General features: G+C 37.7%; 3 protein-coding genes and 1 non-coding gene across 4 annotated transcripts in view; 1 reads left to right on the top strand and 3 right to left on the bottom strand.

Moving 5' to 3' along the window:
- The window catches only part of LOC149075041 (uncharacterized), a 20772-nt gene extending 9499 nt beyond the window's left edge, over positions 1–11273 (top strand). The window contains exons 2-5 of the mRNA XM_089245719.1: positions 954–1183; positions 1613–1718; positions 3341–3609; positions 11178–11273. Of these exons, the coding sequence (XP_089101845.1) occupies positions 954–1183; positions 1613–1718; positions 3341–3516 (512 nt within the window). The 3' untranslated portion in view covers positions 3517–3609; positions 11178–11273. The remainder of the gene's footprint in view (positions 1–953; positions 1184–1612; positions 1719–3340; positions 3610–11177) is intronic.
- Positions 11274–15594: 4321 nt separating this feature from the next.
- On the bottom strand, positions 15595–17076 carry LOC149075040 (uncharacterized). The gene has a single exon (XM_089245996.1). It carries the CDS (start codon positions 17074–17076, stop codon positions 15595–15597), a length of 1482 nt encoding a protein of 493 aa, XP_089102122.1.
- Positions 17077–22424: 5348 nt separating this feature from the next.
- LOC149075038 (uncharacterized) lies at positions 22425–111794 on the bottom strand. Its single transcript, XM_089246053.1, has 6 exons — positions 111620–111794; positions 91778–97666; positions 52444–52659; positions 44236–44459; positions 30866–30944; positions 22425–25596 (listed from the first exon to the last, which is right to left on the bottom strand). Exons 1-6 carry the CDS (start codon positions 111629–111631, stop codon positions 25402–25404), a joined length of 6615 nt encoding a protein of 2204 aa, XP_089102179.1. The 5' UTR covers positions 111632–111794; the 3' UTR covers positions 22425–25401.
- TRNAS-GGA (transfer RNA serine (anticodon GGA)) lies at positions 27853–27926 on the bottom strand. The gene has a single exon. It is a non-coding gene; the product is annotated as a tRNA-Ser (tRNA).
- Positions 111795–143839: the final 32045 nt, after the last annotated feature.

Below are 143839 nucleotides of genomic sequence, written 5' to 3'. Positions count from 1 at the left end.
GGCTGAGAAAAAGCTGTCTATCTCACTCTAAACCGTCCCACCCCGGGGCCATTTCTTGAAGTTAAGAGAAGCTACTAATGCCTCTACTTCAGCGCCTCACGCCACAGTGCGTGAAATAAGGAAGACAGGGTCATGTCTCCAGTGGTGTAGATGGTAGCATGCTTGCCCGGTATGCAAGCGGGCCTGGGTTCGAGTCCGACAGAGACGTGGTGACTTTTCTTTCCGAGTTCACCTCAGCAAAATATCCGGAAAATAACTGTTTCCTTAATGGGGAGATTGTTATTTTTTTTTGGAAATGTCGTTGAAGAAAGCGGTTGGAATACTGTTGCAGTGAACATTTTACAAGGATTATGACAACAGTATTCCAACCGCTTTCTTCAACGACATTTCCAAAAAAAAACAATCTCCCCATTCTTGAGGTATGTCCGGTGAATCATTTTTCATAATCCTTGTGAAATATTCACTGTAATTATTGTATTCCTGTAACTTTGTATACATTTCCTCATGCTTCTTTGAGCTTATAATCTGAAGCTCTGTATATATTTTTCAACTATTGTTTTACATTTTTCATTGTTTTTTTCGTCAAACATGTTTTTGAGAAGGCAGGCGTCGGGGAACAAGGATTGTTATTTTTAATGCATTTAGGCATAGCCACCCTTCAGAAATGCCTACTTTTTGGAACCATGCATGGGGATCTCCCTGATGAAGACCCACTGCATAGGTTCTATTTCCCTCATGAAATTCAATTTTTTTCCTTTTTCTTAATATAATTCTTTTTGGATATATATTTTTGATTGAACAAGTGAGCAGTACCAGCACTTTTGTGTCATTCAAGATATTTTTTTCATTTCCTCTTCATTTTTATCCTATGTATATATATATATATATATACTGATAAAATTTATTTGTTTTTTTAATGAAATTTACATTATATTTCTTTTTATTCATTTCAGTAAATCTTCGGCCCAAGGAAGTTTATGATGGTGTGCCCTTCGAGTTCGTAGTGTCATCAAAAGGACGTCGATATTTCAAGTTAGAAATGCCTCATCAACCGATGACCGTCAAGGTTGACATCAAAGCGGCAATGACGGGAGAGTTAGACATTTTGTTCCGGAAAGGCATTCTACCAAGTTTTGCTACCCATCAAAAGCGGATTCATATACGTTGTCCGGATTACGAATATGTAAGTCTCTAATGACTTTCCCCATTAACTTTAATAGAATCGGGGGGTTATGAAAAAACACTTTTTTTCAAAATTTTTTCTTCATTTTATAAGATATCACGTCCCCTCGACACCTGTATTCATCTGATGTGAATATATCCAAAAAGTCTCATATAACACAAGCCCAGCGTGCCAACAAGGATATGATGGTATTCTTTGTTTGCACCAAAAAATTTCCGTCTGGGACAGTTTCCCCTCCTGCTCTCCCTCCCTCTAGTTCCGGCCCCGGTATATGTATTGGTTGCTCAATCTCAGATTTATGATCGAATTGTTAGAATTTTATTTGAGCTTAGGTAAATGTGTATGTGGAATATATAACTATTGCGAATTTGACTATATAAATAAGAATACCATAACAACTTATTTGAATTTTTCCATTTTCATTTGCAGATCAATGACGTCGCATACAGGAAGTTGGATGACGAAACGATAATTCTGCAGGTGTTCAACAATTCCCAATCACCGATTGCCATGCAGCTCACACTAACATTAGTGGGTGAGTAGAAATTGCCCGGATAGCTAGTTTTTTTAAATATACATATATCCATAATTTTCAGTATTTTACATGCATCTCATAAGCTGGGGAATTTCTAACAAATTGGTGTATGCCCAAGGGCATTAGAAATATTTTAGACCTGTAGGTGCTCGGGATCGATCCTACAAAATTTGAGCAGCCTCGGGTTCCAAAGCCTCTTTATATGCCATTTTTTTTGTTTAAAAAAAAGAATTAAAACCATTTAAAATAAATGATTAAAAATGAGGGTGTGCACATATACAGGATTGTAACAAGCTACTCGCTAACTTGTTACATTAATTTGTGGAATTATTAATATTTATTCACACTAATCACTTAATTTTAATGAAGCCTTTTAGAATATATTTATATTTATGACGCCAAGACAGTCTGGGAATTGGGTTGGACCTTTATTCAGAAATGAGCAAATCCGTGTATGGAAATAGGTGAGGCACCTATATGCACAGGTGTTACTTCCAACGCGTTGTGCAGATTCTCAGAATTGACCCTGCCCTTTGGGCAGTGATATCTTGAGAAGGAGTGCCAGACGGATTCTATCATTGGTATGTAGACATCAGGGAGTAGGGAATTCTAGACTGGGACCCAAAGGGGAGGGGGGGGGGGGGTTTGACGTTTCGGAGACGAAACCAATGAGAGGGAACAGGAGGAAAAAGGAGGAGAGAAGGTGGTTGGAAGAGGCAGAACGAACTGGGTCTTGGTGAAAGGTGGTTGTCCAGTTTTTGGGGAAAAGTGGAAGGAGCGGAAGATGACGAAAGCCTGGGGTAAATCTTGACCTATTGCTTTCTCCATTCCTCTCTCACTCAAGGAGTAGTAGCATAAAACATATGTACTGATTTATAAGTAGGTAATTTGAAAATATCCTATATATCCTATATATACATTATTTGTTATAACTGTAAATAAATAATCTTTTACTCCGACTTGAGGACGTAAGGGTTGAATAATTGAGTGGTATTAATTTGTATCAGCCCCAGATGCATAGAGCAGCTCTGGGACAGGGATGCATAGCTAACACCTCGCACAGCTTTTACTGGCAAACCACAATTGATCCTAGAAGAACACTTTTAATTGAAAAAGTATCTAAATAGCATGTAGAACTCAAATGCATCATTCATGTTGCAAAGGGTTGTATAGTTATTAAAATATAAAAATTTACTTTTTGTACGGACACCTTGTCCTCAAAAACTCCATAACAAAGTTGTTGGCCTGTCTCTCCCGAGGCCAAAAAAAAGTTTTGAAGCACAATACAGTCAAACCTCGTTAGTGCATCACCCGGTTAACATGTCACTCCGCTTACCGGGTCACTTTTTGAAGTCCCAATTGTCCTCAGACAGGAATTGGCACAGCTATGGCTTACTCCGTTTAACGAGTCACTCCGCTTACCAAGTCATATTTTTACTCTCCCAAGAGTGACTCATTAATGAGGTTTGACTGTATTTACACATATTTGATTTGAAAAAAGAGGAAAGTTGGGAAAACCATAATAAATGAGGATAAAATGCGTTTTTACCTGCTATTTTTACGACATTTACCTGAATTTTTTTTCTAAACATTCATTACATTTTCTATTCTCACACGAACAGGTCCTAATGTAGAGGAGTCTCATCGCATAATAAGGGAGCGCATCATTGACTTTCCTCAACCACAAAGCCAAACCAATATTCAGAATGACGGAACAGCACAGTTTGTCGAGGTGGATCATAACAAACAAGTCTTCATGAACAAATTCGGGATCTCGAAATCAAGTTGGAGGATTTGAAGAGCAAGATCACTGGACCTTTAGCCCAGGATCAACAAATAGTAGTAGCTCATTCATGGAGGGGATGGTTGTGGGCCTTTCTGTTTAGATGGTGTAAGTTTTTATCTGAAATTTTTGCAAAACAATTTCCCCAAAATTATTTCCGATTGCCTCTCTTGTTAAGCCATCCCCACGTTATCATACTGTATCTTCACCACCCCCCCCCCCAGCTCACTAAATCACCCCTTCCTGATTTACCACAACTTCCGGCTTCCACACCAGTTTAGGTAGTCATATACATTCAGAGGCAGATTTAAATATCACCCTTCGTCCATTTTAGAATAATTCCCTTACCACTCACTCCTCAAATTTGCTACTCTGGGCTATAGCTACTGCCATCTTGAGCCACACTGGAAGTAGTATAGCCTACTCAGCAACACCCCCCCCCCCCGTGATTATGTTTCTCTCCCTCTACTAATTTGGTCACTTATATACATTCATACTAAATCCCTCGCTCTCTAGACCAAAGCTGTAACCAGATTCTTGGTCAGTCGGGGCAAACAACTGTAACTCGAGGCGACCACCGATAGACAGCGCCTTCACTTCCAACCCATCTCACTAATGGCAGTAAATTGCAATATAGCGATATGGCCAGAGTTGGTGTTTGGTGAAGTAGTAGTCGGGGCAAACACACATTTTGACACCCCCATTATAATATTGAAAAAGGTTTAGTGTGGATTCACATTTACAGACACTAGGTTGTGTCAGACACTGTAAACGTTCTTTAGCATAAACGTGTCTGTAACTGCACAGCCGTATATGATAGATATAAATACGTTTATTTGTTTTATGCTAAAGAATATTTGCCGTGTCTGTAGACATGAATCTACCCTAAAGGACAATATTTTGCAGCTCTGGGGTACCAGACCTGCCTGTTCCAGTTTTGGCCCTGCTCTAAGCAGAGGTAGATTCATGGTCCGTCCCCCCATTACCCCATTTCATTTTAGTTTTCTGGACCCAGTCACCTCTCAAATTTGCTGCCCTGTGTATAGCCTACTTGCTCCCAGGACCACAACTAGAGGAGAGTAGACGGGTTTGGTACCCCGAGCGCTGAACCAGAGGGGGCACGAATTTCACCCTACCAGACCAGCATCAGAGGTTTACCCCCATTCCCAGCTCCTGAGGGCTGATAGTGGGACATCCAGACTGGCTCAGATAGGCCTATGAAGGAGGAAGAAATATGTCTGCTAGGAGTGTGAGTGTGTGTATGTGTAACAAAAGAATTGCACAAAGCCGTGAGTCTTGGTCTTGGCCATAAAAATTTTTGCCAGGTAAGGAAGTCCGTAAAAATGCCACCACACACCAACAGATCGAACAGAGTCCACTAATGAGGTTAGCTGAAAACAGTAATTGGCATGTATATGTAAAAAATTAGCTAGTTCCAAGCAGTCCACAACCTCAAAACAGATTATTATCCTACCAGCTCAAAGCGAGTTTTTTTCGTCCAGGGAGGAAGGGGTTTTTTTTTTTTTAATTTTTTTTCCCCCATATAAATGCGATTAAATACGAGTAAAATTCGATTAAATACTAGTAAAATGCCATTAAATACGAGTAAAATGCGATTAAATACGAGTAAAATGCGATTAAGAATATATGTACAAAAGCCCAACTACCTCATATTTTCCCACCTGAGGTGGAAGATCTGTTTCGGCCTACGAAAGACTTTTCTTCTTGCCGAGGTCCTCGGAACAGGTGCCACACTGTAATTCACTAAGTCTCTGATATGTGCGAACTCAGAGTTCCCCATAGTCTCGAATTGTTTTTTATTTAGTTTTTTGATGTAGCGAAAAATTTTCTCCAAGTGGAGGTCTCTGTGAATATTTATGTTCCTGACAAACCAGGGAGCATTAGTAAAACGTCTAAGGATTTTATTTTGCGAGCGTTGTAGGATTCTGATATTTACTTTGGAGGCATGAGCCCAAGCAGGGGAGGCATACAGCAATTTAGGTCGTAAAATCGATTTGAAAAGTAGAACCTTGTTCTTAAGTGAAAGCTTAGCTTGCGGGAAGGTTATTTTGTTGACGGCTCCCAGAATGTTGTTGGCCTTATTACAGGCAAATCGGATGTGAGGAGTGAATGTCATCGTTTTATTGAAGACACACCCAAGATATTTTACCTTCTTGACAGGTCTTAAAGGGTGCTCACCAATGAAAAGCCACCTGTAAGATTGAATTTTTGTTCGACTTGCGAACCAGGCAAATTGGTATTTCTCCTGATTAAGCACAAGGTCATTTTCCTCGCACCAGTCTAGAATCTCATCCGTTGTTTCCTGCAGATTGTTGACAGCCTGTGAAGCTTTTCTGGCATTACACAACACCGCAGCATCATCTGCGAAAAGGGGCAGAATACCAACCTGAGAGGCCGGGAAGGAGTTGATGTAGGTCAGAAAAAGCTGTGGCCCAAGTACACTGCCCTGAGGGACTGAAGCTGTTATTCTTTTCGTTGAAGATGTCTTATCCCCCAACTCTTACCTGAAAAGATCTCCCCGTAAGGTAATGATAGAAGAAGAGTATGAAGTGTGGGGGAAAACCATAGTCTATCATTTTATTGAGTAGAGTCGGGTGATCACAACGATCAAAAGCTTTGCTGATATCGAGGAATGCAGCCGCTACAAATTCATAGTTATTGAAAGCAGTAGTTATGAAATCGGTGACACGAACAAGTTGCGTAATACATGAATGTTCATGTCTAAAGCCATGCTGTTCAGGCCGAATAATGCTGTTAGTAGTCAAAAAATTCTCCAGCCGGGATGCTATAATCCTTTCGAAGATTTTCCTGGTATTTGAAAGTAGACTTATTGGCCTGAACGAAGTAGGTACCATAGGGTCATAGCCCGTTTTTTGTATGCCACTGCTTGGGGAAGTAATGCTTTGTTATGGCTGCATTGAAAATATTCGTCAGCGTGAAAAGCATGTTACTAGGAAGATTTTTTAATGTCAGATTACTGATACCATCAGCTCCACAAGCTTTTTTTGTGTTTTGTTTGGAGATGATCTCAGAAACTTCAATAACATCAGTAAGTTGAAGGTGTTGTGAGTGGGAGTGCAAAAATGATGGTGGATATACGCAGCAACCTTCCTTCTGAGTCCATATTGAGTATTAAGAGGCAGAATTCGGAGAAAATTGTTTCTCGAAGGCAACCGCGAAAGTTTCCGCAATGTCCTCAGCAGAAACAACAATTCCCTCAGGCCCCACAAGTTTATTTACATTGTAAGTGCCCTTGGGTTTACACAAATTCCAGGCCTTCCAAATGTTATTGTTTTCGGAAGATGCATTTCCTATGAATTCTGTGAATCTACTATTCACATGGTACTGACTTTCAAGTCGAATTTCCCTGTTAAGTGCTATTTTATCGGTTCTCCGCCGAAATCGTTGCCACAATCCTCGAACACGATTTTTATGACGAATTTTTTGTAATATTTCCCTCGGGAGACCAAATTGGTGCTCCGGACGGAGAGCTTCAGTGGACGAGTCCCTCAGGGTAGCAGTAATTGTATCAGTAAAGTTGGATACAGCAGTATCAATTTTCTGTGTGTTGTCCAGTGTAATAGCTGGTTGAACTTGTAATAGTTCCTGAAATTTATTCCAGTCAGTCTTCCTCACCACGTCTTTTACGAGGGCAAAGGAAATTTATTATGAAGAAGACTGGATTGTGTGGGGAACTGAGTATCTTTTTTGTGTAAGTGTTGATGTCAAAGAGGAAATTCTTAGACAAGCCAAAACCAATAACATCAGGTCTATATCTTGTTTGTGAAGGGACATGAGTGGGGGTTTTCGAGGAATGTATAGTGAGAAAATTATTAAGACAGTACCTTCGAAGGGCTCTTCCCCCTCGATTAGATCCTATACTGAAAAAGATGCCATTCTTGCAGTTCCAATCACCCCCCATGAACGTAGGCAACTGAGTGCTAAAGATATTGTCCAGTAGAGGAATGTCCAAGTTGTTTCTGGGAGGCTTATAAACCGCACAAAATGTCATAGTTGATCTGTTAGCGTACAGGTTTATCGCAATCACTTCCATTTGGGTAGACGAGGGGAGAGAGATTTCATGAAAGGAAAAAGTATTCCTCACGAAAATAGCAACCCCTCCGCCTCGGTTTAAGGTGCGATCTCTTCGGACCCCTGTGTATCCATTAATTTTTATGGATTGACTAGGCAGTAGCCATGTTTCACTAATTAAAATTATATACAAATACAAATACAACGCCACAACAGGCAAATTGCCCAACGAGGTGGCTGACTTAAGAACATCCCGGATCCCCGAGCCCCTACTTACTACTGCTACACCACACATGCACCCCCCCCCGGAACCCCCCAACGAATCGGTACATGCGGGAATGTGCGTGTACGTGTAACCTGACGTAAAGTTTTTGTGTAATGCTTGTTATGTGTAGTGCTGTCATCTGCCCCCAGTTTTACTAACTATGAGTGAAGTGTTATGATTGGATTATTTATCGTTGTAGGACTGTTGCTCTCTGTGGCGAGACTTTTTAACGGGGAGATCGGCTCGCATTTGCGCCTTGAAGTTGGGAACCACAGAAAACCAACTTCAGCCGACCACCACTGTGGGGTGTATAGCTCCTCTTTTAATTCGTGAATTTTGTTTTTAATGCCATTGGCATTCCACGCCATAACTATGAGAGGGCGTGGTAGTGTATCTCGTGTGTTACTAATTGTTGGGGAGAAGAAGTATTTCAATCAGAGCTTGCAATGTTAAATTAATTTTTTAAGCAGTGAATTCAGCAGTCTGAAGAAAATTCGTGAAGAAAACACTAAGCTGCTTATATTCAGCAGAGTTCATAATTTGGGTTTTTTGTGATGTGTTAGATTCAGGGACAGCCCCCTGATTGGCATTGTAGCATACAACATTCGAGTCAGATAATGTATCAGGATTTTCTCCTCTATTGTCGACATATTCCTCTTCATTTGCTGGAGAGGGAGTTCGTGTGGGCGTCAAAAAGGGATTAGATGTTTCAGCAACCACATCAGAAACTGAGGAAACATCATGCCTGTGAGTGAAAAACAGTAACTGGCGTAGGACTTCCTTGTACGAAATCCTGGCATGTATCTCAGTGAGAGTGAGCTTAGCCTCCGACACAGATTGCACTAATGTTTTTTTCAATGCAAGGGGGTGAGTGCCAGGCCTAATTACACTATGAAGTTTCTTTTGTTTGTCAATATTAAGTTTAACCTGATTCACATCCACAATTTTTCCATTGTCAATAATGTTCCACCTCTTAGATTGTGAAGAGGGGCTAATTGTAATTGATCCGGCATTCAGTATTGCATTTTCATCAAAATTTTCACAGACAGTCTGTGTAGTCTGCGCAATTTTTTGTGTCATGAGATTTTCCACCAGTTCAGGGGGAATTTTTGGATAAATATTCTTCTTCTATTCAAGTTCGCTGTGGGCCTGGATGGACATCCAGAATAAGTAGATGTGTGAGGGCCCCCACAGTGACAGCACTTGATTTCTTTCTGATTACCTTTGTCTAAACAGCTCCTTGTCTCATGAGGGCCACTACAGAATGCCCACACAGGGGCTCTCCTACACCTGAAGCTGCTATGACCGTATATTTGACAGGAGTGACATTGCAGAGGACCCTGCACCCCTCCCCCCATGCCTCTCAATCTGTATGGTAATGTCGGCAATTTCTGTTATATTTGCAAAATTTTTACACTTGCATTGTTTTTGTTATAATTTTTGTGTTCTTCTCTTCTGCACTCTTTCCTCTGCCACCCTTCTCCCCCCCCCCCCCCCAACATACACTAACAACTTTTTCCCCTCTCTCCCCCCACTTCTCTCTTCACCATCGACCAATCCCAGCGCAGCCTGGTTTTAACCAATCGCATTGTACCTCCATCTCGAATGATGCTTTCTTCACAGCTCCTTTTCGCTATCTCACTTCACTTTTAATAACTAACACGTGAGGTTGTGCTGCCATCTTACCTGTCGCATTGCTGAAAAGATAATTCTTTGCTAAAAAAATTTGCGAAATTTGAATTTTGCCACCGACCAGTGTGACCACTCTTATATTTATACAGAAGAATTTAACTTTTCAAAAAAAAAGAGAGCATTTTGCCATAAAATTTCCACCCAGGTACATTCACTCACATGAAATACATACATAACTCACTTGTCTGTCCCTTCACCGGGGGTCCCCAAGGGGCCCCAGCCTGTTTGTTGGCTAATGGCCCGCTTTAAGGGCCAGTCACCATCGAAAAATTTTGAGTCAGGCTTGTCACAGAGACATCCGTCCAATCAACCTCCTGCCACAGATGTGGGTGAAATGTCAGGAAGAAGAAAATGCCTTAGACCAGGGGTCAGCAACCTTTTGAGTCGGAAGAGTCAAAAATTACAATTTACAAAATTTCAAAGTTTTTAAAGAGCCACATACGAGAAGCTGGGCATAATGAAATGTAATTTATCAAAAAACATTTTACAACGATATTTCCCAATTAAAAATACTTACCTAAATAAAATAAATAATTCTCTAATAATTTAATTATTAAAATAAATAATTTAGACACGAAACACTGTTTCTCCCACTCTCTCACGTACTGATTGACTATAAGTACATAGTTTCGTCGCATCTGTGGTCGCCTCCCGTGTGCGGTGATCGCCGACTGGCACGAACGGACTTGTCAGAACGTGTTTATCACGGCGCAGTCTGCACATTTTAGTTTTTTTTTTTAATTTTGGCAAATATTAGATACTTAGTTTACGAGTGAAGGCGTTATGCCCAGCTATGCCGAAATAAATGAAAATTGCCAAACATATAAACAATCTAAAACTGCAAATACCTACCTACTTTGATCCTCAGAGTTCGAAAATAGATTTATTAAATAACAATTTATAGGTACTAACACTTATAATTATTATTTTAACGCTAATTTTTAAATAATAAATGCTATAAATAGACAAATAATAAAATAGGTAATTTATTAAATATATATATTTTAATAAAAACACTTTCGCGGTAATATCCAACAGTAGTACTTTGCTTCTTTTTTGACAATTCTTATTGATTTCAAAAAAGTAGTTAGGTATCTTATTTGGAAAAAAATATGTATAATATGTATTTTAAAAATATAATACTTATTATGTACGCCAAATTGTCTTGCGTCGAAAGCGAATTAAAACCTACATAGAAACATCCGACGATGGAGAGCTTCTGATGGGCTGACGACAGTGGCGACGCGTGTCATGGGGGAGGGGTGCGATGAAAAGCGAGTACAAGTGGCTGAGAGATAGAATCGGTGCCTAATCCTCGTTAATCGATTCAGAACGATTCTTAAATGTTTTTTTTTGTTTTTTTTGATAAAATAAATAATATTTGCGTATGGAACTAAAGAGCCGCAGCTTCACATCCAAAGAGCCGCAGGTTGCCGACCCCTGCCTTAGACTATGGCCTAATATCCCAGAAACTGCTTGCAAGTCATTGTAGGCCAGCCATGTGAAAGCCTCAGTCAATAAATTATGTATTTTTTTTCAAATTCAATATTTTTCCAACTCAGCAAGGCTGCAACTTGCCCCCGCTTCCCCAAACATGCTTCTGTACATGATAATCTGCATCTTTTTCTTGAATAATGTGGTTTTTTTTTTTTGTGATTCTTTGCAGGAGAAAAGCCGCCGATGTAGATTGAAGTACGCAGAAACCGATCATAGCGAGGAACAAAAATGATGTAGTAGTTAATGAACAACTCTGATTGCAATTTATTACGGACACGTTTGTATTCCCAAAAATAAATTAGAATTATTTCCCCAGAATTGTTTGTTCTCCTGTAAGTTTGATGAATCTTACTAAAAAATTGCTGAAGGTAAATTATTTATTTATTTATTTTATTTTTATTTATTTATAAAACAAAGCTACAGGTTTAAACCCAATTACAGCTTGCAGTAAAAATAAAAATTTGCACAGAATAGAAAAAGCGACATGATAAAGTACACAAAAGACAAATAAAAAGTAACAAAGAATTACGCAAAATACAAAAATTCTATACAAAGATATATACAACGCAATCACAGCAAAAATCTTCTAAAGTCGGTACCAGACGAATGAAAAATATCCAGATGTTGAGGAAGCGCATTATAAAATTCGGAAAATCTGTTTATAGCACAGAAATTACCAATATTAGTATTATATGATTTGATGGCAAATAAACAATTAGATCTTGTATTGTGACACTTAATATCGAAACAGATTTCATTAAGAATTGGTATGCAATCAATTTGGTTAGTCAACAGTTTCTTGAAAAAAATAACGAGCAAGTACTCTCTGCGTTTTTGTAAGCTACTGACATTGAAACTGTTTCGTAGATGAGTGGCAGATAGAATATTGGTATAAGGACCATATTTTTTGAAATATAAATACCTTAGAAAATTGTTTTGAATAATTTCAAGACTCATAATATGGCAAGCGTGAAATGGGTTCCAGATAATTGAAGCACATTCAAGTTTAGATCTTATAAGCGTATTAAAAAGGGGTATTAACGTATTACTATCCTTGAAATCTCTCGACATTCTTTTAAGCAAACCAAGTTTTTTATATGACACCGAGCAAAGATTTTTAATGTGATCAGCAAAGTTAAAATGGGTACTATAAATAACTCCCAAATCGGTCGCAGAGGTTCTTCTAAGCAATTGGCTATTATTAATGTTATACGTAAAAAAGATCGGATTCTTTTTGTGAGTGAATGAAAGAACAAAACATTTATCAATATTGAGATTAAGTCTATTAAGTAAACGCCATTCGTGAAGTAAAGACAGCTCATTTTGAAGGATATAACATACATCAATACAATCAATACTTTTAAAAATCTTCAAATCATCAGCAAAGAGTAGACAATTTTTGAAAAGTGCGGATAGATCATTGATAAAAATGATGAATAACAACGGGCCTAGCACAGATCCCTGAGGGACACCAGAACTAGCAACAAAACCTTGGCTTAAATTGGATTTATAGGAAACATACAACATTCTGTTGGATAAGTAGGAAATGAACCAATTCACTAAGTCAGAGTTAAAACCGATTTTACTAATTTTGCTGATAAGAATTCCATGATCGATATGATCAAAAGCTTTTGAAAAATCAGTATATATTACATCAAGTTGTCGTTTTTTATGTATGGCGTCGATAATACAGGCATTAAGACTCAGGAGATTAGTGACAGACTAGTGACTGACCTAGAGAAGAGCCTTTAAGTTTCTTTATACTATGAACAATATCATCCACATTCAAAAGCTAAAAAAATGTGACCGTGAAACAGTTATACAGAGCGCCAGACCCATTTTTAATAATCATCTACATCTAACAATAGTCTACATCTCCTTCATCATTGTGACCACTAATGGCGCGGTCGATTAAATAAGACGCCTTCATATTATTACGATTATAATAAATAAGCCAAACTTTTCGTTCCATCGCCCCCTTCTTCAGAATTTTTTTCTTTCTCATCGCCCCCTACTCAAGTGAACCCATAGGATCCTATGTTAAACCTGTAGCTTTTATCGCCCCCCTGGACCATTCCATCGCCCACCAGGGGGCGATATTGCCCACTTTGGGAAACACTGAAGTATACAATCAAGTGTTCTTAAAGTTTTAGGATCTGCTATCGGATGATCGATGTTGAAAAAAAATTGTAATTAAAAAAAATATCATTTGATATATCTTTTTGTTGTCTTCCTTTAGTACTGACGCCCTGAGCGCGTGATTATTTTGCTTAATGGTTAATCCAACCCTGCCCACATACGCCTATAATGTGGCATTATATTTGTATCATTTGCATGAGTTACTTACCCCGACCCGGCGAATGTGGTTCGCCATACGGGGTTGTATCATTTGTATCTAACCAGCCTCTGCCGCTGCTACTCCTTTGCATGGGGGGAAAGGCAAATATTGGAAGCAAATATTTGCGAATAACTATTGGGCCAGGTTTCACAGGAGTGTGGTGCTTGGCTTTACCGAAATCGCCGGATTACCGGAAGTTTATTGAAAAAGCCCATTTGAATATGTAATATACAGGTATACATATGGCCCCCATGTAGGCGGGGCTGACAGGGCTCCAGCCCGGAGGTACAGGACAATCACCATCATTTTTTTTTCATGCTATAAATTCCCTATAAAAGAGCAAGTGAAAAGTATGGCTTGGAAGCCCGCCAAAAATCCCAGCCTAGAGGCCCTGCTCAAGAGTGTGGGGGGAAATGGGTCCATGCACAGACACATGCAGTGGCATGTTCTCCTCTTTTATTCTCGAAGAAAATCCGCCTTTAAAGCGTCGGATTACTGGACTAGCTCACTGCCGGATTGTCGAAAATCTACTGTATTCGAAAAGGAACTTCAGGCCAGACTGGGCCAGTGCGTAGCCATGTATGTTACATAGAAAAAAGATGTTACACACATCTTAAAATTTTTTTGCGGCTTTAACACTTAGGCAACAGGAATAGCAGGGAAAAACTTTTTGCTCTCAGTGCGGCTGAGTAGGGGTCATTCAAGTATTACGTCAGCATCGAGGGGGTGGGGGTTCGGATTTGCTGACAAGGGAGGGGAGGTTGTCAAAAATAGCCAAAAAGTTGCTTACGTAATACTGACCTCGTAAAAAAAAAAAATCTTCTTTTCTTCCAATACAGTACAAACAAACCTGTTAGGGAAAATATAGAAATAATAATTTAAAACAAACTAGAATATCTATATATGCGTACGCCATCTATACGTCATTTAAAGAATTTCATCTCAAAAGAAAAAAATTGTAATTATCTCTGAGATGATTGAGCGAGCTACTCCGCTGATCATCCTTAGATGATGGGAGCACCCTGAGTGTTAATAATTGCACTGCGCCGCTAACTTTTGGATTATTTACCTCCACCGCTTAAGTTCTCTAGAAATGTGTTCGGGCCGCTTAAGTGCTCTGGAACTGTGCCACGCATCATTTAAATAATCTGAGAATGTGCCGCGGGTAACTTGAGTGATGTAGAACCGCACTGGGGACCAGTGAAGTGCTATAAAACTACGTCACATGTCACTCAAGGGATCTCTAAATGTGTCACGGATCGCTTAAGTGTTCTGGAACTGTGTCTCGGGTCATTTAAGTGATCTGAAAATATGCAACTGGCAGCTTAAATGTTCTGGAATTGTACCACGGGACACTTAAGCGATCTGTGAATGTGCCGCTTAGATCATTTTTACAAAATTAGGTTTGAAGAGGGCAGGCCGCATCAAGTAACCCCCAGGGCCATATTTGGTCCGTGGGACAATTTATGTGATTTATCATTATATGGCTCAGAGGGTGGGTCGCAATGAATTTCTTAAAGATAAATTTTGAGTTCATAGACTTCAAATAACATTGAAATTAACAGAAATTGACTATAATAACATATGAAGGCATTTTCTTCCGAAATTCCAATTTAAAAAAACATTATTTTTTTGCATTAAAAAAATAAAATTTTGATCGGGGAAGGGGGCACGAGAGAGCCCCCCCCCCCCGCGTACGTCTCTGATCCCACCAATATGCGTTAGGTTTCAGAGGGGCAGAGCTGATGACGAAACTTTGCTGACAAGGGGGAAGGGGTCAAAAATTGGCTAAAAATTTGCTTACGTAATACTTCAACGGTCCCTAAACGACTTTCTCTGTCCCCCCCTGAAATTTTTAGATCCAGGTGCCCCTTCGAATATTGAAAAAGGCAGTTTTAGAGAGAGAAAAAAAAAATCAACAATAGATCAAGAAATATCACAGAGTATTCTATCAAATATATCAGAGCTACTTTTTAATCAATTTACAAGCAAATTTTTGGAATCGATACTGATCAACTGGGATAATACTTTGCTAGCAAATAATTGCTTGTAAAAATAGCAACAGCAAAAGCGATATTAGCTTAATTGTGATCGCAGGATGGTGAGATTTCATGCGAATATGATATGGATCGATTTCTTTTTCAAAAGATGCGTAATTATGATTCATAATCGAATTTCACTAAAGCATGTAGTCGCATAATTTTCAATGAGGTTTCGATTTCTCCGAAGATATCTTAGTTCTTGCGCGTTATTCTGGCTTGAAAAGTTCCCGGACGGACATCGGCACAAAATGATGGCACACGATGGATAAAATGAGTATTAATAAAAAAAATAGAAAGGGATATCGATTCCATGGCGATGGTTCAGTCGACGACGCACAGAAATCTTCCACCTCCTTGCGGCTACGAAGGTGCCTTTCATTCCAGCGCACGGAGCTGAGGTTCTTACAGGTCCGCATCAGTTCCTTGAAAACGGCAGCGCTGACGTCATTCTCCGCGATCAACACTTCTTTGAGCCTGGGATACGGATTTCCACGCAAGTAGGCTTCCAGGACCGGAGTCAGGTCGTGTTCGAGCCCGGCGAATAGGAGATACTTCAAAGTGCGTCTGCACCTCGCGACGCACTCCTCGAGAACCTTGAAGGTGGAGTGGTCCATGTTCTGGTACAGGATCGAGAGAAATTCCAAGTTATCTAACGGGATCCTTGATATGCCGCTTATTTCGATGTTTTGGCATTTTATTATCTGCAGGTGTCTCAGGTGCCTGGCGTCCCTCAGTATCGAATCCATGTCCATCCCGTTGAAGTTGACGAAGCAAACGCAGAACGACACCATGTCCCGGAATCCTTTGTAATCACGTCCCGATTCGGAAGAAACGAGGTCGAGGTGGAAAGTGGTGATTTTCCGTAGTTTTGGGCACCCGGTCATTAGTTTGCACAAAGGAAGTTGAGGACGGGTTAGAACGTAACTAGGGACCATGTTGCTGTCTTCCTCCGGAAGTAGTATAAAAGACAAAATCAGTTGTTCCAGGGAGTGGCAGTGCTCAGCGATCGTCGAAGCGAGATCATTACCGAGAAGGAAGACATTGCAGAGTTCCAGTTTCTTCAAGTTCCGCCCCCGGAGTGCCAGGAACGGGCTGATCACGTCTTCCGGGATCCGCACGTCGGCAAGCTTCACCATGAACTTCGTCAGGTTCAGGCTGTCGACATTCGGGCAGTATTCCGCCATGGTGTGCATCAGGGCCGTCGACGCGAAGTTGGATATCAACCGAAGTTCCCTCAGGTTGGGACAGTGGAGGATCAGCTGAGGTATTCGGCCGCCGTCCATGAAACCCTCTGAACACCCCAGTTTCCACTTGTATAGCAGCAACCCGGTTTCAAAAAACTCGATTCTTTTAAGGTTGCTCGATATCCCGAGGAGCTTGAAGTAGTCGAGTCTCCGGACAGATGACAGCAGTCCCCTCTCGCCCAGCTTCATCATCTCTTCGTACTTCCATTCGGTCTCCAGAACGTTTTCCCAGAGCGAAGGTGTCTCGTAAATATCATTCCACGCCTTGCAGACCAGAGGGATGTTTCTCAAGAACTTCCGGTGTCCCTCCGAATCGACGTAGAAGGAGAAGATGCGCACCAACAGCTCCGGAGGCAGATTGTCGATGTAGTTGTCGTCGTCTTCTTCGTTTGGACAGAAGCATTTGAATGAAGGGATCTTAAATTCACACATATTCAAGCTCATGATCATAAACTCTGCTAATTTTGTATCAGCCAGCTAATACTTCACAGTTGATTCAAGAAAATAAATTTTGAAACAAAAAATTACTTGAAAACTAGATAGCCTATCTGGGAATGACGAATTTACTGCATGAATTTTCAGAAAAATCTAAGAATATAACGAATACTAAGCCTTACATGTTTTTCTGATACTCGATGGTGACTTTATAGTGGCTGTTTCCAGCCATTGCTGTCTTTCGACGGTTCTCCTACTTGAAGGAGCGAATGTCGAGCTGATCTTATACTGAAAGAAATTTGAGAAAGTATGTCCGCAGAAAGTAGGTTGTTGACCTCCAACACGAAAACCTAGGCGTCTACCAGGCAAATGAAGACAGATGGCGGCACACTGGAACACGAAACATTCATAATTCTGATATACACGCCCGTCTTCATAACATCATGGGCACCCGAGAAAAGTGATGTCACGAGGGCCCTCCACCTGGTTGAAAGTACATGTTTACAAATTCACATATGTACTTTTTCCAGAAAATGGTTGTACCTGATCCCGTTATACGCCTCCTATGCACTGGAGGCCATGGCCAGGCATAGAGAGGGTTCATAGGTAGAGACCATGGTGCCAACATCCTCCAACGGGGCTTGTGCTTCTTTTGAATACTCTGTTTAGGCAGCAGTTAACCCCTATCAAGCTCATCATAAAGCATAATTTACGTGTGTGTGTGTGTATATATATATACATTGAAGAGCCAAAAAAACTGGTAACCTGCCTAATATTGTGTAGGGTCCCCGCGAGCCTGCAGAAGTGCTGCAACACGACATGGAATGGACTCGACTAATGTCTGTAGTGCTGGAGGTAATTGACACCATGAATCCTTCAGGGCTGTCCATAAATCCGTAGGAGTAAGAGTGGGTGGAGATCTCTTCTGAACAGCACGTTGCAATGCATCCCAGATATGTTCAATAATGTTCATGTCTGGGGATTTAGGTGGCCAGCGGAAGTGTCTAAAGTCAGAAGAGTGTTCCTGGAGCCACTTTGTAGCAATTCTGGACGTGTGGGGTGTCGCATTGTCCTGCTGAAATTGTCCAAGTCCATCGGAATGCACAATGGACATGAATGGGTATGGGTGCAGGTGATCAGACAGGATGCTTACGTACCTGTCACCTGTCAGAGTCGTATCTAGATGTATCAGGGGTCCCATATTACGCCAACTGCACACGTCCCATACCATCACAGAGCCTCCACCAGCTTGAACAGTCCCCTGTTGACCATGGATTCATGAGGTTGTCTCCATACCCGTACACGTACATCAGCTCGAAGCAATTGGAACCGAGACTCGTCCGACCAGGCAACGTGTTTCCAGTCCTCAACAGTCCAATGTCAGGCCCAGGCGAGGTGTAAAGCTTTGTGTCATCAAGGGTACACGAGTGGGCCTTCGGCTCCGAAAGCCCATATCGATGATGTTTCGTTGAATGGTTCGCACGCTGACACTTGTTGATGGCCCAGCAAGTTAATGGCATTTGTTTACTGACTTGAAACTTCATGTTTTTCTCCGATCTCGTCCCAAGAATTCCTCCGCGCAATTTGATTTCAGTATTCTCGGTGGGTAGGGTCATAGAGCAGAGAATTTGACGGAACGTGTTCGATAAGTTGCTCTTCCCTCATCAACACACGAGCAAAAACAAATTAAATGAAGACACGAAAAAAATTTAAATAAATCAAAACGCGAACAAAAAACAAAATTGGTCAAACACGAAGCAAAAAGAACGAGGAAAACAAATATGGCGTCTTCACATGCCATAACACGACTGAAGAAAATCTGAACGATTTGATTTTTTTGTGACACGCAATAAGGTGTGTCATTCACACATTCACACGTCGCGTCAGCACAGTGTGAACGTACCTACGGAAGGCTCATAGGTGGAACTTTTAATCGCACGCATTTCTACGTGGTCCCACGTCACGTCAGAGTAGTGTGCACGGATTTTTGCGTGTTATGTCAGATTACATCATCACAGACTTTACCACGTCACGTCAGCACAGTGTGAACGTACCTACAGAAGACTCATTGGTGGAACTTTATATCACACGCATTAAGGTGTGGTAACACGCCACGTCAGTGTAGTGTGGTAGTGTGTATCCGCCTTAAGGCTACGGACACACGGGATAGTTTTCCTGCTGGACGCAAACCTGTTTTCGAGCAGCTTTCACCCCCTTCCCCGGTCACTCGAGAGCATATTTCGGACTAATTATAAATGGTCATAATTATCAGAAAAAATACACCAACGCGTCGATGACCCCGAATCATAGGAATCGATATAGGGGCCGGTGAAAGCCCGAATTTCGGACATTGGCCGGGTCAACTGAGCTGGCCCCTTCGCGAGGGGGCAGCGTCTGCCTGTCGTAATGGTCATAAAGCGCTTATGACACACAACCAATTAGGAGCTGGCACTGTGACGTCACAAAACTTGTGTTCGCGTCCGAAATATGCTCTTGTGTGACCAGGGGGTAAAAGCTACTCGAAAACAGGTTTGCGTCCAGCGGGAAAACTCTCCCGTGTGTCCGTAGCCTGATCGAGTTCTTAACCCTCAGTGCAGTATTACAGCCTGTCATTTTTGTAGGTGCGTCTAGAGCCGTTTCTTTCTTATAAACTGAGAACAACTCAGGTCTATCGCTATGGACAATTTAGTACCTAATGAATTCTGCCGAAAGTGTGTGTGTACCCCCCCCCCCCTCCCCTCCTGACAGTCTGAGTGCGTATCTGATTTTTCAATGCTGTCATCTACATTTCAGAAGCGAAGTGTAACGATTGAATATTTGCACCGTTTGTAAGGCCCCGTTGCTCTCTATGGCAATTGTTCTCAACCAGTGCTCCGCGGTCGCTCGAAGAAAATTAAAAAAAAAAAAAGTTAATGTGAACAAAAATAATTATAAATATTTTTAAATAATAAAAAATAAATGAGTAACATTGATGAATATATAAAAAAAAAAACAGACCTACGGGACTACGCCATAGAAATTACTAACCAAAAAGGGCTCCGTGAGTCAAAAAAAGGTTGAGAACCGCTGCTCTATGGCGAGACTTTTAACGGAGATATCGACTTGCATTAACTCCTCGAAACTGGCCACCACCACCACTATAGCACCAGTAGGGTAGAACTCCTTAATGAAGGCGTCTTACAGTAGGGTGCGATACCGGGCCCTCGCGATGCAGGTCCCTCAAGAGAACTGCTGTAAATATAGCAAGCATCCAGCTTGATATATACTGAATTATTTTCTTAGTTCAGCAGGCCCCATTTATCCAAGACCTCCGTTCCCACCGCTTTTATACAGGCAACTCCTGTGCCCGACTCTTTTCGAGCCATCAGCGTAGTATATGACGGTTTTCTCATCAGGTGTACGTTCCTTCGGAGCTGTATAATTATTATTGTATTGCTCCTTCGGAGGGTCAAAGTTACTGATTTAAAGTCGTTCCCATTTAGTACGACTAATTTTTGCGAATTTAACTTTTCCCGGATACAACGTTTGAATTTTTTTGTTATCCCCGCTTACAACGTTCGAAAAATTTACATCGGGCATTTCCCTCCCTTGAAACAGCGTATTTTTCGCTTTTTTCACAGCTAAAGAATCGAAATGGTGCCGTCTTAACGCATGGGCCCGACCGGGCACCCTCAAGAGAAGAGAGGCCTCACAAAAATGAGAACTGGTTCAAATCTTCGAGAATTTGTCTGGTAGGGCCTCAGAAAAATCACTTGGCTCGGGGGCCCATGATGCTCTTAAGACCAGGACCGCAACTAGATGCTTGGTCACCCGGGGCAATCGCGCATTTTGACGCCCCCCTCGTAATGTTGAAGGAGAGGTTTCAGAATGAAATTTGCGCCCCCTCGGGTTCAGCACCCGGGGCACGAGACCCGTCTGCTTCCCCCTAGTTGCGGCCCTGGCTACAAGGAAAGTTTCCTTATATAGCTCAGGAGCTAACGGTTAACTATTATGTGAAAGCTAGAGGTTGGACTTTTCTTTCATGGTTCTCTGGAAGCCATTTTTTTCCGGCATAAAAAATCAGCTGAAAAGTAGGGTTCGTTCTTTTTTTCAAGGATTATATACAGGCACAATAATAATTTAACCTTTTTTTCTTGTTCTAACTTTGTATAACGTGTGTGCAGAGCATAAACTACCCTTACCACTGTTCATATATACACCAGGATGATCGAAATTATGTCATTGAAAAAATAGGGAAGACTACAGTACAAATAACTAGAAAAAGTTCTTAGAAAGGGTTAATTCACCAATTATTCAAATTTGCCGTACTAGATCGTTTCCAAAAAAAATCTTCCCACAGTGGTTTTAGACGTCGTCAGCATTTAACAAAGGAGAAAAACGGTGTGGGGGGGGGGGGTGCGTCTTCTCATCCACCTCTGAATCTATTGACCAAGCCGCAAAAGAGTGACACGGACACAAAACAAACAACGTGACAGGTTTTCAGAAGTCAGCATCAAGAAGCATTTAAATTCAGATCAGAAAAATCCGATTTCCTAACTGTACTTCTTGGAATTTAATTCTTCACACAACAGCCAATACAATGCTTTCATGACTGTTTTGAAATTTCGGAAAATGAAGTAGTAAAAACGTTAGATTTTGCTGAGCAGTTTGAGTCAAAATGCCTTAAAGCTTTTTTTTTTTTTTTTTTTAAACTTTCTCCAAGTACAGAGGGGAAAATAAAAATTCTTAAATTTGTAGTTGCGAGATAACCCTTTACTTTCTAGAGTTACAACAGCAAAAAATTCAATTTCCCTTCCAGCACGTTAAACACTAGGTTCAAAGATGCATTGTACGTAAATCAAATGCAAGATTTTTTTTCCCTGTATTTCTTGTTTCCCTCCCCCAAACTACATTATCCCATATAATGCATGTAAATATTTAATGGAATAACAAATACACAATTTCTTCCTATTAAATCTTTACATATACAGTAATGTTTAAGTTGAAAAATTTACATAAAAAAAAGCTATGGTCTCAGTGAAAAACTATGTATTATAATTCTTATATATTTCCTGCTTAAAACGTTTTTCAGTTGCAGTTTTTGGGGATCAACTGTATTTTATTGTCCTGGAGCGGTCCCTGGGAAGTGCATGCGATAAAAAAAAAACATAGCCTTGTACCTGAGGGGGTTGTGGACAAATCTCCAAAAATTCACATGCCCAACTAAAAATAATTTATCCAAATCAATACTTTACATGCTAACATCAGATGTGCGACTAAAAAAATACATGCTCGGTCAAAATGTTTATGTCGGGCAATGTCGAAACAAAAATTTTGTGACAAATTTGAAAAAGGCGAGAAAATCGCAGACGCAGAAAAACATTCATCTTTTTTTAATCGAAATAGAAATATAACTGAATAAAGTGTCAAAATAAGGGTCAAACAAGCTAAAGTGTCAAATCAAATACATGAACAAATCGTACAGGTTCTTAAATACAAATTTCAAATTTGTAAATGATCGTACACTCAAAGACTGAAGGACATAATTGAAATAATCAATAATCATCACAGCGATTTATGTTATATATAAGAATGGTTAACATAATCTTTCAAGAACACTTGTAGGTTTTCGGTATCATAATCATCAGCATGTATCATCTTGGAAACGTGAGCTTCCAGTGGATGGAATATTTATCAATGAGGAAACCAATTGATTCTCTGATAGTATGTGGAAGCTCTTGTTTCAAAGATGAAATCAGGCAATTCTCATACAACCAACGACAAACATCACACAAAATTATCACACCTGGATGTCTCCAGAAATTATGAACAATCCTCAGCGTGATATTCATGAATCACTCATGTGTTACGACTTGATTAGATGAAATGATGACACCGTATTTCTGGGGATAAGCAACTAATTTTCTTTCTGAATACAATTCCAGAACTTGAGCCAAAAAATTGCTAGGGTAAATCAACTTGAATAATTCATTGAATAACAATTCAGGCATTTATAATCGATACTGCTGATTTACAGGTAAACAGTAATTTTGCAGGAGGAAAGAAAACAGACATTATGATCTAAAAATTCGAGTTTTATCACGATTCATATACTGCGCTTATTCCTAGAAATATGACTATATAATATGACTAAAATCATTAAAAAAAATATATCACATGGGTTTTTTGAATACTTGTTATGATGCGTGAAAAGTCCAATCATTCCCCGTTGAGTTGGCAAAGAGTGACATGTGACCAACCTTGCAATAATCAATTTCATCCGAATCGGACATACACAGGGTACCTTCAAGTCCTAATTCAGCCTTTACGTCATCAACTGTTTGCCGTAGAGGTCTGGTCCCAAATTGAAAAATTGTTACAAATTTGTTCAGAAATCGCCCTGTACCAGTTTTGAGAATGAAAGCACAGTGTCACATAATAAATAAAAAAATTAGTTTTTTTATACGATTCCCTTGTCTGTCCAACTTCTAATTAGAAAGTTGTTGCCCTGTATCTCCTGAGGCTACCAAAAAATAGTTCCATGCTCCTAAGAGATATTTTAATGCAAAAATTTGAGGAAAGTTGAGAAAGAACAGCATAAACTAAATGACACAATGCCCCTATCCCTCATTTATACTGTTCTTTCTAAACTTTTCTCAGATTTTTAAATTCAAATATCTCTCTCTCTCAGCAAATATTAGCAACAACTTTCTAATTGTGGTTTTGAGGACAAGACCATATAAAAATTTAGTTTTTATTTCGTTTGACACACTGTACTTTCACTCTTGAAACTGGTACTGGACAATTTTTGAACACATTATAAATTGGGACCATACCTCCGCGATGAACGATTGATGAGATAAAGGCTGAATTGGGACTTGCAGGACACCCTTTATGAATGGTTCATGACTGCAAGACATTCAAGGCTACTCGTCGTAAGTTTTAAATGGCATTCGAGTGCTGATTTTTGTAACCTGCTATCTTGGCAGAGTCGTCTCAACTCAAATGGAATTTACATATAGCAAGAGAGAAGCAATGAGCCAAACTAGGGTTTGGGAGTGGCATAAATGATTGAAAAGCTGCCGACAAAGTATTGTCCACAATATGTAGAAAGATGTCACATTGACCCGCATACAACAAATACAGAAAACTGGCTGAATGAAGAGATAGTGTTTTCAAGGAAGGAAAATTCATCTCTTCCCTCACGGTCTCTGTCCCTGTGAGTGCAGAGATGAATTTTCCTTCCTTGAAACACTGATATCGCTTCATTCAGTTAGTTTTGCGTACCTGTTGTATTGTCCACGATGGTCACAGGATATTCTTTGCTTACTCCGCAAAGAAATGACTCAACTCTACACATATCATGTACTAGTATATGCAGACTAAACGAACATGTATACATTTCTGTCAAATCACATTACAGTAATATATCGATACATATCATTATTCCATTTCATAAATTTTTGTTTTTCATAGGAATGCGTTTATTGTAATCTTTTTTTTTCATGGGAATTTCTCGAAAACATTCATGGGAGATGGAAATGTTATTAGTTATACTCAACTTATTATATACTCAACTTACCTGTTATCAACCTGAATCTCTTGCATCAACATGCCTTTGGACCCAGTATAATAGAAATTTGAGAATTAATAGTTTGTTTTGCACGAATGAATGTTTCTACACCAGCATTTATTGTTTTCGGTTACAAAGAACAGGAATAAAACTATATCCACCAGCAACGTTCACTTTTTGCATTGATGTACCAATTCAGAAATTCAAGTACCAACTATTTCAAACTTTGCTAATGATTGCAATGAAATTATTTTGGTCAATGTTTAGAAATTTAAAGAAAAATGACCAAGTTTCCATGGTGTATCTCACTGGCATTTAAATTAGTCAACTAAACGGCAGCAGACTTAAGTATAATGTGCTGTTTATAGAAAAATTCTGCCATTCACACTTTACTGAAAAAATTCACCTGATGTGGACATGGTTATGTAAAAATATATATCCAATATCTGATACAAAACTTTTTGTACCGAAAGTTGACAAAATACAATAAAAAAAACATGTTTGACATTTATAGGCAGAAAAAATATTCATAATTATTCTGCAGCCATACACATAAATAAGTATCAATTTCAGAGGTAGAAATTCTGATATTGACAGCCCATTGTAAAAAAATAGGTCCGATATCAAAATTTTTTATAAACATTCGTTCACATTTGAATTTGACGTGAATAAATACATACATCAAATATTAAATTAACATTTCTGAATAGATTTCTCAAATAAATCTCCAAACATTTCTTCTATTCGGATGAATATGTCGCTCATTAAGCCATGCTGCAATATCAGACATTATTGTAAGGACAATTCGGTAAGTGTTCGTAAACGGCATCATTGTCCTTGAAACGCCTCAGACAAAGCCAGCAGAGATGCGAGTTACAATTGGTACACAGGACGTGGTTGCAACCACCATCTTTCTCTAGGCCCATCTTGCATTTGGGGCAGATTTTTCTGTTGCCAGCCTCCTGTGCCATCCAAACCTATTTTCAAATGAGATGTATGGAATTATGAAATGTAAGACGACACTGACAGAGAAATAGACGATTTTTGAAAGATAAATACATTTAATTTATAATCAGACCTTTCTTTGAAGGAAATACACTTTTCTGGGTATTATTCCAAGATAAGATTGTAACAATCCTTGTTACCCACCATGGTGGTCCGAGGTTAGGCCTAAAATTTGTTAGAATTGATCTTACGCGATCAGTATTGCTATTGTGTTAATTAAGATTTTTAATTGATTCATATAAATACCTTGTTGCAATATATTGCAGAGGGCTGCAGACTTCCATTGGTGTTGATATATTGTTTTGTTCATCATGCAATAGGCCTTGTTAACATGTTGGGGGAAACCTGGCCAGTTCCCTTCGTATTTTTTTTTTTTTTTTTTTTGGTTTTGCTACCTAAAATTTTGTAACTTGAATTGTTTTTCCATTTTAATATGCAAATTGCCAAAAGTGAAAAACGTTTTACATGTTGAGATGAAAGGATCGCGTAAAACTATCTTTGTTTCATCGTGTATAAATCTTTTGCATCTTCCGTTCGCTGAGAGCAATGCATAGCATTTCGTTTCACTCTGCCTTTGTCCTCTGTTCGATATCAACAATCTGTAACTGGCCATCGACTAAAAAAGGTATCTCCAAGTATGTTTGACTAGTCAAAGCATTAACATATCTATGTCTCTGGGAAAGGGGGGGTCTGGACCTATTGTTGAAATGAAACTAGTTCTTTCATTGTACGATTATTTTAACATTCATAAAAAAACTTGGGTAAGATGTACCTGCGAGGAATGGATGATTGATTTCCTGTGAATGTCTCCTGAAGGTCCTGATCAACCTGGCGGCTATATTTAAACCTGACTTTATATTAGTGCCTGAATAGATTTGAAGGATTCATGTCAACTCCATTGATTATTCTTTGTTTGGTAAGTGGCTATGAAGTTATCTGCCTAGGCTATAGGTGATTACCACCAAATGAGAACTCTCATCAATGTTATGATATAACATTGGTGTCAATGAATTCTAATTCCATGTGAAATTCCCCTCTGAAGTGGAATCGAGTAAAAGGTGATGATAGAGACTGATGGGAATGTTTCTGGCCTATTTGGTGATCTGAGCATTTTTTTATTTATCTATCGCGGGCCAAAAGATCAGATTCAATGAATAACTTGAAAAACTGATTTGCAAACGTGATTTATGTTAGGAAATTGACTGCATTTAGTTATTGAGAAATAGTAAGCAATAAATGCCTTTCGTGAATTTTGTCTGTCAACTTGGACAGAGATAAGGATCCATGTTTGCAGCTGGAAAATACATAGAAAGATTGGAAAGAAAAGTTTCGTGTTTCCACCAAGAATCAAACCCGCTGTTCTCTTGTAACTGTCATATACACCATGAGAGACATGACCTTGCTTTCTTTACTTACAGCAGCACACTTGCCCAGATTGCAAGAGGACCAAAGTAGAAACCACAAACTTTTCTTTTGGAGTTTGCCTCAGCATAATATCCAGAAAAGTCTCTTTTCTTCATGTATCATAAGCAGAACCTTTCTTTCCTTTAAATCGAGCACAACTACAGTCTACCACCATGGGCAATTCACTACTGAGTGAGTTGTGCCAGAAATGTGCCTTCTTACTTAACAGTCTGAGCATGATTGTTGTTGTTGCTTATGATTTATAAGCACTACCATCTATACTTTTAATTATACGTGAAATGAAATAATTTAAATATTTGTACTCTTGTAAGATTATTGCTCTCTGTGTGGCTAGGCTTTTTAACAGGGATATCAGCTCATATTCAAGCCTCAAAGTTGAGAAAACCAACTTCAGCAGACTACCACTGTGCTGCCTGCGGGAATCAATCCCAGATCTTTGCCATAGGAGCCCATCATGATGTCCACACAAGCCTACAGCAGCTTTAGAAATAGGCTTTTATCTTTAAAAAACTACTGTTGTCCTTCCCCTTCTTGTACAAAAAATAGTGTATAACTAGATATACAAAAATGGGTTTCATAAAGGAACATGATGCCACCACATTATATTCAATTATATAGTATACTAGCTATAATACTCGGCGCTGCTCAGATTTTCTTCAATTGCTGGAAGGATTGAAAAAGTGACAAACAATTTATAAAGGCATATAAACTATTTATACATATACTGACAGCATTAAAGAAATGAAGGTTTTTTCAACAACTGGCTGTTGTGAAGATATATTTTTGGAAAGAGAAAATTCAACTGCCCCTGCGGGGAATCGAATCCCCGTCCTTTCACTTTCCGAGTGAACGCCCTAGACCACTAGGCTACAGAGGCACAGAATCTCTCAATCTGTCCTTGGAGCTCTTGTACACTGAAAAGGACCATACATGGACAGCCGGACCAGACTGTCATCCAGGTGGCAGCGTCAGCAGTTGTGAGCTTGGCCGAGTCTGGTTTGGCCGTCCATGTGCGGTCGCTTTCAGTGTACACGAGATCCAAGGAAAGATTGAGATTCAGTGCCTCTGTAGTCTAGTGGTCTAGGGCGTTCACCCGGAAAGTGTTGGACGTGGGTTCGATTCCCCGCAGGGGCAGTTGAATTTTCTCTCTTTCCAAAATATATCTTCGCAACATCCAGTTGTTAAAAAAACCTTCGTATGGTAGCGGAGAGTGATCCTTGTATTAAAGAAATGGCAAATCATTGTAAAGGCATATACATGATTGAAACACATTGGCAGGGAACCACAGTAACCACAGTAAATATTCCAAAAATGATTGTTGAAGCAGAGAACCCATTATTACCCAACAGTTTTTCACCAATTTTGGGCATTTGCCCAGCTTCGACAAACTTTTAAAGTAGCCTAACATTCAAGTCGGGTCCCATTTTGTATGCAAAATTTGGCGATAATGGATCTAAAATTGTAGATTTGTATAGAGAATCCCCACACACACACACACACAGACAGACAGAAAATCAATTTTATATATATAGATTGAAATGTTGTATTAAAAGAATAACTTTGCCTTTGATGCATTACAAAGAATGTTCAATTTCATTTATATGCATGTCAGACTAATAAAATGGTTTCATCTCTATCAGTGGGGAGAAATAGAATGGAACATGAAAAAAAAGAACCGATAAGCATTTCTTGCAACTATCAAGACATTAGTTCTACATTACCCATTACCCTTTGTTCTTTGATAACCATCAGTGATATATAAGTGTCTCTATAGATTATTCTCAAATACAGTAGAATCTCACTATAACATAGTTAGCTTATAGGACAGCAAAAAAAAAAAAAAAAAAAAAAAAAAAAAAAAAAAAAAAAACCACTAAAATTTTTAACTCACGAGTTTAAAACTCTAAGTAGCTAAAAAGTATTAATACAAGCTATTAAACATCAGTCATTGTTTTACATAAATATGGATGCACTGCACGACTCGTACCGTTCACTTCCTTGAAAAATTGATAAATACAGTGTATACATACACACCTTTTTCAATTCAACCTATGTTCAAGGTCATTTTTTATTTGATATATAATAAGCACTTATTATAGCTAACTACTGTACTTTTAGTGATGTACAACACCCTGTAGCATCACACCCACTGTACGAGTTATTTGTTATATACCAGACTTTCACTATAACGAACAACCTCCAGCATTTATTAGTCCGTTATAATGAGGTTCTACCATACATCCCGAATAGGGACACCAGATTTTCAACTCTCAAAGTACAGGCACACCTGTGTGTGTGTGTGTGTGAACTTTACATATCACAATTAGTAAATGAAGTTCCCCACCAAATTGCAATATATTGATACAAATGTTTTCAACTACAGTAAAACCCCTCTTAACAGACAACCCTCTTTTACAGCCAAATAATTTCCCCTTGTACAATAAAAGTATGCATTTCAAACCCCTGATTAACAGCTACCTCTCTTTTACAGACAGTTACAGTTTTGTCCTACCGGTGTCTGCAAAAGAAACATTTTACTGTATTTGGTAAAAAAGTACGGCATGACATATAGACCTTCAAAATACAGCCAAATCCGGACAGAGGAATAACTGTTAATCAGGGGTTTGAAATGCATACTTTTATTATACAAGGGGAAATTATTTGGCTGTAAAAGAGGGGTTTTACTGTAGTTAAAAACATTTGTATTTCGGTCAAATTGTTTTTTTTTTTCAACCGGAATTTCAATATTTTTTCTTCACCAAAACACTGTTTCGTCATTTTCCACTACATCAGCCATTTTTGGTGCTTTTTTTACCACTTATTGTTGATGTCCGCAGCGATTTTTGGGTTTCTGAGAAATAATGATGTGTTTCCTAATGAACGTGATTGGTCAGTAAGCAGGCTCTGATATCAAAAGAACTTTAATTTTTTCATTTAATTTCTCTATGCTGTATAGTTAATGTATAGTTACCTATGCACCCTGTACATTGCTTTATTAATTTTTTAAATGAAATATGAACCAAAGTGGTATATTATTACTTTGAATACAAAAACTTGAGAAACAAGCAAAATATTTCTCCATAATCCGGAAGATTTCCTAATCTGGAATCCCCTAGGTCCTGAAGAGTCCAGATTTGAGAGAGAGAGGTCCTACTGTATAATATAGGCTATCCATACTAATAAGGTCGAAGCAGAATGTTTTGCATTGTTCTACAATAAGTCTTCAGCTGACTGAAAACATACATTCTGCAGTAAAAGTTCCCTGTGCTGTTTTAACGAATGGGCCCACCAGGGCATGGTGTGTGAAGGGTGTGAACCCAGGGCCTCAACTGAAGAAGGGCTTCCCAAAAATGATAATTGGTTGAAATTTTTAAGAATTTGCTACGTAGAGCCTCCGAAAAATCATGTGGCCCATGATGCTTTTAAGACGGCCTTGAAAGTTCCCAGAGAGCAACAGACCTACAACAGTACAATTATTCAGTTACAAAAATTGATGGCAGCACTATACACAACGGGCATTACACAGAAACCAACTCTGCATTAGGTTCATAGCACGTACACACACATTCCAACATGTACCAATTTGTTAGAAATTTTGCAGAGAAACATGGAAGAGGTGCATGTGTGGTGTAGTAGTAGTAAAAGTTTCCATACTTAGTCAAGAAAATACATAAGAGCTCTCCCATTCTTAAAACTCTTGTCAAAACCACTTTGAGGCATACACCGGAGGTTTTGGTAATGCTACCAGTAAATAAGGGGGGTTGAATAATTGTGATTAAGGCTAATTATGAAAACCATGCGAATTAATAAACTTACTTTCACTGAATAATTCTCATCGATTTTGGTATTCTGGAACATTTCGCACGTCATTCCATGATGATAAAATGAATGACACCTGAAAAGAATTTTTTTTTCTCAATAAAATGAATAAATATGAATATTTTTGCGAGTTCCTGAAATTTATAAAGACAGTATCCTTCATGCATATGAGAGCTTAATTTTAAATGGAAACTGAGACTGATTTTCATAATACTGGGGTTTCTGATAACAATAACACAACGATAACTATATCCAAAAAGATTCCCGTTTGCAAGTACGATGACCATACATCCTGTTTGGCTGAATGGGGGCATATGGTGAACACTTATTGATAAAACGGGACAACTGTGTTTTCATTTCCCACATGGTTGGGTGTAAAATGTTCAGTTGTGTTAAATTTTTTTTTTAAATTCTAAAACGGGACTCCCCTTTGAGCTAAAATCTTGCATTTTTGTTATTCAGCCATAAACAGGCATTAAAATGGAACTTTTTAATGTAAACCTTGCTACAATGATACTTGATAGAATAAATCTCTCTACAACAATATTTTTTCAAGACTTGTTTGGAAATGGCTATAGTCTAATGCAGTGGTTCTCAACCTTTTTTGACTCACTGAGCCCTTCTCAGTATATTATTTCTAAGGTGGAGCTCTCTTTGACTCTAGGAGTCCCTTTTTGTGTAAAATTTTTATGACAGAACTATGTAGGCCTCTTTTTTCAATCACCTATGAAATTTACTGACTTATTTTATTTTCCTCGAATCACCGCGGAGCCTCCCCAAAGGCTCCGCGGAGCACTGGTTGAGAACCGCTGGTCTAATGTAATGTTTAAACTACCACTTCTCGAAAAAAACCATAATCCCTCTACAACGAGTTTTTATGGTCCCCAGAGCACCCTTATATGGAGATTTCACTGTATATCCAAAATTATGACACTTTTTTCATAGTTCCAGTCTCTCGGAAAAAGAAAATTGAATCTGGTTATCTGAAAGAAACCGATGAAGAACTGAAAGAAAGGGGTTTTCTTTTAAATACATTTACACCTTCACTACAGGAAGGTTATTACAAAAGTAACTACTCCACACGTACATGGATCACAATGAGTAATATAGACTGATTACGACATCAAGTATGGAAATGTTTGTGTTTGTAAAACAATGGATGGGTGGGGGGGGGGGGGGGTGAGAGAGAACATCTTATAGCCTCCTATGTAGTTTTGCAGCTTGCAGGGCTCCCACTCAAAAAATGAGAAAAAGTAGGATGGGGGAGGGTAACCCCCCCTAGACAACATAATCATAGCATAATGGAAAAAAAATCACTAAAAAAAATTTTCAAATAATTAAAAAAAAAGATTAATTTTGAATTGACTTTTTTTTTCAATAGCACTATTTCAGTTTCCTATAAGATTGACTAAGTTAAAGCAAAATGATAAATGAGTTGGTTACAAACCAATTTTTGGCCAAAACAGTGCACTAGCAATCACAGATAATTCTTTGCTGTCTCTCCTCATAAACTGAAGAGCCAAAAAAACTGGTACAGGCATGCGTATGCAAATAAAGAGATATGGAACCAATCAGAGTACGGCGCTGCGGTCGGCAACGCCTACATAACACAACAAGTGTATGGCATAGTTGTTAGATCGGTTACTGCTGCTACAATGGCAGGTTATCGAGATTTAACTGAGTTTGAACGTGGTGTTATAGTCAGCGCACGAGAGATGGGACATAGCATCTCAGAGGTAGCGATGAAATTTGGATTTTCACGTACGACCATTTCACGAGTGTACCATGAATATCGGGAAACCGGTAAAAAATTAAATCTACGACATCGCTGCGGCCGGAAAAAGATCATGCAAGAACGGGACCAACGACGACTGACGAGAATCATTAAACGTGACAGACGTGCAACGCTTCCGCAAATTGCTGCAGATTTCAATGCTGGGCCATCAACAAGTGTCAGCGTGTGAACCATTCAACGAAACATCATCGATATGGGCTTTCGGAGCCGAAGGCCCACTCGTGTACCCTTGATGACACAAAGCTTTACGCCTCGCCTGGGCCCGACAACACCGACATTGGACTGTTGAGGACACGTTGCCTGGTCTGACGAGTCTCGGTTCTAATTGCTTCGAGCTGATGGACGTGTACGGGTATGGAGACAACCTCATGAATCCATGGACCCTACATGTCAACAGGGGACTGTTAAAGCTGGTGGAGGCTCTGTGATGGTATGGGGCGTGTGCAGTTGGCGTGATATGGGACCCCTGATACATCTAGATACGACTCTGACAGGTACGTAAGCATCCTGTCTGATCACCTCCACCCATTCATGTCCATTGTGCATTCCGACGGACTTGGACAATTTCAGCAGGACAATGCAACACCCCACACGTGCAGAATTGCTACAAAGTGGCTCCAGGAACACTCTTCTGACTTTAGACACTTCCGCTGGCCACCAAAATTCCCAGACATGAACATTATTGAACATATCTGGGATGCCTTGCAACGTGCTGTTCAGAAGAGATCTCCACCCACTCTTACTCCTACGGATTTATGGACAGCCCTGAAGGATTCATGGTGTCAATTACCTCCAGCACTACAAACATTAGTCGAGTCCATTCCATGTCGTGTTGCAGCACTTCTGCAGGCTCGCGGGGACCCTACACAATATTAGGCAGGTTACCAGTTTTTTGGCTCTTCAGTGTATATATTATGTTCTTTTTTGGAGTTTTCTGAAGTGCAGAGCTTGTCCACTCTTTGCGACAATGCACAGCAAATTTTGAAGACATACGTTTTTTAAGAATGATACTCCTTCGAGACCACTTTCACAGTGCAAAATGTGTAAATTACAAGATCCAATGTAAATAAGGCAAGATGAACAAGATAGTTTTACTCCGTTGTTCATCATTTTTTATAATTTTACTATTTTGTTCACATTTTACTGTTCAATTCCAGTGTAATCATTTTTAACAAATGAAGCACTTCTATTCATAGCTCTTTGCTGAGCACATTGCAAATATCATTTATGCGTCTTCATGCCTTAAAAATACAGAATACAACTGAATGCTATTGGGTAGCAGCAGAATCACTAAACCTAGAATAGGCCTATGTATCCAACTGCTTTGAAATGCAAACTGTTGTTTCACCTATTTGCACCATAATTTTGAATGATGAATGTTAGTTACTGTCCAAGACCATGAAATAATAAATACAAAATTATTTTTCCATCACGACAGAAGTTTTTAATGACTAACCTACTTGTTGAAACTAAGCAAACTAAACACTCAAACTAAGCAAATGAAAAATTAATCAACCAAATGTGGTCCACATACACCCCCCCCCCCCAAATAACCTTAAAAATGATACAATTTCTGCTTTTGCAAAATAATTAATTGCATTCTCCAAAATTTGTAATATTTGACAATATATCAATGATTTCCTTCTCTATTAAAATCAATTACACAAATTTTATCGATAGGATTTGGCAGTTAAATAGGACAAAACCGAGAAAGCAGGACAAAAGTAGGACAATTTACCAAAATGTAGGAAGAGTGGGAGCCCTGAACTTGATAACGTTAACTTATAGAAAAAAAAGAAAAAAATAAGTATGATTAAACTTTAGCTTCAGAGTACCGGAGTACCATAGGCGTAAACTTCTATAGGGCCCATGGGCCCGAGCCCCCCCAATATTTTTGAAGACGCGTCTCAGCCCCCCCAAAAATTTGTATGAATATGGCTTATTCATTTTGCAATGATGAAAATTTTTTTTTTTAACCAAAAGTTGTCCTAATTATGAATTAGTTAATGGAAACAATCTGCTCAAAATTTTAGTTCTTTTAAAAAATCTGGATGGTCTTTGGCTTTCTTGTTCCATGACAATACGTTTATCTCATTTCTTCCCTGCTGTTCAATCCCCAATTGCACCCTCCATCGGTTCCAATCCTTACTGCCAGAAGGCACGGCTGAGAGGAAGATTCTTTGAGGTGTTGAGGGGGCTCTTTCTTCTTTGCCTGTGGCAAAAACTGAGTGTCTCTTCTTTTGTTCACTGCGACCGGAGGACGGCCATGGCGCCGACATGAAAATAAGCCAAAAGATGCATGGTGGGGGGGAGGTTGAAAATTGGGAAGCAATGATATTGAAACCGAAATAAATTACACTCTATAAAGGTGCCAGAACCTAGAGGCTGAGGCCATTTGAGCCCCCCCCCCCCCCGCAATAAATTTTGTAAGGGGACTGAGCCTCCCAGTAATTACTGAAAAAAACCATTGTGGAATGCATTCTCCCTCTCCTTTGTACACGCTTGAGTCCCGTATATGCGGGAGGACCAATAACTTTTAGGCCCCCCCCCCCCAATGTTTTTTTGAAAAATATTGGGGAAAAAAGCACATTCTAAATGCCCATTCATAACAGATCTTGAGGACCGATGCCGAAACATTTTTCAAGCCCCCTTACAACAAAATTTGACGGGGGGGGGGGGGGGGGGGGGTAGAACATAGGCGTAAACTTGTATCCGGCCCATGGGCCCGAGCCCCCCCCCCAACATTTTAGAAGAGCCGGCTCGGCCCCCCCCCCAAAAAAAAATTCGAGTGGATATGTTTCTCACACTTGGCTCAGAAAAAACTTTTTGACAAAAAATTTCTTTAAATAGTAGAAATCCATCTGCTCGAAATTTTATTTTTTTACTTTTCTTCAGAATCTCAACGCACTTGTTCTGTGACAATAGTAGTCTTATCTACGAATCAATCCAGCATCCATTCATCCTAAGTTGTGTCCTCCCAGAGTGGTGCCTGAAGGCACCAGTGTAGATAACTTGGGGGGGGGGGATCCTTTTTCTTGCTTGCACTGTCGGTAAACTCAAGAGCATCTCTTCCTTCTTTTGTTGAGTGTGACCCTTGGGGATGGGGACATGATACAACACAAAAAAAGAAAAAAAGTGGGAGGAGGTAAAGTGAACAATGATTAAGCTTATTAATTAACAAGTTCTTCACAACGGAGGCTCTGACATGAAGAAATTAACATTGGGTGGGGAGAGAGCGCGGAAAGTTGCTGGCCGTCCCCTATATACGGGGATGAAATGAAGCACATACGCAGGAAACAGAGGACGCACTGCATTGTTCTTCTAAAAACTATTGGGGGGGGGGGGCTCAAATATCCTCCACTCCTAGGTTCCGGTGCCTTTGAGGGGAATCAAATAAATAATAGTAAAATAAAATTAACACACAAAAAAAAAGAAAATAAGAAATGAATGGAAAATTTCAAAGCCCCCTGAGCCGGGTACCATTGCATTCTAATACTAGGAATATGAAATTTCCTCCTTATAAATCAGGGATTCTCAAACTATCTACGTTAGCAGCACTCTTATATAGAAATTTTAAATACGGTATTTCAATAAATGTTGAAGAGAGGTTAAAAGGTGAAATTTGTGTGTCCCCCCCCCCTCTGGTCCGGCACCCTAGACATTTGACCCCTCCCCCCAGCCCTGTTTCCAGTACTCCAACACTTAGGTAGCCAGGGCCGGAACTAAGGAAGAAGGCAGTTTTCACAGGCGGAATTCTTGTGGGGACTGCTAATTCTGGGGGGGGGGGGGGGGGGTGGAAGAACGAAAAATATCGTTTCGATCGTTTTTTTTAGTGGGGAGAGGGTGAAAAAATTACATACTCTTCCCTCCCTCCACGACTAAAATGATCCTGTCTCCGTTGGACCGGGCTTTTGGACAGATCTTTCGCGAGGACCCCGAATTTTCACACGGAAGTGCTTGGACCTGTCGTAAGCGTAACTTGTCATATGTTAAGTGCATTAAGTCGTAACTTGTATTACCTGTCGTAACTTGTTTCAAGCCAATGGGATCGAGACTCCCGTCCCTTCTTATTAATTTCGGAGAGCTGGCTCAATCTTCCCCTCTCCCACAAAAAAAAATATCGCATGGATACGTTTTCCACACCTAGACTCGGAATAATCACGTCACGTCAGTACAGTGAGTTTCGGCCTTTATACGAAGCTGTGACATGTAAAAAAAAAAGTGCCGATTTTTCCACAAACACTTTTTTCTGGCCATTTTACAGGATGCGACCTCTATTTATCGGAAAATACTGTAATTTTTTCTATGTTCCATTGCAAATTAAATTGGGGAATTTTTCTAAAAAGGATGTAGTATTTCTTACTTACTTATGTTATTCAAAAAATTGTGTTTATTTCAAAATGAAGAATTATTCTCAAGGTTTTAATAGGGTTCCTCCTTTCCCGATCCGCAAAGAGGGGGTTTTACATACCCTGTTTACGTTCGCAGCACTGTTAGAAATTTTAAATATCTTGCGGTATCACAGTCGATCTCAAGGAGGCATTTCGATGCTTTCCCCCCTCCCCTTTCCCGACAATAAAATGATCTTCACTCCTAGTTACAGCCCGTCCGTGGCATCTAGTGGCGTGTTTCCCGGGGGGGGGGGGGGGGGGCACTCAGCGAGCTATAAGCACGGCCATGGACTCCCACATACTGGAGAAGGGCTTCTAGCCTGGGATCTTTGGCGGACTTTTAATTCCATGTATTTTTTTTTTTTTTTTCATGATAAAGGGGCCGCACCTTCTGCAGCTGACAAAGAGCATTTCAATAGGGTTCAGTTTCGGCTGCTTCAATGCAGGTTTACTGAATACAATCACCATTTCCTAATTAGAAGGACGGGGAGTGTATAGCGTGTCGCTTATGTGGGGAATATGTCACCTGGAGGCATCCGTCCATATGGGGACCCCCCTTCTGATCCTGAAAACTACATTCTTCTTGACGCCGCCGGTCAAGGCTTTAAAAGCTTTTGTGCTTAATGGATGGCCATCCGTGAAGGACGCAGACATAGATGATCCTAATTGGAATATAAAGAAATTACAGTGGTGAAGAAAGATCTAGACGAGGTTTGTGATTCTGCAAAATAAGAATAGCTGTGTTTGGAGCCACTTGAAGTAAACTCCTTGTTTTTCCACTGAACCCCCCCCCCCCCACCACAAATGTTGAGATGGACAGTTCCACAGTATTTTATGGTTTGTGTGGACCACATTCGGTTGTGCACGTACAGTATAACCTTCTGTTAGTAAAACATGTTGTATTACAAGAAAACGGAAAAGTTCCTCGTGATTCCGCACAGTTTCCTGACAGAAAAAGTAAGCAATATTAAATATAGCTACACATTTTTGATAAATTCATGCATTTTAAACATTTTCTTTAATGATAATTTATTCAGAATCTTCAAAAACAATCTAGATTTTGCAGCCCTCTAATACTTATAATCAAAAAAGCGTAGTATAAAATACTTTTTTTTCTGTTAGACACATCAATAAATTAATAAAACTTACCATGTTTTATTTTTTTCAATCATATTTAAAATTTATTTAAGAAAAATTTAAACTCCATTTGGCTTGCGTACTTGTAAAAGTGACAATATTTGAATCGAGTTTTTAATAAGAAATTTATGCAACTAAAAAAATTATTATTTTTCTAATTTAAAACCTGATATATGACTCAATATATGAGAGTAAAATAAATCTTAAATAAGTGACATGTAATTTGATTTTGGGGGAAATATACACTGTATCATAAAATATAAATAAATACAGGGCTCGACAAAAATCATTAAAAAATTTAGGCACCAGCCAAATTTTGTAAGAGCCAAGCATGGTTTTTTCACGAGAAAAGTATCTTAAATAATCTTTTTTCAACCTTTCTGGGAATTGATGACCCCTTCCCAGGGCCGCAACTAGATACTTTGTCATCTGGGGCAATTCGGAATTTTGGCGCCCCTTGCATGTAGAAGAAGCAGTTAAAGGGTGAATTCGACTCACATTCTGGTCCAGCGTCAGGAGCACCAGACCTACCTGCTTTCTCTAGTTGTGGCTCTGCTCCTTTCCATGTTGGAAGACAATTATGAAATCGGAAAATTTTGAGCCATCACTAGATTCTGATTTAGCAATCACATATACGAAATTTTAGGCGCGAATACAGATTTTCCAGTCACCATGGTGACTTGGCACTTGGGGTTTGTCCAACCCTAGAATAAATAAAGATGCATATACTGTTCTGAATATATTTTTTGTATATAGTCATTTTCATGACCCCGCCCAGGGGATTTCGGGATTCATGAGATCTGGGGGATCCTGGGAGGATATACGCAGATTTACGGCATGACTAGATCTGAATAAATTGCCTATGGCGATAGACCGGAGTTGTGCTCGTTTCAATGAGAGAGAGAGAATGAAAGTATATTTTTACTTGGACCGTGATCAAACTAGAATGGGGCTCAAGGGCAAAAGCTACGCCCCCAACAATCAAATAATTTTTTGTTAATTAAATGCTTTTGGAAAATTGGCACCAACTCAAAAATTCTCTGGAAGAAATTCCGTGTCTCCCCCCCCCCCCCAATAGATTGGTTTTCTTGGGTAGCTCATGCTCAGGGGTAGTTCCATTCCAAGGGCGTAGCGAAGAGGAAGACTTGGGGGTCTGGTCCCCTCGTCCGAAATGTGAGAAAATGACCGAAAAAAGGGAAAAAGATAACCAAATCTATTGTTCTATCACTTTGGTCCCCCCCCCCTCCCGAACGAAATTTCTGGCTACGCCTTTGTCCCATTCACTTTGGTAACAATACATTAAATGATTGCTACACAGTCGAATATCCTGTTATAACGAAGTCCAAGAAACCGGAGAAAACACTTCGTTATAAAGAAATTTCAGATTGTTTGCATTGTTCCTATGTATACTTATTAGAGGGATTAGAAAACCATTCGTTAAAACGATATTTTCGCTGTAACGGTATTCGTTAAAACAGGATTCGCCTGTAATTAGAGCCCGAATTTTCCACTTAAAAAAATGGCTAAATATGAACTAAAACTGAGAAAATATGTGCTAAAGAACAAATAACCAAGCAAAAAACGCAAATGCGTTTTTAAATGCATCTTTTCTATTTATCTCGGTGCATATTCATTTGCAAAAACATTCTCATGCAAATGATTTCTACATGTATTTTATTTAGGAATTTCTAGTTATTAGTACTGTAGCTGCTCACTAATAGAAAGAAAAAGTTGCTCGAAAAAGAAGCAAACTACACGTGCACACAAGTAACAAAACATGAATAATGTCAAAAATGGGCGGATTTTTCTCCTGAGATTTTACTTCTTTTTACTTGAAAAAAAAGAAATGACAAGCAAATAAAGCACCCGGGCTTCGGGTATGGTACATGTAGCTAGAAGGTCCTTGGAGTTGAGCAACCAAACTATTTGAAAATGTTGAATTTCCGATTCGATAGACGATGTTGCCTGATCCATAAATCCATGGAAGTGAGCATGTATGTAATAAGTTCAGACTTTTAATTGTTCAGTTGGTCATCTAAACCGCTTTGATAATACGAAATTCTATGGAAAACGTCTTATACTCTTAGAGAATCAACTGATTTGAGATCAAAAATCAATTTCACATGACTAGAGTTCCGTTCAATCGTTAATATTAGAACGAAATGATCTCAAAGACGTCCCAATGCAGATAAAGCAGCAATTTTCAATAATTTTATGTCCTTACAGAGCGAAACGTGAAAATTCGTTTATAATGAGAACTACATTACAGCGAAAACTTTTCTTGTGGTTGTGAGCTGTTGTTATAACGAACTTTTATTGTATTATGAGCAATATTAATTTGAAAAATTACAAAAATTTAATTAATCTTCCGCACAACTTGAAAATTTGCACTTATTCTGAAAATGCTTCAATTACATACATTTATACACACACATTAATGCTAAAAAGAGGTTAATTTATATAAATGCAACAAACAGGACTAATCATAACAAATTTATAAATAGTGCAAAAAAAAAAAAAAAGAATAAATCAAAAATAAAAAGGTCAATTTCCCGTGACCTTTCATTAAATTAAGTTGTATAATAACCAAGAATGGCCACTGAAGCGGTGCTTTCCAAAGTGTGAAATATCGACCCCTGGGGGAAGGGGTCGATGCAATTGTCCAAAGGGTTGATAGAAGCTATGGGTTTAGTATAGGATCCTATGGGTGGGCTTGAGTTGGGAGAAATGAGAAAGAAATTTTTTTTAAAGAAGAGCTATGGAACACAAAAAGTTTGGGAAACTTTTCACTGAAGCAGCAGTTCTCAACCGGTGCTCCGTGTACACTTCCCGGGGGCTCCGCACCCACTCGAAGAAAATAAATCAGTAAATTCGATAAATGAATATAAGAGGAGAGCGTACGGGGCTCCACCATAGAAATTTTACGCCGAATAGAGGCGACCACTGATGCATATTTGTGTTTGAGTACAGGTGATCATTTGTGGAGATTTTACTGTATTTAGGAAAATGTAATGGAACCCTTTGTATATATCTCCCTATTACGTTTCTGACCTTACTTATTTGTACGAGGTTTTGCTTCAGTTGCTATACATTTCTATACATTATCCCTGTATACAGGGCCTAATTTCTTCATGGGCAAATGAAGCCTTTATAACTTTGAGCCCCCGAAATTCAAACAACACACATTCACTGACCAATTAACATCTTTGACTCTTGTCGCAAGAGCCTCCTAATTCCTGCTTTACCCAGGGCCCTGCCTGTATACACTTCAATTAATCGACGTTTTCACTTCGATTCGAACTCCCAAGTCTTTGGAAAACACCTTTTCTATCAATCGAATCACATAATTTTTCAATTGGTGAAAACGTGTCACTGAAATACAGTGTTTTACGGTTTTCAAAAACCCATCATGAAGAAACGTTGTAAGCGGAAAAACTAAGCGGGACCGACTGTAGTTTCTCATGCATATTTTTTACTGAAAAAGTAATAAAATTTAAGATGATTGACTGGTTCAATCAGGGCTGCAACTAGATGCTTGGTTACCCGGGGCAAGCGCGCATTTTGACGCCCCCCCCTTGTAATGTTGAAGGAGGTGTTTTAGAATGAAATTTGCACCCCATCCGGTCTAGCGCCCGGGGCACGAGACCCGCCTGCTCCTCCCTAGTTGTGGCCCCGTGTTCAATGGCTTTTGACAGGTACTGAAATAATTATTGAACGGGCTACGGTATGCTGATAGCCAGGGCTGTAACTGGGATTTTTGTCGCCCCCCACATTCTATAATTTTGTAACGGTGTTCTCTGTCAAGTAAAGGACGTTTTACATAACGTTTAAATAACACTTTTTTTCTGTTAAATCTTGAAATGAATACCGTAAAATTGCTTGAGACTTTAGCAACAGTAATGTTATGATAGTATAATATTTCTTCTCAAGCATAAGATTTTGAATCAAAACCACAGATTTTCACAAAATTTTTTTTCGGAAACGTCTGTAAAAAAAAGGTGGGGGGGGGGGGGGGGGAGGGGGTAATTTTCGGAAAAAGTTCGTTTTGCAGTACTGCTTTTGCATTTATACGACGCGTCGTATAAACGAGGTTCCATTAGAGCCTGAGCCCCCCCAACATTTTCAATAAGTTTAAGCCTATGCAGAGTACGCAAAAAAACTTTGGTGGGAAAAAATATCGGAAGTCCTGATAACAAAATTCAAATTTTTTCCCCATGTTAAAAATTGGTCCACTCTGTTCTCTGCAGAAGTGATAACATCACCCAAATGATATAATCAATGATTATATTAAGCGGCATCTACTGTATAAAGATTAACCTGCCTCCAACCAAAATGGTTTGTGAAGTCCTTTACTTAACAGTTTAACAACACAATCTGAAGCTTGAAATACAGATGGACATGATTACAATAGACAACAGATATATTACAGATTTTCACATATAATGAAGCTTTTTCATTTCCCCATGAATTTCGTATTGTTTACCTATGGTTATAAAGAAGACACGAATATAACAAATGAAGGGTCCAAGGGAAAAAAACGACTTTACAGCAATATTAGATTTTGAGGAAAACATGTTTGGAATGCAATGGTTTTCCCCATTAAACCGAAACTTGATCGCCATTTTTTATGGCTTTAAAGTTGTTCTACCCCAAAAATGAATGCACGTGGGGAAAATATAACCTTGGAAGCTACAAGACACTGCTATCTCATTTTTAAAAAGATTGCTGTAAAGTCGTTTTTTCCCCCTGGACCCTTCAAATATTTTCACTGTTCCCCCTGACAGTAGGTAGTGGTGTTTTGAAATTTTTATTTGTTTTTATTGGGCATATACTCATAACTATCATGTCCCATCCAGGGAAAAAACTATGTTCATCTAAGATGTTTGAGTGTGAAGAATTCTCGCTAACAAAGTTAATTAGTTTTAATATGACTTGACAATCTTTTGCGACTTGCAAGCACAAACAAGAAAATAAAAATCATCAACGCATTTTGGGTGGTCACACATTCGGATCTGACACACACATATGCTGTGCTCACAATCTTGTTATAGTTCTCTGTCCTAGCATTCAGTGCACATGCTGCTTACGTCATACTGCACTCACACCATCATTTGCATCCTTAGTCATCACATCATCCTTTTTCTTGGTGTCTTTCATGGCAATATTTAGCCTTATAAGTCAAACATTATGTCACCATTTTTGGCCAAAGATGGACATTGAACGTCCACATCATATATCAAAAAGCTGATGCAGCTTTTTTGTCCCTAATATTTAATTTTACAGGGAAAACTTTTTTTTACTGTACATCTTCAATGAAATAAGCACAGGTGATTTCTACAGGTCATCACCAAAATTTGCCTTCAGCATGTACTTGAAGATATTGGACCGGACACACATCCCGCTTCCCATCTCAATTAGATATTGAAAGCCATATTGGGGTATAAAAATATACTCCAAAAGATGGGTGTGTCAGAATATTATTAAATACGTATATGTTTGACAGGTGTACTTGAAGACCGGAAAAAGTGCTTGCATGAGCACTTTACAATGTACAACGAATACATTGTATAATATTGTAAAAATATCTAAAAACATGAGCTATTACATGAAAAAATCCAGTTTTACACACACACACGTTTTTGAACAGACTATCATATCGTCCCTTTCTCATACTAAAAACAGGAATGTGCAAATTTTTCTTTTTTGATCGGCTGGCTGGATACCTTATTTTGCTATCTAAGTTTCGTCTGAAACGTGAATGTTATTCCTGTTGAAAAAAAAGTGAGCAATGTTTTGTGATACTGTTTATCACAAAACATTTTAGAAAAATAGCATCCATAGTAGATGTTATGGATCCTTACCACATGGGTAGAGTAAATATTCAAACAACACATTTCCTACATTCTTTTTTTTCCAACATTGCATATTGGTGCTTCTAGCATGAAGGGGAACAGTATATTAATGTATCAGTTACAATTTATACTGAAACCCTTGAGACGAAATTAGTTTCTCATACATAAAAATTGAAGTCAATAATAACAAACCGTGTGCATATAAGATTTTCACAGCATGGGCAGTTGAACTTCCCTGACCGCGAATTGTTTCGATAAAGCATAGAACAATCAGGAGTCAGACAGTAGCGGATCTTGTCAGGGTTCTCCTTCACGTAAGTTTCCAAAGCTCGCTTGCAGAACTGTGCTTTCATATTGCAGTCCCGATCAACAAATATCTTGCGTAGATCTTCCATAACCAACTTTTTCTCACAGTCCTGCAGAAAAATTAAAACAATTTTTTTTAACTCTTTAATGCCCAAATAGAAAAACCTGGGAAATTCGTGAAAATACAGAGTTTTTTGTGTTCGAAGTGAACTCGTCCAAATTTCGGCCACTTTCCCTCTCCCCACTTTTTCTCCACGAGTTTCTATTCATGCTACCCTTTGCATTGACGTTCACCCTTTCATTTCAATGGATTTTTGAAAGATAATTTGTCTACTGAAAACGTACCCCTTTCCTCTCACAGTATTATCTCTTTGTAAAATGCATTGAGTACCCTTATCTTCCTATAAATGAAAAGACTAGTATACATGTGTGTGAGTGCAAGGAGGTGTGATTCATACAGGTCTATTGTGTGGGAGGGTCGACTGTGTCAGTAAGAAAAACATTAACTTTACTTGGATATAATCAGTCCATTTTAGTACATCAGCTTTAAAATCCCATTGATAGGACGTTGCAGTTGTCTTTTCCGTTCCCGCCTCTAACAAGAGCTTTCATCTTCTTCCCCGTTAGTGACAAAAGCCCACCAAAACATACCCATACCCCCTAGCTGGGCTGACTTAAGGCAGTTAATGCCCGTAACTTAAGGCAGTTACGGGCATTAACCTACTCTGCCGACTTCAGCCGATCTCTGCATTATAGAGTTAAAGGAAAAATTTTGTTTTCTTGCATCTATTATTCGAGCAACTTTTTTTTGGACATAACTTCGAATAAACCTTTTCATGACTACAGTCAAAGATTTAATCAATTCTTATTTTAAGCCAATAGCTTGAATGCTTGTACCAAGGGAAGATACAAGAATGAGCCTCTCACAAGGTAGGTCCATACAGTGCTAAAATAAAAATGCTTAGGACTCTTGCTCACGAGACGACACTTCTCTCGTTTTAACTTTTTTTTTTTCAATAGTGAGCAAACCTGTTGCAAATATGCAGGTACAATGGGTTACTCACATTTAATGCTGTTTTATTCCTAAGTTTCCTGTCTTTTGTATGCAAATATCACAGCAAATATTGCCCTTTGAGATAGGGAATTTTTTTTTTTGAAGTGAAACTTCTGCAGCGATGTAAGAATAGAAGTTTGTGAGAGAAAAGAAACCAACAGAAAAAAGGTGAAGCACTTTCTTTTTTTCCCTCAAAACCCATTCCGTAGAATAACTGATGGTGTGATGGCGTTCCAATACGCAGATGGGTTGTTGTGATGGTGGGAGGGGAATGTTAATAGACAATCGACCGTGTAAGAAAATAAAGTGGGTGGGGGGGGGGGAAATTTGGATGGTTTGTGTAAGACAAAAACAGTTTATTACCTCCCGTCCCTCGTGATGCTACACCCCTCTGGCCACACAGGAGTATATTATGCACACAAATGGAAGTTTTGCGACTTCAACTTTGCCAGCTCCCAATTGGCTGTGCTGTCATGACGCTGTACATCCAGAGTATTCACCTTTTCCTTCTTTTTTCATACTCTTCACTCTTGTACTAGACCCTGGTACCAGACTTCAGTCTCGATAAAAAGCTCTCCCCTCTGATTTAGAGCAAACCACGATTATCACTAGAAATTTTTAGAGAACAAATCTGCCAGACATGGAATTTACTATGGGATTATTATGCCATTTAATTAAAGTTAAAATTTTTAAATTCAATTTTAAATAATTAAAATTAAATTCAATTGAGGTGAATTTAGTCATGTCAAAACCTAGAAGTTTCTGTGCAAGATTTCCAAAGATTTTTTACTTGTTGGCATCAAGAGAGACAGGGCAATAACTTTCTAATCAAGTTTTTGGGCATAGGCCGTCCATATAAAAAGTTTATTTTTCTGTATTTTAATAGCAATACAAATTCTTCCAATATGAATGACGAATCTGAACGCTATATGTTATTTGGATACCTTTTCTAATTGGAGATATGCCTCCAGGATCAAAGGTTCGCCATTAAAATGCAATATGCCCTGTTACCTATGCACCCTGTATAAATATACAGATGATACATGGCCAGTGTCTCTTTGATGTGCAGACATCAAGTGGATACTCGTAAGCTACTGACTCACTGTGACCCAATTCTTGTCTACATTACATCCAAGCTCAGCAAATCAATCACTCGAGAACAACTCAGAGCATTCATAGTGTGGACCCTACCATCAGGATTAGAATAAAATGCTACTACATCGTTTCTCAGCATATTTATGGCATCTACGACTTGCTTCATAATTTTGATAATGTGATCCTTAATTTACCACTTGGGAGCAGAAGAACAATGAAGTTATGAAATAAAGCCCTGTCAGTCTCTTTCCCTTATGCCACAATTTCCTGCATACAGCATACAATCCACAGATGCCAAGTTCCCTACTCTGCAAAAAGCGGTGTATAATCCGCACATGAAAATTTCATCAATGAAATTTTCAAGAATGGAAGGATGTTTTCCACGTCCTCCTGGATTGGACAGTCAATGGAACACAAAAGCATAGTACTCTGGCGCATAGTCTCTTCATGTGGAGCTTTCAGCACACAGTACTGGCAAACATTGTCTTACCAAGTGATGCTGCAACAATGGATGTGACATTGGTGAAAGTCACTCGTAGATTCCGCTTGGGTACTATAGCAATATACCAATCATTAGATGGGGGTGGTAACCCTGGTTGACTGGATCCATATCTCCGGTTAGCTGTTTGACTCTTGCTTGGGAATTGTTTTTGTAATCGGTATATTGCTACAGTAGCTAACCGGAATCGATGAGCAACCTCCACAACTTTTACTTCCAAGGTTGCAATATCACTTGGTAAGACACTATTTGCTGGTACTGAGTGCAGACGGCTCCACATCGAAGGACTGTATGTGCAAGTACCACGCATTTGTGTTCAACTAACTGTGCAATTTAGAGGGGCAAGATTAAAGTGTTGACGTAATGTTATATAAGTCGTCGCATGCTTAACTTTTGGAAGGGAGTGTATATATGTAATGACTGCACTAAGAAATTCAGTTTTTATACTTGGATTTACACAGTCAATTAACGAAGAGTTGAACTCAGATAAATCGAATATCTGTTTAACACAACTACTACTACTAAACCAGACATTCGCCTCGTCCATATTCCTTTGCGGAATTTCTAACAAATAGGTACATGTTGGAATGTATGTGTGCGCGCGTGTAGTGAACCTTCCGTGAAGTTTGTTTCTGTGTAATGTTTCTTATGTGTGTGGTGCTGCCACAGACACAGATTATGCTTATATGATAAAAGACTTCAAGACTCAAACTTTGTTAAATTTAAATTGTTGCTGTTATGAGGATAGAAGCTAATATTTCACTGAATATAAATTCAAGCTATATTTACAATCCTATCACATGGTAGACAGCAATCAGAAAAACAGTGGAAGAAGAAGGCTAATCAAAAGACTGTCTTTAACACATTGCTTTTTTTATTTTTGTTTCTTGTAAGTTATGTATCAACTGAAAGAATATTTCCAACTTTTGTTATCTTAGAAATTATCTTGGCACAGATAGGGCAGCTAAATTAGTTACATGTGTTATCAAATGTTGAGAGTCGCACAGCTGAGCTTGATTATTAGTGTTTGATTATTACACAAGTTTAGTTTCATTCTGTAGTCTTAGCTGTTGCTTTTTTTCTTATTTTCATGTGACAAATTTTTATCTCATTTTTCTAGCTGTCATGTTTCAATAAATATAATATTTAACCTTCAAGGCAGTTCAGTTTTCAAGCGTATTCCCATTGTTTGATAACCTTATATCAGTGATACAACTCTTTACATACACTGTTTCGAATTTCAAAATTTTACTCTATTTAATATAATTAGAACTAATATAGTTAATCTATATATATAAAATTGACTTTCTCTGTGTGTGTGTATGTTCTCTATGCAAATCTAAAATTTTAGATCGATCGATGCCAAATTTTGCATATATATATATATATATATATGTATATACCAAATGGGACCCGACTTGAACGATAGGCTACTTTAAAATTTCGTCAGAGCAGGGCAAATGCCCCAAATGGGCAAAAAACTGTCTGGCAACAATGATTTTTGGGCCTCACCAATCACTTTCAGAACATTTACTTTGGTTACCGTGGTTCCCTAGCAATGTGTCTCAGACATGCATATGCCTTTACAATAGTTTATCACTTTTTCAATGCTGCACGTATATGTATAATATTTTATGCCTTTATAATGGTTTGCTAATGATGGTGTCTATTCAAAAAGCTCTCATTACTGGGAGGATTGAAAATAGTGGCAAACCATTATAAAGGCATAAACTATTATTCATATGGGGTAAGGCAAAGGATGTACCCCATAGAAATCAGTGTTAAAATTGCCAATTTTACTGTAGAAATTTTGTGGGGTTTTCTGACACATCAATTTTAAAAATTGTATTGAATTCTCGGTTTTTGAAATACTAAGTTCGCTTAGAGATATACGAAGCAAAGAAAATTAAATATGAAGTAATTAGCCAGACGTACTTTTGAGCTGGATATTCATGCAAAAAATCATTGATTTTAACTTTTTATTTATATCAAACATGAAAATTAATGTCTTTGCATTGTCTTTTAACATTCAACTGCATAAATTCACATATAGTTTAGGATGTTTTAAAATTAATTATGGGCCCATGAAGTACATCAAATTTCTTCGATGTACTTCACAAATTCCACAGCTTTAACTAAGCAGAAACAGGCAGATGCATAACTTGAAGTTCAAAGAGTGAGGGGGGGGGGGGGCAAAATACCTAGCGCCCCTTAAAAAAGGGGGAAAAAATATTAATTTCTATGTTTCTTTAAATCTAGATTTGTTTCTTTCATGAGTCGCGCAGGAAGTCACCATATTGGCGAACTTAGACATGGTTTGCATGTCCCTCAAAGAGGGAGATATCACGTGATCCAAAAAGCCTCATTGAAGAAAACCTGGGCAGCGCCAGGTATTATAGCTAGTATAGTATAAAGTTCATTATATTTGATTATAGAAGTTACTTCATCAAATTGTAAAGTTTTTCACTCATAGTTATAAATAGGTTTTGGACAGAAGGGTTTTGGATAGTATGGTAAAAACTGTGGTATTTACCGTACTGTCCAAAACCTTGCCAACTCTCAAATAGTTCATAATGATTTTTTCAAACTAAGTTAAGACTTGAGGCATGTGTAATGTCATGAATACCTAATTAATAAATTTATTTATTATTTTTTCTTTTTAAGGAACATTTCGACATACAGTAAACACAAATCAATCAAAAAAATATATTTTTTTAATGGTAAGTTTTGGCTCGAGTACGAAAATGATAATACCTAACAAAAATTCTATGTTGCATAGCTGATAGAAAAATATTTGTATTCTAAACATTAAAATTGCAATTGTATATGCACATCACACTTTTTAAACTTTTAAATACATTAGAAACACATTTTCAGCATACAGATTTATTACGAATTGAAAATTTATCGCTTGCTTTGTTATTGCATAGCAGGACCTGACATTGTCTTTTTATAGGTACATTAGCGCTTGTTGCTGTAAGCAAAAAGTTCTGAAATAAGGGTCTCTAAACCTTTTAGCTAATTTTAAAAAAAAGAAAGTTAATTTTTTCCCCTACAAATCTCAATCAAGCATTTCTTCAGGATACGTTGAATGTTGTGGAAAACACACATGACAAATGGAATGGTTTCGAGTCATTTAATCAACACTATATACTTTGTTTTGCTATAAAACTCAATGCAGACGTGCCAACTTTTGGAATAAAAACATCCGGAGATAAACCCCCTCCCGGCACTCATAGACTCGATCAAAAAAATTCACAATTTTTTTAAAAAAATAAATTAAGAAAAAGTTCCATTCCCCCCCCCCCTCCCCCAAGGCAGGTTCAGCATTGCCCCCGAGCAGAATATAATTCCATGTCAGTCTTTCCATGCAAAATAGAGAAATCACATCTACATACCGTTCATAAAATATAAGTGTTTCCTTTCGTGGATGCTATTAGTGATTGATAATCTTGGGTGTATGAATTCTTAAAAGCTTTATATTTAGCTTTATATTTTCTTTCTGAAGACATTTAATCAGAGGAAACAATTTAAAACACTTCAAAATACAAAGCTGCTGACGAAAAATCTTGTGTTTACCGCACGGCTGTTAATGGAATACAATAATGATTATACAGGAATTTCGGCAACCAAGGGCTTCCCACGATAAATGATTGCTGATAAATGCTACGTAAACAAAGTCACGTCAAACTTTGTTTACTTAAATGCGGTCACCAAGACCTTTTTTCCCGGTAGCTCGATGACCACGGTTGTCCTCTATGGGTGTTTTTTCTAACGGTGACGGCGGCAGTCATTGACGTCACGGCAACGTGAAAGCTCGCATAAAATCTAATTTTCTGCCAAAATCCGGAGAGTGAGAGGAAGGATGAAAAATCCGGAGTCTCCCACCTAAATCCGGAGAGTTGGCAGGTCTGTCAATGGTTTCAGAAATTTTTTCTCAAATTGAGATTAATGAATTGAAATATGGAGATATATAAATGTAGTAGAATATTTTCCTTCTCGTTACCCAGAGAACATAAAATGAAACGCTTTTACGTTTAAATATGTCAAACGTGTTTCATATAAAGGGATCCCTTATGGATTTCACGTTTAATTTGTCTGCTCTCTTTTATTATTATACTTCTACCAAAGTAATATTATTCTGCTTCAGTATTTCAACAAGTATTGTTGAAGGAAAAACAATCATGTGCTGAAATTTCTACTAGCCCTGATTCCATGATTTGCATCACTACCTTTTGGCCATATTGGTATTTATATTTTGTAATCAGTGAATCATTACGGATGTTTTCAATTAGCCAAAGTGAGCATACCTATATTAGTAGAAATCTGATGGCACAATTCAACAAAATACTTGCTGTGCATGTCTATCAAAGTGTCTACAACATTATTGTAGAGCTAGACATGACCCAGGCTCTGTTCCATGGGTGATATAAGCACATTACCCTGTGAGAGGGGTTGGGCCATGCGGACTCTACAACATTACTGGTGAAATTGGCCGGTCATGGTTCTCTAAATACAACTAAGAATATTTCTGTTGATTTTGTTTTTAAATTTATGATGGTTGGACAGCACAATATTTAAGGATTGTTAGGCAAAGTGGTGAAATTTCAACATTCTAAACGATCTGGTTCATCATGAAAATCGATTTAGAAGACTGAAAACAGTAAAATGACCTCTGTGGTCCTTCTAGTATTAAATTGAGGTTTTCACTCAGCCCTAGAACTTTTTTGTATTTTAGAGAATTTTGATGATTTTTCATGAACTTATGCATATTTTTTTCTGTATTTTAGTGTTAAAATTTTCCCTTATAACTTGAATTTTTCGGGAATGAGAGAAATTTAAAAAATAGCATTAAGTAATAGAATTTATCCTTTAGCATCGAGTAAAAAAAATTAGCAATAGAATTTAGCCAATTCATTTGTCTGCTTGCAAAACGTGTGAATGACATTCTCACGAAAGAGGGATAAAAAAGACTGACAGTAAAAAATCACTGCATTTTTTGACAGAAAATAATCTTATTTATAATTTTTTTCATTTATATGAGTACCAGGCATGTGTGTTTGTTTCCGTAATACAATATGTACATTTAGTTTATTTCTAAATATTCTCATTCAATGGTCAAATATAATTAAACTAGAACAACATCTTTTCAAATTTCTTCATTTCCAGTAGATTGACATGTTTTACTAATATAAATATTTGTAAATAGTACTGTTATTCCAATAAATCTTTTTCCCACTCTGAAATTAGAATTTCCGATAAGTCAAACTAACGGTAACTCGAAGTTTTTTGTAGACAGCTGCGAAATTTGATTCATCAAGATCTGACTATATTATGCATGACTTCATTCAAAAACTTGACATCATATGAAACTTATATATAAATGCATATTCAAACCACCTCCAATATTCCATAATTCAAGATAAAAATAAATATATATACATACCTTTTGAACGCAAACAACTGGAATAACATCGGTCTGTAAATATAGCTGAAGACAAGGTTTACACATAGCATGTCCACAGTTTTCTAATCTTATGGCATCTCTACCGATTTCATCGAAACAGACAGGACATGCTTCTATTTCCTCTTCATGAGCTTTTTTGGTGTCGGGTAAATTTTGACTGAGTTGTTCACAAATGCTTTCTAAATGCTGTTCAACCTGTGAATAGCATTAAAAAAATAAACCAATCAAAAACATGTTTTCGCAAATAAACTCTTTTCTGGAGTTTGGAGGGGAAAAACACAAAAAAATGCAGATCAAACTCTAATTCGACAGATTTCATGAAAATACATTTTGGCTTCCCTCGATTTAGCAAAATTTAAATCTGTAAAAAGTTAACATTTCTTTGCAGAACAAACATTCCAGGCTTGACAAACCGATAAAAAAATATTAAAAGGCCAATCAAATTTCTTCACGATTTTTGTTCAAGAAACTATGGCCCTAAATAGTAGGTCTTTTTCCAACTATGGAAAAAAATGTAGGCATGAACCAGATTTTTTAGGAGCTGAGCATTTTCACCCAAGGAAAAAACAATTCCTCCACCCGGCGCCTCAATTTTTGGTGACTTTTTTTACATGAAAGTAGAAACTGACATGAATTCAGAAAATTTTGTGTTGCCCTCAAGTTTCAATGTGATCACCCATGAAGCATTTTGAGTGCCAATTCCACTTTCCAAGTCACCATGTTGACCTGGAGCTTGGGATATGACAATCCTTGACATAACAGGACATTCATTAAATAATCACTTATTCGAGCAGGCATCAACTATATATCGATAGGTTGGTTCAAGAAAGCGACAACTCAAAATTCCCTGTTTTGAGACATCAGCATTTAAATGATTCATTTTGTACTGAACTCAATGGAAGTCGACTCATTAAATTACAGTAGGCAGCATATAGGAAGAGTTTGGAGTTGAGGTGTCTCAGATATTTAGAGGCATTTTCCACTGTTTTCATGGTGTGCATAGTCAAAAAATTATATTTCTTGAGTTGTTGCCGTATTCAACCAGCACGAACACAAAAAATATGATTTTAGTAATTATTCCAAATTAAACTATCCACCTGACAACTAAAGCATACCCGAATCTTGTAAAACATGAGTGCACAATTCAGACCACGAGCCAGGGTTCCATACAGCCCGCCAAAAAATGTGCTGAAAGAAAAGTATCAATACACACAACACAGTATAAAAAGTGCATAGTTAAGTCCTCTTACTGCAAATTAATGGCGAACAATTGTTCCTTTTTTTTCCTTATTTCAAATCGAGAACACCTCGAATCTATGGCCATAGGCAATTTACTACCTAGTGAGTTGTGATGGAAGTATAAGTGTGTATCTAACAGTCTGACTGCCTATATAGCATTGTGTCTGATTTTTTCTCAGTTCTGCCATCTATATTTCAGAAGTGAAGCGAGTGTAGTGGAACAATTGAATGTTTGTAGACCTGTTGCTCTCTGTGGCAAGACTTCTTAATAGGAAGATTGGCTCACATTCGCGCCTCGAAATTAGAAACCATAGAAAACCAACTTCAGCTGACCACCACTGTGTGGCAGGGTTGGTCTGATTTTGCCCAACCTGATAAAACCCAACAAAAACTACACCTCAAAACTGCATTTACTCGCAAACAGTATACTTTCTAATGTTATTGCATTCAGATCAGAGATGCCACTGGATTCTAATTTACATGGATCCCGGGACCCAGGTTATTTGAAAAATCTGGGTCCTTTTTGAGTGAAAGCAAGTCCCTCTCAAAGAAAAATTTACTTTGAAAAAAATTATCAAAATTAAAATTACAATATTAATTACATTTAAAAATTTAACTGCATATAAAAGTTTAATTATATTTGAAAATTCTGTTATAAAAATTTGAAATGTTAAATAATTGATTTTTGTTGTGATAAAATTTCAATATCATGTGGAAAAATTTCGGTTTGTATGATATTCCCCAAATTACAGTGAGCTTATCTGTAATGGTAAATTTCTATCTGCCCCATGGGCTCGAGAGTTTTTCCCTACGCCCCTTCGAGAGTCACCAACATTTACCCTTACAGTATCTCCATAAGAACCTGAAATAATTAATTAATAATTCAATTAAATTAATATTTAATTTTCACCGCATAAGCCGCACTTCCCACTTTTGTTGGGATTTCTATTTCTCACAGCGAAGGGAGTTGGGCGCAGATCAAGGGTAGAAATGTACAGTGCTTATGAATGACGATTCGATGAAGTTTTCATAATGTCCACAGGATGAGCACCGACAAAGGAAATGTAATCACCAATAAGAAAGATGATTATGGGTCAGTTGCATAGATATAATATAACCATTAATCTTATGTTTATAATCAGTCACATATCTTTGGCTGGCTTGTTTGAATATTTTCACATAGTTTTAACGTCACATTAGCGTCTAAGCTTTTGGTACAAGAGTGGTGTGCTTGGTCTACATATTTCTGTTGGCAAAAACATGGAATATTGCAAAACCAAACGTGGAAATGTTGGTTTGCGTGTGTGTTTAGAAGTTTTTCCCCATAATTCATGTTCCAAAATTGGAAAAACTTTTAATGCAATTGAATGAATTAGACTATTATTAACTTTCTTTATTTGAGTTTTCATTGTATCTTAACCGACCGATGGATCTGCACGTAGATATATGTGTAAAAATGTCTACGTCAAAAAGGTTCTGCACGTGAAAACACGATTCAGAAAATCTGTTTCTAAAAGGTTCTGAACGTAAAAAACCGATTTTCCTTCCCCCCTCAACGTCTTTGGTGAAATATGACAATGATGGTTCAGCACACGCCTCTCCCATTTCTTCACACAAACACTCCCAAAGCCATTGGGCTCCCCACGGTACTGAGTGAGAATCGCTGTCGCCACATGTGTGTGGTCAACTCGGAAAGTCAATTATCCTTTGTGGCTTATAGCATTGTATGTATATAATTCACATTTATGTTTAAATCCAGGTTATTTAGAAAAAGAGAAGAGATGCTCTATTTTCTTTTTTCCTTTACAAATATTCACCTAGATTTCAAAACAGGCTCGTTCTGAGCTTATTTAGACATTCTTAACACTATTGTATTTGAATGTAAGAGAAAATTTTTTCTTCTTTTTTAGAAGCGAAATCTCACGCTGTACGTTATCAACCACAGTACAATGAGAGTATGTTATTCCGCGAAAATTGGAGACATCTCTGTGATGATCGGGGCAGTACAAAGAATCAAATCTCAGAGTCCTCGCTGTCCTGCTGTGCGTACGGGGGGAAGGAAAAATTGCCAGAACGTTTTCAAAGCTATTTTAATCCTGGAGACCAAACATTTTTGAAGTGGTTTTGTGCCAACACCTCGAACCGCCAGTCGGTTAAAGTAGAGATACAGATTATACGGATGACACAAAATAATGTAGTACTTTTTAAATTTAATTATTTGAATTCAATTTAAATTGCAATAAACTGAAATAATATACGTATCTTTAAAAAAAGAAAAAAATTATGGTAGTTTGAAATACCATCACTTATTATTCGATAAATCATTATCACGTTTTTACTGCAATATTCACGTTATATAAGTGTTTAAATAAAATGATACTCAAAGCACTGAAAATAAATAAAGGTTTAGATCATATGGAGTGTTTATATGTACGATATGAATTGTTTTTAAAATTAAAATTATCCTAATAAATGTAGGCTATAATCAGACGCAGATTTATAGTTTTCCCACCTGTCGGCTATTCAAACCTTGCCTCCCTCCTTCCTTTCTAATTCATGTTCTTCATCACCAATTACTTAATTTTGGCTACGCCCTTTCACTTGAACTTGTCATCGTGAGATAAAGCCCGCATACCCCCTCTCCACCTAGGAAATATACCTCTGAACATAATCGTTTATTGTCGGTTAATGTTAATTCACTTGTGTTGTAAGAAGAAATTTTTACTAATCGTTGACTGGAGCCGTATGAGTGTCATGTACACGAAGTTACAAACAATGGGCTAATTAAAAGTCTGATTTCATTCTTTTTACTCGAGAGTTGTTACTTTAAAGTTGAAAAAAATATCAAAAATCGATTGACATTTGCACAGGGTTGGCAGGTTTTTGACACATGGCAGTTTTTGATGGTTTAAACCACAGTTTAAACTGTCACGTCAAAAACCCTCCATCAAAAACCTTTGTCAAATTTGTCAAAAACCTCAAATATTGCTTTTCGATATAAAAATTCCCAATGAAAATGCACACGTTAATTGCATGTAATGTTTAAAGTGACTATGTTATACAAAGAATAAATATTTAATAAGATTCTAAAATAATTTTCTACTCCCGACAGAATTATTTTGGACAATGTATGTTTTTTTTTCTTCTTATAAAATTTGAATAAAGCATAACATGAACATTGAATGGGAAAACTGTGGAACGATTTGACATTCTTTGATTCGAGATGATTCTTGACCTTCCAAAATTTCTTCAACTGCTTATATATATGCATTGATATAAACTATCTGCTGTACTCTTTTTACAACAGATAAGTGTTTAAAAAAGTTTATTGCATCATGTATGTAATGTTGATTTCTGTTATTAAATTATCTAGATAACCACTGATACTTAAAACAATACTCTTATTGCACATAACATTGAAATTTATCTAGCGATCAAAATACTAAATTGTAGGACTAAAATGTCATTTAATTTGGCAATGCTAGCTTGTATATGTCAAACTTGGTTTAGTCTTACTTTTGCACTATGATATGGTACATTTACTAGTATTTATAATGCAATGGTTTTCCAATTGAAGCTGTATTCAAATATGCAAAACAAATGCTTTGGGTATCAAGTCTTGTCAGCTCTGCTTTGGTTGAAAATACTCTTTAAAGCTCTATGAATTTATACACCCTGATCTAAGAAATTTTTAGGAGAAAATAAATGAGTTTAGTTAGTGCATTAACAGATGCTGCGTTAGAAATTTTATATGGAATAAAATTTTGGGCAGATCAGAAAATTTAAAATATCAAAATATATATTTTTCCTCAGTAATTATAATTCTGAATATAAAACCCTTTAATCTAAATAAAAGTAAGTATTTTGTTATTTAACATATCTATCAAGTTAACAAAAACTATTTGGCATCATTGACAGTAAGATTTTGATAGTTTTAATACCGAGTTAGTTTCTGGGGTCAAAAACCTAATGATGCCCTATCATACATATTTTGAATAAGCAGCTCTAATCCACTTAACAAATTGAACACAGGTAATGAGTAGCTTAGATAAATAAACCATAAAATTATATTTTATATGTTCTAGATTCTTATGTTGAAGAATTCAAAATTGCAAATTATAATTAATATTTTGTGTTAATTATTGTAATAAATTATGTTTAAAAATAAAACATTGCAATATGCCAAAAAGTAAGTTTTTCATCATGTTGTATACCTATTATGTTCAAAACATTATCAAAAGGCATTCATTTAGGTTTTTGACGGTTTTCGATGGTTTAAACCAGTTTTTGACGCTTGTCAAAAACCCAACCCTGATTTGCAGTGATGTCAGAGACAGAGATGCTGAGGGTGCCCACGGTACTTTATGGAATGGGTATGAGCACCCAGAGAAATTATTCAGAAATCAAAATTTCCTACTTCAAGATCAAGACAAGACCCAACACCCCCTATAGATAAGAAAGCTTCCACACTGAAGTCGTGACGTCACGGAGTGGAGGCTGATCGCAGAGACGATCGTTTTTCTTCCTTCATAATATCTTGCCTTTCAAGCCCAACTGAATCAATTTTCTTTTACAGATTTCTTAAGTTCGATATAAACAAACTATGAAAAATCGGTTGCTTGCATTGATTTTTTTTTTAATTAAAAAAATATTTCCTCTTAATTCCAACTTACCTTAATTATGAAGAAAAAAATTAAACTTTTGCAATATTTTCTTTTATTTGATATTATTGCAATCTTTCGTTCTCTTACTCTGCTCAGAAAATATTTTAAAAATAAATACAAAATAATCATTTGCAAAGCTAGACAAATTAATATAAATCAGCATAAGATGAATTATAAACATCCCTTTTTCTACAGCTCTTATAGTTGAACTGATAACTTCAAAATAAAACGAGGAAGCAAAGAAAACACACAACTTCAAATTACAAAAATTCCGATATTTATTCAAAAAAATTGATAAAATTTATAGAAAATTGCCACTAGCAACATATTAGAAATAAATTTTCGCACAGATAATAGTAAAACTTATAAAAATTCCCATTTAATGTATGGAAGTTAGTGTATGGCAATATTTAATTGTGCTTCTTGATTCATCATACAATTTTCTCAATGTTGCAACTAAAAAACATTTGAGATTCTTCTATGCCCCCTCCGAAAAATATGGATAATATAAAGAAATTTTACAATTGTTCCGATTGATTCAGTCATTTCACACAAAGTTCAAAATATCTGTCACTCTCATAGAAACCCCCCCCCCCCCCTAAAATCAAGGAATGGTTTGAGATTAATCCATAAGAAGCTTCACTTTTTGTCTGATTCATTCAAGTAATAAACTTCTACATACAGTAGTGATTGGTCATCAGATTGCTCTGCACTAGGAGATTGAAGACTTTATCAACTTTATTTAGATAAAAACAGACTAGATATAAGAGTGTACCAAACAGTCTATGATATTTTATTACAGGGCTGGACAAATCCCAGGTGACCATGGTGACTAAAAAATTGGTATTGGCACCTAAAATTTTTTTGTGTAGTTACTAAATTGCAGGTTGACTGCAGCATAAAATTTTGGAATTTATAGCAGTATATTTGCAACATCAAAGGTCACTATGCCCTGAAAAGTTAAAAAAAAATTATTTTGGACCTTTTTCGTCGGGTAAAGTTTTTTTAGCAAAATTAAAAAATTGTTAGGGGTGCCTAGATTTTTTTGCAGTTTGTCCAGCCCTGTCCTATTATTTGATAGTATAAATTATTTTCTTATTTATTTGATAACAGTTTGCAGAAAATTTTCTCTGTGTAAATTCATCTACATTAACCATACATTTTAAAATAATTGAGGTAATTTATATTACTGACTTGAAAATGAAAACTTACCCAGTTTTGAATCACAAATCCTGACAAAAACATGCAGCATTAAGTTAGCTTTCAAATTATCGTCAAAATTTTTGTGTTGATAATATGAATGAAAAAAAAAGTTCTTGGTCATGTCTTTCAATTTTTTTTACACTGACCGCATATCCAAAGATGAAAAATAGAACTTTTCCTAGTAGGCTACTGTTGTTAGGGGTTGAAGCTTTTAACTATAGCTGTAGAAATGCACTTCAAAAATAGCACACTAGTAAAGAATATTTGAGTCGCCACAAGAATCCACAGGCAGTTATATACTGGAGTGAGAACAAAATCCTGAAAGAAAATATAGTAAAAAATATTAGTCATAAATAGGATTACATATTTTTATATCTCGCATTACATATTTTTCAATTATCTGCGTGACTAAACACTAATTCATTTATATGAAATAAATTTTTCCCTTTATTAGATTAAAAGCAGTTACTCTAACCCTACTCCTTAGATATAAAGATAATAATTGTTTAGAATAAGTTGATGAAAACCAAAAATTAAAAAAAAATTAATACAATATTCAATACTGTTGCTAAGTGATTATCTTTCTAGCCCGAATTTTATATATACAATGTTCTTTAGAATCGTAGTTGTTTTGAAAAATTAATTAGTGAAATTTCGTTGCAACGATACTCAATATAACAATGAATTCCTCTACAACGATGTTTTTCAAGTCTTGTTTGGAAATGTTTATACTCTAGTGCTAAACTGATGCCTCTCAATATAATGATAATCTCTCTACAACAATATATGCACATTTTTTTGGTTCACAAATTATCGTTATATCGAGGTCTCACCGTATTTTAAAACAAAAAATTATTTCTTTGCAGCATGAATGTAGTTTTGCTAGGATAGATTTAGGCAAAATATACACACAAATTTATTGTATAATCCCATTCCGCAAATTATATAAAATATCACAATATATACACTATTTAAAAGATAGATATAAATTCTTTTGTTTTATTCATTGTAAATAATGCCATAATTTTCGCTGGTAGGGATAAAAATAAATCCAATAAAAATACTTACTCAAAAACTTTCGGCACTGATGTCCTTCCTTGATTATAGAAGCCAGCCTTTGATGTGATCGATCTTATTCTTCAGTAAATTAAAATAAGAGAAACCCCTCTGTCTCTTGGCATCCACGAGAAATGATTAATTAAAAAGGAATATAACACAAAAATAAACTTTAAAACGTCGTCGAACAAACTTAAAAACACCAACGAATAAAAAACACGTGCAAACATGGTTGCTTCGTCTCCCTTCAGCCTCCACCTGGCTACGTCACTAGTTGTGACGTCAGCAGCGTGGAGGCTTTCTTATCTATAGGGGGTGTTGCAAGAGCACACAAGTTCCAAAACTTCCGGCATCCTTGGCCGACATGAAGGAAACATTGAGGAGGGGGGGCTCAAAATCGCCATTCATTCCGTTTATAAGGGATTCAAACCCGTACTCAGAAGGCGAAATGGTGCATTGCCTTGTATATTCATGAGTTATTGGAGTTGGGGAAGGGGGGCTCAAATGGCATCAGCATCAAGTTTCTGGTGCCTATGGTCAGAGTGTTTGAATATTATTTCGGTGTGATAATTTATTTATTTATACAATATTGATTGGCTGAGCGAGGCCTATACAAGAGGATGCGGAATTATATATGGCAAAAGTGTCGATTGATGGTACGAGAAAATTCGGAAATCGTAGTGCAATCTACAATATTTGATGGTAGGTTGTTCCAGTCGATAATAGTTCTTGGGAAAAAGCTAAATTTGTGACAATCTGAAGAGGCAAAGATGGGCTGTAATTTTTTGGAATGATTGAGTCTAACAGAGAAATGTGGAGGTTGGATTAGAATATTGGATGTGTCAATATTAAAAACCCCATGGAGGAGTTTGTAAAGAAAAGTTAAACGAGAGATAAGTCGAAGAGAGGAGAGCGGTTGGATATTGAGTTGGCGCCTGAGTTCCGTTATGGAGACTGATGAAGACCAACAGTTAAAAATGAAATGAGTGGACTTATTTTGGATAGATTCTAATTTGTCCATGTTGGTTTGGGTGTGGGGGGTCCCAGGCTTCACAGGCATAGGAGAGGGCAGGGAGAATATATGTTTGGTAGCACAAGTGACGAACATGACGAGTGGAGAATTTTAGGTTACGGCGAAGGAAAAGCAGTTTTTGGAGACATTTATTAAAGATATAATCAAGGTTCCAGCGGAGATCGGAGGAGATTATAATGCCCAGGTATTTATATTGGGAAACCTCAGAGATCAAAGAGTCGTTTATAGAATAGGGGAATTCGTGAGGGATTCTTTTACGGGCCACTTTCATAAAAACAGTTTTTGAGAAATTGAGGGGTAATTCCCAGGTTGAACACCATTTGGAAATAATGTTGAGGTTGTGTTGGAGAGATTCTTGGTCAGAAAGATTGGACACTGTTTTATAGATGACACAGTCATCAGCGAAGAGTCTAATGCGGCAGTTTATGGAGTCGGGTAGATCATTTATGTAAATTAGAAATAATAAAGGCGAGAGGATCGAGCCCTGGGGTGTGCCAGATTTGACATGAAGAAAAGGAGAGTTCTGGCTCTTGTACGAGACAAACTGGCTACGGTTAATAAGGAAGGCCTCCACCCATTTCAGCAGTTGAACATTTAGTCCAAGGTATGAAAGTTTTAGTAGAAGTTTATTATGGGGCACCCTGTCAAATGCTTTGGAAAAATCTAGGAAAATTATGTCGGATTGGAGGTTTTTTTTTCAATGGAGTCTGTTAAGTCATGTATGAAAAGTGTTAATTGGGTAGATACTGATAATGATGATCGAAATCCATGTTGGTTAGGGAAGAAAAAGTTAATTGAATCGAGGTGGGTACGGATATTCTTGGCAATTATGTGTTCCAAGAGCTTGCAGCAAGAGGAGGTGATTGCAATAGGTCTAAAGTTGAGAGGGTGGGAGAGTGAGCCAGATTTATGGATGGGAATTGTCTTATTAATTTTCCAGTCATTGGATAGGGTTAGAAGTATTCACTGAGACGTTGAATATAATGAGGAGATAGTTGCAAATTTCATTGGCACAGAATTTTAGGATATGATTGGGGATCCCATCTGGGCCAGTAGAGTGAGGTTTTAATTTTTTTTAGGAGATTCAGGAGACCGGCTTTAGAAAAGGAGATGGGACAGGAGTTATGAAGTGAATCGAAAAAGACATATTGGGGGGGGGGGGGTGAAGGATCAGAGGAAAAAACAGAAGAGAAGGCCCGGTTAAATTCGGAGGCAAGATTGAGGAGAGAGGTTAGATCCGAGTTGGAAGTTTTGAGCGAGGAGGTACCTGCTGATTTGGGACGAAGAAAATTCCAAAATTTTGAGGGATTAGTTTTGAGATAGGAAGGCAATGAGTGGGATAAGTAGTTGGATTTGTGGCGAGAAATGAGGTCTTTGAGGTTACGGGTGGAGGCCGAGATTTTGTTTGAGAGTAGAGTCGTTAAATTTGAGTTTAGAGACGTCACGTCGAATTCTTCTTTTGAGATGGATAATGTCACGGTTGATCCAAGGGTTAAAGAAGCTTTTAGATGAAGAGCATTTGGTAGGAACAGTGGCTTTACATTTATCGATAACAGCTTTGAATTTACTCCAGAGACGTTGAATATCGTTAGAAGAGGAGATGAAGTCAGGAAAGTGGGTACGAAGGATATTTTGCATGAGAGGGTAGTTGGCCTTGTTAAAGTTAAGTTTTCTGGCGCGAAAAAAAGGGAGGGATGGTATGATGAAGGAAAAAATCTAAAAAAGGGATTTTGTGATCGGAACAGCCATCAAAAACTAAAAAATTGGAAACCGGAATTTTGTTGGAAACTGCAATTAGGTCTAGTGTGGAGATTGAGTGATTGGATATTCTTGTGGGTTCCAAGATGGCTTGGACGAGGTTAAATTTTAGGAAAATGTCGAGAACTCTATTGTTTATACCATGGTTTCCCGAGAGGGACTGCATTTTATGCCAATCAATACCGATTCCAGTCACCGGCTAAAATTAAAAGATGAGAATTATGAAATCGGTCCGATATTGTTTCAAGTTCAATGAAGTAGTGAAGGTCCGAGGCAGGGGGTATGTAAAGGGAGAAAATTGCAATGGGAGTGCAGTTGTGATGATGCCATTCGGCAGCGACAATTTCAATATTTGATTCAAGAGGGATTTCAATTAGGGGTATAGAACTGTTGAAAACAAGGGCAACGCCTCCTCCACGTGTGTTTCTATCTTTACGAAAGGCAGAGAAATTCGGTGGTAGAAATTTGGTGTTGCTGATATTACTGTGCAACCAAGGAGGTTGACCACACAACCTTTGCAACCAACCTTTCTGTAACCGCAAGAAAGTTGGGATTATGAGCTAGTAGGATGAATTCGAAGGAAGATATTTTGTTAATTATGCTTCTTGTATTAACTGTTCCAATTCTGAAGAGATTATTTCGGAGAGGAGAATGGGAGATTAAGGGGGAGTGAGGTTTCCAGGGGTGGGGACTAACGGGAGAGGAGGTGAAGGTAGGGGAAGGTCAGAAGGAGGAGTAACGCTGGGAGGGGTTTGGGAAAGCAGGATAATATCATGAAGGCTGGGATCCCAGATGTATTTGATGTTATTGATAAGAGCAAAGTTATGAAAAAGTTTAACTTTCAGACCGGACTCACTGTATTTTTGGGAGGCCCCCCCAGATTTGTCCACGTAGCCTGCGTGTCTCAGGTGAAAAGTCCTCTGAAATTGAGATGCTAGTGTTTTTTAATTTAAATGAATTTTTAAGGATTTCAGTTTTGGTTTTGAATTTATTAAATTTAATAATTGAAAGTCTGGGGCCTGGGATTCTTTTAGAGCCAATTCTGTGACAACGGTCGATGTTGGAGGCGGAAATTTCAAGTTCTAGGAGGTCAGAGCAGCATTTAAGTATTTTAGATTCAAGGGTCGCGGTGGATTCAATGTCTGAGGTCTCCTCCGGTATGGCGCGAAAAATTAGGTTTGACCGACATGAGCGGTCTTCTAGGTCGATAACCGTTGAGGTGAGAGAAGAACGAAGTGTGGAAAGGTCAGAGACTTGTTGGAGATCCTCAATAGGTAAAAATTTGTCCTCTACCGCACTCAGACGTTCAGATAATCCATTGAGTTGGACACTAAAGGAATCTTGCTTTTGGGATAGGAGCTTGAGTTGGCTTAGTATGGCGAGTTGTGTATCCTGGATATTGAGAAGGAATCGGAGGGGGAAGGATTGTCTGGTGCTTTCGAAGGGTCAGACAAGGAACTTGATCGTGTTTGAATTTGGGAAGCTTTGGGCGAATGGGTGACCCTTGGGCCGTGGTTTGACTCGATATCTCCGGAGAGCAAAAGCAGTAGAAACAGGTGGGTAGATAGGCCAAAGAACTGCTTATCGAGAGGAACAAGCCTAAACAAAAAATGACTAAGGTAGGCCAAGACAAAAACAGACATGTGATAGGTAATGGAGCTATGGGAGGAACAAAAAACAAAGTACATGAGAAAATCAGATAAAGGCTGCGAGATCGACAAGAGTGAACTAAAATTAAAAAACTTTAAAAAAACAAATAGAATACTGCGATTAAACTAACCTGTAGGAAAAATAATATTGGTATAAACAAGGGGGAAATAAACAAACAATACAAAGTGATTTGAAATGTACATTGCATTGCAAAAAAAAATAATTTGAAAATAAGACTTTTTTTGCAGATGTTACACATAAAACTTAGATACATTGTCATATAAAAAAAAAAATCCTTCAAGATATATTCTCTGCATGGATACATTTAATAGTGAATAATGGAAATCGTGTTGGGGGACCACATTGATCGCAATTTATTATCTCGATGTGCACCCCTTCCCCCCCCCCCCAACGCCCCTCGCTGCAAGAAATAGAAATCCCTACAGAAATCCCTACTATTAAATTTTAAAAATTTATTTGATCTCAATTTATTATTTGGGTGAGCTCTTCAACGTCCCTCACTGCGAGAAATGGATATCCTGACAGAAGTGCGGCTTATACGGTAGAAATTAAAATTTAAAAATTTATTGGATCCCAATTTATTATTTTGGTGTACGTTCCGATGTCCCTCGATGACTTTAATGAATAGTTTCCTTCATTTGTTAAAAATTAAAACAGATGGGAAGGGGGAACATTTCTAATAAATGAGAAAAAAAATTTGTTCCATTTTTTACGCCTAAAGCAACTACCCTATTTATAAGATCACAACAAACATGAATTTTAAAGCAATTCAAATTTGTCGCGACGAATTGGCAATACAGCAACAAAACCAGTCTGCGAAAAATTTGTTCCGCAAGGAAATAAGTCTGCGACAAATTTTTATCGCGATGAAATAAGCCTGCGACAAATTTGTACCACGACGGAATGAGCCTGCGACAAATTTGTAACGCGACGAGTTCGTAGCACGACGAATTGACCTAGACCCACATTTTGGCATACCCATGTAATATAGAAGCAGCAGTTATACCTCTAGTCCACAGCGCAGGACACTAGGCCCTCCCAGTTGCGGCCCTGCATCTATTCTCCAAACTGGTAATGCATGCATTTGAAGTTCAATGTATGCATATTTGAATTGTAGGTCTGTGTGGTCACTGTGGCAACCAAAAGTTTTTTCAAAGGAATAGCCAACTCAAAATTTGAAATAATTAGAAAATCACATTTTTAGCAGATTACCATTGCGCAATCGCATGTTCCAAACACGTATTTTCACCAAACGCAAAATTTGGGGGAAGTTATAAGGGGCCTCTTCCAGTCCTCCCCTCCCCCCCCCCCCCCCCCCGAGATCAAAAATTAAAAATATTTTTGTAGAGAATTAAAATATTGGAATAAAATAATTTCTTTTATACTATCTGTGAAGAATTAGATTCTGGTGCCCCTCCAAAAGCCGATTCTGCGTACACACTCGTGATTTTTGCGATGTGAAACGGTGACTACCGCATAGCAGCTAGATGACAAAACTGGATATTCAAGGTCGAGTTTTTACAGATTCGGTTTTTTTTCAACGATATCAGGAAGGTTTTTCAATTTGAACGGGCATTCCGATTCTTTACAATTTAAAAAAGAAAAGCGCATTCGCAATATTGTAGGAACACGCCGAATTTACGCCGTAGAGACGCTGTCTTTGAATGCCAGCCGATAGCCGCAAAAGTACCGTAATTTCCCATATGTAACTGGAAGGGAGAAAATCTGCAAGGAAATAAAAACCTGCGTGTATATCATTACAGTTCAGTGTACAAAGTAGTAAAACCAGTTTTTCAAGGTTGCGCGATCATGATACAAGGGGAAAAAAGTTGGGGAGGTTTTTCTCTTTCTACTTTTTTCTTAGAACACAGGAAAGAATGCGTCCCGGAGGACGCGCGAACAAAATTTTTACGCGTCCTTTTCCGAAATTCCAGGTATTTGACACGTTATATCGCGTCAAATACCTAGATGTCATTGACGCGTTATAACGCGTTAGTGCCATCTCTGGAGATACTCTATCTTAAAAGAAATGCATAAATAAATCTGTGTATTCGACACTATTTAGATTATAGGAGTTAGAAAAACCCTTGAAAAAACTCATTAAAAATTATACCTTAAAACTTCAAGCTCAAAATATACCTCAAAACTTGCAAACAGTATGCTTTCTAATGATGTTATTCCATTGTCATATAGTCTATCTGCGGCCTCCCACAAGGATGGGGCTTGCAAGGTTCCAGCCCAGGACAAATCTTACTGTTTTTGATTTTTTTACACTATAAATTCATTATAGAGGGGGCCCCACGAAAAATATCTGCCAAGGGGTCCTGGCTCCAGAATGTGGGGGGGGGGGGGGGTCATGACTATCTTAAGAACACTTGAATAAATCTATGCATTCAATGCTATTTATAAATTATATTTCTTCCCATTATATTTTAAATGTTTTTTTTACAAGTAAAGAAAATAAACATTTTCATGAATGTTTTCTAACTCATAATTACCAATCCTTTTCACTAACACCTTTTGATTTGAGTGATCTTGCACTAATTTCTTTGCTTTTTCACATCCAAGTTTGTTTCTCAGTTTTAACCATACTAATCGAAAAGTAGAAATACTCTCAATTGATGCAGATGTAATTGAATCCAGGTCTTCCAAATAAAAAATTGCAAAAGTCTGTATTTAAAATCTAATTTTTTTCTACCTTGCAATGCATGATTTTCCACAACTTTTCTGCTTCAACTGCCTATCACGTTTTGTAAAAACACTCTGTTCCTGGATAGAAATCTGTCTTCTATTTGAAACATCTGTAGTGCAATAACAAATTCTGTATTCAGTTTTTCAATCCATTGTTCAGCAGGTTTTTGTTCCTTAGTTTTAATCTTTTTCCTCTCAAAGCAAGATGTCATATTTGCAAGGAAAAGAAATGGTGTTTTTCAAAGCGATGTGTAAACACACTCCTTATACGAAGATAATTCTTTACTTTCCAATACATCTAGCCATATTTATACTGTTTGGTCAAGAGTACAGCCAGTGGTGTAGCAAGGTCTGGTGGCACCCGGTGCGAAATTTTAACTTGTCACGCACCCCCCTCTTCCCATGTCCAAAATATAAAATGAAGTTTATTAAGGAAGCAATTTTTTAATAAGGCAACGAATAAAAGGCAAATACTAAAAAATTTCTTATGCATTTCGACATGTTATGGGTGTCGTCTTCAGAGGATAAAAATATCACGCTGACCGAGTTTACTTACACGCAGGCGCTTCGCTTCATTCTCGCCAGGGTTGGTAAAAAAACCGGGTTTTTGAAAAAACCCAAAAAACCGGGGTTTCTTTGGTTTAAACCAGGTTTTTTTGGTTTAAACCGGTTTTTTTGGTTTAAACCGGTTTTTTTGTTTTAAATAGTATTAACATTAAAAACAATGAAATTTCTGAAAAATCATTCAAACTTCCAATAATTAACTAAAATAAAATGTTTATTAATATAATTAACACTATTCCCATGCTAATTAATCAATAAATATTTACTACATTTTAACAAAAACCAACTTTTGCAATTTAATTATTTTTTGCTTAACTCAATGGATTACTGTGTGTTTGAAAATTCTTTTAATGTTATTATTAATCATATAATATATAAAGGTTTTTCTCCAGTTACTTTCAGCATACTTAATTACGAAGCTATTTTGCAAAAAGTAATAAAAATTAGGTGAATATAATGTATTTAATGAATCATAAATAATGCAGATTAATTAGCAATGATTTACGATATACAGGATGATTATAACTAAGGTTCTGATTTCAAAACACTGTAAAAAAAGAATGATTGTCAGAATGACTTGAAAATTGACATGAATATTCCTGAAAAAATTCAATTTTATTTGATAAAGGGGAAAAAATACTTAAAAATGTAAAATTAATGACATCATCCAACATGTGGGAAATTTGCTCGCAGAATGGAAACCATAGTCAGTCATGGCAGAATGGTACCTTAATTATAGCATTTCATGATTTGATAATTCATGGAAACATCACAAAAAACGAATAAATTGAACAAATAACTACAACTTACTTAAGAAATGTTAAATATGTTGTCCACCACGTGTTCTGGCTATGAGGTTGAAAGCACAAAAATTCTTGTTCAACAACAGAATCGGAGTATGCCATGGTCATAATGTGGATGTGCTTGCAATTCAGCTTTATTAAATCAAACGCCCCCCCCCCCCCCGTTCATATTCCTGAGGAACTTCTAACATATAGGGAATGTGCTGGAGATTGCAATTCACCAAAGTTTACAATCTGACCACTGTTTATAACATTTTGAGGTACCCCCACAGCCAGAAGTTGCAAGGGTTAAGGTGCGCCTTTCAAAATGGGTCTTCTTTCTTTCTTTCAAACCGAGCACAACTCAGGTCTATCACCATTTATGGGCGATTTACTACCTAGTGAGTTGTGCCGGAGGTGTAACTTGTGTGTGTAACCTAACAGTCTGAGTGCATATGTAGTGTTGTGTTTGATTTTTCAGTGCTGCCATCTATATTTCAGAAGGGAAGTGAGTGATGTGTTATGATTGAATTACATTTGTGCTCTTTGTAGGTCTGTTGCTCTCTGTGGCGAGACTTTTTAACGGGGAGATCGGCTCGCATTCGCGCCTTTAAGTTGGGAACCACAGAAAACCAACTTCAGCCGACCACCACTATGGCGACGGTGGGGCTCGAACCCGGGTCCTCGCGTTGCGAGTCCGTCACTATGACCACTCGACCACCATAGCGGCAAAATGGGTCTTCAGCAGCTGCTTTGCTGGTATTGCAATGTGCATCTTGATAGAAGTTCTATCCCCACACTGATGCTGTGGAAGTGTCGAAATGATGTGGTTGCACAAAATAGATTATACTGTTGGCCAAGTACAGCATCATTTACTTGCACATTTTGCACTTTTTTCTTTTGCGAAAGAAACGTCCATTGCTTCAGGAGTACCCATGCAAATTTTCGTCATTCTGATCAGTACTTATTGTATAGTTTTGGAATCAAAACTTAAATTATAATCACTCTGTATATAGCTGATTATTTTTCTTAAATCTGTTACTACTATACAGTAGAACCTTGATTAACTGGGCTTAACAGTGTGTGTATGTGAAAGTATAAAAAAAAAACAACTATTGAATATTAAGACTGGGAAATACACAGTAGGAGATGTGCTACTTCTTATGGGAATGAAAATGAAAATGTATGTGAGGCAATGTAACAACTAGTACACTAGTCTTTGTCCTTTAAGGACAGCTGGTGTCTTTATTGGATTATAGGACCACCTGCCCCTAACATGATGGTGTCACTACTGTAGCTGCTTCTTTGTCAAGGGAAAAAAAACCCTTGTGAGATAATACACCACTATATTTAGATGTGTGATGCAATCCTTATTCATGAATTTGCTAAAGATAGAGCATCAGAATGTAGCCAAAGGTTAGAAAATGTTGTAAGAATGAGAAATTTTGGCTTTTATATATAACTTTAAATAACTAAGATACTTTAAATGAAAAATATATATATATTCCGGCCTCTTTTACGAGACTTTTTGAAAAAAACCACTTATAAAATCTTATGTCATTTAAAGATATACCATCAGAATGTACCCCAAGGATATAAAATGTCGTAAAAATGAAGCATTTTGGCTAATAATGAACCAATATGATATTTTTCAAGGAAAAAAATGATATTTAGGCAACTTTTATTTGATTTTTTGAAAAAAACCAAAGTGGTTTTTTTAACCTTTAAAATAACCACTTGGTTAAAACCAAGGTTTAAACCATGGTTTAAACCAACGTGGTTTAAACCAAACAACCCTGATTCTTACCACGACGTTTAACTTGGACAGATGTATAGTTTTTCTTTCCACTGAGCAACCGAGATGAACGATTTGGAAATCAATCAAATGACAAACTCTATCAGCGTGATATTCTTATCCTCTGAAGACGACACCTATAGCGTGTCGAAATGCATAAGGAATTTTTTAGTATTTCCTGGTATTTGCCTTATTTGTTGACAATTTTTTGAATTTTTTTATGATGTTTGGGTTAAAAAGATCATCTTGTTGCACAGAACGACTTGGGGCAAATGATATTTGTGGCAGAGATGAGACGATGAGTCACCAAGACCACGGTTTGTTTACTTGAGCACCAGCACAATTCAAAAGAAATGAGACAGAACCATTGGCGTACGCAAAGGGGGGATTTAGGGTTCTAACCCACCCATTCCTCCCCAAGCTGAGATTATAGTGTTATTTTGCAGGAAAAAATTTAACCCCCCCCCCCAGAAGAAAAAGAAATTTAACCCCCCCCCTTGAGAAAATTCTGTGTATGCTTATGGGCAGAACACCCCCCTCCCCACCACACAATACTAACTAAATTATTACAGCATCACATTGTTCACTCGCAATTTGCTGCAATTAGCAATTGTAAAGGCCCATGTAAATTATTTGACATGCTATTCTATGTAACAAAAAGGCACATTAATACAAAACCAGCAATTTTTTGTCACCCCCCTCAGAGCTGGTACCTGGTGCAGGTCGCAGCCCCCGAACCTGCCTTCCTACACCACTGAGTACAGCTATGTCTTTGTAAATTAATATCTAGGGCTTTACAATACTCTATAGGTGCACTTGCAAGTTGATACATTCTCTATATAATCCTTTCTTATCTAAAAGCATCACAATACTTTTTTCAATTTCCTCATGTTCAATGGATATTTCTATGTATTTTTGGTAGTTATGGATGAATGAAGATTCATAAAATTGGCTGAACAGCCAAAAGCAAGGACATGTGAATGGTTTGGACAATTATGTCTAATTTTTTTCATTTTGTTCTTGTTATCGCAAAAATCGGCAAAACACTTTTATTATACTCTTGCTTGATAATATCCATGGCCCTTTCAGCTATTTCCAAACAGAATTCTGCTGTTTTCTTGTGTGAGCCACATTCTACAGTATCTATTAAGTGGGTGCTCTTGCCAGTATGGATACTCACTGTGATGATGGAGTCAGCATTTGCATTTGGCCGACCATCCAACATCAGAGTGAGTTGATTTTTTTCAATTTCTCTGCCATTAGCATATCAACAGTTTTATCTGCCTCATCTAACTATGATCCAGCTAATTTCTTCCTATTAGGAGGGATATAACCCAGATGCAAAGCATTAACCATTTCTCTAAATGCACATCACTATTGGCTATGTTAAAAGGTATATTATTGGCATAAAAAAATTTGGATACTTTTCGATCAAGAACTAACCTCTGGCGCGCACACACACACTCTCTCACTTGTTCTAAAAATAAATTGTCCTATTGACTTTTGATGTTCCAGCATCCACAGTAATATTTGAACTTCTGCGTGTCGAAACATCTTCAAGAGGTTGCTTTCTCTTCAATGAAGTAGATGTCTCTTCAATGCGTGAAGGTTCATTATCATCAGTGTTTGATGAACACGAAAACAAGGAACGGGCTTCTGATTTCTTGCACGTATTCACATGAGCACAGATTCTTTCCACTTTTGCACTAACACTATGGTATGGCAAAACTTACATAAGTCACTTGCCATTTGTTATCAGTTTTATTCCCCATAGTCCATTCAATGAACTGTTTTCTTCCAGAACCTTCAGTCCTTGGCATCACTCTAACTAAATTTTACCACCGAAATTTACACTTCCCTCAAAGTAAAATTTTAGAACTTGCACAGTTTATACACATAACTTGTCTAGCTAAGCAGCAGAAAGAAATGGTGAAATGCTATATCCAGGAGGGAAAACATCCAGTCCAGTCGGATTGATCTGTTTCAGAATTTAGTTGCTTACAAATAATCTGATAGGGTTTTTGTCTTTTTCAATCAGAGTTCTAATAAACTATACTCCTTATCATTTGGGAACAGTGTTTCTCCACTAGAGGTGTTTGAATTCTCGTTATGCTTTAAGCACACATGAAACCAGCTAAAATTTTTATCAATATTGATTTAATGTTCTGTGTTAATTATTATTAATATACATATATACATAATAATTATCATAAAAATTACCCAGTCTATTATAATTATTTACAGCATATATAACTTTTTCCCTTATGCTTCAATATCAAAAACCATGAAAACCCCCAAAACCCCTGAAAGAAGCCCAGTGGGTTAGGTTTTTTCTGAAAAACCCCGGGTTTTTGCCAGCCCTGGGCTCCGGTGGGGTTTGAACCGCAAATCTTGTGATGCGAGTCTGGCAACCATTGATTCTAGAGGCATATCTCCAATTAGAAAAAGTACCCAAATAATGTGTAGACCTCATATACGTCATTCATATTGCAAGGGGTTGTGTAGTTATAGAAATTTTTTTAAAAAAATTAACTTTTCATATAAACACGCTGTACTCAAAAACTGAATTAGAAATTTGTTGCAGTCTCTTTTCCGAGGCGAAAAAAAAAATCAAAGTTTGTAAGTGCACCATTCATTGAGAAATTTGGATTTAAAAAAAATCGCTGAAAAGCCTCAAAGCAGAATGTTTTGCATTGACCAACCCGAATTACATCTCACCAACCCGAATTACATCTCACCAACCCGCATTACATCTCACCAACCCGTTTAACCAACCTGAATTACATCTCACTCCCGTTCAATTCTGGATATCATTGCCACTTCCAACCGGATTCCAGTTCTTGACACCTCCATCTTCGAGAGTTGCTCGGACCATAAAATCCCTTTCATTGATTTTTCCCTTCAGCAATCCATTCCTTCCTACAAACTTAATACCAAACCAAATTTTAACAAGGCCAACTACCCCCTAATGCGAAATATTCTTCGTTCCCACTTCGATTTCTTATCGCTTTCCTCTTCCAATAACATTCAATAACATTCACACCTTGTGGGCCACTTTCAAATCGACAGTCTTCAAATGCTTAGCTACAGTCCCCAGTAAGAAAGTCTCTTCCAAGTACATTTTTAACCCATGGATCAATAGAGATATCATCCATTTAAAGAGAAAAATTTGCCGTACAGCCCTCAAATACAAAGCAAACAAATCCCACTCACTTAAATACGCAATTTATGTCTATACCCAAAACCTTAAAGACCTCATTTCTTTCCATAAAACTAAATATCTTTCTCACTCTTTACCAAACTACCTCAAAACCAATCCCTCTAAGTTTTGGAACTTCCTCCGTCTCAAATTAACTGTGTGTGTGTGTATGTGTGTGTGGTACCCCATCCCTCAAAACCTCTACTAAAGACGCCTTTTCTCCCGCGGATATTGCCACTGAATTCAATTTAGCCTTCTGCTCAGTTTTCTTATTGGATCCTCCCCCCTCCCCTACAATACTCATTCGCCGACTCTATTTACAACTCAAACCCTATCTTTATCTCTAGGGAGGGCATCACTAAATTACTGAAAAAACTCAAACCTCGCTCTTTGGGTCCGGATGGAATCCCTAACTATATTCTCAAATTCTGTGCTGAAGAAATCGCTGACTATCTTTTGATCATTTTCAATATATCTCTAAATTCCTCCATTCTACCCTCTGACTGCAAAACAAACAAAATCATTCCAATCCATAAATCTGGGCCTCTTACCGATCCCCTCAATTTCAGACCTATTGCAATCCCCACATCTTGCTGTAAAATTTTTGAACACATAATAGCAAAGGAAATCCGCGCCCATCTTGACTCCATAAAATTTTTCTTCCCTAATCAGCATGGCTTTAGACTTTCTCTCTCCACCTCTTCTCAATTGGCCCTTCTCATCCATGACCTCTCGGGAGCCATCGATAAAAACTTACAACTGACGTCATTTTCTTAGATTTCTCAAAAGAATATGACAAAGTCCCTCACAATAAATTACTTTTTACTTTCCACCCTATGCCTAAACATCCAACTACTTAATTGGTTAGAAGCCTTCTTAAAATATCGCAAACAATTTGTCCATTTCAAAGACCACAATTCTCCACTGGCCACCGTGAATTCTGGAACACCTCAAGGATCAGTAATCTCCCCAATTCTATTCTTAATATACATTAACGACCTCCCTGAAACCTTCAAATGTACCACAAGACTTTTTGCTAATGAAGGTGTAATTTACCACACCATAACTCACGAGTCAGACCAAGAACTTTTCCAACATAATCTCAATTCAATCTCCCAATGGTGCTCCACATGGCAAATGCCTCTTAACATCTGTAAAACGGTTCTCAGGAGGATTTCACTTAAAACCTCACCTCTCGAATTTTCATACTCCTTCAATAACTCGTCCATATCCCAGGTTTCTCATTACAAATACCTCGGTGTTATCATATCAGCAGACCTGCGCTGGAATAAACACATTGATTATGTCTATCAAAAATGCCTCAATAAACTCTTTTTCCTTCGTCACAATTTAAAACACTCTACTCGTGACGTTAGACTTCTCTGTTATCAAACCTATATTTTTCCAGTCCTCTCCTATGCCTCCGAAATTCGGTACCACTACACTGCTAGTAATATCGAGAAGCTGGAATTAATACAAAATAAGTCTGCCCGTTTTATCCATAACAGTTGATCTTCCTATGTCTCTGTCTCTGGACTTAAACGCGAACTTAATCTTCTCCCTCTAAATACTCACCGCCTTCTTTCTCGATTAACCATGGTTTTTAAAATTCTCCATGGCTTTTTTAATTTTGATACCACCGGTATTATTTCCAAGCCAATATATCTCTCCACTAAACTTAATCCTCCACTTAAGATTAACCCTATCTCCGCTTCCACCGACTGCTTTAAATTTAGCTTTTTTCCACATACCATTTCTAACTGGAACTCTCTCCCCTCCACTGTTGTTGATTCACTCACGCCACTTTTATTTTCGAAAAGTATAAAACTTTTTTTCTGTCACCATCAACCGCATTCTCATGTTTAGGCCTAGGCCAACATTATTGTATAAATAAATAAATAATAAAATAATAGGAGTTCTCTACATTTTTCTTAAAATTCGTCAAGATTGTTCTGCGATGTACGTAGCAGGACAATCAGTGCAGAATCTGTGAAGTTTTGGCATATTTTGCTTTGTGTGGGGCTGAAAAGGTATGAAAGAAAAGAACAGTATAGATGAGAGAAAGAAGCGTTGTGTCTGTTCGTTTTTGATGGTCTCTCCTGCATTTTCTCTGAGTTTTGAATACAAATACCTCAGAGAATATGGTACTTGGATACATGGCTTTTTGTTTTTCCTCAAAAGAGACAGGGCAACAACTTTCTGATTGGGTTTCGATGGCAAAGTGACCAAGTAAAAAATTAATTTTCATATTTTAATAACCATACAACCCCTTGAATATAAATGCAGTATCTGAAGTCTACAGGTTGTTTGGATACTTCTTCCAATTGAAAGTATGTATATATGCAATAAAGTATGTATTATTGTACGCCTCTAAGATCATTGGTTCACCAGTAATTTGTGGCAAGGGGATTTAGCTATGCACCCTGTATACTGGGCTGATAATATTTCAAGAAAAATACTGGAAATTGCAATCCATATGGGGAAAATATGGGATGTTGTCAGTTAATGCCAAAAAAGTTGCCAAATGTTAGCGAAGTTGTCATTGAAAAATCACCAGTGGCTGAAAATGAAGTGTTAATGCAATTTACAGAAGATTAACACATAATTTCTGAATGAAAAATGCTTACGAAGGATTTTAACAGCTGGCTGATATGAAGATATATTTTGGAAAGAGAAAATTCAACTGCCTTAGCGGGGAATTGAACAGATGTCCTTTCACTTTCCGGGTTAACACCCAAGCCCACTAGACCAGTGGTTCTCAACCTTTTTAATTATCGCGGCCCGGCGAATTATTTTTTCAGGACTCGAGGGCCCGGTCTTGAGTATAGTCATACAAAATTTAAAATATTTCAGAAACAATAAATATGTAATTATACGAACTTTTACTACAGTAATAGTAAATAACTATTAATAAGTAATTCGGCATTATTTATATGATTAACTCGAATAATTAATGAAAAAAATCAAATTTCTAATTACACATACATCGATTAATAGGTGTCGATTTATTTACGTGTTTAGTGAGGGATGTTAACGAGCTCAAAGTTTTTATTGAGTAAGAAAGATGATATAATTGCGTTAAACATATTATTCCATAGCTTAAAAAAATACATACATTCTCTCTCTCTCTAATCATCAAAAATCTATATTATATAATGTGAAATTCTGGTCACTGTACCATAATTAAATTGAGCATTTGTTCTTAGTTACGACATAAAATCAATGAGAAAAATCTGTGTATCTGTGTACATAGTAACTCCTCCAAAAAAGTGAGCCGTAGCAGAAAGATGTCAGGGTAAACACTAGCTACAACACCACCCTTCAATTCCTTTAGATCTTTCAGAAACAGGAAAATTAATATTTTAATTGAAATATCTAAATGAAGTTTCACAAATCTCTGAATTTAACGTTATACTACCAGCACAAATTAATATTTCAATTTTAAAACGAAATACTTCAGTTTAACAAAAATTAGAACTTCAAAAACAATGACTTACCATGGATTATGACACTAATGAGACTTTTGTTGTTGCTTTCTGCCCGTTATCTCGTTAATCCTGGGCTGAATCGAAGTAACAGCCAAACGGAGACAGTCAAAAAGTTGTAAACGGTTTCTCTGTTTTGTTTTGAGCACAGTCATAGTAGAAAAAGCCGTTTCACAAAGATATGTGGTAGGAAAACAAAGAATAAGTCTCATTGCCACCTCATGCAAATTTGGAAATTCGTTTACTTTTATCCAGAATTTTGCAAGGCTAGTAGAATTATAAGTACTTTCCAATCCTTTGTCGGATGACAATTCAATTAGTTCAAGGGTTTCTTGATAAGAAAGGGCTGCTGTTTTGTGTTCAAGAAAAGGATTCACGATCCACATGTATTTTTTTTCCTTGGGTCCTCGTGTTCCGGATAATATTTTTCAAATATGTGGCCGCTGTGGTGGTCGAGTGGTTATAGTGATGGACTCGCGATGCGAGGATCCGGGTTCGAACCCCACAGTGGTGGTCGGCTGAAGTTGGTTTTCTGTGGTTCCCAACTTCAAGGCGCAAATGCGAGCCGATCTCCCCGTTAAAAAGTCTCGCCACAGAGAGCAACAGTCTTACAACGATAAATCATTCAATCATAACACTTCGCTCATAGTTAGAAAAACTGGTGGCAGCACTACACATAACAAGCATTACAGAGAAACAAAAAACTTCACGTCAGGTTTCACTACACGTACATTCCCGCATGTACCGATTCGTTGGGGGTTCCGCGGGGTGCATGTGTGGTGTAGCAGTATTAGGTAGGGCTCGGGGATCCATGATGTTCTTAAGTCAGCCACCTCGTTGGGCAATTTGCCTGTTGTGGCGTTGTATTTGTATTTCTGTATTTCAAATGACAGTAGCAACATCTTTAAATGCTATTCAATAACATCTGGAATAACGGTGCTTGAATGCAAGCCATCTTCTTCCATAACATAATCTGAGCATGACTGAAACATTTCGTAATTATTTTCACCAATCATTTTCAGCCAGAGTTTGGGTTTCTTTTTAAATGATTCAACCTTATTCCAAGAATGAAACGTTGTTTCTAATCCTTGAAATTTCAAATTCAACTCATTTATAGAAGAAAATATGTCGCTGAGGTATGCCAACCTGGCTACCCACTTCTTATCTTGAAAGAAGTGGTACATATCACTTTTTTTACCAATAAGGAACAATTCAACTTCCTTCCGAAGTTCATATATCCTCTTCAGAACTTTAACTCGGGACAACCAACAAACTTCCAAATGAAAAAGTAGATTTTTATGATCTGTGCCCATCTCATCACACAATACTCTCAACAATCTAGTATTCAAAGCACTGTTTTTTATGAAATTAGCTATTTTAATAGATTGCAACAGGACTTCATTAAGTTCAGGAATCATTTTTTTAGAAGCCAGGTTTTGCTTGTGAATGAAACAATGCATTGATATTAAGTTGTTTTCACTCACCATATCCTTGATTCTAGCGACTAAACCCTAATGTCTACCTGTCAGATTCGCAGCACCGTCAGTGCAAACTCCAACGCAATTTTGCCAATTCAGTCCTTTATCTTTCATAAAATTATCAAAAACTTTGGAAATTTCATTGCCGGTTGTGTTTGCAGCTAATTCCGAAACACTCAAAATGTCTTCCATCACGTCATTATCAACGTGATCAATAAACCGAAAGTACGTGAGCAAAATGCTATGTTTCGCACATCAATGGATTCATCCAGCTGTATTGCAAACAATTTTGATACCTTAATTTTTTCTACGAGTGGCATTTCGGTGTCTAGTGCCATGTCAGATATGCACCTTTCTATGGTATCATTTGACAATGGAATGTCTTTCATTGTAACATGGCCTTGTTGGCGCTCGCCTGACCTTTACCCCTTATGTAATGGTAGTGCGTGTGTTATGTTTTATTATTGAGTTTGTGTTATGTCTATCATATACTTTATGTTTATAATTATTTTCTGTCGACTAAACAAACTTTTGTTACTTACGGACGTTTTCGGTGCCGACGTGTCACAAACTGTTTTAGGAAGAAAAGAAACTAGTTTCCGAACTTGCCGCTTGGAACGCCGATGTTGATGGGGGCGCATGTGCGTTAATCCTCATTTGCATGTTTAGTGATTTGAGAGCTATATATAATCACGTCCGTGCTTCAAATCACCCTTCAGTCTCATGTAGCGCTAGATTCGCTAATCATCCGAACAACTCGGCTGGTCCGATGTTCCCGTCAGTTGCTCTCCAAGAATGCCGTTCAGGGATGTCTGCTGGTGTCTGTTCTCGATCTTAATGCCTTCGTAGATCTTGCCGACTGCGATCTGGCGTTGGCTGGCATGGTCAATAGCAGTGATCTGATAGTTTCCTCGTATGACGCTGCAATCTGATGCTACCCTTTCGTCACGACGTCCACCGCTTGAACGCCGAAATCCACATGTAGCACGATGTCTGCGATCTAATGACGCCCCTTCGTCAGCGCCCTGGGTTCGTCGAGATATCCGTTAACTGGATTCCACCACTTGATCGCTGAATACCTTGTGTGGTTCTACCGGTGTTCGTGATCTAATATCGCCTTATCAACGCCCTGGGTTCGTCACGATATCTGTCATCTGACTTCTACTACCTGATTGGTGAAGACCAAGTGTGGTTCTGTCGACGTCCGTGATCCGATTCCACCGCCTCGTCGATGCCTTGGGTTTGTCGCAGAACTCTCTGTGATTCTACTGACATCTGTGGTCGAGCATCGTTTCTTGAAGACCATAGCTGAGTGTCACTTCCATCCTAGTCGTTTCACCATAAGTATACTTTGCGATTTTCCTACTAGTGAAGGGTTTGCCCTTGAATTGATGTCTTAACTAATGTTTTAATTTGTAATAATAGAAATAAATAGTTGTTCGAAACTGTTTTGTTCATTGGCAGATAAAAACATACGTTGCATCATTCTATTTGCCGCAGACTGGCCTAACACTTCTCGGCAAGCAGTAATTAAAGAAGGCTTGATGAGTTCTTCGCCAATAGTATACGGTTTTTTGCATTTGGCTATTTGCAACGATATCAAATATGATGTCAGTAGTGAATCGTCAGTCGTTGAAGTTCGAGAAATAATTTCCTTTTCTGCTTGAAGAGCCCCCTTTTTTGCGCATGAAGAAGTCAATAGGTTTGTTCGCAAAATCAGGATGTTTCGTGCTGAGATGTCGGATGAGACGCGATGGTTTCATGGTTTCGTTTGCCAAAACAGTAGCACAAATAACACATTGAGGTCTTGGCAATTGGTCCGTGTCAGGGCAAAGAATGAAACCAAATTTCAAATAATCGTCACTGTATTTACGAATGAACGCTGAGTTTTTTTCCTGAGTGACACTAGTTATTTTTTCCACGTTATGCATGTCCCGATGGTCGTCCTGCTGGCTTGACTCGGGAAAATCGGGTTTGTTTTTAGTTTCACTTTTGATACGGGATTTTTTTTAACTCCAAAACTGAACAAAGTCTTTTGTCTTTTACTCATGATGAAGTTCGAATTTACATACCTATTCACAAACAAAATGAATACTCCAAAACAAATTATAAAACAAAAAATTGAAATAACAGCTTGCACGTAGCCCCAATTTTTTTTGGAGAAAACATTACCACACAATTCTGAGAACCAGACACAGACTGCTTCGATGTCTGATTAAGCTTTATGCCCGGAATACAGTATTTTCTGTGTACCTCGCTGATTAGTGGCTGACATTTGGCATACAGATGACAAAGGGGAAGATTTCCCCATTCAAAGTTGTAATTAGATTTGTAAGAGCATTTTTCACGAAAGGGCCTATAAAAATGCCGCTGTTGTTAACCAATCTTATGGGTTAAGAATGTGTTGATTGTCCAAAAGTTTCTCATCATCCTTCAACATCTCCACATTGAGAAGGATGCCGCTTGGTCACTGACGAGCATATGGTGACTAGCACATGTATTTTCAGTCTCCGGGGCATAGGTGTTTATCGGTTTTTAGAAACGTTAAGCAGTATTTTACTTAAGAATATTCCCATAGTAATGACGGACCATATGTATAACAAAAAACACACCCATATAGCTACGGGAGTTTTTTCGGCAAACATGAGAGAGTACTTTAATTTTCCTAAAAGGTGCCTAATTGTCCGGCAATCATGACGGCTACTTGAAAGTCGCACTACAAAAAAAAGAAGGAAAAAGTTCTTTGAGGTAAGACCAGACTATTCTGCACCCCATTCGCATAGTCTTGTGAACGAGGATCGCCTTGAGAAAGATATTCCCATTGGAGTTGAACAAAGGGCCCCCCCCCCCCGCCATGGCTATTCCTGCTTGTCGCAGTGGAAATCGTTCACTTGTTTACATTCGGATGTAAGGAATTTTGTGGACAGAGATTTGAATTACGTATTGCCTATGAAAAAAAAAAGTTTCTGAAGTAATTCCGTTATTGTGTTCAGGGAAACTATATAGCACATAAACAATTAAAATGATCCAAAGGTGAATCTCTCGTGGCCCGGCGGTTGAGAAACACTGCACTAGACGACAGAGGCAACAAATATTGCAATCTTTCCTTGGAGATTGTGTGCACAGAACGGGACAGTTAAATTATGATTGCAAAGGCAGCTGAAAATTTTCTCTTTCCAAAATATATCTTTGCATCAGCCAGCTGTTAAAAACCTTTGTATGGATAGCGGAGAGTGACATCATTCTCGGCAAAGAAATGTTTGACAAACACGCACGAGATGAATATTTACATGACTATAATTAATTACAATAATTATCATTATACAATTCGTAAGTTATGAAAACAATCTTAATCCTTGATTTAAATAATCAAAATTTAAGAAAGCTCTGTACAAAATATGAATGAAAAAAAAACATTTTTATAAGTTGAGTCGATCGCGGGTAAACATGGGAATGTCTCACAAAACAGGTTCTGTTCAGATCTTTTTGTAGGGTCCTGTTTCACAGGTCTGTCGTTTGGGGGGGGGGCATTGCAAACCCCCCACCCCAGCTTTTCAAAATATAATAAAAATGGTATATATATATATACATATAAATAAATATATATATATAACTATAAATGCATTGAGTACATGTTCTTTGCCCCCCCCCCCCCCCGGAAATTAAAATGACAGCCCCGTTTTGTATAAATTTTTGTTTTTTCTAAAAATGGTCATTAATTTTGTGAAAAATCAGTAATTTTGTAATAAGTGATATAATCCAGTTAATTTATCACAAAAAATAAAATAAAATGACAAATTTTATAGTTTAATAAACTTTGTATCTTGTGAAGGGCCTGTTTTTCAGATTTCAAATTTTGTGAAGGTTCCGGAAAGTGAACCCAAATTTTTGGCCGAACAGATCCCGGGTCATATGGCCACCTTGTAATTGGATTTCTCACCTGCGAGTGGCAGCAACATTGCATATCTGGTCACAGACGAAAGTAATCTTGTGCACTTCTATTGTAAATATTCCTTCCGAGGAATTTTTAACAAATTGGTGCATGCTGAAGTGAATGAATTATTTGTGGTCCTAACTCATTTATGAGAGTGTAAGGGGTTACGAGTATTTGTGTTTGAGAAGTGCTGCCACCTGTGTTCTATTATTAGATATGGAAGTGGCAGATGTTTAAATTCGCACGTTTATATAAGTATCATGTTGAAGATCTGTCCACTCTCTCTCTTTTTGATACTTTTTTTTCTCTCTTGCATGGGAGATCAGCTAGCAACAAAGCTGCATTAAGAGTAAGCGTGAACACTCCTATGGATAAACCGGAATCTAAACATGACATCAGTGCCCTCTGTGTTCGGGAAGGAAGTACTAGCACCGCTGGCCTATGATTGGCTACTAGCGTCGGGTAGGAAGCGTCTTTTTTTCCCCATGCCAGCGCCATTTTGTTTACTCACGTGGAAGCGCTAGATTAAGTCGGCTGCTCGTGGTTTGTTTTTAGGCTAATTGTTTATCTCAAATTATCAAAAAGAGCCTTTTTAGGACGAACTAAAATCTCTGCACACACAGCTGGTGTTATATTAGGCATGTCTCGATAACCAAAATTTTATTGCAGGTATGATGTTTTCAAAATTAACACTAACACGGGAATCCATACGCTTAGTTTTCTGAAAGTTAACAGGTATGTCGAAAATTGCCCTTATTTTCCTATATTTTATATTATTTTCACAAAAAACTAGATATATAATTCTAAGGTTATGGATGGAAAGTTGAGGTATAAATAGTATATCTGAGCTTTTTGATTTTTTATGATGATTTCACCATTTGTAATCCAAGATGGTCATGAAATGCAATTCAGCTATATTAAATAATGACTAATTAATTTTTAAATCACGATGCTTGAATGATGAATCGGTTTCCTTTGTAATTCGATAGTAACGCCGCTTGAAAAGCTTTCTTTGGTGATGAGTTAATTCTCACATCATTGACGGCTGATTTAGCAGTGAAAATCCGTGGAAAAGTGACGTAATCAGCAGGAGAGGAGGGGGGAGCCACGCCCATCAATCTGAAAGTTTTTCCTTCCGCTTCTCAGGTGGCGCTGCTATCAATTCTTCAACATTGAGTGAATACGCTTACCTTTCAAGCGGCTTTGGCTAGCAACAAGAGCTCTCGTGAGCAAACTTCATTTCACGGGCGCATGCTATTTGTGTCTGAAGTGAAATGAAGTGATGTATAATAATTGGATCGGGTGAAAAGGCCATGGAGCCGAAGAGATACAAGGTTGTTGACTGTTGGACATGAGAGATGTCGGACGTTCTGGTTTAGGCGTCTATGTAAATAAATATGATTATAAGTTATTCTCGTTGGCTCTGGTGTATACTTAAATAGTGAAGCGAATAGTCAAGCGAAGCCTGATGGCAGCTGCGGGATCGAGAAAGACCCGCCGATCCAGTTTCCGAACGTCGTTGAGTAAGTCTTAGCTTGATTACTAACGTTCGAATAACTAAGCCTAAATCGTCGCTTTACATAAGTCTATGGTTAGGGATAAGAACATGTCGTTGACGCTTCAAGTGCTGTGTCCCGAACCATTTTCATTTGCAACGCCATCCGAATGGCCAAAATGGAAGAAACGCTTCGAAAAATTTCAAGACGCGTCAGGGCTAGCAAAGAAGGGTGAGAAAGACCAGGTCAACACGCTTCTCTACCTGTTGGGTGATCAAGCGGAGGACATTTTCACCTCGTTTCACCTACCAACACCGGACTAGGAGAAGTACAATTTGGTAATAGCTGCATTTGACAGACATTTCTTGCCCACGAAAAATATCATATACAAGCGGGCCAAGTTCAACACACCGGAGAACCAGTGGAGGAGTTCATCTCTGCTCTCCATATGCTAGCGGAGTCATGCGAGTATCAAGCTCTCAGAGAAGAGATGATTCACGACCGCATCGTCGTGGGTGTCAGCGACAGAAGATTGTCCGAGAAGCTTCAGCTGGAGCAAGGTCTGACGCTGGAGAAAGCTATGACCATGGCAAGACAATATGAATCGGTCAAGAAGCAGCAAGAGGAGTTACATAACCCTGCGTTAAACCAGCTCAGAGCTGGCCAGGGTCACAGGAATCCACGGGGAAGCCATGGCTCAGAGTTCAAGAAACAAGAGCAATCAACGAAGAAAAAGCAGGGCCAGACTCGCAGTAAGAATGAAGCTTCATCTTGTTTTTGGTGTGGACGAGCAAAGTTTAATGACAAGAATTCCTGCCTGGCCAAGGACGCCACGTGCCGTAAGTGCAGTAAGAAAAACCACTTCGCTAGGGTATGCAAGTCAAGGGTAGCTGCGAACATTTCATCAGTGCGTAAACTCGGGGTGAAGACTTCAAAGACATTCCTTGGCCACTTGGTATCATCCGCGTCATCGCACAAAGAGACTTGGGAAGAAGACGTCTTAGTCGGAGATGTTTGAGTCAACATTCTGCTGGATTCAGGAGCAGATGTGACAGTCATCTCAGACAGTCTCTACAAACGGAATAAAAGCAGATTTCCTAAACTCAAGGGACCCGATCGTCCACTATTGTTGAGAGAAGATTAAGTCAAACTAAAGTTGATTCAACGACTCAATGAAGTGACGGCTCACAGCCTAACTCAAGTCGACCAGAAAAAAGAATTTCCACGAATTTTCGATGGGCTTGGAGAACTGAAGGGAGAATACGAAATCAAGCTGAAGCCCGGTGCCGTGCCCTTTGCAGTTCATGATGTTGGAGGACAGAATAATCGAATCGGTGAGAGAACCGAGTGAATGGTGTGCTTCGCTGGTGTTAGCAGCAAAACCAAATGGAGATATCGGGCTCTGCGTCGATCTGACCAAGTTGAACAGCAGCGTTCTACGTGAGAACTTTCCATTACCTTCAGTTGATCATCTCTTGGGCCAGATAGCCCCAGAAGCCAGCATCTTTTCTAAGCTGGATGCCAAAACAGGATTTCGGCAGAAGAAATTGGCAGAGAAGTCTCCAATTTTGATGACTTTCATCACGCCTTTAGGAAGGTTCCGTTTTTTTGAGACTTCCGTTCGGAATTTCTTCAGCTCTAGAAGTTTTTCAACGAGACCTTCTACAGGGTATTCCAGCCATGACGAACCTGACACACGACACTTTAGTGTGGGGCGTTACTCAAGAACAACACGACAGACGTCTCAGAGAAGTTCTTCGATGATTCCATGATGCGAACGTCACCCTCAACAAGGACAAGTGTGTCTTTGGAGTCACTGAACTAAGGTTCTTAGGTCATCTGATAGACCACAAAGGAATCCGGCCTGACCCGATGAAAGTAGAAGCCATAGAAAATCTTCAACCACCAAAAGATCTACGTGAAGCGCAACGTTTCATTTTAATGGTGAAATATTTGGCCAAGTTCATACCGAATTTGAGCAAAATTTTGGCTCCAGTTCAAGCGCTACTGAAAACAGCCAATGACTGTGTGGGACTCCGATCAAGCTCGATGCTTCAAGGAAATCAAACGCTTGCTTACGTCGGCACCAGTCCCAGCACGGTTTGATCCTAAGCTACCGGTCATCGTCTCTGCGGATGCATCGTCTTACGGCTTGGGAAGTGTGTTGCTTCAAGAACACAAGGACGGTACGGTACACCCTGTGGTCTCGCGTCAAGAACTATGTCCATTGCAGAAAAAAGATATGCTCAAATCGAAAAAGAAGCGTTAGCATTCACTTGGGCTTGTGAGAAATATGAAGACTTCATTATGGGACTGGAAGTGCGTCTTGAGACTGATCACAAACCACTCGTGCCCATATTTTCAACGAAGCAGCTGGATGAATTAACACCTCGTTTACAACGCTTCAGGCTACAGATGATGAGATATTCATTCACAATCTCATACACTCCAGGTAAACAGCTCTTAGCAGCAGACGCCCTCTCAAGAGCCCCTCTCGAAAGTGACAACTCCGGTGAATTGGAGGAAGAGACTAAGGCCTACGCGAGACTTGTCATCTCTACACTTCCTGCTTCGGAGGCTAGGCTATTAGAGATCAAAAATGGACAGAAAAAATATGTCATGATCTCGAAGATAATTTCTTTCATCGCTGGCACCTGGCCAGATAAGAAGATATTGAGTCAAGCAGAATTACCATACTTCTAGGTCAAGGACGAGCTGTTCATCGAGGATGACTTACTGCTACGAAACAGTCGCCTTGTGATACCACCAGTCTTACAGCAAGACATTCTAGAACGACTTTACTGTGGTCACTTGGGAGTGAACAAGTGTCGTGCCCTTGCGAGAGAGTGTGTTTGGTGGCCCGTCTGCCAACGCAAAATTGAAGACAGGATCAAAAAGTGTGCTGTTTGTTGTCAGAATAGGAACAACAGGCATGATCTACTAATTCCGACAGACTTCCCTTCTAGACCATGGGAAATGGTGGCCATTGATTTGTTCAAGTTAAATGGGAAATGGTATTTGCTACTCGCTGATTACTACTCTCGGTACCCAGAGTACGCATTGTTGAACTCGCTCACTTCAGTGAATGTTATTGAGCACTGCAAATCGATCTTTGCCCGCCATGGCATTCCGAAGAAGGTACACAGTGACAACGGGGGACAATTTGAGAAAGTGAGAAACTCCCAATTCCAAGATTTTGCACGGATGTATGGATTTGAGCACGTGACGTCAAGTCCAAGATTTCCTCAAGCAAACAGATTCATCGAATCCATGGTCAAGGTGGCCAAAGGGCTGATGAAGAAAAATTCAGATCCATACCTAGCACTGCTCCAGTACAGAAACATGTCATTGGAGAATGGCTATAGTCCAGCTCAGCTGCTGATGGGGCGTCGCCTTAGAACAACGGTTCCAATTTACCCACATCTGCTAAAGCCTTGCCAACCCGACGAAAATCGCTTAAGGGGGAAGGAGAAGGCAAGGAGAAGCAGAAGAAAAATTACGATAATCGCCACGGTGTCCGCACTAGAGAGCAGCTGAATGTAGGAGACACAGTGTGGGTGGCGGACATGAAGACGTGGGGCGAAATCGAGAGCAGGACAGATACCCAGAGATCTTTCATCATCAAGACGCCAAGGGGATCTGTAGGAAGAAATCAGCTCCACCTGAACAGGACTGAACGCCCTGAGCCTGGTTCAGAATCGGATCCAGGAATTGTAGAACTTTCACCCGTTGGTGCGACAGTTCGGGATGACGACACCACGCCGAGAAGGCCAATTGGAGAGTCGTCAGGAGAACAAACATCCATCCCCATCGGAGCAACATGATACGGTCGTGTGGTGCAGAAGCCCCAGCACTATCCGCTCACTGACACTATAAACTAGAGTCATTTTTATGAAAAAAATAAACATAAAAGGGGGGATGTGTCGGAAGTGAAATTAAGTGATGTATAATAATCTGATCGGGTGAAAAGGCCATGGAGCCGAAGAGATACAAGAATGTTGACTGTTGGACATGAGAGATGTCGGACGCTCTGGTTTAGGCGTCTATGTAAATAAATATGATTATAAGTTATTCTCGTTGGCTCTGGTGTATACTTAAATAGTGATATGTCTAGAAGGCCAAGCGAAGCACTATTTTCCAAATTCGTCACTCTGCTTGCCCGAAAATTTGTTTCAATGGCACACTTGAGGACAACAAGCATTATGTAACGTATCAGGATCCGATCCCTCTACGTTAATGGTGATCTTGTCGTTATGTGGGAAATTCCTTCTTATTTTAGACCCCAGGGACTTCTCAGTTACCGGAAACCATCCGAGGACCCGCTGGCAAACCGGTAAGGGCCAGAATGTTCATTTAGTTCGGCAGTCGATGGGTGGGGTCATTCAACTGTCGAACGAGAACGGGGCAGAGGTCGGGCTGCTGATGTCCCACATAAATTAATTTCCCTCATGACAACGATGTCACTATTTTAGTGGAAGGGTCTGGTCCAGGATATGTATAGTTTGGGCGAGGCCTAAGGGTTTGCCCGGTTAAATATTTTATTTTTATTAAAGAACCTTCCGGGGAGTTGTTACAAGTCTCGTTTGTATGGAAAATATAGTGTTGTACTCACTTGTTTTCGGTGGGGGGGGGGGGGGGGGGGCGCTGCAGACCTCCGTCGAAACATTTCATTTCTTATTGTCTTGTTGGTATTGTTTACATAATCGGGAGAGTCTGATCAGCTCTCCGGATTGTGTTATGTTGCCAGATTCCAATGTAATAATTCATAATTCAATTGTAATGTTTATAATATAGTGACGAATGAATATGTAAATCCGATATTTTTGTTGAGGCGAAAAGGCCTTGTGCGAGGACATGTGGTCCCAAACTTCTTGTGAAATAGGAGTATAAATTCCTTCCTCTTCGTCTCACATTGCATTCATCCTTTGTTTGTTCTTTTCAACTGAAGCCCTCTAGTAGGACGGTTCACAGTCTTGCTACCATATCCATTGGCCTTAGGCTGGGAAACTAAGCTGATAATTAGTTAAAATGCAATAGTTTACAGTGTTTGAATTTGTTTCCCGGCAGGTCTGGAATCGAAAACATTAATTAATCTTCACAGTCAAAGTTCTTCATTGCTGATCAAAGTGGTCTGGCCCTCAACCGAGAGGCTTCCTGGAACTGATCCAGGGTTCATACTCATTTTCGTAAAAAAATTTCCCTGACTTTTCCAGGTTTTCCAGTCAAATTTTCAAAAAATTCCAGGTTTTTTTTTTAAATCAAAAAATTGATATAAATTAATAAAAATTTAGAAAAAATTAATTATATTATAAAATTAATAATTTTAATTATAAAATTAATAATTTTAATTATAAAATTAATAATTTTAATTATAAAATTAATAATTTTAATTATAAAATTAATAATTTTAATTACAATATCATAATGACATCATAATCGTAGATTTTTTACACACATTTATGCTTTTCAAATACACCTGATGGAGAAGAAAAATGGAGCACAATTAAGGAATGAAAGATTTCCCTTTTCGGCAATTTCAATGTCCACAAGATTTAAGCCTTTACAGTTGTTTCCTTTGTGACATAATTAGTCAAAGATGTAGCTGGTTTCACTGCATCAAAATTCTTTACAGTTGGCTTGCACTCGCGTAAGCACTAGAACCGAGAAGCTACGCAATCGGGGGTTGTTCACTGAACTCTGATTTGGCGTGCTTGGCATAGTTCTGGATAACTTATCTGCCCATGTTGCGAGTTTTGCCGCAAAGCTGCCACCATGCTTTATACGGGTCATTTTTGACTGCTTCGATCCAATCAGCCTACTGACGATCTGCTCAGACAAGTTTTCTTACACCATATTGTTTTCAAATAAAAATACCCACGTGGAAAATCAAAACATACCCGTGCGTCATCTGTCGTTCCTAACTGGTCAACTTACGAAATTATCGCAACTGCGCTTCGTACCTATGGCTTTCTACGATGCGTAGTTATGATGTTTCTGGGGAAGCGCTAGAAAAAGTTACGATAAAGTCGTAGCAATACGCTTTTCCAAGCGGACTTACGAAATTCTCGTTCCTCCTTGGCAGTATCTAACGGTTTTTGCGATACTTTGCAATATTTTACGGATTATCAATATGTACGATGTTATCGGAATTCCCTTTTTCATCCCGACGGATTTTTTTTTTTCCTCATTATTATTTTTTATCAATATTTTTTCCCGATCAGACGACAATCGTGACGATTTTCTAGGTCGTTGTTTGAAATTTCCAGGTTTTAAAGCAAAAATGGGCCAATTTCCCTGACTTTTTTTAGTAAAAATTTTTTTCCCTGACTTTTCCAGGTTTTCCCGGTTTTCCCTGACCCGTACGAACCCTGTGATCAAGGTGGTCCAGCCCTCAACCGAGAGGCCTCCTGGCACTAATCGAAACGATCCGGTTCTCAACCGAGACCCCTTCACGGATACTTGCAGGGAAAAGCTACGTCGAAGTGACTAACAACATCGGATGTCCGATCAGCATAAAAGTTTGACTGTTGATGATCATCAATTAGTGAGCCAGTATCTTTCTGTTAATGTCAAATAGAGGGCTCCACGTTATACTAATCTATTGTTAAAATTGACTAACTTTATAATTGAATTTAATAAATAATATTTCATGCGAAATTTTATTTGCAATCATTTTCCACTTGTCGTTTGCCACCTTATTACTGGATATTTCGAACCGGGCAAGCAACTCCCATAAGAGACGTTGCAATTAAAACACGAACACTGGAAGGGAGAAAAGAAAAGTCAAGATGAGCCATTATTTACAAATTACGACTCCCAGAGCAGTTTTTTCACAAGAATTTTAACACAACTTAGATGTACGAAGGTAAAAAGCTCCACAGAGTAAACCAGAAGTGGCAATTACAATCTGCAGAGATCAAAACAACCAAAATCTGAAGCAATGGCTAAGATGTAGCATGGTCTACATAAAAGCGGCCCAACTGATTGATGAATAGTGATCACAATTTGCATCTCGACACCCCACCCCCACGGAGAGGTAGCTGGCTGTAAATTGTCTTAAGACAGTGGTTCTCAAACTTTTGTCAGTGTTATCGTAACGTTATAGACTGTATCTGGACAACAATGAAATTGTGTCAAACATGAAAATATATCATTTTGACCTGTTGAACACAATATCGCCATGCGAAAAGTTTTATTGGCTCTTTATAAAAAAGTAATTATTTTATCATGAAAGGATGAAAAAGAAAAAAACTGTAGAAACTTACTTCAGAAATCTTTTTCGGGGAACCCTGGATGATCAACAGCCTCTTTGGAATGTTGAAATATGCATTTGTCAGTTTGAAAGTTTTGATCATCCTGAACAGATCTGGACCGAAATTCTTATACATAACTTTCACGAAACCGTGTGGAATTTTGCTGTCACACAAGTCATACACTTTAGTTTTCAACAACATAGAGTTTTCTGATATACAAGTTATCTCTTCCTGAGCGTTAGTGCATGCCTTCGGGGATCCGTAAATAGATATAGTTCTCCTAATCTTGCTGACATAGATGGCTGTCTTGGTCATGCGCTCAATTGAATCAAAAGAAACTTTCTCTGCTTTACTGAACAGTGACGACCACTTTTTATCCCCTGCACAGGCGATGTGAACACCGTTCATAATGTCTGATATCTTGGTTCGAACCTGCGTCAAGTCTTTGATGTTTAGCGACCTGAAGGAGACAATGACATAGTCTCTACCTTTGAAAGTGATTTTGTGATCTGTGCAAATTTTTTTCTCCTTCATTTTAGAGAACTGGTTCACAAGTTCCTTTTCACAAACTTGAAAGATACGTTTTCGAAAATGCAAATTGCAACTGAAACTGGCCTGCAGGTTGACTTCAAACTCCCCAATTCTGGAATTACCCTTGAGTTCTTTCATGGCTTTTTCACCAGCATCAAAGTCCGAAAAATATATCATACCGTGCCAAAACCCATCACCAGGTTCTATCTTATCCATCTCAATGACTATACTATCAAGATTGATGTACGGTTCGAACAAAGATTGCAGTTTTTTTTTCGCCAATGCCATATCAATGTTAGAAACGCTGGTTCTCGAATCCCTCATTACCATTACACTTTTCACTCGCAAGCGAGCCGGCATGTGACCTTTCAGGGTTTCCAGAATACTTTGCTCTTCGGCAGATGCCGGTAGATCCCTCATGCAAAGCATGGTACTATGTTGGGTTATTGGCTCGACAACTACTGCCTTATTGCCCACATAGAAAGGATGGAGTTTCAACCAGTACGATGCTTGGACACAATCCCCTGCGTCAGAGAAATCTATGTATCCATCTCCTTTGCACGGCAACCGCCGCCATGAGAACTTGACCTTGAAAAGCGGCTTCTCACTATTCATTATCTCAGAAAGATGGACTTTCGCGGTACACAAATACTGTTGATTGTTTTCCAAATCCTGCAGCGCTCTCTCGGCGTAATCTAGTTTTTCATAAGAAACTGACACAGAGTTGACGAATCTTTTCTTCAAGAGTTCTTCATGTGATATGTCACCTTCGACAGAATACGCACCATACCGATCCAGCATCCTCAGCACCTTATGCGTGTCAACATTTTTTTTGTCTTTACTTTCTACAATGATTTCACGACTTTCTCCTGGAAGAATGACATCCCCAACGACCCCCCCACAGCTTAGAAGGAACTTGAATGGTGCGGAATCGGCAGAGCACAGCATTTCTTCTTTGGATAAAATTTCTTGGCCTTCTTTTATTGCCCTGCTTATTATAGGCTCTGCCATTTTGAAATATTGCTGTTCCATGTGCAAAACAATTTCCCCTCTTTGGATATTGACCTCGATATGAAATGTGTTTGCTTTAATCTGCGTCTCGATCTGCTTTTCGATATTTTTTATGCTGGATCCATCTTTTCCAAGTATGTATCTCACGAGGATGGTTTCACCAATAGGTCTTATAACTTTCGGAATGACTTGAAAGCGCTTCAGCACATCCAGCTGAAACTCAAACTTCCCATTCTGATATGCTGTATTTATGATACTCTCTTCGATGGGGGCCACGTTCAACAGAAATGAGCGGGATGTCTTTAGAATTGTCCCATATATGAGGAACATTGGTGACTTGCTACTCAACTGACACAAGGCGGAAGATGGGTGGATAAAATAATTGTCGTCAAGGTAAGGGGAAAAATATCCAGCTCTTTCATGGCCCGAGAAAATGACGAAATTCTCGGACAGGCATTCCAGCAACAACGGTTTGAACCTAGATTGGAATAATTGTGAAGGCTTTTCCAGATTACCTTCAAATTTTTTCCCTTTCAATTCCTTACGCACAATGTCACTGATTTCCTCGACCACATTGTTAGTGGTACGCATAGATTTGGCGTTGATGCAGTTACCATGGCACCAACGATTTTTTGCATCTCCATAACATTTCCAATCAAAAAAAATTCCCATGAAGGTGTGGAAATCTCCTTGTTCATCATGGAATTTTTTCATTTTATTGTCCGCTTCATGCTTATTTTCTTCTGTCCGGAACTGGACACGTCCCGACAAAGTTGCCAATGCTGCGATTACCATGCACTCGTAACCTATGCCCTCATCGATCCCTCGTAAGACCAATTTAGACCACTGAGGTTCAAGTGGTAACTTTGCCATTTCTTTTCCACTCACAGTGAGTATGCCATTTTTTAAAGCACCCAAGTGCTCCAAAGAATACAGAGCGCTTCTTAAGCTGTCCTCGGGTGGCGAATCTACAAAATCAAATTCCAATGGATCAAGGCCAAATTCCAACAGTTTCAAAGCTGCCTTCTGTAAGCTGGAACACAATATCTCGGGTTTTTGACTTTGTTCCATGTCGTTAAAGTTTTTTTCACTGTACATTCGATGGCAGACACCCGGTTGAGTCCTTCCAGCCCTACCTTTGCGTTGTTCTGCAGAGCTACGATTGATGTATGACATAACGAGAGCACTACGTTTTTTCTCAAAGTCATATTGTTTCTGTTTGACTAGACCACTATCAACAACATATTTTACATCGGGTATGGTCACAGAAGTTTCAGCAGAGTTCGTTGAGAAAATAATTTTGCGGAAACCTTTCTCAGAGAGAACAAAAGCTAATTTCTGTTCATCTGGGTCTTGGCGACCGTGGAAGCAGAGAACTATCGGCTCATATTTCTGATGCTTGTTCTTGTTGGTCATTCTCTTGAACTCCTCTGCTGCGAATTCGGTTTCTGCCGGAGAAGTCAAAAACACAAGTATGCCCCCTTCTTCTTCGACTGAATGTATGTCGAAAGCGCGATTCACGCAATCTATGACATGATCAGTTGACCCGATCACGTGGGATTCTTTACTCCACACAACCTCCACAGGAAACACTCGACCAGGTATTTTAAGAACGCAAGTCTTGGGCAAACCAAAATACCTCAAGAAAACACTAGGGTCAATTGTAGCTGACGTGATGATTACCTTCAGATCTTTCCTCTTTTTTATGCATTTTTTCAGGAAACCCAACAGAAGGTCAGTGAAGAGAGAACGCTCGTGGGCTTCGTCAACTATCACACAAGATATGCCATCGAGAGTTCTGGAAATCTTGAAGTGCTTCAGCAGAGCATAGTCGGTCATGTATGCCAGCTTTGTTGACTTGCCAGTTTTAGAGCGCACACCAGTTTCATAGCCGACAACCTCTCCCGCTCCGCAACCCATTTGAGAACAGATGAAATCACACAAGCTTATCGCAGCAATCTTTCTTGGTTGCGAGCACACTATCATGCCCTTTTTCGCATAACCTGCTTGCAAAAGATACTGAACGAGCTGGGTGCTCTTTCCAGACCCAGTTTCTGCCACGATGACAGAGACTTGGTTATTCTTCACGAGTCTCAAGATCTCGTGTTTTCTGCTGTATATCGGTAGACGTCCAAGCAAACAATTACATTCCCGGCTGAACTCTATGTTTGAATTTTTGATGACAGCATCTTCATCTGTGGCCTTCAATGTACTGATCAGCTCGTTCTTATAGTCCGTAAACACTTTTTCCATTGCATGTAACGCCTGACTCTTGTCTTCAAGTACTTCCAAACACAATGGGTCGGGAGAGATTTTCATCCTCTCTTCCACAAGTCTAGCACGTATTTTTTCTACTTCTTCCCTGTGGTCACAGAGAGCCTTTTTGTACTCCTGGAAGATTGACAACATGCAGCGATTAACAGAACTCAAATCAATGTTTGACGAATTCCTTTCGGATATCACATTGTCAACTTCATAGACATGAGGAAGACTGGGTCGGTTCTTCTGGTCCTTCTCTATGTTCTCTTGCAGTGTGCATCGTGCTTGTTTTGCCATTCCCATTTTCATGAAATAAAGTTCCAGCATCCCCCGCTCTTCCCCGCACTCCATCAGGAACTCATTCAAGTTCAGAACAGATTTGAAATACTGGTTCCAGTACACACGATCCGAAACTCTACTGCTGACCACCACTTTCAGTCTTTGTAGATAATCTGTTTCTGTTTCTGAACTGTCGCTATTTCTAAAACTTCTTTGTCTGCTCAAACTACCTTTCTTCGTTCTTTTTTCTGAAGACTGTTTGGATCGGCTTACTTTGTTAGCTGGAACCTTTAATCTTTCATGAATGCCACTTTCCTCACTTCTTGAGTCATTAAAAGTGGATTTTCTATCTCTGTGATCCCGAATACTTGAGGAAGATGAGGAGGAGGAATAACTTCTTCTGTGGCTGTAGTTGAAATCGTGGTCTTCATTCTGGCCACCATTAGATCGTTTCTGTTGGTCACAAGTCCTGACTCTACCCTCGTTTTGCCTTTGATCTAGCACATTTCTTTGATCACCAGATTCGGCTTTCATGTTGATTTGCCTTTGACCTGGAACATTTTTTTGATTAGCAGATCTGGCTTTCCTGTCAATTACAGAAAGGAGGCCCTCAAATTTCGGATCTTTGTATGCAGAGGGTATACTAGCACCAGATTCACTGAGAGTATGATGTTTTCTCATCTGATCATCTTCTTTCAAACTTTCTCCACCTCCAAGAGAGCTATTTTTAGAAGAATGTTTTGACGGCACATACATAGTGGTAGGATCACTTTTTCTAGATTTTTCATTTGCAAAAGTTTGCAAGTGATTTGACTTTGACCTATTTTCTGATAAGGCAATTCTATTTCCATATCGTGTTCCGCTCTCATTTTGTCTGCTATACGGTGAAAATGATGAGGACGAATCAGAAACCCGGACATCGTTTGATTTCATTTCCTTTTTGTTTATTTCATTATGATTTTCATTAGTTCTCAACTGATTTGTTATCTGCTGCTGCTTCAATCTTGATAATTTTTTGTACTCTTTCATTGTGGTCAAACTACTTATCTCATCACGTTTTTCTTCCAGCATGGAATAATCATCAAGCTTTTGGTTTTTTTCCCCCTTTTTGTGTTTGACTGGTCTTGCAGCATTTGCTTCCGACGCTGAAAAATGCTGCCTTGAACTGATATCCTCAGTTGGATCATCATACCGATCGTTTTCAGAAGACTGGTGGTTTTTTATATTCCTATCACCCTCTCTCTGTTTGACACCTTCTGTAATTTTGGCAGAGTTATCTTCAGGGACGTTTGCATCGTTCTTACTTTTGAATATCTCATCGATGTCTATACGTTTTTCAATATCTGATATATTACCCGCTGCTATCTCTCTCTTGATGTCCGCCACTGCTTCCCTCAACTGTTTCTGGAAACGGGGAGGCAACTTCTCATAAGACGAGTAGAAAAGTCCTTCGCCTTTTTGATGGCAATCTTGCTTGGTCCAGTTTTGAAATTCAAAATTTTTAACAATATCCAAAAGGTTTTCCGGACAGTTCATGTTCTTCAACATGTCATGCCATGATGCAGCGGGTGGAAGTTTTTTTTGTGAGAATGATGATGGTGGCGGAGGCTGATGTGAATGTTGCGATGATGGTGGCAGAAGCTGATGTGAATGTTGTGATGCTGGCATGTTCCTCCCGTGAAATGAGTTTACACAATCATTATGATGGTTTCTCTGTTGATAACTTTTTGGCTGGTGTTCTGGTGAGACATCTCTGTCGGCTGCAGTCTTTGTGGGATGTTTTTTTGGTGGTATGTACATTCTTCCCCTTGGATTCTTGTTCTAAGTGAGAAGAAAAAAAAGTTAAATACATTATATATAATATAATTATCTCAAAATAAAGTCCTAATGGCATCAGTACTCAAAAGACAGTCGCCTGTGCTCAGTCTAGGGAACTTCATGCATCGGTTTCTATCAGAAAGGCTTTTCCTCTATCGGCTAAGAAATGGAAAAATTCTTAGCTCAGTAAAACACTATTTTAAATTTGTTTCAAAACATAAAAAAGACACAAAGGTGCAGTTATCAGAGAGAATTTTCATAAAGCTGCAGAACTAAAGGGCCACTAGAGGTCAGTCTAGAAATTCTATTAGTTCTTTGTCAATACAACTAAAATTATCCAAACAAAGTGTTTAAATTTTTTTATTATACAGTTGAGCCCACTTATAATGAAATCGGATACCATAAAGCATCATTTATAACAAACTTTTGCTCTTCCCAGAGAACCTGCATTACCAAAATAATGTTAAAAGCATCACTTATAGTGGATTATCATGTTTATGGATATCAAATACAAAATATACAAATATCGAGAACAAAATTTTTCAACAAGAAAATGGATTTTCTATACAAAGTTCCATAAAACCATTTCTCTTTCGGAAACAAAAACTAAAAAAAATGTGGAGTACTACTTTACTACAGGAATGAACTGGATAAATCAACAAATCCCAGGTGCGAGGTCAACATGGCACCTGAAATTTCTGTGTTTAATAATTTGGGGTCAAGATAACACAAGTTTTATGGAATTCACATTAGAGAACATGGAAGGAAGGTCGCTATGTCATGGAAAAGTTTATAGAAATATTATTCTATGTATGCAAACCAGGGGCGGCCCGTGAAAAAGGCACGAAGGTGCACATGCCCCCGATCCTTAATTTAATTTTTCAAATATAATACAAATACAATGCCACAACAGCCAAAATGCCCAACAAAATGGCTGAGAAAAGATGCCCATAAAAATTTGGATGTCATATATTTCAAAAATACAGCAACCCAATTAAAAATGCAATCAACAAAAATTATAAACAATATATACACATGATAAAATATTATACAATGCCCATAAAGAATACTTATGGTTGTCTTATTCTAAGTATGGATAGAGCTTCTCGATTTACCCCAACATGTTTATCGTATTTTTTTCAAAATGTGAATTGTGTTACAATTTACTACCTCCGGGAGTAAGCTGTTCCATTTATCAACAACCCTATTAGAAAAACATTCCCTGCAACATCATAACCTTGCATTGTCCCTCACCAATCGATACTGGTGTAAATGAAAAAATCAAATGTATTTGATACTAACTTAATGCCATTGAATTTATTTATTTACAAATGAATTAAATAAATTAAAAAAGAACTTTTTGGAAGGCACTGATTTAAAAAAAAATGTTCCATACAGTACAGCAGGGTTTAAGCTACAGTCACATTTTTTAAAGAAAATAGTAGAATGCAAAAAAAGTAGCAGCCACTTTCGCAAAAATGCGTACAGGAGGTAAGCAACGAGTAGACATCCAACCATTAATCATTAAAATAGCATTGTAGCATTTTGCTAAAGCTTTTCCCCCATTTTCACTTTTTTATTTATTTATTTATTTATACAATATTGTTGGCCCTTGGGCCTATACAAGAGGATGCGATTGAGAATGACAAAGATATTGTTTGATGTTGGATAAAAAACTAGTGATAGAGGGAGATTCAACAATAGAGCTTGGGAGTTTGTTCCATTCACCAATGGTATGAGGAAAGAAGCTGTATTTAAAGCAGTCAGTGGAAGCAAAAATAGGTTTTATTTTAAGGGAATGGTCGAGTCTTCTAGAGATGTAGGATGGTTTGGCTAAGATACCAGAAGTATCCATGTTGAACTGACCATGGAAAATTTTATAAAGCAATGTTAATCGAGAAATGATACAAAGAGTAGAGAGAGGGAGGAGATGAAGTTCATTTTTAAGTTCGGATACAGAAATGAAAGATGACCAGCAGTCGTGAACAAATCGGGCGGATTTATTTTGAATTGATTCAAGTTTGTCTATATTATTGGAGGTGTAAGGGTCCCAGATTTCAGCGGCGTAGGAGAGGACGGGGGATATATAAGTTTGGTAACAGAGAAGTCTGATATCCCGAGTAGAGTGTTTAAGATTGCGGCGGAGGAAGAAAAGTTTGTTAAGACACTTCTGGTAAATGTAGTCGATGTGTTTGTTCCAACGTAGGTCGGCTGAAATAATGACACCAAGGTATTTGATATGTGAAACTTGGGATAACGGTAAATGATTGATGGAATAGGAGTATTCAAGAGGAAGAAGTTTACGGGTAACTTTCATGTGAACCGTTTTTGAGATATTCATTGGCATTTGCCATAGGGAACACCAGTCGGCGATGGAAGCCAGGTTATGTTGGAGAAGTTCTTGATCAGATTGATGGTGAATGATACGGTAAATTACACAGTCATCAGCAAAAAGTCTAGTGGTGCAGTTGAGGGATTGAGGAAGGTCATTGATATAAATTAGGAAAAGTAACGGGGAGAGGACCGATCCTTGAGGGGTCCCAGACTTTACGGAGGCGGATGATGAGTTATGATCATTAAAATGAACAAACTGTTTACGGTGTTTTAGGAAAGCCTCCACCCAATTAAGTAATTGAACGTTAAGGCCAAAACGGGAGAGTTTGAGGAGAAGTTTATCGTGGGGAACTTTATCAAAGGCTTTAGAGAAATCTAGGAATACGATATCAGTTTGTAGGTTTTTATCAATGGCTTCAGAGAGGTCGTGGATGAAGAGGGCCAGTTGAGAGGTAGTAGAGAGATTGTCTAAAGCCGTGTTGGTTGGGGAAAAAGAAGCTGATGGAGTCTAAGTGGATACAGATTTCTTTTGCTACAATATGCTCGAAGATTTTACAGCAGGAGGAAGTGATTGCTATTGGCCTGAAGTTAAGGGGATTGGAAAGTGAACCCGTTTTGTGGATAGGAATAATTTTATTGATTTTCCAGTCGTTCGGGAGGGTAGCAGAATTTAGTGAAACATTGAACAGGATTAAAAGATAGTTGGCGACTTCATCAGCACAGAATTTAAGAATAGAATTTGGGATGTCGTCAGGACCAACAGAATGGGGTTTCAGTTTTTTCAAAAGTTTTAGGATACCTTGTTTGGAGAAGGATATAGGGGGTGAGTTGTGGATAGAATCAAAAAAAGAGTATTGGGGAGGAGAGGGGTCTATTGAGAAAACCGAGCAGAAAGCTAAATTGAATTCGGTAGCCATCTCTGAAGGAGAAAATGTATATTTATTTGAACTTCTCAGGGAAGTGGGACCAACAGATTTAGGTCTAAGATAACTCCAGAATTTTGTTGGATTGGTTTTTAAGTAATGGGGTAGAGAATGAGAGAGGTATCTGGACTTTTGGACGGAAATGAGGTTTCTGAGGTCTCGGGTGGAGGCTGAAATTATGGATTTGAGTGAATTGGATTTGTTAGTTTTATATTTGAAGGCGATTCGGCGGATTTTCCTCTTTAAATGAATAATATCTCTGGTGATCCACGGATTAAAAAACGACTTAGAAGAAACATTTTTAATTGGAACTGTAGTTAAGCATTTGTCTATAATACATTTAAAAGAGGTCCAGAGGGTGTGGATATTGTTAGAAGAGGATATGGATAAGAAATCATTGAAGTGAGAGCGAAAAATATTTTGCATAAGTGGATAATTTGCCCTGTTGAAATTACGTTTAGGGGCGAGTTTGTAGGATGGGATAGAGTGGCGGAGGGAAAAGTTAATGACTGGGATATTATGGTCGGAGCAACCCTCAAAGATGGAGGTGGAAAGGACTGAAATTCGATTGGAGGTAGCAATGAGATCTAAGGTAGAGCTGGAGTAGAGGGTAGTTCTTGTGGGTTCAAAAATGGATTGGACCAAGTTAAATTTAAGGAAGATATCTAGGACTTTGTTATTAATTCCGTGATTGCCGGACAGGGATTCCATATTTTTCCAGTCAATGCCGGGAAGATTCCAGTCTCCGGAGATAAGAATAGAATGTGTGTTATAAAATTTTTCAAGAATAATTTCCAGTTGTTCAAAAAGGTGGAAATCAGGAGAGGGAGGGAAATAGACAGAAAAGATGGCAAGTGGGGGACAGTTGGGTTGAAGCCATTCGGCTCCAACAATTTCAAGTTCGGAATCTAATAGAATTTCAGTTAAAGGGATAGATTTTTTGAAAATAAGTAAGACCACCCCCCCCCCCCCCGAGAGTTTCTATCCTTTCGAAAAGCATTGTAATCGGGTGGCAAAATTTCGGAATTAGAGATTGTATTATTTAGCCATGACTCTGTAACACCAAGAAAATGGGGATTATGGATGAGTAAGAATGATTCTAGAAAATCAGTTTTATTTTTCAGGCTGCGAGTGTTAATAGTTCCCAACTGGAAGGTATTTTTTAATTTGGAGGTTGTGTAGACGGAAGGGTTGCTCGGGGGGAGTAGCCTAAAGGGGGTACCGAGGAAATATGGGAGGAGAGGGAGGGGTTCGAAGCAGCATGAGCGGGGAAGATGGGGCGGATTTTTACGAAAGGAATCTTTTATCCAGCTTAAAACCCTGCAGTACAGGTCATATGGTCAAGGTTCACCGGAGCCTTCCATGGAGGAGAGCTCTACTATTCTTTCCCATTGAGCTATACAGAAACTTCGATCATAGCTCAGTGTTCTTTCCCCTTTAGGCACTTCCCATTCTGCGGCGATATGATACAGGAGAAAGAAGATTGTTAACACGGGTTATTACACTTGTTTTGACCACGCTAAAAAATGTGTTGCAGATACTGATAAATGCAGATACTTTCAAATTTTTCTTGAAAATTATGGGTCGTACAGGTACAGTTCTTTGGGCATTTTTTTAAGTAGTTGAAGTGAGGAATCTGGCTGTGTGCAGAGTTTAGGCAGTCTTGATGGGACACCCTGTATATATATATATATATATATTTATACATTAAAAATGTCTAACAGTTTGATGTAATATTTATAACAATGGTCTTTAAACTAGAGATGGGACAAATATTCGGTTACGCTATTAGTATTCAGCCCTTTCATCAAATACTCAGTTCAGTATTTGGCCAAATATTTGTGGTCATCAAAATGATTTTTAAAAATCATATTTTTTTTTTTGCATAAATTACAAATTTACTGATTACATTTTATTATGGAGTATATCGCCTCCGTGAAAGAGGTTATTATGTCAGAGTAAATTTCTAGCAAAGGGAAAATACGAAACTGAAAATAGAATCCTACTGCAATAAGGTGAAAGTGGGCATGAATTACACTTCTCTAACTGAAGAATTTTTCCAGACATGATACAGTGATACCTCAGCTTACAAATTTTTCAGATAAAAACAATTTTTTCTCAATGTTTCCCCCTTGACCTAAAAACTAGAAAATTTCTGACTTTTCCTGACCATAACTTCCGAAGAAAGAATAAAAATATTTGGAACATTAAGATTTTCTAAGTTTTTCTTTCCAGTCACTTTCCCGACTTTGATAAAAAATTTTACCTTTTCTAAGACCATTTTTCATTTCCCTGACTTTCCAGGGGTCACTGGGAACCGTTTCAATCACAGCAAAAGTATGGCACTTGAACACACAAATACAGCATATGCCTGTTATAGCAAGAGCTCACAATCACGATGAAAATTGTCATCATTAGAGACTTTTTGTTACAAGCAAATGTATTTTTATTTTATTTTTTTGTTTTCAGGTTGTACAGAAAAGGTCTGGTTATAATGAGAATCTCACTATAGAATATTATTTGTAAGTGATTGTCAAACAACTAAAGATACAAAAAATAGGGCCTATCTGATTACAGCAAGTTGAAAACTTAGGAAGAATTCTCAATTATGTACAAAAAATTTCTCAAAAAAATATCAGTTTTTCCTTTTCTCCCTCCAAGAATTAAACACGATGACTCTTACCCTAGTTCATGCTCCACAATTCTAACAAAAAATAGGCACAGAAATAGAAAAGTGAAACTTTTAAATCACCCATCCTATTTTTGGGCTTCCTCACCATACGCATGGGATATGTGACGATTTTATTTGATTTTTGTCTTTCCCAGTGACTAAGAGACCACGTAAACAGAACCTACAGTTAAACGTCGTTCTAAACTACTGAAAAAATTGTGTTAAAAGTTTTTCTTAGATCAGTAGAAAAATGTTGACGAGTCCATGAAGCCAAGTCCTGAGTCCATGAAGCCAATTGAGACCTTGTAACTTTTTACTTTGAGAACTTGAAAGTTGGTTGACTAAATTGCTTTGATGACACAAAATTCAATGCAAAAATGTCAGAATCAACAGCTGTGAGACCAAAAAATCAAAATGACACAAGTTCTGTTCATTTGCTAATATTACAATAGAATGATCTGAAAAAGGTTTTAATGCAGATAAATCACCAATTTTATAACCTAAGCAAAAAAAAATGGATGTTCGCTCATAACGAGAAGTCTGTTACAACACCAATTTGCCTCATGATTGGGAATCTTTCCGTGAATAATGGACTTTTACTATACATTGTTAAAAATGATTGCTTTATCTGCATTAAAACGTCTTTTTGATCATTTCATCCACAAGTGAGCAGAACTCTGGTTGTGAAACTGATTGTTGGCGATTCTCTTAGCAATTTTCCTTAGAATTTCATACTATAAAGTGATTCAGCCAACCAATAAAAATTCTCAGATATCACATCACTGCTAACTTCAATGGCTATACAGATTCATTAACACATTTCCCCTAATCACAAGTTTTTAGCAGGATTTGTTCAGCTGTTTGGAAATGACTTCATACTTCAAGTTCTGGTCAAACACACTCTGACAGTCACTTGGAGAGACGAAGTCTATGGTGCGTGTATAGTGAAAAACAAAAATAGACTAGGTGCGAAATGATATTTTTCTGTGACTAGTCTTTATTAATTAAAAGTACCTCAGACTAATGTTTACAAGAAGCATACATGATAAGTATGTGGTTAAACCCAGTTCAATCTTTGAAAAATAGAAAAAAAAACTGGCTTCTCTAATTTTTTTTGACGATATAGCAGAAGCTTTCCAATTTTCAACTCGTTATAACTGGATATTTTTTTGTATTTTCAATATTATGTCTTTGACAATCACTCGTTATAGTAAGATTCTCATCACATGACGTTTACTGTACAGCACAAGCATTTATATAATAAAAACCACTATCAATAGATTACTTACACACTGTAAAGAAATTTTGATGCTTCTAAATTTTTTTAACTTAATAAACTTTATTCAAATTATTCCTTCAAACATAATTGAACATAGTCCCCCCCCCTCAGATGTTTCAAATATTTCTTAAATGGAGCAAATCTCGTGAAAAAGCGAAGTTTACAAGAGTCCATATGCAAAACTTTTTCCTGCTTGGCTGCACTGTCTTTTTTTGCAACTGGTCTAAATCATAGTTATCAAACTCTCCCCCCCCCCCCCCCCGTCGAGCTGAGGTTTATGTTTCGAAAGTCAAATAACAGCTAGCACCCGAAAGTCAAATAACAGCTAGCACCAGAAAGTTTAATACCTGCCACTCACGTTAGTGTGAAGTGTCAAAAACAAAAAATGATCGGTCACTTAATAACACAAATAACTTCAACATCATGGATGGTAACACATGACACATATATTTAAGCATAATAAATCTCATTTAAAGCAGTTTTTTTTTTTTTCCAAATCCCGTAGCCTCTCCACCAGCATTCTATGGAGTAAAGGAAAACATTTAACACTAAATACAGCTGCTGAATTACATTTTACTACATTCAAGCCCGAATTTTCTATCATCTCCAAGCAATTTTGATCTCCCAGTAAAAAAAAAGTCATTAGTTAGTAGAGTGTGTTTCATGTCCATACTACATTAATGAAAAACACAGCCTCTCTTCACGATTCATTAATGAATAATTGAAACTTAGCTGCCATGAATAGCTGGTTAGAAGTTTCTTCATCTTCTTTCAGCTTCTCTATAACGTGGCACATAAATCTGTCAGCAGAGTTGGCGGTAGACACTCTTCGACAATGATTAGACAATTCATCAGGTTATTTATAGTTTGTTTCATAGAATGTTTTTATGAGCAATTTTTCAAATACATAAAAAGTTCAGAATTTTTCATCGCATAATTTTAATACTTGGCATTTCTGAGGGCAAACTGAAAAAAAAATCGGATAAACCAGAAATAGAAATGTTGATGCGAAACAAATACACAAAAATATCTTCCACATGCACAAACTTTTTAACAAAATATAAATTTCATACACAGAACCAAACACATATTTATAGTCGAACCCTGATTGATCGCCTGATTATTTGTTTTAAAACATTTTTGATAGGCCTACTACAGTGCATGTCACTTAATGTGATCACATAGGGGTTCATGATAATAATAAGCAACTGATAAATACATCCGAGAGAAAAATCTTGGTAGTAAAAGCACGATGACCATATGCCCTGTTTGGTTGAACAGGATGAATGGCAACAGGAAAAATTTGTTTTTCCTTCCCACATAATAAGTTTCAGAATGTTAAATCAGCTTTTTAACCCCTTTTGTTCTAAAACGGGATTTTTTCCCCTTTACGAGCTAAAATCCTTTTTATTAATTAAAAAATTGTGAAGAGTTACAAAGGAAACTGTCTAATGTGCATGACGAGCTGTGATACTTTCATAATGTATGGTACGTTCTAGATTCCCCTTATGAAAGTCTTCCAGCCAAGGAACAGTGGATGTGGTCAGTTGAAATAAACTGAAGAAGGAATACTGTTGTTCCACCTTACACCAGGGCTTGACAAATTGAAAAAATAAATATCAGAAAAATTTCTTGAGCGCAAAAAACTTTTCCCGAGAAAAAAAACAGCGTAAAATGATTTTTCCCCTCCTGAATCTTAAGGAATTTAGAACCCCCTTTTCATGCTGGTAGACACACTAGTAGAACTTGGTTAATTCAAACTTTTACGAACTCTGCTTGAGCTTTCTGTTCAATTTAATATTCAAATTTTTCGTTTAATTCGAACTCTTTTTGAATTTTTTGGATAATTCAAAGTTGGAAGGAAAAAATATCATGATTTTTGTATGAGCGAATTTAGTTTGAAAACATTCTACAAGAAACCCACACTTTGATTTTCCAGATCAATTTGTTGGACAACAAATTTTTAGAGAATAATAACAGTTTTAAACAATTCAGTTTTTTCCTCTATACTTTTTTGATAATTTAATGCCCATTTTAACGCTGGAATATACAGCTGAGACTGTAACACCTAATACTGATTATGCTTTTCAACCTATAGATCAAGACGCAACATTTAAAATCTGAATCTTTTTTCATCATTATGAGTACCAAAAGTACCAGAAAATAAAAATTGCAATATGTTAGTGAAAGTGTATTTCCTCGATAGCATGAGAATGGTAATGGCAAAATTTGGGAAACAGTTTTATAATGGATAATCATGAACTGTTTCCGTAAATCAGGCTTTGAACATGGTCAAGAAACTCTGAATCCATGCCGATTCCAGAACAGTGGAATAATGTGGCAGCTAAGATCAATTGTTTATAATATTATAAATCATTAGAACTTGGGAAAGTTTCATAATTAATAACTATTAAAAGGTGATGGCAATGAGGAGATGCAAGTTACATTTAAAAACATGAACAAATATTCATTTACACACACACGCAACATCTATCATGACACACAATCACAAGAAAAAATGTCCAAATCTCTGACAATCCGTTGCCAGGTTACAAACTTTGCAAGGTTAAAAATACTACAACGTGAAAAGTGGCATCACAGGGCATCATCTATGATTTGGCCGCTACATTACTATCCTATTGATAATTATTATCCCACTGGTAACTACTATCCTATGTAAATGTTGATGATTAAGTTACAATTTGTAGTCATTCGAACTTTTTTCAGTGAGTTCAGACTTCGAATTAACCAAGTTTGACTCTTTACATATTTAGAAAACTTTGTGTTATCCTCAGATTCTAATTCAGCAATAAGATATTAAAAAAATGATACACGTGCCTGAAATTTCCAGTCACCATGCCAACCTGGGATCTGTCAAGCCCTGCCTTACCCATTCCTTCACTATAGGAAAGCCATTGCAAAAGAAGTACTATACACGGGCCTAAATGGATCATGACAAACTATTATGCTTAATCATGGTAATTATGGGATTGTAGAGTACAAAAAAATTTCTCAATCAGTGAGCCTACTAATCTTCAACAGTCTTGCGAGTTGATAAGGATAACTTATGGGGGGGGGGGGAAATGAGTCTAGTTTTACTATAGCTCTAAAATATGGGAAGAATTTTATTTCAATGCAAACAAAAATTGATAACATAAACCAAAGTCTCGATAACTAGGCTGTAAACAAATTTTTTCCCCATGTTATAATATAGGCCTGTTCCGCACTTAGCCAAAGTGATATCAATACCAGAATGATAACAGTATCCATGATTCTAATAAGCTGTGTCACTGTATTATGAGTTTGGGTGTATCAGGGCCATAGCGTGCATTCTCGGGACCAAGGACAGACATTTTCCTTGGTGCCCCTCTTGAAAGGGTTATTATTATGCAAAACAAGTGTAAAGTTTTCTGGGGACACTATTTGGCTCGGGGTCCCGGTTGCCCCAGTCTAGTTATGGCCCTGGGTGTATGTAAAACCGCGGTTGAACCATCTGAAATCCCAAAATAGAAGATTTTTTTAAACAGAAAATTTCTGGCACTATATCTGGGTTCGACTATACTTTAAGGTGATCAGGAACTCAAAATAAACATTTGAAAAAACTTGGTCGTTCACACTTAATAAATTACTACAATTGCACCTCGATTATCGGAGGGTGATTTAACCAGCTAACAGATTGGTCATGATACAGCGAAACTGAGAGAACTCGCAGCAAAAATTTTCTTTTCCTGAAGTTTTTTGCCAGGCAACATTCCCTCGAAAACCTTTTCCCCCTTTTGTGTATGGGGATAATTTTCCCATTTGCAAAATGTAGCGAGATAATACCATTTATGAAAATGGCGCTTTTATCAGGGGTGTACAATCTTTTGCTTGAGCAAAAACCAAACACACATAATATCCTTTCTACATAAGGGCTCAGGAATGAAAATTTAACAGCATTCCAGACCGAATACGGGATCGGACCTAGAACTGCCTGGGTTCTAAACACTGAAAAAGTATAATGACTAATACGATAGAACTATAAAATGTACAACCTGAGCAAAGACGAGGAGGTATTCCAATTAAAAAAATAATATTCCGACAAAGAAAAATATAAGATAATATACTGCCAGCGAAATGTGGAAAAATAGAACAAAAATAAACTTAGATAATTTAAATACAATACCGTGCAGCAACAAAAGACTTTTTGTAATCAGTGGCCCCCCCCCCTTGAGTGCTTTCACCTTAAGATGCTTGCACAAAACACACTGCTTGCAGCACATTGGAAAAGAAATGCCAAACCTACAAGCAAAAGGTAATAGTCGACAAAAAAGCTGCCAAAACAGGGAAATAACTATCCAGAAAGAAAAAAGTGCTGTCTACCGAGAAAATCAGCAAAGAATGAAAAGGATTATACCAGAGGTTCTCAAACTTTTTCAAACCGCAGCGCCCCTTCTACCTATTGAATGCTTATGTGCGAGCTCTCCAGAAAGCTGTTTAATAAAGAATTTTTGCAAAAAGCCTTTGTCAGGATCACCGCCCCCCATGGCGTCTTGACAGAGGTTAGAGGCGCACAGTTTGAGAAGCCCTGGATTACACTATATAGCTGTCATGTCAAACAATTTGCCCCACCCCTAAGAAATAAAAATAATTACTGATACAATTCAGTAAGCAAAGTACTAGCCAAGAGAGCAGGGTTCTCTCCCCCGCCCCCCATTCCTGATAGTGTACCTTGGCGATTTGGCTCCATCAAATACTTCCATTGTCAACCAGAATGTTTTCAAGACAAGTTATTACTCTTATCATTTTACCGGCATTTCCAGCTCTCATTGTCACAGTTGTCTTGCATTATAACTTGTTATTACAACGTATCCATGGCTCGGTAAATTTCACATTTTTTCATATAAATACTCAATTACATTGGGCGAGTTTACTAGCTACTCGCTGCTACCAAAGTCGTTATGTGTAATAGCATTATCACGTAAACTCGCCAATCACTCTGCTAAAGCGAGAAAAGTTGAAGGGTAGGCTTAATTTTCTCACTACTTGCCGCCATTTTTGTTATCTTTTGGGTGCAATATATGGGTGTGGCTACTTTTTTCTTCTTTCTTTGGCTCGCAACAAAACAGAAAGACAACAATATACAAAAAGAAAAAGCAAAAGAGTTGCTCGCTCATCTAATGAGCGATTTTACTTTATATCCCTGTGTAATTGAAATTTGCTGCACTAGTTGAAACCAGTTCACTTGCCGCAAAATAGCTAATAAACTCGCCCAATGTAATTGAGTGTTAATATAAATATTTTTCATGCATTATTCTCAAATCTGACGAGAAAATGAATGGTTAGAATCTTGGCACAATCAGAAATCACCATTAGATGCCGACCTCCTTTATAGAATCTTAATCACAAAACACATAGCTTGCAGCATATAGGGAAGGAAATGGCAAACCTACAAACCGAAGGAAAATCACGAACATCCTAGAAAGGAAATTGCCAAAGAAGGGAGGGATTATACTACAGCTGCCACAAAACAACTATAGTATAATCCCAATTGGTGATTTTTTTCCCCTTTTGGTAAGTAAAAACACTCAAAAGCATGATGAGAAAACACTAATAGTGAAATGGGGGTCTGTTTTTTAACAAGAAAGACACTCAAAAGCATATCGCTACAAAGGAATAATACTGACTGTTAAAATGAAAAAAATGATGAAAACAAATGCAAAAACAATAACAAAAAAAATTTTTTGGAGTAAATAAGGGATCAGGATTAAAAAACATGCTAGACCCCCCTTGTGGCTTGCAGTTCCATCTCATGAAGAAATATAAGTGGGTGATCGAAGAAGTGAGTGCGTATAATATGTCTGATATATTTTCAGTGCTTCCATTTATGTTTCAGAAGTGTAATAATTGTACTATTATAGGCCTGTCTCTCTCTCTGTGGCCAGACTCTCTCCGAGACCGTTCATCCCTTTGGAAAAGAGCGCAAACTATCCCAAGATGGTCTCTCTAGGCAGTCAGCGGTCACGTCTGTCTGTCTGTCTCTCGCCACTTTTCAACAGGGAGAACAGCTTGTATTTGCACCTTGAAGTTGGGAACTGCAAAAAACAAACTTCAGTGTCCACCACCTGTGAGGTTCGAACCTAGGTCCTCATGATCCGAGTGTCACTATGAACACTCAACCATGACAGCAGCTAGAAAATATCCAACAGAAGAAAATGGCCAATCATTGATCAGGAAGAAAAGCGCCAAGATAGAAAGGAAATCCCCAAAAAATTTGCTAAAAAAAAAAAGGGATTATACGATAACTGTTAAGAAGTGATTATTGATACAGCTATTCTATAAGCGTCTTTCACCACAGATAATCGAGATTCTACTGTAATAAACATTTACAAAACACAATCAATATCATATATTTTGACACGATCACAATCAACGATTCCTCGGTCCATTGCACACTCTTCTCTCAATGTCTCGGAGGAGAATAAAGAGGCTTGGGAAGTTTTTTTTTAAAAGGTCTTCCATCATCGATGAACGCACACACATCTACTAAAATAAATCATTCAATTCATTAATCATTAAAATTATAAAAAAAAACCACTGAAAATGAAATGACTTTTCAAGGTTAGTTTCAATGCGTGGAAAAAACACATTTGAAATAAAGACACCATTTATAATGATAGAGTATAATTGCACAACATTATGCAACATGGCAGCAATTTATATATAGCAAATATTTAAATTTACGAAGTATATAAAGAAAAATCTATTACTTGGCGACTCATTTTTGTTTACGAAGCCCTTTTTATAAGCACACATACAAAAACTTGAATTTCTCTTGAAATGAGAGAACTCAAGGAGCAACAATTAAACAATGACTAAAAAATGTGATGAGTGGGAAAAAAGGTGTTTATATGTACATTATCACGCGGGCGTCTTACTATTTTCAGCATGTTGCTCACGCGTGATTCCACCTTTACACCCACGAATGTGTGAAATCAACCCACGAAAAATGTTTCGAAACTTCATGTTGAAAATATGATTTTGAGCTTTTAAAAAAATTATATTGAAGAAACTATAACAGCAAAACTTTTAAATTTCGTCTCTTTTATCAATATGATTCAGTACCATGTAGCGTCATCTAGTAGCAAATAATAAAAATGTTTTAGTGAGGACTGATTTTGCGTTTTTGATTGTTGAAAATATAATTCCCCTTTAGCTGAGGGAGAATAGTCGGGAGAGAAAAATATATACTTCTCTCTCTCTCTCTCACTGCGGGAGCAAAAAAAAAAAAAAAAAACTTTCCTTCTAGTTTTCGTTCGTGAACGATAGATGGCAAACTCAACCGAAGACGTTGCAAATCCAATAAAATAACAAAAAAGGGGAGTGATACAAACACAAAATTTTGGTTCGAACCCATAATCAACAACACGCTAGTGCAAGCATCTTCAACCTGTTGCTCGCAAGCATCACGGTGCTCCCCTGAAGCGCTCATAGTCAAGGCCGTAGTGGGGGGGGGGGGGCACTTAGGGGGTCTAGTTCACCCCCCCTCGAAATGTGAGAAAAAGAGGAAAAAGATTATCAAATTTATTATTGTATCACTTTGGTCCACCCCCGAAATGAAAGTGGCCCCCCCCACGAACAAAATTTCTGGCTACGGGCCTGCTCAGAGTGCTTAATGTCGTCTCAGATTTCGTTCTCGCGAGCAATTGATTGAAACCAATTGAACACCCTGTACAAATTGCATTCGAGGATTAAGTTCGCCATGATTTAAGACATACGTATGTCAAACTTGCCGCAAATGTGCTCCTTTAGATGGTGAGTGCTGGCAGAGGTGGAACTAGAGGGAAGTAGGCGGATCTGGTTCCCCCGTTGTTAGTAGTGCCAGAATGCGTGCTTGCGTATCTGACAAAGTATGTAGTTGCGGCCCTGTGCACTAAACTAAACGAACCGAGCAAGACTAGGCTCTGTTGCACCAGCGGTATAAGATGGTGGTCGTGCTGGAAAAACTATAGCTAACAGACGAGAGAAATAAGCGAGGGAACAGGACGAGATGAAAGAAGAAAACTAGAAAGAGAGAAAATAATAATAAAAAATAATAGGAAAAATAATAATAATAAACAATAAGGAAATAATAATAATGAATAATAACAAAATAATAATAAATTAATAAATAAATAATAAGAAAATGGTAATGTAGGGCTAGCTGTGGGCTCTTGGCCTGATTTTTGCGCAGCAAGTGGGATTTTAGCCTCTTTTTCCTTTTCCTGTGTTGTATGAGCGGATCATGGGCTCTCGGCCTCTTTTGCTGTTATATTGTGTGGGCTTGTTGCCTCTTTTATTGGACTTACTGGAGCACACCGCGTCTTTTCTTCCCTGTGGTCCATGAAAAAATGAATTTTTTATTTTCGAATCCCTATTGTGAGGAAAAGTTGCCTGATTTAATAATAAGAAAAACGTCGTGAAAAATTTTAAAATCGGTTGATATCTTCTGGTCGCGCATCGCGCAGAACAAACTTTCGCGTGTCGATCGTGGAATTTTAAGTAATTTAAAAAAATCCAAGAAATATGTTCAGTATCATCGATTTCCATAAACTTCAGGTACGATGCGCAACCGGAAGATATCAACCGATTTTAATATTTTTTACGTAGTTTTTCTTATTATTAAAGGAGGCAAATTTTCCGCACTATAGGGATTCGAAAATAAAAAATTCATTTTTTTTCGACTCACCCTACTACTTATGCTGATCATTTGTGGATGATAGGAATGTTTCGACAGTTAATTGCTCATTTTTTCCTTTTTATCGCCTTTTTTTAAGGAGCTCTTGAGCATTTATTCTTCCGCGTGGCGGATTTATTTTTTATAAAAAAAAATTACAGAATATACTGCACTTCTTTTCTTTTCCCGCTTCTCTTTTTAATATATCAATAAGGTAACCAGTTTTTAAGATTTCTGGACGATGCTTCAAATATAGATCGTCTAAATTAGTTTCTATAAGCCTGTACGTGAAAGGATTAAACCAATCTTTCCCCCCCCCCCCCAGGAATTAATTCGGAAGGGGGATTGACACTTCACTCATAGTTAGAAAATTGGAAGGCAGATGGCAGCACTACACATAAGGGGGCCATTCAAGTATTACGTCAGCATCGATGGGGGGTTTCCGATTTGCTGACTTTCGATGACGGGGGGGGGGGGTTGGATAATGCTTACGTCCTCAACCACCCTTTATGACAATATGAAATATTTTTAATGGCATCTTACTTGGTGCGCCAAAAACGAGAAAAACCTTTCGATAGATTGTGGGCGTTTGAAGTAACATCCCCCCCCCCCATTGATAAGTGCCCTACACAAGCCACTTTAGTGATCTTTAAATGTTTCGCGGATCCAAGTGATCTGGAAATGTGTCCGGGGCGCTTAAGTGCTCTGGAACTGTGCCACGCATCACTCAAATGATCCGTAATTATATACCGCGGATCACTTAAGTAATCTGAGAATGTGCCAAGGGTAACTTGAATGATGTAGAACCGCACTGGGGGCCACTTAAGTGCTTTAAAACAACGTCACATGTCACTCAAGGGATCTTTAAATGTGTCACAGATCGCTTAAGTGTCCAGGGCCGTCATTTCAACTTTTTCCGGGGGGGGGGGGGGCAAAGCACATGTACTCAATGTATGTATATATATATATATTTGTATATATCTACTTTTGGCCTTTGGCGGCCAACCCTCCAATTCTCTTCACAACATAACAACATATCTTGTTTATTTCGTCTCACTTCATCAGCGTGCTATGGAAAGGAACGTGTGAAAGCACCAGCTTACAGAAGAAGCGAATTTTACAATAATAAAGCGACAAAAAACAAATGAGATTCATCAAGTACCCCCAGAAAACTTCCCCATGGGGCTCCCCAGATTCAATTCGCAGAATTTTAGTGGGGCTCCCAGACTGGATATATCTCGGGCTACCGATGTGTTGCAAATTTTACAATGTTAAACAACAAAAATCAATGAGATACATCCAGGGGCCCCCGAATTAGAACCTGTCAACATTTCCATGGGGCCCTGATCTGGAAGCTTGTTGGACACCCCCTGTGAGGAGCCACAATTTTTTTTTCATTTTTATCAATTTTACAACGAATAAAATCCAGGGCCCCACATCCAGTAGCGGAGACACAATACGCAGATTTTAGTGGGGAATCCAGACTGGATTTATCTCGGTCTTCCGCTGTTGCAAATTGTATAATGTTAAACAACAAAAAAGAATGAGATTCATCCAGGGCCCCCAAAATGAAACCTGTAAACATGAGGCCTCCGACTTGGAAGCTTGTCGGTCATCACCCGCTGCGAGTGCCATGAAAAATTTTGATTTGTATTCGTTTCACCAACGATTAAAATCCAGGGCCCGGGACACCAATTCGCATACTTTTAGTGGGACCCCCCACACTGGCTTTATCTAGGGCTTCCGCTGTTGCACATTCTACAACAGAAAAGAATGAGATTCATCCAGGGCCCCCACAATGAAACCTGTAAACATGGTGCCCCCGACTTGGAAGCTTGTCGGTCATCACCCGCTGCGAGTTCCATGAAAATTTTTCATTTGTATTCATTTTACCAACGAATAAAATCTAGGCCCACCCACGCACCTACCCGTGACCGAATTCGCAAATTTTATGGGGCCCCAGGCTGGATATATTTTGGGCTTCCACTATCGCAAAATTTTCAACGTTAAAGCAGCAAGAAAACAATGAGATCCATCAAGGGCCCTTGGAAATGAAAACTTTTAACTACCCCATGAAGGTATACGTGCAATCCCCCCGGGTACCCCGACCCTCTGTGTTGGAAGCACTGGTGTTATATGTATATTGTACATATACATACCTCTTGGCATGGCCCCCCACAATGGCAGCGCTACTACTACTACTAAACCCAGACATACACCTCGTCCATATTCCTTTGCGGAACCTCTAACGAATTTGTTCATGCGGGAATGTGCGTGTACGTGTAGTGAAACCTGGTGTGAACTTTGTTTCTGTGTAATGCTTGTTATGTGTAGTGCTGCCATCTTCCACCAGTTTTTCTAACTATGAGTGAAGTCTAATGATTGAATAATTAATCGTTGTAGGCCTGTTGCTCTCTGTGGCGAGACTTTTTAATGGGGAGATCAGCTCGCATATTAGCTGATGTAAAGACCCGTCCACATTCTTCTCAAAATTGATGCCTCCAATTCACCATTCCCCAAATAGATCATTTACTAACGTACTTCTGGATTAAGTTCGGCTACATACTAGTCATTCAAACATTTTGAAATATATATTCTGTAAAGTGCTGAAAATAAACATACTTCTTGATAATGTGCTTGAGTAGATTCAAAATCAAGATTCCTCTTTTGAAAGGTTTTCGTATAGAGCAGGAGAAGAAAAATTACATCCACGATTTGCCTCCGGAGCTGTTGGTGCACATCTTCTCCCTCTACGTCGATTCGGAGGGATACCGAAAGTTCGTGAAGAACATCCCGTTGGTCTGCAAGGCGTGGAACGCCTTTTATGCGACTCCTTCGATTTGGGAAAAGGTTTTGGAGACCGAATGGAAGTACGACGAAATAGTGCAGCTGGGTGAGCGAGGACTGTTATCGCCCGTTCGAGTGATCAATTACTTGAAGACTACTGCGGGTTCAAGAGGCGAGGGAGGAACAGATTCTCGTGAGCCAGCGTTGATAGTCTTCGTGTGCAAAGCAAAGCTTCCAGAAGACTGTATCAATGGAAGCCGAGTCTCCCAGGTGATCCATTACTGTCCTAACCTCAAAGACCTGCAGCTCTTTGCTAACTGTGTATCCAAGGATTTGATGCAGACACTGACTGAACACTGTCCCAATATCGAGAAACTGAAACTGATGATGATAATAACGAAGCTTGCTGGGGAACTGATGTCAGGAGATCTACTTGTTCCGTTTCTGGGTGTCCGTGGACGGAACTTGAAAACCTTGACCCTCAGCAACATTTTTCTCCGTGATGACGTGCTTCTTTTTTCGACGATTGCTCATCACTGCCACTCGCTAGAAGAACTGCATTTTTCTCTTGTCGCACTCAGGGAGGAAGATGATCACACTCCCCTCCCAGATCATTTTCTAGTCCGACCTCAGCTTACCATCAATGAACTGATGACCGGGTGCCCAAAACTGCGAAAAATGAGCATCCACTGCACCGACATAGCCCTTTCGAAAGTGCTGCAAGATCACAACGAATTCAAAGACATGGTGGAGTTCCGTGCTTACTTCGTCAATTTCAATGGAGTGGACTTGTTTTCGATATTGAAGAACGCTAAAAATCTGAAGGAACTAGAGTTGGCGCGTTGCGAAAACGTTGCGATGAATGCCATTTCACCGATCCCGTCAGATAAATTGGAAGAGCTCTCAATTGTTTGTGATTACCTGGATCACCCGATTCTGGAGATTCTCGAAGAGAGCGTGAGCAAATGGAAACACACGTTGACTAACATTTGCTTCGATGGCTTCGCGATCGACGTAACAACAGTTCTGGAAGCTTATATGCGTGGAAATCCGAATCCCAGACTCGAAACCATATCTATCGCCAGCAATGTGAGCGTTTCCGTTCTGAGGAAACTGATGCGAACCTGCGAGAAACTCCGTTGCGTATGTTGGAACGAACTGTACCTCCGTAATCGTTGTGAAGTGGAAGTTTTCTGCCGGTTGCCAAACTTCTTCTTTCCTCTTTCGTGTACTTTGAACCGTTATTTCTTTCAAATTAAATTCGTTCTGCTATGCATTTTGTGTTTTGAATGCGCAGCATTCTTTGCGACAGTATTGCACCGTAATCTATAACTCTCATTCCTTTTACGATTCTTTTTCAAGACTAATAAGAGAGAGAGAGAGAGAAGATGTGTTCGGGGGAAATCGTACCGCACAGTTATTGTATGACAAAATTCTTGAAATTCTTTGCGACAGTATTGCACCGTAATCTATAACTCTCATTCCTTTTACGATTCTTTTTCAAGACTAATAAGAGAGAGAGAGAGAGAAGATGTGTTCGGGGGAAATCGTACCGCACAGTTATTGTACGACAAAATTCTTGAAATTCTTTGCGACAGTATTGCACCGTAATCTATAACTCTCATTCCTTTTACGATTCTTTTTCAAGACTAATAAGAGAGAGAGAGAGAAGATGTGTTCGGGGGAAATCGTACCGCACAGTTATTGTACGACAAAATTCTTGAAATTCTTTGCGACAGTATTGCACCGTAATCTATAACTCTCATTCCTTTTACGATTCTTTTTCAAGACTAATAAGAGAGAGAGAGAGAGAAGATGTGTTCGGGGGAAATCGTACCGCACAGTTATTGTATGACAAAATTCTTGAAATTCTTTGCGACAGTATTGCACCGTAATCTATAACTCTCATTCCTTTTACGATTCTTTTTCAAGACTAATAAGAGAGAGAGAGAGAGAAGATGTGTTCGGGGGAAATCGTACCGCACAGTTATTGTACGACAAAATTCTTGAAATTCTTTGCGACAGTATTGCACCGTAATCTATAACTCTCATTCCTTTTACGATTCTTTTTCAAGACTAATAAGAGAGAGAGAGAGAGAAGATGTGTTCGGGGGAAATCGTACCGCACAGTTATTGTATGACAAAATTCTTGAAATTCTTTGCGACAGTATTGCACCGTAATCTATAACTCTCATTCCTTTTACGATTCTTTTTCAAGACTAATAAGAGAGAGAGAGAGAGAAGATGTGTTCGGGGGAAATCGTACCGCACAGTTATTGTACGACAAAATTCTTGAAATTCTTTGCGACAGTATTGCACCGTAATCTATAACTCTCATTCCTTTTACGATTCTTTTTCAAGACTAATAAGAGAGAGAGAGAGAAGATGTGTTCGGTGGAAATCGTACCGCACAGTTATTGTACGACAAAATTCTTGAAATTCTTTGCGACAGTATTGCACCGTAATCTATAACTCTCATTCCTTTTACGATTCTTTTTCAAGACTAATAAGAGAGAGAGAGAGAAGATGTGTTCGGGGGAAATCGTACCGCACAGTTATTGTACGACAAAATTCTTGAAATTATCATGTGGCATCGTAATCATATTTACGAGTCTAGAAAATTTGATTCATATTCATTAAATTCATCAACGTATACGCTAAACACGTTGAAATTGTGCCGTAGATTGTCTTCTCTTTTACGCGTGTTCCTGTAAATCAAGAATCGATTTCACCATTTTAAAAAGCCAATTAAAAAAAGAAATGCTATATTTGAATTGACTGTGAAGTTTCTCGGGTTTTGCGTCGATTTCTTCGAAAAATAAATTTAAAAAAAACTGACAACAGAAACTGAAGAGGATGAGGAAGCAAAAAAGAAGCACTTATTTACATTACCGTATACCGGGGGGTTATTTACCTATGGGTCGCGATCCGAACTTGGGTCCCAGGGGATTCTGAGAGAGTCAACCCAACAGGGTAAAGGGCTTATACCCCTCGAGGGACAGAGCCCGGGTCTTGTCTGGACTTCAGGGGCTTCTGAGATAGGTCGTTCAAATCTACTAACAGACAAGGAATCGAGTTACGAGTCCCGAGAAAAGCTTGATTCGCAGGTGCATTCGAGATGGGTCATACAAATTCCCTTACAACCTGGGTTTCTTAGGTGGTGACCTGAACTTGGATCGCGAGGGCTTCCAAGATGGGTCGTTCAAATCCACTAAGCCAAGGAGTTTTGTGCTACAGATTCCGACCCAAACTTGATTCGTAGGTGCTTCAGAGATGGGTCTTACAAATTCAATTATAGCCAGGGATTCTTCAGCTACGGGTCACGACCCAAACTTGAATGCAGAGGCTTCCAAAAAGGGTCACACGAGCCCACTTACGGCCAAGGGTTTTTGAGCTAACACTATATAAACCACACATGCACATCATCTATATTTCCATATTGTGAACATAACGTGGAGTTTGTTTCTGTGTAATGCTTGCTATGGTGCTGGGTGCTATGAGCTATGGGTCACGATCCAAACTTGATTCTCATGGGTTTATTCTGCATTGCCATTTATACACTCTACCGCATCTTCTATTCTTCTTCATCATTTTTATAATGCTTTTTTATTATTGTTATTCTATGTTTTTATAATTTTTATCATTCATTTTATCTGCTTTTATTCTCCTCTATCATACCCTCCATCTTTATTTATCATTTTTCTTATCCTTCTTCATTTTTTCTGTTCTTCTATATCCTTTTTCTACTCCAAGTCTTCTTTAATCTTTCTTCGATTCTTTTTCACTTTATTATTCTTTTGCACTTCTAATCGCCTCAACTATTCTTTGCAATTATAAGCAATATTTTATAAATAACCAATATCTGTATCTTTCTACCACCGTCTTGAAATGGATTATTGGAAATTTCCCTCAAATACGTATTGCAAATCCGTATTACTTAACAATTTTAGGGTTTTCTAGATAAAATTCTTTAACAAAGCATTCATCATCATTTCGTGTGTATTCGACTGATTCAATCCATATTAAATACTGAACAAATACACGAATCGGAATAAAATAACAGTTTTCACTGCAATAAACGGTGTTTTGTCCCGTAATTTAATAACGTAATGGAAATTAAGCATTTACTTACCACACTAACCTAATTATCGCCAGCCTTATACGAAAAATACAAATATTGTGTTTTGCGATACGTCTTTTTTTTTGGATACTCAGAGATTGCAGAAGTTTTTATACAACTAATATCATGTTTTGCAATGCAATTCTTTAATTTTTTGCTCTGCTCGTTCAAATCTTGAACCCATGATCAAAGAGTACAAAATACATCACAGTCTACTAAGCTTTCTATTTAGCTCGTTTAACCTACGAGAACGATTATGCTTAGCGTCCGAAATTTTGAATGAACCGAAATTTATGATGACAAAAGCAAATGTGAAATTCAAACTACGTATCTTCAACTTAGTTCGTGAAACACAAAGGATCTAAAAATTCAGAGAACGAACAAGCTTCAAATCAGTCAATTGAATCGATTCTTAGAGTCCGGAAAGAATTTTCCTAGAATCTGCGACCCGAATTTCCTGGTATATTAGCCTCTTTCGGTGTTTCCTGGCAGCGTTATCCATTCCCATCCTATCATATATATTTTAACATGGGATTACTCTCATTGGCTAAGATCATAATTACGACACTAGAAAGTAATACAAGCCGTGGTTTTTGTTTATGACTATAGTGCCATCTGGATTAGCGCTAAACTAAAACCTGTTTATACTATAGCGTGCAAATTCTTGAAATATGGGTTAAGACTGTCGCATTCAAATAGAGATTGAACAACTTCCTGGCAAAAGTCTTCTTCGCTATTGATAAGTCAATAAAAAAAACTACCACGTTTACTACATAGTGTATATATATATATATCCATATTACACGGTAAATGTGATAAATCCGGTTAATAGCAGGTTATAATGCATAATTGCCGGCCATTTTGTTAAATTTTATAAATTTCCCTAAATTTTTCACTTCACGCATTAATGTCCAAGCATCGTTGGTAAACATGATAAATCGTTTTAAATTCATCGCATTTGATCAAATTAACCAGGTATGCTTGAGTATTATGCGTCTCTGGTAAAAGTTATGTAATTTTTTTAGTGTTTATCAGCGATGCTTGGGTATTATGCATAATCGCAGCAAAAAAGTTACTAAACTTACGGAGACAATCAGCAAATAAGTCGATTAGTTATGCATTATAACCAATTTATTACATTTTTGCTGTAACGTATTAATATATGCTGTAACATTTTGAGCCCTGCCTCCCCTCTGAGTGACGTAAAAGTGATCTCGGCCAATGAGCGTAACCCCATGTATATACGATGGAATAACGCTTCCCGGCATGCCGGAAAATGCGGGGAAATACGGCAGTTGTCATTCTAATCATCGCGGGAAGAATATCACGCCGAAAATCACCAAAACTACCGAAACTTTCCACTGCCAACCTCACAAAACAAAAAAAAAACAACCTCCGTGCGACGATGAAAATATGACACATCTTCCACATAAAAAAACATATCTCTCCTCCGCATCTGCATCTGACGGACGCGATCCCCACACACACACACGCAGAATTTAAATATAGAAAACTCGTCCGAAATAAAATCGCGAAACTTTCCCGCACGGAGATACGCAATTGGCTGAGAACTTGGCAGGGGGGCCCCATTGTCCCGTTAATATTATTATGTCACACGTAACTGAGAAATGACGCCACGGTATCCACGGGAACAGCGGCAACGTCACGGAGCAGCTGGATCACGCGCACGGCCCTCCCGCCGCGTTCGCGAGGGACTCACTGGATGTGGAGTCTATATACAGAAAGAAGGTGAAAAGGGGGTGAAAAGAAGGTTTAATGGCGTGTTTCCAGTAGCCAAAAAAAAAAGTATTAATATTACTTTTTTTTAAAAAAAATTTTGGCTCCATTTCTTTTTCTCCGAGAGAGTATATAAGCCAAGACGGAATCAGTCAGAACTTCCTACCAACTCACGTGTGTGGTTCCTCTCTTTTCAAAATGCAATTTACTCTAAAAGTTTGAATTTTAAATTCTATATCTCCTCTCTCTTTGTAGATATTACTCTACGAGGGAATTAGAAAAACAAGAAGCAATAAAAAATGGTCATATATAATATATATATTTTATACAATACTATAAGTCCTCTTACTGTGCTTGATACTGCCGCCGAGAAAAATGCATGCAACAAAAATTATTTGATCTCTTTATCTTCCATAAGTGCTTGTTTTCTCTATAAAGCTTTTATCTCTAGTTAAGAAAAACAACAATTATGCGCTCTAAAAGGAAAACAAAAAAACGGCTGTGCATGCTCTTAAAAAAAAATCATACAAAATTTTTATGGTGCTCATATATTTGTGGATACGTGGTTCGTTAAAATATGGATTATAATGGATTAGGATTTACGTTATGACAGGTAAACTATAAACCATTTTTATTTACTATCGAAATTGATAATTACTTATATTTTTTAGTGAGTTTATTTCGTGTGCGAAATTAACATTTGTTTCAGCTAACTTTAAAATTGTTTGTTTTTTAGTTAACATTGAGATTGATGTTATAGTGAGAGAGAGAGAGATGATTACTTTCCTGTATGTGCGATTGTAGACTATTATACCTATTTGGTTAATACAATGAAAAAATTCAGGAAATAATGAATTCGTTCATTAATGTTAATGCATAAGTTCTTCTGAGCACCTAAATTAAAAAGTGAAATCTTAAATTTTAAAACCGTTATTTTAGTGATTATTCATCTGTATAAAAGTTGTGAATTCTACGTTCTGAAATTAAATCTATAGAGGAGAAAAGAGAATTTGTTTATTTAACTTTTACATATTAATTTTATTATTATAAAAATATGTTAAAAACAATTTGTCAGCATCGAAATCACAATGAATTGAAAGAAAAATCAAAAGTTTAACGTAGCTGAATTAAAAACTAGAAGATTTTAAATTTGTTATTCCAGTTATTATTTATCTACGTAAGAATTACCGATTATGAGTTAAGAAATTGATTCCATAAAAAAAAAGCAATAAAGCAATGAATTTGCTAATTTTTACAAACGTATTATCAATATAAATACGTAAAAAGTATTTTGAGCACCTAAATTTCCATAAATTAAAAACAATTAATTATGTTATATTTAACATTTAATTATACACAGGAATATAAAATTGAAAAAAATTGTTATGTTTGAAAACATATAACTGCTACAAATACTGCCGTATTTGGGGCACTGAGAAATATTTGAAACTAAAAAATAATTTATATATATATATCTGTGATATATATTTCAACGATCTGTTTCAGATCGTTGAAAAATGAATTCTTAAGTAGAAATATAGTTATAGAGAAAAATATTCCTTAAAAAACTTTGCTGATGATTTTCCATATTTATTGACATCAAAATTATCGACAGATTATTCAAAAACCCTTACCAATGACTTCCAATACTTATTGAGATGTCGAAGTTACCGATAGTTCATCAGAAAACTATTGTTAATGCTTTTCGATATTTATCGTCGCGTCAAAACTACCGATAATTCATACGAAAACTATTACTTATATCTTTTGATATTTATTGAGCGTAGAAGCTACCGATAATACATTTAAAAACCATTGTTAAAAAATTTTTTATACTTATTGAGACGTCAAAGTTACTACACCGATAGTACATTTTAAAAAAAACCATTATCGAGACCTTCATTATTTATCGAGACGTTAAAGTCATTAAAAAAATACCACGTTAATGATTTACGATATTTATTAAGGCTTCAAAACTACCGAAATTCATCCGAAAACAATTTCTAATGGTTTTTGATATTTATCGAAATGTCGAAGTTACCGATAGTTCATCCGAAAACTATTATTGATAGTTTCCAATATTTATTGAGACACCAAAAGTATCGAAAATTCACCTGAAAAGCATTGTTGACGACGTGATATTTATCAAGTTATCGACAGTTCCTTCAAAAGTCCATTATCGATGGCTTTCAATATTTATTGAGACGCCAAAGTTACCGATATTTCATCTGAAAATCATTATTGATGATTTGCGATATTTATTGTGACGGCAAAATTACCGATAGCCCATTCCGGAAAATCAATATTGGTTACTTCCGATATTTATCGAGACGCCAAAGTTACCGATAATTTAACGAAAAACCATTATTAATGATTTTCGATATTTCTCTTGAGGCATAGAAATTATTTACTGTTCATCAGAGTACTTGTTGTTATAAATGACGATATCTGATGCAGATGTGTAATGGAAGAACACACACACAAACAAACACAGGAAGGCAATCAAACTATGCACACGGAGCTTCCAAATTCTTGATCAAATTCTCCCCCTTCCGTCCAAGAAGTTTAGCTGGCTATGACATTTTTAGGGAAACCATATTGTTTAAAAAAAAAAAAAAAATTATACAGTCAATATCTCACCTAGTGGGAGTTCAATGTCTTGACACTGAAGAAATTGCAAACTAATTGGTAGGAAATAAATGGATATCTTCTGAAATGTTGAAGAAAACATTGCTCAGGAACCATCTCACCCAAAGTAAATTTTACAAAATTTATTGTTGATGCCGAGAAACCATTGTTGCCGGATAGATTTCTAGACCGGCCAAGTTCAGCGCTTATCATATTGCTCTTTCAACATTCAAAGGTTATGACCTGAAGTATTACACTGTCATTTTTTGTGCCAAGTAACATATTTAGCACCAATATTAGCATCATATTTTAGCACGTGCATTTCATTTCAATTAAGAAATAAAATAATGAAATACGAAATGAACAGAATCGTAAAAAACGTATACAATATAAACAAGACATAATTATCATTATTCAAACGTAAACCTCTTCAGAGTCAATGACAAGCATAATATATATTTTTACATAACAATTTATATTTCACAAAAAAAACTAAAAAAGCGCTCTTAAAGTGTTTCCCAGATTGGGAATATTTTTTTCCTTCAATTATTTACTTAAAGTTAAGAGATACAACGCAATTGTAACACGATATTAACCTCATGCCAGCACCATTTTTGGCACAGAAGTCTAAATAAAATACATAACTCTTTCTCCCTCTCTTCCGTGTTCTTTCCTTGACATTGGACTCAGTGCCAACTTGTAGCATCGGCAGCAGTTGCCAGCGAGGATCATCACGTGAAAATGCGAAGACGTCATTCAAAGAGAGGACCTAGCCAAATGGTATAGTGCTCGGAATCTTGATTATACATACATAATACGTATACGTGTAAGGCCCCGTGTGATAGTCGAAATACCGTACCCGTGTGTGTCTATATTCAGCTGCGATGCCGCTATTAACATCACGTTTTGGAGTTCTTGAACCGACTTCAAGTATTCGTGGCAATAACCACGACCCACATTTAGATCACGTAGGTGTGTCGTCGAGGACATGGCACTTTTGATCGCTTTCATCGTTTTTGTGTCGCAAAACACGTTCATTTAATGAACTCGACGGATTGATAGACAGGCATGACAGTTTTTGAAAGCATTCACTTTGCATGCCACATACGGGCTGTCAAACCGTTGTTTGATGCACTTGATCCCTCACTCACTGAGGCGTTTTTACGGGAGGGGGGGGGGGCTAAACGGGCTACAGCCTAGGGCAACGAAATAGTAGGGGGTGGCAAATTTTAGGAATGATTTGTCAAGAAAATTTAAGTACAATGTGAAGAAGGTAGCAAGAGACAATGGATTCACCTTTGCATGTATAGTGTAGGTTAGATCAATGAGTGATCAACAGAATAACTTAGAGAGGGTGCAAGTATGGGAGTGACCAGAGAGTGTGTGAGCAATGCCGTCTTAACGCATTGACACACCCTAGCTGTCCAAGGGGCCTCAAGAGAAAAAAGGCCCTCACAACAATGAGATCTGTTTGAAATTTTCGAGGATTTGCCAGGTAGAGCCTTACATAAAACATTTGGCCCGTGGGCCCATGATAGTCTTAAGACCACCCTGTGTGTGTAAGCACGGGAGTGACTAGAGAGTGTGTACGGTTTGGAAGTCCTAGAGAGCGAGAAACCACGTCAGTGAGTGGCTGTATGAATGACCTAGAAAGTGCGTAAGTATGGGAGTGACAAAAAGAGTGACCTAGAGAGTGAGGTGCTTGGTCAGTGAGTGACCCAGAGAGCCTGTAAGCATCAGAATGTCCAAAAGAGTGACCTCGAGAGTGTAAAAGCATATGAACGATTAAAAGAGTGACTTAGAAGACGGGTATATTTACGGGGGAGCGATAAATGTTCTATAGTCCAGAGCGGTCAATTTGAGGAATGAGTGATCAAGAAAATTAGGCTAAAATGGATAAAGGGTGACAAAATTTGAATTGTCCACCGGTGGCCAAACCATATATCCGCCTCAGCTCACTCACACAGGGATCCTTAACATTTTATGCTCCAGGGACCTTCTGTGCCTATACGATGAAGGCAATGTCCCTTTTACAGAATAATATCCAGTAAATAATAATACAAAATCAATAAATTAATTGTTTTCTAATCCAAGTTCACCGCGATCACCCGAAAACTTTGAATGACCCCTGGTTAAGAACCACTGCACCAACAGTCAATTTTTTGACAATAATTAATAGTCTTAAATAATGTAATTACACAGTTGTGGCTCCCATAAGACGAAAGCTTTCAGGGCTCTAGCTTGGGGGCACTCGGAATCGACCTTAGACAGAGTATATATGGGGTTTTGATATATACAGCGACTCCCTCCAGCCCTCCAAATCTTGCAGTCACTCTTCATATGCCATTAAAAAAAATTAAAATATAACGTTTAAGTGATTTATATCACTGTTTAGAAATTCAGAAATTTCTGCTTGCGCCCCCCCCCCCCCGGAAAATTCGGTGGCTCCAAAGTTTGAGGGAAAAATCCATGGTGCATTAGTACTTAATTTTTTCGCATTTTTAAATTTATTTTGAAATCGATATGGGGAGTAGGGAAGTAAAAATCGGAACCCGGGTGTACCGCTCAATGATGAGGGAGTCGTGTACATAATTTATGAATACATACTAGAAACACAACCAGGTTTTTCTCGGCAATTGTCATCCGAAAAATTAAATTACCTTTTCCAATCATCCTGATTGGTAAGGAAACATTTCAACAATGATTTTCCTTGGTGGTGACATTGACATAAAGTAAGTGTCCTTACGAATGACAGACTGCTGACTGAGGTCAGATGAATTTTCTCTGGGCGTACCGAGTCTATTGACTCCCATAAGAGGTTTCCTGTTCGATGCTGCGCTCCGTACGAGCTGGGTGAAGAAGATCAAAAAATTGTATGTGATAGAGAGGTGAATGTGCTATAGTGTACGTGTATAACATATAAAAGATAAGTCAATAAAAGATATTAAAATATACAGACCGAGCCGTACTCAGAATTCCCGTTTACATGAGCGATATTGCTGTAGCATTGGGAATTCTAGCGCCCGCTTAACGATTTTTTTCCTTCCAAGGAAAGAAATGAAGAGCAGTCATTAGTGAAAATTCTTGAAGCGGGTTTAAATAGGAATTCGATAATTTGAGGTTTACTTATCACAGAAAAAATTGGAGAGATAGTCAGAAGGAGGTCGAGAAATCTCTACTAACTATTATGACCTACAAGAAAACCACGAACGATGTTATTGCCCGCCTGGAAACAACATCCATCCTAATGTTAAAGGAAAAATCAACTCAATTGTTATTAATGAAAGCGACAGAATTTATAATCAAATAACTACAACTTTTTATTCCATTAATTGTTAAAAAAAATATGAATGAAATTTAGATAAAACATCAGATATAAATATACATAACGATATTTTTATGAGAATTATTGAAAAAAAAACGCACAATTCTTGTGATAACGCTTATTAGAAACGATTCAGTCTCTAGTTCATTTTTTCCCCGATAGGTGACACTACAATAGTTGAAATTGGATTGTACTCAGTAACTTTTACAGCTTAAAATTCTTAATAAAATATAAATTTCATGAATTAAAGCAAAAACAATAATGAAGATATGAAACGGCAATATTGTGTTGGAAGTAACAGCATTCAAAATATTTAATAGAAAAAAAAACAATTGGAATTTTGGAATTTCATTATTGCGATCATTCATGGAAATCATTTCATTATCATTATTATTAGTTACATTTACTAATCAAAATTATGTGTTCGTAAATTTCAGCTTGGTAAAAAATAATAATTTTTTAACTATCATATTCATGGTGGAGGGGGCTCTAGCTTTGGGACCCGGAGACAATCTTTGCATCTTGTTTTACATATTTACATAAGAAATTTGCGAGAAAAGCAATGAGGAAAAAAATGGAAAAAATTGGCCATACCAAAGGATGTGAAGGGACATGTATGAATTATAATTACTCAAATTCGAAACAATTTAAAATCTTAAAAAATTATAGTGAATTTAAAAGTTTAACTCTTAATTTTCCACTTCATAACTCAAACTTCGAATGAAGGCGACAATAATTGACACCGAACAAACGTAATCAGTCATATTGAATTATGTAATAGCTTTAAATCCTTGTTGTGTCAACCCAAATGGCATTATGAAAAGAAAAATAAGAGGAAAATGCTAATAAATAATGAATATAATAATTAAAACTATTAAAAAATGAAAGTTATTTATTAGGTCATTTTAGTTTTAATTAAAGACCAAAAAAACAGCAAATAACAAATTATCTAATTTTGTACCTTGAAGTTCCGTGGCAGATAAAAGGTTGATACTAATAAAAATGGTTAATTAACTATCAATATTAAGAATTAATAGCCCAAAATAACAGTGAGAGACAATAAATATTGAAATTAGGAAACATCAATTATAGTTAATAACCATCAGTCTTTGAATAATTGACAAAATTAATTGATGGTGTTAAGCATGTGTAGTTAGACAACATCTTAGAAGTTTTAACATGTAATGTATTGATAGATTAATAACTATCAATCAATAACAAAACTGATGACTTTAAATACCATAAATTAAAATTCGAAAATCCTTGCTGATATTATAATATGACTACCAGATTGGAATTAATAACAGGAATCGTTGTTGGCCGTTAATACTAAAATTGATAATTCTAAATCATAATGAATTATATCAATTTGTATTTGTTATATTACTATCAACAATCAAGTTATCAAGGTGTGAATAATAATAATAATAAATATCAAAAAGCACTGCTTTGAACTCGAGTTAATGACTACATGTCTAATTCTAAAGCGGTGACGAATCAAATTACACGACACTGACTACACACAATTTGCCATTATTTGAAATGAATTAATTGCTTAAAAATATCATAAGTATTATATTAATAAAAATTTATGAGTTTGAACGTCAGTTTTTTATTTATTGATTACTGTATTATCAAAGTCGTTGCTTTGAAATCCCGGTTATAGCGTCGGTTAATAATTTTAATTACTGTCGATATTTTAGTTATTAATATTAAGTTACAGTCTCTCAAGCCATTAATACTTGAGTTACGGTCCATAAATTTTAATGGATTCATCAATATGTAGAATATCTCAAATTTAACAAATCCAAATACGACAGTTACTTTTTCTCTAGTGAAATAAATCCAGTTAATGTCTTCAAATCCACATTAACAAAAATCTATTTTGTAATTCGTAACTTTTAAATGTAATTAATAACTTTGATGTTGTAGTTGATAACCATAATATTCAATCTCTTATATTTATAACCAATCTCACAGTTTTTAACTTTGAGCTTCAGTTAACAAAAGAAAATTCTTAAAAGCAAAATTCACATACTCACACAAACTCTTAACCATTTTCTATTGTTTATGACCTTGAACTCTGTGGTTGATAACTTTAAATAATATTACCTTTGAATAAACTACAGTTAACAACTGCAAATTTTATAGTTAATAGATGGCTTTTTTCTCAGCCAGAGATATCAAGGAAACAGTTATTTTCCGGATATTATGCTGAGGTGAGTTCGGAAAGAAAAGTCATCACGTCTCCGCCGGGACTCGAACCCAGGCCCTCTTGCATACCGGGCAAGCATGCCGGTATGCAAGAGGGCCTAATCCTTTATAGTTAATATTTTTTGAATTCTAGTTAGCAAATATAAATTTTGTTATCGTATGTTATTACTTTTGAAACACAGTTACTAACCATCAATCTCGTCGTTGATAACTTTGAACTCTACTTAATAATGAACAATCTTATAGCTTATAAATACCAACCTACCGGCTACCTCACAGTCGATAAATTCGGACTCTAATTAATAACTTTTTTTGATATCTGGCTAGCATAAATAATTACTTTTTAGAACTCCAAATTATAACTTTCTGGAACTCAAATTAATAACTTTCTAAAACAATAATTAACACCATTTTAGAACTCTAGTTAATATCTTTGATCTCTATAACTTTAAATTCCAGTCGTAAATATAGAACTGATAACTACTAATATCATAATTGATAACTTTGGCCTCTAGTTAATAAATTTGAATTACGTTATTACACGTTATCAACCTCTGAACTAAAGTTAATAACTATCAATTTCATAGCTGATAATTACCAAGTTATCATGGTTGATGACTTTGAATTATATTTATATAATGAATTTAAAATATATTAATATTATAAAATTATATTACTATTGCAAAAAATGATATTAGTATTATAAAATTAGATAAATATAAAATTACTTTATTATTATATATTATAGCCTCTGAACTACGGTTAGCAACTATGAATCTCATTGTTGATAACTTTTAACTTTTTTGAAAAACTTTGAATTCCGGTTTTAATAAAGAAAAATCTCATAACTAATAACTACCAATGTCATAGCTGATATAAAAATACAAATACAAGGCCACAACAGACAAAATTTCGAACGAGGTGGCTGAGGAAAAGATGCACATAATGAGTATGGATGTCATTATATTACAAAAATACAGCAACCCAATTACAAATTCAAAAAAATTATAAACAATATATATTTTTTATACATGATAAAATATTATACAATGCCCATAAAATGTATAACTGCTAATCTCATATCTGATAGCATTGAACTCTAGTAAACAAATTTAAATTGTGTTATTATACGTTATTGATTTTTGAACTAGTTAATAACTAATAATAACTAACTTAATAACTAAGCAATTTTGCTCCATAGCTGATAGCATTGAACTCTTGTTGATAACTTTAAACTCTAACTAACAATATTGAACCTTTGACCTACCAAATAATAACGTCATAGCTGATAACTACCAATCTCACGACCATAATTTTTAATTCTAGTGATAGCTGTATAAACTCCGGTTAATAACAAAAAATCTCATAGCTGATAACTACCAATATCATGTTGGATAACCTTGAGCTCCAGTTAATAAATTTTAATTATGTTATTATATGTTAGTTTGACTTTTTTTTGAACCAAGTTAATAACTATCAATTTCATAGTAAACAACTTTTAACTCTAGTGAATAACCTTGAACTTTGGATTTAATAGAAGAAAAATTTCATAGCTAATAACTACCAATCTCATGGTTAATAATATTTTTAACTCTAGTTAATATCTTTTAACTCAAATTAAAACTGTTAAAAACCTTTATATCTAGTACATGAATTTAAATAATATTATATGGTATTAATTTGAACTACAGTTAAGAATTATGAATCTGTTGTTGATAACTCTCAACTCGAGTTAATTTGAATTTTAGTTTTAATAATGAAAAATATTATAGCTGACAACTACCAATCTCATGGTTGACAATTTTGAACTTCAGTTGATAACTTTAAACTCTAATCAATAGCTTTAAGCAAGAGTAAATAACTTTAAATTCCGTTTAATAACTGTTATTAATGATTACAAAAATAATCTCCAAGCTCTCAGCATTGTTAAGAAATGTGCATCAACTTAACACTAAATACCATATATGCAATTCAATATGAAATTTTGCGATCTTTAATCGTCCAACAATACATAAACAATAATTATTATTATCATCTTTTGCATAATGAAATAGTGTATAGAGTTTATTCCCTCGCATATTTTGTAATTGCAGAGGAAACAACATAGTTGAATATAGTTTTCCCATGCAGGAAATCCCTAAAGTTGTTTTTACTACAGTAATACCAGATGCGCAAAAAAGCCGCAACTACATACAAAACCGAAACTAAAGTAAAATAATGAAAATTTTCTTAGTAGTTATTGGTGTTCATCCATTTATATGGCTCACTATTACCAATTAAGAAAATAGTTATCATTTTAGATAATAATTTTGAGTATAATTAATTTAAAAGATAATTAAAAGAAATATCAACCACACCTACGAATGTTTCCTGAATCTTGGGAAATCTTGGCACAGGGTAGACATATTTGTGCATGTATCTATATATAGTGAGTGAGAAGGGACTATTTCGCCCCTTCTTTACATCTACGCATGTACATGTACATGTTTACAACATACACGTCTTTTGCATAAAGCTCCTCCTTAGTTTAGCGGTCAGGATAATCTCGGCCACCACACCCTTAGGCGACTCCCATGTTAATACTCTCTCTCTCTTTCTCTTTTTGTGGCCGCGTCCTTCCGCGTTTGGAGGCCAACAGGACACTCTTGTGTATGATTATCCCAGTCGCAGGAGAGAGCGTCCTCGTCATCGTCATCACCACCCAAGCAAGGCTCTATCGATCGATCCAGGTCTGAATACAGGCGGGGTGGCCACAGCCTTGCACGTGATAGTTCCGTGATCGGTGACGCCCACACGCGGAAATCGGATAGAAGTAGTTTCTTCTCCGTCCGGGATTTTGTATTCCGTGTACCACCTGTATGACGTCATCAACGAGGAACAGGTATGTCGTTCAAGGAGTTCGATTCTTTTGGAATCTTGACGTCACACGGACACGTATGCCACGCATGTAAAGGTTTTTTTTAGTGGGATATGCGCCTGTGTGGAGGGGTCGTTCCGTTGAGGGCTATTCTAAATTTGGCCCCGTCCTCGATCACGTGAAATCTTCGTGCCGAGGGTGTGTGTTCTGCGTGTCGGATATACACACACGTATGAGGTAGATTGATTTTATTTTCTTTTAAGGAAACGACAAACATGGCTTCGGTGTTGTGACGTCACGGGCGCCGTTAGAAGTGTTTATGTGTTTTTCGGATACTCCTCTTGCTGATGATGCTCAGGTACGAGTTTAGAGGAAATCAATTTATCCAAGGATCTTCGTATCGTGGGAGGAGAAGAGTGATTTAGACTTGAATATGTCGAATCCTAAAACTCACCTGCTGCGCCTGATTGCAGCATGGACACGTGGGGCATTCGCTCCAAACGTTCCTCCCCCTTCTATAATTTTTGAGCCCGAAATTTTAACATCATACATTCGCTCAGCTTTGACAGCTCTAAAGAAATTGCAATAAATAAACCTTATTCACACAATATATGATTTTCAAGCGTATGAATTTTAACGGGCTACCCAAGGCTTTGATTTTTCAGAAGCTACCTTATAAGCAGATTTAAATTGAGGGGAAAAGTTTGGATTGGGCCCCTGGGTTACATCCCTGTAAGTTTTTTCCCGGGTAAACGATGGTTTAAACCTGGGTGAAAGATTTCGATGTAATTGAAAACCTGGGAATCTAGATGATTCTCAACAAATTTTGACTATTCACAATCAAATTTCAAACACGCTCTCAAGACAACTCAAAAATTAACCGGGACAGGTTTTTCAAGCCTAGACGTCTCGTCACTCAATGCTTCTTTCTCGCATGGTAAAATGGGGTACCTACCCAATGCCCACAAATTTTCTGGGGTTGCCAAAGTCAGTTGTGTCTTATATATTTTAGTCTCCCCCCCCCCCCACTTTTTTTAGTAGAATGTTGCCATAAGTGGAATCATAATTATTTATCTATCGTATATTCACATGTATTGTTAAATTTATTTATGCCTATAGAGGTGAAGGCAGTTCAGTTGAAATTTATATCGCCGAGTTGGGCCAAAAGATGTTTATGTTTCATAACTTTAAGTAAACTTAAATAGGTACAAGAGCTCCCTCTGTATATTATTATTATGGTTGTTTTTCTGTTCTGCTGTGGTTGATCCATCAACTTTCACTCGGCATGTTAAGTCTGAAATTAAAAACTCCATAACGTAAGAGGGTTTCCTCAAACAAAAAAAGTGTTACGATTCGGGAGTCAGAACCCTTTGATAAAATACCTTACACAAGTTATTCATATGCATTGTAAGAAACTGAACTAATTAATTTAGAGTTCACTGACGATCCAGCCATGTGGACTGATATCTCTGAGCAAATCAAGGAAGATTTTGAATGTATCTGAGTCAACATAAAGAGATATTGCATTTAACTGAAAGACTGACTAGAAACGAGAGAAAATTATCGCGGAAAAGCATTTCTAAAATTTCTAAGTAGTTCGTTCCGCGTATTTACTTTTTCATCTTGTTAAATTTTTCAATTTGAAATTGGATACACCCTGATGAAGACATCCTGAAAGAAGCAAAGGCAAAAGCATAATTCAGAATTTATTTTGACGGTAATTATTCATGCCTCGAAGAAATCTATAGATATAAAGGTGGGGAGGGGCAATTTTTGCCCTAGGCCCGAACCTACGAAGAACATGCTCTGTGGTCACCGTAGTTTTAAGTACCCATAATGTTACGATAAAACATTGAACTATATTAAAGACTGTATACCGGGGTTCTTCGACCGCTGGTCCATGCCGGGCAGTGGGAACTTTTTAAAGATCAGCAAAAAAAAATTCGCCCAATCTAAGTAGCCGGTAAAATTTTCCAGGTTTAAAAAATAAAATACAGCCTCTAAATTTGTTCTTATTTCTGCGTTTGCCGTGTCAGCCGGTCTGCAAAAATTATATTTCTTCCTAATTTTTTTATCTTTTGCTGTCCGCACACAAATCATTTTTTTATTTATTTTTTTCTGATCCGAAACTTATTTTCCATATTTGTTTTCTGCTGATCCTCAAATTATATTTCCCCTATTCATTTATTTTTATCGGTCCACAAATTATTTCTCTCTCATTTCCGTCGGTCCGCAAATTTTTTTAAACTGTTATCACCATCCCATAGGGAAGAGAACACTCTGCTGTATACTTACAAATACTTGGCGGCTTTTTCATTTTGAAATAACTGCTAGAGTTGGTGGATTATTCATTGGATATGATCATATAGTAACATTATCATTATTGAATAATGTCAGTTTTCGATCAATTTACAAACCATCTTGATTAAAGTTCCGACCGATTAAAGCACATAGTGTATTGCTCTAATACAGGGGTGCACAACCTAAAACCAGCGGGCCAATTGCGACCTGCCAAGTGGTTCCGGTGGAAAAGTATCAATACACACAACACGAAAAAAGCTTAAGCTGACCACATTTCCTTAGTAAAAATACTGAAAAATCGGAATCCATAGATGATATCACCAATTATCGCAAAAAATTGTCTAAAGTTACCAATTATCGCAAAAAATTGTCTAAAGCTACCGATTATCGCAAAAAATTGTCTAAAGTTACCAATTATTGACAAAAGTTGTCTGACTCAAGTAAAGTTGTAAATCACAGCCAAAAGGAATTGTTTAAGGCAAGTAAAGTTGTCAATTGCACTAAAAATCGAAGTCAAGTAAAGTTCCCAAATTGCAGCCGCAATCGACAAAAAATTGTTAAACACGAGTAAGTTTGACGATTGCGGCCAAAAAAAAAAATTGTCAAAGGCAAGTAAACTCACCAATTACAGCCAAAAAAACTGTCAAAGGCAAGTAAATTCCCAATTACAGCCAAAAAAATTGTCAAAGGCAAGTAAAATCACCAGTTACAGCCAAAAAAATTGTCAAAGTCAAAATTGCCAATTACAGTAAAAAAAAAGTCGAAGGCAAGTGAAGTTGCCAGCTACAGCGATAAATGTTGTCAAAGGCAAGTAAAGGGGCCGATAATATTGTCAAAGGCAATAATTTATGTTGTGAGAATAATTTCAATTTCTAGATTTAAAAAATTTGATTAAAACGGAGACTCGATTAAACGGGACATTTTAAAAAAGTTGAGAAGACCAAAATTACGGGAATTTCCCGTAAAATACGGGTAAATGGTCACCCTATACGTACAAGTTTCTGGTCCTCGAGCTGCAGAATTATCGCATATCTGTCCCGCGGACTGAAAAAGTTGTGCACCCCTGCTCTGATACATGTTACGCTATGTTGTAAATGTTTGTGCTCATTGAAACAATATTGGTTGGTTCCATTGCAGCTTATCTGGATTGGACATGACGTGAGGATGATTGGTCATTATTGCATAATGACCATGGAAATCAAAAAAGAAGGAGGAGTAGGAGGAGAAAGAGCAAAAATGACAAGGTATGATTGTTCACAATAAATCATTGCAATTTTGCTTCCAGCATCTTCAGGGGGGTCTCAAAAGCATCATGGGGTCCCCTCACCAAGAATTATGCTCTGGGTCGTCTCTTCTCACCCAACTAGGAATCACTAGCATGCCGATTCAGATAATTACATAATCTCGAAAATCATAGTACAAGATCCATCATCGTGGTCGTGGGTCCCCCACCCCCGTGCATTTAGGGGGCCCTGTATGTTAAGACGGCCCTCGGTATTGAACTTCGCATATAGCCAGACAGGTTAAATCGAAAACGAAGCTATAATTTAGACATTACACATTCTCCGTCACCACTCACAGGGCCGTAACTATGTTACTGTTACAGCCCTGTTTGTTATAAGAGCCCTTACCCCCGTAGTGGGGAAGTGTACTGTGCCGGACCCGTGGTTTTGTTTAAAGGGGTTTCATCTATAAAACAAGATTCCAAAGCTTCCTCCATATTCCTGCCACCTATTCCCAATCTCGAGGCATTTAAACGGCACCCCCACATCTTAAAATGCCACGAAGTGCGCCATAATCATGGCCTAACGTTTAAAAGAACATACGAAATCAAGTACTTACATAGTTGTGAATTGTTAAGAAAGAATGTATTGTTGTGAGCTATCAAGAATGTATTTTTGTGAGCTATCAAGAATGTATTTTTGTGAGCTATCAAGAATGTATTGTTGTGAGCTATCAAGCATGTATTGTTATGAACTGTCAAGAATGTATCGCTGTGAATTGACAAAAATGCATTGTTGTGAACTGTCAAGAATGCATTGTTGTGAACTGTCAAGAATGCATTGTTGTGAACTGTCAAGAATGCATTTTGTGAACTGTCAAGAATGCATTTTGTGAACTGTCAAGAATGCATTTTGTGAACTGTCAAGAATGCATTTTGTGAACTGTCAAGAATGCATTTTGTGAACTGTCAAGAATGCATTTTGTGAACTGTCAAAAATGCATTGTTGAAAAAAAGGTCAGACCTAGGGCCATAACGTTAGCTGCAACGGTCCTGCGGAAAATACATAGTCGGAGCCATAGCTCTTCAGGCTCGGAGCCCTGCCAGACCAGACACGATCCAGGCTCTGTCCCTCCCGGGATATAAGGTTTTTTACCCGTGCGGGCTGTAGGCTCGGAGCCCTGGGGTAATGGTCAGTTTGCCTACTGCCCCGGTCAGAGCATTGATGGAAAGTCATTTTTATCGATTTTTGAAAATCAAAGTCTCTGGAATTACGCTTTAAATTTCAAAAAGAAAAATATAAAGAATTTTTTTTAATTTATACACTAATTAACTGATTGAAACAATTAATTAATCGATAGATTGTTTTTCTTCATCGATTCTAAATCGATTTCCGCCATTTTGTGTTCAAATACTGGTGAGAGAAAAAAATTTTTAACGGTAAAGGTACACTCATTGTGATGTCACTCATGTCCATCACATGCTCAGCGCGATGCCGATCACGTGCTATGTCGGTGACGTCACGGATGCCCTTACACTTCCATCCCCCTGGAAGTGACGTCACTAATACGTAAGGGCTGTTCCTGGAGCATTATTTAGCAAAGCCCCTTGGCAACGGACGTCCATGTTGCGTGAATGTAGAGGAAGTTTGACGAAGCCTTGAATGACCGGTCGATATTTACCAAGCAGGGAGCCCTCGCGTGGGTTCCTTAGGAAGACGGAGATGACATTCACGACAATACAACCACCAGCTGACCGGACAGTCACTCGTGATCACGTGATCAGATTCCCATCCTTTGCAACTTGAAGAAACTGAAAAACAGCAAAAATTAATTAGATTAAAATATGACAGGATGATTTTAAAAAATTGGTGTTCACCAGGGTTCGGTAGTAGCACCTTATGCTCTATATCGCGGGTGGCCAACAGCTGGCCCTAAAGCCACATGCGGCCCTCAAGGTGATTTTGTGCGGCCCGCGACTAAGCTAAATTACTGTATTAAACCGATTTTCTTATCATTATTTAAGCCCTGATAAACAGACTATTTACATTCATGATTTCTAGTGACGATAGTAATTAGCTATGTTCCTAACCATACTACTTTTCATACACACGTATTGCTCTTAAAGTTTGTTATGGGCATTTTTATCTTATTTTTTTCACCACATTGTTGAGCAAGTTGCCTTTTGCAACTGAATGCACATTTGTTGTTCTGCACACAGGGACGAAACTTTTCGGAAGTGGATGCCAAATCACAATGACACCTCCAAAGAGCAAAAAGGCATCATATGGGATGGTCGGGTTCATATTGTGCCGTTGAACAAGAGAGTTCCACACTCAGACACGATCCTTTTTTATGTCGAAAACAAAGAAATATTAATTTTTAAATTTGAACATAGCAGGTTGCGGCAAGCCAAGCAGACTGACACTTTTTCAAACCAACAAACCGATATTTTGTTCGAAGAAGATAACTCGCTCGACTAATACGAATGGATGTATCGCAAATCTGGTTCCGTATAATCTGATGGACATACAGGAGAGCACCTGGTTATGGTACGTTTGCGCATCCATTCTCATCTACAAGTAGTCTACCTGGTCTATGGAAATCTGGTCCATATTATCTTGGTACCATCATGTGTTTACTCCGCCATTTCGGATCATCAATACTATCTTTGCGACCAGGAGGTTCGGAAGTATTTCAGACCCGTGGGTGTTTGTCTTGAGCTTTACATAAGAAATTTCGATTTCCGCATCAATGCTGGGGATGCTCGGGCTACAAAATACTGTGGGTGCTCAACAGCATCTCCCGGTTCTGAGCCTCTGCATGCGACTGGTTTTTTTTTTGGCATGCTTTCCATCCTAATAATAAAACACCTCTCGAAGTCTAACGGTACGTGACTTAGTTCCTTGAGCGTCTATTCTACCCGTACGGCCCGACGGGTTGCCAAATTTCCTGAAAATATTCAACGAGGCAATCAATCGCGTGTCTACAATAGAATGCTTCTTTACAGCACCTCATTAATCTGTGACATTCACTTTCAATTTTCACCATGTTTTACGGGATAGAATCTGTGGTAGGAAGCTTCAGTGGTCGCTATAATCTTTCTGAATGAAAAGCGAAATCGCACAGCGCAAAATCAGATTTGCGACAGACAGGCAGCTTGTGCGAGATTTCAATAACTTGAGGATGGCTTTTCAAGGATGCTTGCCTAGAATGCTAGCCAATTTATTTTTATTTTTTACATCATCGCCCTTCATCCCTACAGACTATAATATAACTTACCGATAGTTCAGGTGAAGTTCATCGATGATTTCATTTCCATAGGTTGATTATTTCATCCTTTATACGGGAAAAAAACCAGGAAATAGCATATATTACTTTCCAACAGATTCGTTAGAGGTTCCCCAAACGAATTTTTACAAGGAGAATGTCATCTAGTAATAGTACTTCTAGCATTATAGTAGCAGCATGTTGTATGTGTTCACAAGTTTGTGTACGTTTGCAGCCAAGTTTTATGAGTTTACAACTTTTAAAACGTTTGTTGCCGTTAGTTGAATACGCTTGCAAGTTTGCATACGTTTCCGGTCGAGTTGCAAGCATGGATCCATCTAGTCCCAAAAGAGCCTGGGGAGAAAAAATTAATATGGGGGAATGTGAATATTAATTACCCTGTCCCGTAAAATGCAAAACGTGTAGTCAGTGAAATAATCTTTCCTCCCACCAAGTAACCTGCCTTCGCATCGACACATCACCCTGTATCCAACAGTCTAGTCGTATATGTTTGTAATACTGTTTAAGTTTGCAACCATTTGTGATAGGTTTAAAAGTCATTGAACATTTGCAGCCAAATTGTATGAGTTTGTAATTTTTTAAACGTTTGTAGCAACGTAGTTGTATAAGTTTGCATACGTTTGTGGTTGTTGCAATCGTGGATCCATCCATCCCCGAAAACAGTCTACGAGTGTAAATTATCAAGGGAGAATGTGAATGTGATTCTGGCCAGTATGGTCATTGAAAAAAACGTTTTTCCCCAGCTCTGTAGAAAATGTTTGCAACTTCGTATACGTTTCCTACCACGTTGGATGGCGAGATGAATTTTCCTCAATCATCATCTCAAAGTATAACCAGTCTTCCAAAAATCTTGTATTAACAAGTGCAGAGGACATCTGTAAACACGTTGGGTGTGTGTATTCGCAAGCTTTTGTAGGTTTGCAGTCTAAAAATTTGCATGCCTTTGCACACACATAGCCATTGGTTTATAACTCTAGTACTATATCATATGTACGTATGCAGCTATACTGGAAAAGTAAACTAGTTCGCAGTCATGCTGGATGTTACGAGGTTGTATGAGTTCGCAGCCATGCTGGATAGGTTCACAAATTTGTATAAATTCACATCCTTGCTGGATAAGCTACATATGGATAAGTTTACATATGTTTGCAGACTTGCTGGATAAGTTGACGCTTTTTATATGTTTACAGTCATGCTGTATCCAGCATGTTTACGAGTTTGTACGTGTTTGAAACCACGCTGAATGGTTTGCATGGATTGGAATTGAAATGCACACTTACGGGTTTTTGTAAGTTCGCAGCCAAGGTGGATATATTCACGAGTTTGCATACATTCGCAGCCATGATGGATAGTTTAATGAGTTTACATGCAACTACGTTGCATATGTCTGCAACTTAGCATGCATTTGAAGATATGATAGATAGTTTTATGAGTTTACAAACGTTTACAGCCATGCTAGATAGATTTGCGAGTCTGTATACGTTTGCAGTCATGCTGTATGCAATATGTTTATGAGTTTGCGCATGTTTGAAGACATGCTGGAATAGTTTAGAAGTTCGTATTCGGTCGCAACCATGATGAGCACGTTTACGAGCTTGCATGAACTCGCAGTGATGCTGGAAAAGTTAGTGATATTGCATGCGTTCGCAGCCAGAGTTCGTGGCTTTCCACACCACCGCCAAACGCTAATTATGCCTACAGCACAAAGCCCATTCCCAAATTGCCTATTCCTCCATGCCTATTCACCAGAATTCCAAATCAGACTCTTAAAAGTGCAATGCTTGTTGCGCTAACCACCTGACTGCCATACGGCTCCACTCTACCTTGCACCAACAGTACAAGATACATATCATTGGCAAGACCATCCAAACCAGTGATTTCTCGGTGCCATTTTCCCATCTGTAATCACAGATACCACAATTCATTGATGAAATAAGAGATAGATATGTTACAAGAGAGCAGCATTTCTTTCATCAGTTTCAGCCCGGGCACATGCCTAAACCGGGAATATCGATCAATCGTGAACGGGTCAAGGCTCATTCAGCTCATTCATTGCCAGCCACAAGCCCCTGCGCTCCCTCTTTCCAACCGATGACGTAGATTCTGGTTCTGGACTCTGTGTCATCACCATGGAAACGAATATCAAAAACCCTCCCTCCCTCCCGCCTTTCCCGACCCCACGTAACAGTAAAACTTATAAAAGTCTCAAATATGGACGGCTGAGACTCCTCAAAAAAATTTTAATTTTTTTTTTTTTAAATTTATTTCTTTACGTTATTTTGAGGAATTTTTTATTGTTACCCTTTTTTGAACAACTGCAAAAAAAATTAAAAATTGAATAATTAATTAAAAATTTGACATTAATTTAATGAGTTTTTCATGATGTGATAGATTTAAAGTTGAATTTTCGATGCATTAACTACATCGGAAATATATTTATTCAATGGAGGGACGTCCAAAAATTAATGTGTAAAATTCCATTGTTGATTGTACAATGTCCGGAAACTGAGTTAAAAAATTCGTTGTTGAAGGAGAAACGTAAAAAAAATCGGTTTTTAAAATTCTTTTGTCGATGGAGAAATGTCCGAAAACCTAATGGAGGAAAGGTCATTATTAATTCAGTAACGTCCAAAAAACTATTGTTGAGAAGTTTGTCGTGGATTGAGTAACATCCGAAGACTAATGTCGAAAGGTCTTTTGGGAGGAAAAAGTTTGGAAAACACACACAAAATTGAAAAGCTTATTATTGACGAAATACGATTAAAAAACACAGAGACCATAAACCACAAATTTTCTATAATGATAGATGAAAGTGTAGAAAATTAATGTTGAAAAATCTATTGTTTATTGAATAATGTCAAAAAAGCAATATTGCAGAATTCATTGCTGAGAGAATAACGTCCATTGTTGATAGAAGAATGTGCAGGACCAATGTTGAAATAACCATTATTGATACAGGAATCGTTACTGAAGACTGCATTATTGACGGAGAAATTATGGAAAACAAATGTTGGAAATTTTATAGTTAATAGATAAAGAACTTGTGCCGCAAAAATCCATTGTTTACTTAGAAACGTAAAAATCACCGTTGGAAACTTCATTGTTGAAGACGCGTCTAAAAAACCATTATTAGGAAATCCATAGGTGACGAAGAAATGTCTGGACATCCATGCTTAAGAGATTGTTGATTTAAAAAAAACGTAAAAAGGAAATGTGTGTGTGTGAGCCGAAAAATTTATTGTTGACGAACAAACAGCCGAAACATAGCTTTTGAGTCTTCACTGTTGGAAAAACTTTTTAAAATACATGATGGAAATACTTCATTGTTGATAGATAAACGTGAAAGACCTGTTGTTTGAAAATTCATTGTTAGCGAAGAAACGTCCGAAACATGAAGATGTTGATTGAATAACGTCCAAAAAACAATAATGGCAAGTCCATCTATTATTGATAAATTACAACAAACCCATAAGAGCAGCAACAGGCAAATTATCTACAGTGGTAACGTCTGAAAAACCAATATTTAAAAGTCTATTGTTGATTGAGTAACGTCCGAAGAATAATGTTGAAAGGTGTTTGAAGAAAAGGGTCCGAAAAACAATATTGAACAGTCTCATTGTTGATAATATACAACCCATACGCAGAAGAAATAGCAAACAAATTTTTTGAAGCGCCAGGGGGATAAAAGACTGGAAAACAAATGTTAAAAAATCCATTGTTGATTGAAAAACGTCCGAAAATCAATTTCAATTCAATAACGTCCTAAAACCAGTATTAAAAGTTCATCGTTGAT

The sequence above is a fragment of the Pholcus phalangioides genome, unplaced genomic scaffold (assembly GCF_987345545.1).
Source record: "Pholcus phalangioides strain wild (caught in Gottingen) unplaced genomic scaffold, Ppha-v1.0 ptg000016l_1, whole genome shotgun sequence".
Taxonomy (NCBI): Eukaryota; Metazoa; Arthropoda; class Arachnida; order Araneae; family Pholcidae; genus Pholcus; species Pholcus phalangioides.
This window is presented reverse-complemented; position numbering and strand designations above follow the sequence as displayed.

Bases quoted from the DNA above. Each gene is read 5' to 3' on its own strand.
- LOC149075040 (XM_089245996.1), bottom strand. From the start codon at position 17,076: ATGAGCTTGAATATGTGTGAATTTAAGATCCCTTCATTCAAATGCTTC.
- LOC149075038 (XM_089246053.1), bottom strand. The intron at 44,460-52,443 runs GTATGTATATAT...ATTTTTCTGCAG, and splicing joins CAGTTGTTTGCGTTCAAAAG to GACTGTGAGAAAAAGTTGGT. The intron at 30,945-44,235 runs GTTTGTTATTAT...AATTCTTTTCAG, and splicing joins GAAAATCTTATATGCACACG to GTGTCATTCATTTTATCATC.